This window comes from Schistosoma haematobium, chromosome 2, assembly GCF_000699445.3.
Source record: "Schistosoma haematobium chromosome 2, whole genome shotgun sequence".
NCBI lineage: Eukaryota > Metazoa > Platyhelminthes > Trematoda > Strigeidida > Schistosomatidae > Schistosoma > Schistosoma haematobium.
Genome location: NC_067197.1, coordinates 18,415,170 through 18,548,465, shown reverse-complemented (window position 1 = coordinate 18,548,465; position 133,296 = coordinate 18,415,170). Strand labels below are relative to the sequence as shown.

Here is a 133,296-nt window from a genome sequence, read left to right as displayed (position 1 = left end):
AGATGACAAAGGGAACTGCTGACTTGATAGTCCGCAGTCGAATTGATGCGGTTTTTCGCGCTCATTAGACTTTGAAAGCAATTGCTTTACATTAATACTCAAATCCGAAATGGCCGTTGACATTTTCTGCAACGTTTGACTGAAGTCATTCATAGTTGACGAAATGTTTTGCACCATTGCATGCAACCTGGCTAACCTGAAAAAGTCCACTTGATGATGCAGGTGACTTACTGGTCTGCTGAAGCACCATGGACACGCTTTGATGTCTATGTAGACGGGGATGTCTCTAATTGCGTCGGACTAATTTGTGAACATGTAAATAGTCATGAAACTTACTTAGCAATAAGCGAAACTAATTTATCAAACAACCTGAATTTGGGATATTGAACATGACTATTGCCACCTTGTATTTCAGCAACATCCATGTCTACCTAATTGTAAAGATATTCTTGTTTACGCTTCATGGCAGCTCTAGGAAATATTAGTAAGATTATTGTACAGACCTCTTGGGCTTCTCGGTGTTATGTGGCAGAGTGTTTTCATCCGTTGAAGTGTTTTCACGGTGAGATTGCAGTACTTGTAGGGAAAGTAACAGATCTTTTGAAGACAGTTTCCATGTCTGTAACTTACCTAATTCATGAATAACTTTACATTTCATAATTGACCAATTGTCATTTGGTTGGTCGCACTTCTGCAGGTGTTGCAACATCTCTTTTCTGGGTAACTTGATGAAAAACTTCAGGTGCGATGTGAAACATGAGAGTTTAGTCATAAACCCGTGTTGGGATTGGCTGATCAGACTAGCCGAAAGTAAAAATGGCCTATAGTTAATAATATCACTACATGGTCCTGTTTTGAATCTAGGGGGGATAAGGGATGTTTTCCATACAGATGGATAGGTCCCATATTCCATAGATAGATTGAAAAGTTTCAAACAAAATAGTGGAAATTCTCTACTCCCATATTTCACAAATGATGAAGGTACCCCGTCAGGTCCACCATCATGAGACTTTTTCAGGGCAGCTATGGCTTGCTTGATGTTGGAGGGTGCAAAATCAATTTTCGACAGATGTCTGGATGTCAGCATTGGAAATGTATTGGCGGAGTTTTCAGTTTCAGTTTTGTAGCACTGCGAGAAGTGCTTGCTGAATTGTTCGCATATAGTATTCGGGTCGTTAACAATGCTTCCGTTAACTATGAAGAATTTAGTTGTGACAAGGGAATTTGACTTTACACGTGATTTAAAAAGCTTAAGTATTGATAATTCTGGGCTTTTACTACGTAGAGCTTTATTTTCTATATTCATAAAATACTTACGTTTAGATGAAGCATTTCTGTCGATTAATTCAAGTATACTCTGAAGTGCATACACATCATTCTGCTTGTAATAGCGGCATTTTAATTTCCTCAGCTTTCTTTTAAAAGTATTTTGGCCCCCATTAGCATTATAAGCCACACGGCCAATAACTGGAGCAGTGCAGTCAAGACAATATATCAGGTTGTGGCATAGATTGGAGAGCGCAATGTCAACATTATTTGTGGTAAAATAATTTTCCCATAGTAAATATTGAATGAGAGTTCCAGTCCGTTTCCATGTTTGTTGATCAAAATGTCTGCTTTGGTACATCAATGAAGCTTTAGAGTTCAATTGTATGGCGTTTAAAGAGTGAATAATACTCAATACAACTCCATGGTCACTCATAAAAAACTCATGACTGGTATGCACTGAGATAGAGTCTATGTTGATTGTGAACATTAAATCAAGTGTATTATTCCCCCTGGCCGGTTTTCGGACCTGTTGAACCCATCCACAAATTTCTAATGTTTCAACTAGCTTGTTATATCGACCTGGTACTGCAGTCAAGCCCCATGTAATTTTTGGCAGATTAAAATCACCTCCGATGATTTTAAAAGTATGCGGTTAGTGCGAAGCAATGGAAAAGATGTTTGTTAGTAATCTGTCAAACCTAGTATCCGCATGAGGTGGTCTATATATGCATCCCACCAGTAAATAATTTTGGGATCCACAGTTTACAGTAACCCAAGTGGAGTCGTCTATAGCATCAAGGGATGTATCCTCAAATTTGTATGCTTGAATGTCTGAACGGACATAGATAATTGTGCCGCCTCCTATTCCATAACATCTATCGGTTCTAAAGAAAACGTAGTTATCTACATTTAAGGAGTGATCGGATATAGATGAACTGCACCACGTTTCCGCAATGAGTACGATGGTTGGATTTACAAGGAATAAAAGGGTTTTAAGATGAATAATTTTATTGGATAGAGAGCGGGCATCGAACGAAAGAATAAGAAACTCAGAGTTATCATAGTGAAGCAGGTTAGAGTATAAATCGCAATTGGTAGTTCCATGAATACTCGTAGGATTAGCTAAGGTAAGAGTTGTGTTGCGAGGGAAGTAGATTCAACCACTTTGTCATCATGTGAAATATGTTTACCGTTGCCGGCAGGAAAGCCGGCGAAATTACAAAAAAGTCTTCTCATTTCTATTGGATATAACATCTGATAAAGGCATAGTGTATATATTGGGAGCCGGACCAAGAAGGCTATCAGGTCTATGTGTGCGACCAAGTGGCCAATTACAATTCAGATAACTATTTATACCTGACGTATGGGTAACGTGTTTAGGACGTTTATTTCCAAGGTTTGTGGTTGATTTTGGCTTCTTCATAAGTTGGAGAGGATTGTGTGCTGTTAAACATACTTGCGATGGTTTGCGAGGTTCGAATATATCAACGTTAAGTGCGTGGTCAGTTATATGAATGTTATGATTAGTTTTCCTGTTGTCCGTTGCACAGTTACTGTAACTGGGTGTTGCACTAACAGGGGTTTGGACTGTGTCATCCCATGAGCACAACTACTTCGGGTTGAGTCTAAGTCAACATTCTTAAGAGGATGGACACCACCTACATCGGGATTACTTTCTTCTGGGTCTTGAACTTTAGGAGATTCAGAAGAGTTTTTCGGTGGCGGCAAAGTTGTTAAGCTAGACGTCCTCTTAGAATCGGACTTAACTTTACGACCATTAGGATTATGATGCGTTTGAGAGTTTGACGCTGGTGGTCTGTAGCTATCTCTTCCTGCTTTTCGCTGGCATGGTATTTTATCCGATGTAATAAACTTGGGCTAGACCCTTCATGGAAGAGAAGAATCAAACTAAATCTTATCTTTTTCTTCAAACTACTTCATAAACTATCGTTTACATCCAATCACACGATTCAACATGCAGAAACTTCTCACTATGACATCCGTAATTCCTTGGCACTAGTGAAACAAACTCATTCTAAATCATCTCTTTATATGAATTACTTTACCTGTAAATTTCCTAGACTCTGGAATAACCTATCACAATCTACCCGTACGATAAAATCACTCCCATTACTTGTTCGCCGCATCGATGCATACTGCTCCTCTGAAAATGCATTGAATGGTCTAGCACATGTAAGTTTATCTCATTCCACAATTGGTATCATAGGATCTTTAATGTTTAGCCATTTTTATTAGTGCATTCCTTAAGTAAAACCACCTACTTGCTGTCACTTTATGTTAACACCGTCCCTAGCAAGTTTAACGAGTTTGAATAACATCAACAGTATATCATTGTCACATGACACACGCATTTAGGTAGACCTGATTCATATATTTTGGTAATTACTGCTTTGTTGTTCCGTGCTCTCTTTTAGTTTTAATTTCTCTAGTTACAGATAATTATCATTAACTCGATCTGGCACACGAAATGACCTTAATTACTCCGTTCATAAATCAACGGGCTGTCCATTTAAAAAATATTAAAAACTCCCGGCTGATGCGTTGGATCGCTGCAATACATGTACTGCCTAAACAAGTACTGAACTAGTATACTGAAAACTTTCTTCTATTACATGTTCGCTCTGCACATCTAATGTTACTATTTATATCAAATTGATCATGCCTGTGAACTGGCATGAATTCTGTGATTATTATTTTCAGAATATGAATTATTATTATTATTATAGACGTTTCATGCCGAAATGCGCACTACTTATGAAGCTTATTACCGATCAACTTCGTGGAAATGCGTAATCCATCAATCTGGACGACACCGCACGAAAAGCATTCTCCACAGTTAAGAAACTTATCGCTAAAGCAACAATGATTGCTTATCAGGACACTGAAGCATCCATTAGCATCGCATTAGACACATCCGACTCAGCAATCGGAGGAGTCTCACAACAATGGGTTAACCACTCCTGGTAACCTTTGGCATTTTTCTCTAGACGGTTGCCAGACACCGAATTGAGGTTCAGCACATTCGGTAGGGAACTCCTAGCTATTTATTGTGCTGTACTGCATTTTCAACATTATATCGAACGCCTTGAATGTACCCTTTTCACTGACCATGAACCTCTTACCTTTTCTTTAAGCTCTTCCATTGACAAGAACTCACTTCGTGAGCCTCGACAACTGGACTACATTTCGCAATTTACTTCAGACATCCAACACATTTCTGGAGCAAACAATGTAGTTGCAGAAGCCTTGTCTCGCATAACTTCCTTGAACAGTTTCCAAGTAATCGACCTTCTTAAACTCGCCCATCTTCTAAAGAAGACACTGACCTTCAGCACGAGTTATCGTCTACAACACTCAAGCTACGCATCAAACAGATGAGAACAGGTAAGGAAACCTTACTGTGTGACACATCTACAGGTAGGGATAGCCCAATCGTGCCGAAATATTATCGACGCAACGTCTTTAACACGTTGCACGGACTTTCTCATCCAGGTGTTCGTGCAACCATCAAGCTTATAACAGAACGGTTTCGCTGGCCTGGTACGAATAAAGACGTGAGGGAGTAGGCACGCTCCTGTGTAAGCTGCCAAAAATCTAAGGTTATCAGACACAATAAATGTCCCTTGGGCTCATTTAAAACTCCTGATGCTCGTTTCGAACATGTTCATCTGGATTTGGTAGGACCGTTACCAGATTCAAATGGATACTCTTATCTCTTAACCTGCGTGGACCGTTTCATTTGATGGACAGAAGCAGTAACTATCAAAGACATCACTGTCGAAACAGTGGCCCGCGCCTTCTTCGAGCGATGGGTAGCAAGCATTGGCTGCCATCTATCACTGCAGACCGTGGACACTGGTTCGAGCCTGGACCTTTCCGCCGTCTGACTACACTATTAGTAATTACAATATCTTGAACGACCGCCTACCACCCACAAGCAAACGGGTTAGTGGAACGCTTTTACCGACAACTAAAAGTTTCACTATCAGCTGCAAACATTTCACAGTGGTCCGACGCTCTTCCACTCGTCTTACTAGTTATTCGCAATGCAGTGAAAGCTGATATTGGATACACTGCGGCTCAACTCGTTTATGGAACGACACTTCGACTTCCAGGAGGATTCACGGATCCTTCATCCTCTTCAATGAACATGGATCTAACGTCCCACACGAACAGGCTTACAAACGCAATGCGTTCAGTTAAACCTGCTTCCACTCCACCAAAATCAACTGATGTTTTCGTTCAACCTGACTTACGATATAGTACAAACGTTTTCGTTCGTCGAGACTCACATCAACGACCTCTCGAATCAGCATACGAAGACCCTTCAAAGTTCTTCAACGCGAACCTAAGTACTTTATAATCGATAAGAACGGAAGCAACGATAGCATCAGCATCGATCAAAGCAGCGTATTTAGAAGGAAATCCTATTCACGTCGATTTTCCTTCGGTACAATCGAACGACACGACCCCGACACATATAATACCTCATCCGACAACCAACACGCACGATGATAATTCGACAGTATCTGAAACTAAACTTAAAACAACGTGTTCTGGAAAACGTTTAAGATTTACAGAACATTGAAGTGACTATTGCACGTGAGACACTAGTTAACATTTCGTTTCATCTCGATTTTCCATGGCATTACATATAATATAAAAACTTTAATATGCTTATACTTATATATATGTATTAGTTGGCTAATATGTATATGGTAAAAAGATTTTTAAAAAACAAACGAAAAAAACACTGTAAAAATCGCTTTTACGTTATTTACACTTTTTCGCCTATTTTGTGTCTTAAAGCGCGTACGAGTTTATCTCGACATGCACTTACATATTCTTATATCTTTTCCAGGACGGCTGGAAAAGACGATAAAAAGAACGATAAGGTTTGCGAGGAACCAAAATTTTGATTGTACATTATTTTCTTACTATATTATACTTCATAGTCCTTTGTAATAAGGAAAGACGACCGGACACTGTTAAACCTAGCAAGCTATCAGAAGAGTGTTTACCAACGACTAAACTCGTTGGGTTGAAACTTCTGTCTGGCCACGTCCTAGGGTCATCTCTACCCCACAAGGGAGGAGTGATCTGTAGCGGTGAACAAATCCCCAAAATAAATAGCTCTGTAAGTTTTCGACATTGGATGCTGACCACAGGTCTTAATGGACTCACCTAGCTAAAGGCGCTCGGTCATGCATCCGTACCAGATCGCCTGTGGGAACGCCGTGCTCAACATCTACTGCAATCGCTAGCCAGATTAGATCACACGATTCTCAATATATTGATAGTCACCAAATATATCTTTCAGTCTCCTCGGTTCTGTCTTTTGATTTCTCTTGGTGAGTACGAGTTATATTGGAAGATGTTACAGGTTAAAGCGTTATCAAACACTGAATACTCGTGGCATCTTCAGTATGTTCTGCATGTCCTTTAAACTTGGTTTTTCATTCCATAAAACTTACCAGGAATTCACAGTAAAACAATGTGGTTGTTACAAATGCAGCGTTTAGCATAAATATACACATAATATAACTTACGTTGATACTCGAAAGTGTTTGGAGCTATGGATACACATCTAAACTTAGTAGTTACATTACCTAACAGTACATCTTCCTTGATTAGCTGGAAACGTGATTCTGTTCTAAATATGACTGCAAAACTACAAAACAAGAAGTAGGTAAAACACTAGGGAGCACAAAGTCCGCCACTGGTAAAGGAGAGATACGCTTTTTAGTAAAGTATAAAACACACTTCTATCTGAAGTAGAAAAGTCAAATCAAGCGACTTCGACATATATTCAGCATTTGCCCCTAATTCACCAGAGGAAATAGTGAATATTGCACTTTTTTGATCCATTTTTTTTATGTGTCTGTTAGTGTGTGAAGAAAACGTTTGTATGCACAATCAATTATATCATTATTATTAAGGTCTTAATCAACGAGGTTTCGAGGCAGTAAAACAAACACCATACCTAACTTCAACCAAAAACAGGCATATTAAAACTAGATAATATAACAATAATAAAGTATATTTCCGCCAGATGGTGTTCACGACGAACAAGTGTCTATATATTTCTGTTCATCAAAGTTCCAAGTTAAAGCTAATAAAATACTGCCAATCTGTCTTTGCCAAGTAAAGTTCAAGAAAAAAGTACATCAAGTTGTTTGAAAAGATGTCATCTAAATATGATAGCCAGAAATAGTAAAATCCAGTATAATAAAAAGTGATTTCCAGAACTATCCAACTCATACTCTAACAGTTACGTGTAGAGGAGATCAACGTGGGCACAGTCGGACGTATTTTGTTCAAAATTCAACTCAGGCTCAGAATAATGTACAAAGAAATAGTCAATTAACACAAATTCCATACTTAACCCTAGTATTATAAATGGTTCAGTATATGTGAAAATTATGTTTGAAATAATCTCAGTGATTGAAATTTAAATATTCTCAAAGTTTCGTCCGGTAAGCTTTTCTGGACTTCTTTAGGGTAATAATCGCTGAGATCATTTCAAATATAATTTTCTCATATTTTGAATTATCTATAGTCGGTGCCCAATTTTTGTCAAATTAAAAATGATAAATTGTGTCTCAAAAAGTACTACGGTTTGTATTTTATTCACTAGACTAAACCTTCATCAGTCTGTAATACAGACTGCCATGTGAAGATTTTAATCGTGATCGCACAGTAAATATCGTAGTGCATCAGTTGAATACATCACAATGCCGCCAATGAAAGTATTCATTTATTACCAAGCTTTATATCAGTGACGTTATTATTCCATGGATGATCGTATCCTGAATTAATTAATTGTTGTATGTGTAAATTTAGAATGTAAGTCTGTAACAGCTTAGGTTGGTTGGTTAAGAGCTGACCCCAAACAACCAAGTATATGCCAAAACAGTATTGTTCAAGTATTCATTCACTTCCTTATTTTGTATAAGCGTTATATTCCCTATTATCTTATATTGAATGTTGAGAGCCTTTGTTTGTCTGAACAGATAATCCCACTCTCCACTGTGACTGCGCGAAGATCGAAATAAAGACCTATTCACTACTTGTCTGGTTTCTTCTATCAATAGCACCAGGGTTACCTTAAGGCACGAAAAGTCTTTATCTCCGCGCACCTTTTTAGAACATGTGCACTCAGTGTCTGAAATAAATGATAGGGTCTAAATATTCTGGTTATGTGGTGTCAAAAGTTGAATTGTGATAGTTCAATTATGTTTAGCTTGCCAGAAAAACCAATTGTAAATAGGGAGATCTGAATAAATAAGACTTGCATGGTTTCATGATAGTGGATGTAATCACATATAATATGATTATGCCCAATGATTGAAGTTGACTTATTGGATTTTCAATGTTTTCCAATTACGAGTTTCATAATATAAAACATAGAATCCATTGGAGATATTATTAATTGTTCAGTCGAAATAATTTTAAAACGTTTCGCTTTTCAGTGGATTACGTTCGTGGGGCATACAAAATATATCCTTTTAGTCAGAAAGAATATGAAGTAAAGGTGAGCACACACAAACAAGACTGCCATCTGCGTGTTCTAAGTTGACAAGTGTACCTTCTGGTAGGAGATCGGATCTTAAAAATTCAGTCGACGAGAACGTTATTTCCAGCAGTAGGTCTATTATGAAATTAAACAGAAGTGGAGATAATGGACAGCCTTGTCGGACACCACTTGAGGTTTCAAAATCAGGTGAAAGTTCGCCATAAGCTCTGACTCGGCTAGTGGTGTTCGAATAAAGAGCCTTCACAAGGTTTGTGAAGCTTCAAATATGTCTAATTACTGAGTATATACAGGCTACATAATGTGAAAATAGAGAAAATCAAAACCTTATTTCAGGAAAGATGAACCAAAGACAAGTGTGGATTTATAGGAAGTTGTCTATAGATTAATTACACTTATAATCAGTGACATAGGCGATGAGCTACAGAACTTATTTTTCCGGACGTTATTTCATTTATTTCGAAGTTCACAAAACGGTAACACTTATTTTCGTTTCTTGTCTGTTCTACAGATCATAAGCTTTGGACATAATTGTATTTTTATAATCGTTATGTGGTCTGTTTACTCATCTTTTTACTCATGTAACTTTAAACACTAATCTGAAATCGGGAACGAGATCGCAGTTGGTAATAAGTCGTGTAGTGTTCCGGTTGACCTGTCTTCTCTCACTTGCGTGCTTGTCAGTCAATCAGGTGATAAAAAAGTTTTCTTCTCTTCACCTCGAGCAGTTGGTCTCACTTGAAACTCACGCATGCTAGTTTGAAAGTTAAGCCAGCCAGAATATTGCGTCAAGGTCTTAATCTAGATTAGAAAAGTTATCATCTGCACAAACGTGAGTAGACTGATAAAAGACACAACAGTGATAAATGTAGTCAGAATGACTCCTGACTGGTTAATAATCAGTGACATAAGTGAAGAGCTACACTGAACATGAGTGACTTAATTACATTTTATAATGCATCCCACTTCAGATGCTACTTACTGATTCCTTCAGATTTTACATTAACAATTACCCGTTCTGATTCATAATTCCTTTTCTTTAGAACGGTGGGATTACTGAGAGCGATTGTGAATGGCTGCGGCTTCCGCTTCTAAAATTTCGTTGTTGTGGTAGGTTGCATATAAGGACATAGTACAGGAAGAAAGAATTGGTTGGTAGAAAGAAAGATATAAAGCAACTTTGATTTCACAGTTTAAGGGAAAACAACGAGTGTATACATCTACGCCATTGTGATCGATTCTGAGCCACGTCACACAGAGTATCCAAGAATTCGTTACGGTAGTCACGCGGACCCCCACCAAGTAGTCTGCATCTATCAACATGACTATGACTAGAAGTAAGTAACTTCAAGCACTACTGGTTTGGCCGCCCCTACTCTTCTTACAACCATCCCCAACACCAGTGAGCATTGCGCGCCGTGGTAATCGGTGTTCGGCCATATGCAACACGTGGTCAAACCATCTCAGTCGATGAAGATTTGTAGAATTATGGGCTATTTCGTTATGAGTACTGCTCTATAATGGACCTAATCCTAAAATTGCAGATTCGTCATGATATAACGGGCTAATCTATAAGATCTTACGTGGAAGTTATATCATCGTCTATACCAACTCATTCAATAGGGGCCACACCTGCAAGGCCGAGCAATGCCATCCGATCAACTCGAATTAATTGTTCCCGCCTTCCTCATCGTTAGGTTTTCCTCCGCGTTAAATGTTGAGTATCTATTTTCCCAAGCGTTTCGTGTTTAGCTTTGAGGATTGTGTATTTAGGGTCCAATGCCACTACAGATTCACGACCTCATCAAGTGATTTACCATCATTTCCCTGCGTCTAACCTTACTATTACTTACACGATGATCCCAGCAGATGCCAGCAATATTTCTAAGACATCTGTGATCAAATATAGGTAGCTTACGAGTATCTTCTACTCTTGATGACCACGTTTTGCGGAGCAGAGCGAGTTGCCTCGCAGTATACTCGTCCCTTAATTAACAGACGGATATCTCACCTTCGCTACAGGTGATGTAAGTTGTCAAAAGTATGTCTTGAGGTCATGTTTTTGAGAAATATTTCGGTACACACAAGGCAAAATAATGCTACTTAAAGGAGATACATAAGTAGGCAACAATCTCTTCACAGACCGAAAGCACTACTAATCTGTAAACCGTTATATTATTGCTTTGTAGATCACGAGTTTGTGTGATCTGTGTAGAAGGACCCTGTCTATAAGATTTGGCAGGAACTGCCTGGTTAGGTCGACATTATAATCCACAGATAATACCTAACCTAGATTGGCCTCTCGTGGTACCTAGATAATTGTGCTCAACTGACAAGTGAACAGAAAAAGTATGAAGATTTTTAAAAAATATAAGAGTAGGTAAAAGACAGAATGAAACCATTGCTAATACTGGCCAGTTCATGACTGTAACAGTTATACGAGGCATACACAGTAGGGGTGGAAGACATAGCTTGAGACTCTTTAACATGCACAATGATTAAGAGTTACTATCACACCCAGAAACACAACCAGTCTAGTGTGAGTCCCAATTAATTACCAGCTACAACCCAGAAACATGATCAATCACTCCACACCGCAACTGCCACCTTCGTGCCAAAAGCTCTTCAAACACCGTCATAATAGCGTGTAACTGACCAGTCTGTGTTAGTCATCCTTGACCCTGACTATCTCTACTAGATTATCAAACGGTCAATGACCGGCCGTTTAACATAGCCTGATAGATTATTTGGTCAAGGTTCACTGACATTTCACTCTCCTGAAGATGGCACAGGTATTCAGTGTTTGACAACGCTTTAACCAGTAACATCTTCTAATATAACTCGTACTCACCAAGAGAAATCAAAAGACAGAATCGATGAGATCAGAAGTTGTATTTGACGATTGTCAATATATCGGAATTGTCTGATCTAGTCTGGCTAGCGATTGCAGTAGATGTTGAGCACGGCGTTCCCACACGTGATATGGTGCGGATGCATGACCGAGCGCCTTTAGCTAGGTGAGTCCATTAAGACCTGTGGTCAGCATCCAATGTCGAAAACTTACAGAGCTATTTATTTTGGAGATTTATTTACCGCTACACTCCCTACAACTTAGTGGCTCTACCAGAAGGAGCTTCATATTCTTAGCAACTGGAAAATAATCTTGATATTTCTGCTTATCAGAGAAGTAACGCGGTCACATACTATGACGAGGAAATTTTAGGACACAGAAGGTAGTTAGACCAAACACCAAAAAGAACAATTAGAATTCTTGGAGGAGAACCGACAATGAGCTTTAAGCTCTTGAAAACCTTGATTTATAATAAAATCTAACGATCGTGCAGAGTTTTGTATACACTGTAATATCAAGATATCATTATTTGGTGTTTTTGTTCATCTTGATTCAAGCTACATGTGTTTCTAATGGTGTTTACCTGCGACACTTGGTTTTTGTAACACGATCCCGAGACCAATTATTAACGCAACGTTAGCAACAGTAGGATTAAAACGACCTTGGTGTGAAAATCACTAAGTAAAAGGTGGTTGTATCAATATGTCTAATTGCGAGATTGCAGTTGGTTCAACGCTAATAAAGTAAAGAGCTTGTTGTCATCCCGTCTGAAGATTTACTCCAACGGTACTTCCAGCAATCTGGTCGAATTGCACTCTACAACAGTAAAATGTCTTCTAAGGTAATGTTAATCTTAATACACAAACTTTACCTTGTTACGTCTATTGTAAATAATTCATCAACCAGTTGAGTTTTAAGTACTGACAGTTCCTCGTTGAAAGGAACCCGTGCTGCCAACTTTGAGGAAATTTTGGGGATTTCCCCAGGTCTGGGGAAATTTTTGGGTTTGCGTCTCATTTCCCCAAAATTTACTATAGTGGCTTCCCCAAAGTGGGCCAAATTTTCCCCAAGATTGGCAGCTTGGAAATATACTCTAATTGAAATATATTACTTAAATTTTATAGGCTTTAGCAAAAATTGTTTGGAATATGTGGAATTTTCGGGGAAGATTAAAACTTTTAGGGAGTTTCCTAGCTAAACAGAGACGTTTTTATATCAATATCTCCATAAAGTTTACTTTAAATTCATTAATTATTTGTAAACGCTGGAAAATTAGGCTTTCTTTAAACAAGAAAAAGAGTGGTGATCAAATATTGACTTATGAGAGGTTTCGGATTGTCGGCGTGCTTACACCGAACAATAGTCGATTCCACAGCATTTTGTGGGAGGTCGCCGTTAACATATGTGCTAAGGAGCTATGTAAAATTTATAGAGGCTGTTTACTCAAACACAACTAGAGCCAATGCTTGCAGCATGCATTCCGAATAATCGATGACTTTACTCAACTCGTTTTACCTGCGGCATAGATTACATGCTCGTCATCAAATCAAGGGGCTAGTATAGCACACAGTAACCAAATATTGTGCTTTATAGTTGAATGACGTAGCTTTTAGAAACACAGAACGTTTATGAAAAACGAAACAATCGACTAAGCGATCCTAAATCTGGATGTACCACCGTATAAGAATAGCAATAGGACTTCGTTATGGGATGCATATTACATATGCTTGGCCACTGGCTACCTTGTTGTGTTATCACTATCATTTCTGATGGTGAGCCATACATTACTGATTCTTAAGATGCCATGGATATTCAGAATTAGACAACGCCTTTGTTCGTAACACCTTTATAACCGAACGATCTCAAACCCAATCACACTGGAAGTCAATAGTGAAGTAGTTCGAGGATATTTTTGGGAAGTATTTGATATTTTGAGAAGTTTGTGATCCAAGCTGACTAGTTGTTACGATAGATACGTAGCACAACTTTCCCATTGATGGTCTGGTGTGGATGCCTGACCAAGTGTTTTTAGCTTGGATGTGTCTAGTAAAACTGAAGTCAACATCGAAGACTCATGGGACTATTTATTTTGAGGATTTATTTACCGCTACAATTCCAGCTGCGAGAAAGTTTGCATACGTTTTTTTGCAAGATTTTTCATGTTTTTATCGGAATTGTTACATTCACAGCACTGTACTGATGGGTCGAAACTTGAGATGGTTAACATTTGTACTACGTATGTATTTGCTTATGATTCGCTAAGTGAGATTAGTTTAAAAGACATTTATGCTCTCCCGTGTTTTTGTTCATGTCATGCACGATCAGCATACATATCATTTAAGAAACTTATTAGGAACTTTATACTCTTGACAATATTTTGATAGTTATTGTTTCCGGTTACCAAAACGTCAGTTGATATATGTTAGTTTTTCATTTACCTTGGAAAACATCCTGGCATAGTTTAGTAAAATGTCAATATTGTCATTTACAGCTTGAAACTCTGTGTTTGAGATTGAAGAAGCAATATTTTGTAGAATGATCGGAAGCGCAAACCAGATAATAAAGTGATCTGTTTTAAACTATGCAAAGCGGTTATATAAAAATGACCTGCGAGTAAGATCTGTATGTGATAATAGAGCGAAGTTCAGTCCTGTAGAATTAGATTTAGCAACAGTCAAATGGTATAGAAAAGATTAGATATAGAAGATGCGATTCCAGATCAAAATAAGAATTTGCGCAATTATTATACAAAATAATAAAATGACTTGAAAACTTAGGATCTACTACCGACTCTGGACCGTCTCATCCTACATAGCCAACTACTGGTTACGATGACAGCACAGGATCTTACCAAGTAGTGTATGACTTTTAACGTGGCTCAATTCGACAGTGACTTTGTTGACTGATATTATATCTTGTTTTTGCCGTCCACATCCTTTTATCAACCTACTCCTTCGCCAGATAACATCATTCATCAAGGTGTGGAGTGGTTAGCAATATGTAATACGTGTCCCAACAACCAAAGTCAATAAAGATTCTCTACATCATTTATAGGTTTGCCATCCTAATTTGGTACGCCGCCCCAAATTTCAACAATACTCACTGGTCCAAATATACACGGGTAATGCTTCGGGAAATGTGTGAGTTTATGCAACAAATCAAAGATCCTACAATGGTTGGTATGCTCCTCTTCCAGTTCTAATATAATTAGACATTCTATTATAATTTTGCTTTCTAAATTAAGCACTATGAACCAAAGAGCTCTGGGTAACAAAGCTTCATGAATACTTGAATCTGTATTGTATAAACATTCAATATGGATCGTATTTTACAGAAATCACCAGTAATTTAATTTAATTCAAGCATACCTTACCAATTACCATCAATAATCCTGAAGGTTAGGTTCTGTGGATTAGCATTTTGCATGAATAATTTATATATGGGAATAGATAATATTAGGGTGTTTCATTAATACAGAAATTAGATTATTTATTCACTACTGATGTGCTGATGGAACTTATAATCTTTAGTTGACTAAGATTTATACAGTACTTATGTAAGAAAATAATGAATTATGACCTAAACCACTCCGTTGCTGAACATTCTAATTTTATAATACAGATTGTTCAAGATGCAGTTCATGGTGTAATAGAGCTGGAGTCACTAGCTGTTCAGTTGATCGATTCTCCTGAATTTCAGCGTCTTCGAGAAATAAAGCAATTAGGTATTGCTTATTTTGTTTTTCCAAGTTGTCAACATTCACGATTTGAACATTCGATTGGTACTTATCATATGGCCAAAAAGCTGCTTGAGACTATTCACAATGATAAAAATTACTCGGGTCCAGCTTTGAGCTCCTCAGAACAGTTAGCCATTAGAATCGCTGCCTTGTGCCATGATTTAGGTGAGTCGACACACGACATAATTTCTGAGTGTTTTAAATTTCCACCAACAATATGATCATTTTGTTACAATAGGCACCGAAAATCCATCACACTAGGTGAGATGATAACGTTCTGAAATGCGAAATGGTGTTTATTGAGGGATACAGGTCTATTCGCTAACCGGCCTTTAAGAACCAATGAGGTTAAACTTATGAAAAGTAGTCAAAACATCTAGTTTGCTTGCCAATAGTCACACTAGACATTTACGCAGAGCACTTCTAAATCAAACTTTTACGGTTAGAAGCAGTCCTACTCATCCGACACTTTTTCCGGTCACTTCAGACACTTAGAAGACTTCGAAAATCCGTTTGACAGGATTATATGAAGGGCTTAAAAGCGAACCGGTAGTTATCGAAGCGAATTCGAGATAAATAAATCTCATAAAAGCAGGTTTTTTAGTTTCCAGTTAATAATTCTGAAATTTAAGACGTTTGACAACATTTTATATTCATTTCAAAAATGATCATTATGAGTCGAAACATGCTACGGGATAGTGGAAATATGAGGAGAACTAGAGATTTGTTTGACTTTTAGTTAAAATTACTCACAGGTCCAACTACCTTGTTTATATTATTTTGGTAAATTTTTTTAGAAGACTTCACCGAAATGTACGAGTTCGTTGCGGTTTATATCATTTACTTTAGAGTTTTTCGAATGTTTTCTTACAGTTTATAAAACTACTCTCAACAATATATACAGCATTCAGTTAGTTAGTCAGTCGTAATCAAAGTGGGACATTACATAACATACATTGATTCAAGGTCCCACACCTTATCGGCTCAGTAGAATGAAATCATCAAGTTGAGTATCAAAGTAGTATCATTAGTAGTATTATCAGTGATGGTGAAAAAGATTAAGGATAATGTTTGCGACATAATTTGACATTTCATTAATGAATAATGAAGCGTTGCAACGAGTAGTTTCTCGTCGTTGTAGCGCTTCAGTTTGTCCGAACGATACAAAAATTAGCTTGTAACACGAGATGGAGGAATAGTGGTACAATGAGTGTAACAATATTAAAGAAGTACCTCTATAACTTAAATAAGCATTGACGTACATTTTCAGATAATTCTATACTATAATCCCATACTGAACAGAAAAGTGACTTTAAAACAGTCATTGAAGCAAATAACACACTTTAGAAATATGAAGTCAAGAAAAAAACTTTTATTGTGAAATCCTATTAGCTGGTGGTACGAACTACAGATCACTTAAATCCAATGTTCACTATTACAGTTGAAAATATCCAGCTTCAGTTGATTCCTCAGAAAAGTTTTTGTGCTGTAATAATAAAATAGGTGTCGGAATTCGTTATATTTCAATGACGATTGTGTTTGTCGCATCTTTTCTTTTTATGGAGATTGATTCATAGTTAGTGAAAACGAATTACTTGAAAATCAAAAACTTTGCAGACAAACGAATAATAACTACAAACCATTGCATAAACTTTTGCTTTTTATTTCAAAACAGGTCATGGACCTTTTTCTCATTTATGGGAAGAGTTCGTCAAAAGGGGCGGGTCAGAATATAGTGAATATAACGTAAGTGAATTAAGTTTGATAATAACTGCAGAAAAATTACCACTGAGAGATCCGTGCTTGATTTTTACACTACTTTTACCTTTCTGAGATTCGTTTTGCTAATTTCATCTCGATACTCTAGTGTATTGCGGTGATTTGAGGTAATTTACATGTTCCAGGTTCTACATAATAAATAACTGACTTATTGGTCTGGTCTTTCAAACTATTTAGTTTGAAAAATCAGCTAACTACAGAGGAGTGTAAGTAAATCTGATAGACCTGTGACGTATTATCAAGACATTGAGAAAATTGTTTAGGTTTCTAGTCCTTATTGCCAAACTTATTCTTTACTAATTCTTAAGATTTTAATTTAGACTACCTTAGAGGCTTTCATTTTACTAACGTAGAAGTGCTTTCGTAAGAAGCCAAAGGATTTGAAACGAAACAACTTCAGTTCGTGTAATGTATTCTGAGTATGTTGACTTATTGAAACCACCCAACTGATAATTATGCTTTCTAGAAATCAATAATTCAAGATCACTGTTAATTTGAACAAATGTTGATTAAAATCGTACCGAAATATTTACTGTTGATGTTAGTCTGAGCTTTTCCTAAATATGATTCATGCCTAGTGTTTTACGTCTATTATTCACTATAGCATCGTTTATTTGGAAAACTTGTCATTCCACAGATATCTAATGCTAACATTAGTCATTTAGATGCGAAAATAAGTCAGGGTCATCCATATATCAGACCATCAAGTTTGTTTATAAAACTGATGATTGTAAAAGACATATATCAAACACCTAATCTTAAAAAGAAATGACCACGTGATTTAGTATCCAACGTACTTAATTACGACTTAATTACTTACTGCGCCTGTTAGTCCTAATGGAGCATAGGCCGCCGACCAGCATTCTCCAACCCGCTCTGTCCTGGGCCTTCCTTTCCAGTTATATCCAATTTTTGTTCATTTTTCTCATATCTGTCTCCATTTACCGGCGTAATGTGTTCTTTAGTCTTCATCTTTTACTTTGGCCTTGAGGATTCCATGTGGGGGCTTGCCATGTGACGCATTTGGGTGCTTTCCTCAATGTGTGTTCTATCCACTTCCAGCGCTTCTTTCTAACCTCTTCCTCCGCTGGGATCTGGTTTGTTCTTCCCCACAGTTGGTTGTTGCTAACAGTGTCCGGCCAACGGATCTGAAGTATTTTGCATAGACAACTGTTAATAAACACCTGTATGTTCTGGATGATGGCTTTCGTTGTTCTCCAGGTTTCCGCCCAATACAGTAGAACTGTCTTGACATTTGTATTGAAAATCCTGACCTTGGTGTTGGTTGACAGTTGCTTTGAGTTCCAGATGTTCTTCAGTTGTAAATATGTTGCTCTTGCTTTATCGATTCTCACCTTCACATCTTCATCAGATCCACCGTGTTCATCAATTATGCTGCCCAAATATGTAAAGGTTTTTACATCTTCCAAATCTTCTCCGTCAATTGTGACTGGATTGGTGCATGCTGTATTGTATCGGAGAATCTTGCTTTTCCCTTTGTGTATATTGAAACCTACTGCTGCTGAGGCTGCTGCTACACTGGTCGTTTTCTCTTGCATTTGTTGTTGCGTTTGGGATAGAAAGCCCAGATCATCTGGGAAGTCTAGATCGTCCAACTGCATCCTAGATGTCCATTGTATCCCGTGTTTCCCTTCAGATGTTGACGTCTTGATGATCCAGTCGATCACCAGGAGGAAGAGAAAGGGTGAGAGTAAGCAACCTTGCCTAACACCGGTCTTCACTTCGAACGACTTTGTCAACTGTCCTCCATGAACGATTTTGCAGTGTAATCCATCATATGAACTCTGTATGATATTGACTATCTTCTGAGGCACGCCGTAGTGTCGAAGAAGCTTCCATAGTAATGTTCTGTCCACGCTATCAAATGCTTTTTCGTAGTGAATGAAGTTGATGTGGAGTGATGAATTCCATTCAATTGATTATTCCACAATCATCCGTAGAGTTGCGATTTGGTCTGTACACGATCGATCCGTACGGAATTCAGCCTGTTGGTCCCGAAGTTGGGCATCTACGGAGTCCTTTATTCTATTTAACAATACCCTGTTGAAGACTTTTCCTGGTATTGAGAGAAGAGTGATGCCTCTGTAGTTATCACACTTGCTGAGATCGCCTTTCCTTGATATTTTGATCAGAAGTCCTTCTTTCCAGTCCTTTGGTACTTGTTCTTCATCCCAAATCTTGCTGAAGTGAATGTGGAGTATCCTTGCAGTTACTGCTACATCTGCTTTCAGTGCCTCTGCTGGAATGTTGTCTGGTCTTGCAGCTTTGTCGCTATTTATCTAGTGGCTATGCTGATCTCTTCAGTTGTTGGTGGGCCAACATTGATTGGGAGGTCCGTGGGCGCTTCTTTTATGTTGGGTGGGTTCAGTGGAGCTGGTCGATTCAAGAGTTCTTCGAAGTGTTTTACCCACGTGTGGCGTAAAATCTGTACTTAAAAAAATAAACACTTGGTACACTTAACATTGTAATTTTCACTCTGTGATGACATTAAATCTTTACAAGCAATTTTAAACATCCTCAGAATCATATAAATGTATTTCTACTCTAAATTTTTTGTAATGAAAAGCAAAAGTCATCGAAATAAGTTTCTCCAAAACCCGAATAGATATTTGTCGATTCTGACTGGCTAAGTAATGAGCAGTCAGTCATCTCAAGCCAACCGAAATATGAGACGTTTGATGTTATCACCACTACTACTTCAAATGAATTGCAGCTGTAAGTCCGTAAAATGATAGTGACAATAAGAAATGCAGGTGGGATTTCTTTCAAATTAATTTAAGGCCAAATACTGACGAACGAACTCGGCGAGGGTGGTGTTGTGTAGATGGCACATAGCGGTGATTGGTTGACGTCCTAAATGGCTGGATAGATAGATATGTATGACTTGTAATACATATTCACCCTATCCCCTGCACTTACCGTAACATAATATATGATAATAATACATACTTTGTTCGTCTGTTCAGTGTTCTCATTAGATCACTGGTTGTTTTGTGGCTAGTTGGTACATTGTGATGACTATAATGCCAAACAAATAATATACTCCTACCGCAATGGGATCGGTATTTACCTAGATCAAGCGAACATTGAAAAGGCATTGACGCATATGTGAGATTCTGTACATACTTTAAAAATGTCGCAGTTTTAACCCTACCCTATACATATTAATTCAGGTTAACTTCTCCAGTTTTTTTTATTTCGCATCTGTATAGCATGAAACAATTAGTGGGCATGTACTTTATCAAATTATTTGTTCAAAACCTACCCTACAAAGTGAATTAAATAATCTTGGCGTTGATATGAATCTCATACGCAGTCTGATACTAGGTGATACTAGTACTGTATTATCACAACAGGTAATGCCTTAGAAATCATTCTGAATAATTTATTTAATATACTCAATTAGTCGTGATGCAATATCTTGTAGACTTCGTTATAAATTATAATGTTTCTTTAATTAGATAAATTTCATTTAGCCTGAAGATAGTATCTATGATGACAACAATTTACTCTAAGAAACCATTGAAAGGTTATAAGAATTGACTGTTCTTGGAATCGAATCCAATGATTTTAGGTTTTATATAAATTAGGTTAAACGTTAACTACTAAATTGAAGTTTACTTTCATCTTAGTGATGATTACTCTTTGGAACTAGCTAGCTTACTCCTGCATCAACTTCGATAAGAACATTTTGTCTATGTCAAGTTGTGTTGACCATAGCCAATACGAAGCCCTATATGAACCTTTCATGCCAGGTGAAACTTGTTAGCATAATGTTGAGTAAACTGATTATGCTATTCGCATGAGCTAATGATTCTCTTGTACTTGATTACCCGATGATTACGAATTCCAAATACAATACGCTCGTTTGTGCTAATCTAGTTCTGTCTGGCTTCAATCGCACTGTCAAGGTAATTCCTAGTTAGTACAATAATCCGAATACTTCTAGTTATCGTACTGATGTTCCTCGTAAGATTCAAACCCGCACTACCGATTGTCAGAGAGGTTATCAGTGTCGTACTAGAATTGTGATTGACCACTTACAGGACTGAGATTTTTATGATAATTGACTACCGAGTCGTAACTGTCATCCTTTAATTGACAGACGTAGATCTGACAAAAATCACTAGTTTCCCCGAGATGGCAGATACGACTTAATGATAGGTGAAAAGTGGTACGATATCTAATCTCAAGATTTATTGCAAATTTCCTCCTCCAACCTACTATCAGAACAGTACATGTGATCTCGAGACACTTAAAGTAGGAGTCACATCCCAACCTGGTTGATAGAATTCTATCAACAATAAACAGACTAGTAACGACATTAGTTTCCACCCTGAAATCAGATACTGGATATATATATATATATATATATATATATATATATATATATATATATATATATATAGTGGCTGGTACTATGTCAAGCCCACATGGGCCATCTAGCTCATGGACAGACCAATTTATTCATTTTGACCTTGGCGGTTATTCCCTTGACTTTTTTTATATGATCGTATACATGTTAATTGCTCATTCTATTTATTACGTGTCTGTAATTTACTTTTGTCTGAATATAAATGTTGAGTCACACTTGGTCAAAGCAAGTTGGCTCACTCGTTTTCTCTGCTCCACTTCGTTTATCTGATTGTCTGTTCAGATCAACGAGTGTATGAAATATACTTATTCAAAAATTCATTCTCATATTTGACTTATTTAATACCGTTATTCACTAACGCTATTTCGATCGATAATTATGTACGAATTATCTGAGATGTATATTTCTATGACAATGGGCACACGATTTAACTTACTTACTTACTTACTTACTTACACCTGTTACTCCTCGTGAAGGAGCATAGGTCGCTCACCAGCATTCTCCATCCAACCCTGTCCTGGGCAATCCTTTCCAGCTCCTTCCAGCTGTAATTCATCCTTTTCATATCTGCTTCTATTATCCGACGTAATGTGTTCTTTGGCCTTCCTCTTTTCTGCTTCCCTTCAGGATTCCAAGTTAGAGCTTGCCTCGTGATGCAGTTTGACGATTTGCGTAATGTATGTCCTATCCATTTCCATCGTCTTTTCCTAATTTCCTCTTCAGCTGGAAGTTGGTTTGTTCTCTCCCACAGAAGGCTATTGCTGATGGTATCCGGCCAATGGATGTTGAGTATCTTGCGCAGACAGCTATTTATAAATACTTGTACTTTCTTGATTGTGGTTGTTGTAGTTCTCCAAGTTTCAGCTCCATACAGTAGAATTGCCTTGACGTTCGTCTTGAAGATTCTCACTTTGATATTGGTTGAAAGTTGTTTTGAGTTCCATATGTTCTTCAATTGTAGGAATGCGGCCCTTGCTTTGCCAATCCTCGCCTTTACGTCTGCATCTGAACCTCCATGTCTATCGACGATGCTTCCCAGATATGTGAAGGATTCTACATCTTCCAGAGTTTCGCCATCAAGGGTGATTGGATTGCTGTTCTCCGCTTTGAATTTGAGGACCTTGGTTTTCCCTTTGTGTATGCTGAGGCCTACTGATGCAGAGACTCCTGCTACATTGGCTGTCTTTATCTGAATCTGTTCACGTGTACGTGATAGGAGGGCTAGGTCATCTGCGAAGTCCAGATCGTCTAATTGGTTCTGAGCTGTCCATTGTATTCCGTGTTTTCCTTCAGATGTCGAGGTCTTCATAATCCAGTCGACCACCAGAAGAAAGAGGAATGGAGAGAGTAAACAGCCTTGTCTGACTCCGGTCACACGATTTAACTGGAGTCATATATATATATATATATATATATATATATATATATATATATATATATATATATATATATATATATATATACAACCAGAATAATCGTTTCATGTTTTTTCATAATTATCACTTTAGAAATAACTATCTGGATTTAATATGTTGTATTCCATTTTCTCTAATTTGAACTTTTCACAGGATTCATTGAAGAATAAATCATTTATTTATGAGGTAAGTTATTTTTAAGTTTTAGAAACATCTTTAAAAGCTGTAATAAAGTTTGTCATCCTATTATGTTAACATCATTTCAAAGATGCTTCTGAATACAATATAAGTGTGGTCATGCGATACTTACGATTGAATGATCTGAACTTTCTTATTATTATGAACAAATATTGAATTAGTAGGTTTTGGCGAATTACAATTTTAAATTAGTTATTAGTACTTATTATGATTATTAAATTTTACTTTGTCTTAATAAATTCAGATTCTCTCCAATAGTTTAAATGGTATGGATGTTGACAAATGGGATTATCTACTCCGAGATTGTCTGCATTCTGGTTTGGGAGCTAGTGGGACTAGTGTGGATATTGATAGATTTTTAAGATTTTACCGACCATTTCTACATACTGATAAAGACAAAGGTGACGAGAATGAATCAAAATGTTGGCATTTATCATTTAGAGATACAGAATTGGAAAATTTGCTTCGAACATTCAGTTTACGACAGCATCTTCATCAAAAAGTTTATCAACATAAAACAGTGACAGCTATTTCTGTAAGTTAGTCTGCTTCTCTGTTATTTCAGATACTAAAAAAGGATTATTATTTCGTCTTTCAAATACATGCAGTCTTTTTAATGGTTTAAACCAGTGTAGGAAAGAAGGGCAGTGGTGTGTGCATACTAAATACTCCACTGTTCTCATCATAGATGAAATGGTGAAAATACAGCATAAGACATTATTTTACCATTCAACAAACCCAAACCAATGTTGATTTAGGATGATGCTACTAAGTTTGGGATTTTTTATACACATAGTTCCCTTTATCATTTTAAAAAGAGCAAAAACAAAGACTCTAGCAGAATAGCATGAATTCATTTTATTTCGTAGGTTCTCGTCAGCTGCTTACAACCTGTGATATTTAAAAATCATAATTGCAATTATGCAATCTAAGTTTGGGATTTTGAAACTCTTAGAAATGCTAGAATTATTAACTAGTTTAAAATTTGTCTAAATTAGAAGTAATGTCGACTCAGTGTGAGTGAATAGTTTCTGGGATTCACCAAAACCGTGATGAGGTTTTTAAAAAATACTTTGGACTTTATTTTGCTCTGACAACAGTTCAAAAGATAGATTCAGTATTGTTTAATTGTATAGATCCAACATCCCACTTACTGAATAGTTTCATTTATCTATATACAATGTTTTTTTTTAATTTGAAATTCAGAGTAGTTCTGTATTTCAATGAGTTCCTTTTTTAATACTTGTGGTTTTGAAAAACTTTTTATTGGGAGGTGATCTACATAGCTAAATCATTTTACTTTAAATCAGAAACCTCTTTATAGCCTTCCTTTGCCCACGTACACGATTAGGCATTAATATTTTGCAAAACTCCTCTCACAGTGAAATTAAAAATATACTGAGATAATTATGACTTTGTGAACGAGTGGCTTAATAAAATTAATCATAAATCTGCTACATTTCAGTGCGTTGTTCAAACTATGATAAGGAAAGCTGAATATTACTGAATGGTATCGAAGTACATCATTCGAAGACATATTCACTCATATGGAACTTATTTGTTGAGTTCAGAGTATGCAAACATTAAATTTTTAAAAGGTTTCAAGAAATTGTAAACTCACCATCTCAGACATTCCAAACTTTGGATTCCTATATTCGACTATTGTTTTATTCTCCTTTTTATAGGCTATGATTATTGATGCTCTTGAATTAATAGAACCTGTACTTAATCTTCGATCCATTAGCATGAACGCATTAAAATATCAGAATCCAGATAGTTTGAATGATTTTGTTAAACTCCATGATTCACTTTTGTGGGATGTTTTTTATGGACGAGGATCATTATCAAGAGTTACTTCGGAAAATTTTCTTCCTCGAATTCAACAGGCACAGTCTCTAATACGTCGTATTTTAAATCGAGATCTGTATACCTATATTGATAGTGTATATGAAATGACATACTATGCACCAATTGGTGAAAATAACAGTCACCCACATTCTTTCAATCCCAAAAAGCTCCCTAATTTAATCAATGAAGTAGCAACTGAATCATTAACATTACGATCGATGGGGTTAGGACTAGGTCCTAGAAAAAGTCTATGCTATGAACCAATTTCATCTCATTACAGGACATTCGGGGTGACGTCAAATAATAAAGTTAGTTACATTTTATAGTAATTTGTGTATCATACCTTAATTATTGGACCTTTTTAGTTCACTGAGTCTTGTGGATAGATATAATCCTGTACTTGTGCACATTAGTGATCGATCCATAATTTGTTTGTTTAACAGCATTTCACAAATATTTGATAATATATTTTCACCTACTATAATAACATTACACCACCAGACTATACACCGTCATATGACCATGTTTTTTAGGTTTTGAAAAGTCAAAGTTGTGAAGTTTTGTTTAGGTCTGAGACGTCATCAACCTCATGAAACGACAAGCACCATCTTACTAGTTTCGTATTAATAAAACGGTAAGCACAAAACCTAATTATATATATATATATATATATATATATATATATATATATATATATATGCAAGTACTATGTAATCATATCTCAACTAACTTAAAATATGCATAAAATTAAACTTGAAATTTTCTTACTCCGACGCAATGAATGACTGATGTCACATAGACTGTTCAGTCTGGTGACTTTGGGTCCAATGAGCTCGTCACCGACCAAGAACTCCTTGACGATCAAAAAGATGAATGACGTTAACATGTCGGTGAAAGTGAACGGTGGATGGTTAATAATTGCATATAGACAGGTATGTATGAAGCGTAATACAGATTTTACTCAGCCCTTCGTAACTGTCGTAACTTTATATACGTTGATCCATCCCTATATCGTGTTCTCAATCGGAGTTGGTGTAACTTGTGAGAGATAAGTCTTACGCCTGGGTATCTAGTATAGTGCATGACAATCCTGTACATTACAGAATCGTTCGTCCTAGGAAAATAAATCACATCAGCCTTCCTAGGACATTCCAAAAACACGTCAAACAAGTTCTAACTTCAGTCTCTATTGTTAGTAACAATAAGAAGTGACTTATCCTTCTGTTTGACGATCTCAAAATGGATAATCACATTTGTATTGACATTTCCAGAACATAAACTTAAAAATATTTAACAAATATTTTATCTTATGTATTCGATACTTGTCAAATACTAATCTCTATGTTACCAGTCCACTTATGTCTTAATTCACTGATGAATCTAAATTATGCTAATTAAAATAAAGTTATTAAAAAATTACAGACCAATTATATCTTTCTGAGACCCATTTTAAAGACATTTATCTTCACAATAGTTCATATATCAGGAATTAGTTCGAACAGCAGGCAGTACGGCATAAATTTTTGCATTGATTCATCTCTATTAATTTCCTATCTTCCTCAAAATCGTTGGTTAATTTTCATTGTTTGATCTTATCTATACCTTTCAAGCTGCTTTTCTCACATTTTTTTCCATAATTAAATTATATAACGGATAGCATGGAATATTTTTCCTCTCTCTTCCTCAAGTATACTACGATAACACGTTATATCAGATCCAGGATTTCCGACCCAGAATAGAGAACCAGAGTATAGATTAGATAATACTTTGTTCAGCACAGTTACAAAGCAGTTGTTCTCAGTGAAAGGAGGGGAAATCACTTATTTAATAGTTTGTGGGCTAAGTGACTAAATATATTTACGTTCACTACTACATAATTAAAATTAGTTCCTCTGCTTCACATGTCGCCTTGGAAATTCCCCTTATTGTTGTTCTGCTGGGAATAACAGTATTTCGGACTGATACAAATTCATCCGAGACCCCTACATTGATGATAAATGAATCGAGAAATCTAAATGTTATTTTTACCTTCCCTATTCTGTTTTATTTTATCGGTGTGGAAAATGAATGAGTCAGTAGAACTGTTCAGTAGTGTTTGACCACTTTGTAAATACCAACGTTTTACCCTGAACTTGTTATTGGAGCTCTGGTTTTGATATCTTTCCAAGTCTTCTAATGGATGATCTACTTTGTTCTGATCAATCAAGATGATAAATCTCTCTTCTAAAAACTTCTGCAAATTATCTCGTCATTTTTTCATTAATTTGATCCATTTTAATTTATTTACTGATGATAATCTAGTACAACAATCCAATTATCATATCTGTTAATCATACTTAGGAAAGTATCTTTCTCTGAAAATGACCTTACGAGTGGATAAAAAAAGCGGATAGTAATTAAGCTTGATTCACGTGATGAGTGGCTACACTATATTGTCTATAATTTACATAGACATTTTGTCAGTTAGGTGTCTTAACAATGGATAACTCGTGATCTCATTAGCTAAATCTAATTCACTCAATACCTCGCTAAGAAACTTATTAGTTGGATTTTACCTTTCATTCATTGACGTATTTATCTACCAAATTGTATAGTATTCATTATTGGGACTCATGATGTCTTTTATAGCTTAGGATGTTGTTTATTTAAATTCGGAAGTCTCGTGAGAGTTTTAAGAAATATTACCAGCCTCTAAAAAGAAATGAGCTGTTTTTGCAGTCGACTTCTTGCAAATCACTACAAAACTATATCTAGGTGCGTGGACATTATCTCACGTGCAATAAGTTGTTTTTTCTCAATTTTCCACACATTTCGGCCCATTTTGTTTTTGGTTTATGCTTCTAACCTCGTGTATTGCCATCTCAGATATCTTGTCTTTATTCTGGTGGCCACAATGTTTCGTACGTAGCATACACGGAACTAAGTAGTTCATATATTTTGGACGCAAATACGCGCTCAAATAATTGCCACATGGTACTGTTTTCAAGTATAATTTATTTTCTTATGTACGGACAGAGAAAACATTCCAAAGAATCCATTCTTACTGAAATATTCAGGAGACTTCCTCAGGACTCTGGGATCCGAGATATAGATGATCTATTGGTAACAGAATCTAGGTTCTCTTCAAACAGTACTCTCAAATCTCCCAGATTTTACTTTTATACACGTTCAGGGAATACTTTTACCTACAGCGAACCGGTAAGTATAAATATTTATTATGATATTTCAGTGCTTACCCAAAAACTGAGAATTGTCCACGTAATATGCACTCGTCAATTGATTAGTGGTCTTTTATAAAACGTTATTTGAGATTCTAAAGCTTACCAGGGTTATCTGAAATATATTGAATATAAAGCAAGCTATGAAGCATTACATATGAGGTCCTTCCCGTTGAGCAAGTAAATTTTCAGTTTTATTAAACAAAATCCTGAATTATCAGACAGAACTTTAATAATAAATTCAGTCTTGCTGGATATTGTCTACAACTTAAGGACATATATCTATAACTCAATGAGATATCTATATAAGGATACATTATCCATAAGATTTACAACAAACGCTCAAGGGAAATCTCAAATGTTGATCAGATACTGATTGGTTGCTCTATGATACAAACTATTCATAAGAGTTGAGAATCGAATGCTTCATAATACACTGCGTTTATTTTGGAATTTTAGTTACGTGTTATACGAGCATACCGTCTTTATTGGCGCAGGACTAATTCTCCTTTAAAATCTGCGATATACTGCCCTGTTACATGCTTAACGGAAGCATTTAACCAATGGCATCAAGAGATGATTGAAGATAGACATGGTGCAGAAAGTGATTAGTCTGTTAATTGGAAATAGATACTACGAGAGTGACAGAACAACAAAACCACATTGTTTTACACACTTATTCACTATAATTCATTTATTTTGATTGTTGCCAAAATTATGGTTACAATAGTTATTATTCATATTACGTTGCTTCACAAAGTGTTAAATTTGTAAATAGTTGAACTGAACTCCGAAATACACTTTACGAAAAGCCAAACTCTGTTCTTGAAAATACAGCAATGGTTAATGCAGTCGATTCTAGTTACTATTCGTGATTAGATTATTCACTGTTTCATTAAAGCCAAATTACTTTGCATTACCATCATGTGTTGGCATATAAAATGTACTTGATGAAAACTTGTCAGGAACATTAAGTCTAAGAGTGATTCCAGTCTTATGGATCTACCAAGTGGCAGATTTAGATGTATCTAAATATACATTAGTTTCAAATAGACCATTTCAATTTCCCAATAGTTTTAGTCCGACGGTGGAATTAAGAAACACCAATTTCCGTCAATCTATTGATTTGACTTGATACTACTTTATTCAGATGATTGAATTAGTTTGTAACTAATATCTTGTCTGGTAAGCTGTAGAACTGTCAATCCCGGTATATTTTGTAAAGTGGATCTTCGTCATTCAAGTGGTGCTTTTAGTTAAAATCAGTTAAGCTTCGACTTTATCCACATCATCATATCGAATTACAACATAATCCCCAGACCAAAGGTTTATTTCCAATGATTTAATATATCAGCTGACTTGTTCAAACCTTCCACATTTAGACACGTCAAGAGCCGATATGGACTTACTGTCAAAGCTCAGGTTTAACAAGCGTTTTTCTGTTAACTCCTTAGTTCAGTATGTCCACCAAAGAATCCCTCAGTTGTCTTGATAGTTAAGTGAATTGGTTAACGCTTAATAGACGTATTAATTTAGCAAAAATAATAGGAGTGATGACAGAGAAGGACGTCAAAAATAACTTATGACTACTTTATTTGGCAAGTAAAAGCAATGAGATCGCAAAAGAGGAAAACTTAAATATAGTTTAGTGAAGTAGTAAAAACACATTAATGTTCATTTTCGCTTAAGCTGAGGAGCAAAAGTGATCACTGCACCATTACGAATTTGATAATATGATAACTTATTAGTTAATACATCTAGTCTAGCACTGATAGACGGAAGACCTTCTGATGAACACAAACTATGTGGGTTCACTAGAGCTAGACATTTCGTTTTCCACAAATTACGCCAGCTAATCGACTTCGAAGGAATATTGCTGGACGGAATACAGTCGGCGGAATCTTCTTTACAGTTATCTTTTGGTAAATTTGATGCACTATGGAGATGGTTCATGTACGAAGTAACTGCATCTTGTACTGCCCATCGCAATTCCAAAACACGAGCATCAACAGGAACTACCATAGGTAGTCTTACACCATCTCCTCTCAACAACGTTAGACGCATAGCCTGCGGAAACAAATAACAGAAATAAATACACATAAATCAACGTGAGTGTATTGGGATAAATTTTTATGAAGGTTATTAGGAAAGAGTGGTTTGTGCTTCCTGGTGGACACTTCTGTCAACACAACCTGAGCACAATTTGTAATAAAAAATTAGGGAATTTTCGCTCTTAGAATCATAGGATTACTGAACTATGTGGAAAACTAAGTATTAGTTTCTGACCTTCCATAAATTAACTCGAGCAACTCCAGTCAATCATATATATACCGCTGTCAACACAACGTGGGCTTACTCATACTCAAACATAGCATGTAGGCTTACTTGCTAGCGAAAAATAAGGTTTGTTAGACTACCGTGATTTCGGAATGTCTTTTTCTTTCTGCATAGAATAACACTATTTTAATAAGACCCAGCAATACGCACCAAAACCACTTTGCGAAAATCATTATGCTATTCTAAATGATCGAGATAGAAAGTAAAGTGGAAGAATATTTCATCTCAATTAGCTTCACACCAGTATATACTGTGTATAATAGTAATATAATACCAAACAAGCGGTAGCATAGTATAATAACACTAAAACTTTAGAGGTGATTATAAAAATTTCGGGTTAGTAAGCGACTCAAAAAAGCAGAATAAGCCAGTTGCAAAAATCGAAGTGATTTCTTGTAGATGAACCGAAACATATAGTAAAGAGGTTGGGAGACTGATAATGGGACTAGTAAAGAGCTTCGCCGTCACAAATCGAATTTTATCGACGATAGTAGCTATCCACGAGAGGGAGATTGTCGTATTTGTACAGTTTTGACAACCGCAGTATTATAATTCCTTACTGATAGGCTTTAAACGCAAATAAATAATATAGAGCTTACCCAGATAACCACCCTCCCCAAACATACACATATAGTGAGCCATTCATTATGTATTTAAACCATTGGAAATTTGATGGATCCTCAGTCAGAATCACTTTTCCTTGTCGTCTCAAATCTCACGAATAGACTAACAGAATATGTAGGTCAAGCTTAACGAAAATACTGAAATACATATTAATGTTTGAGGCTGTTATTTTGTGGTAAAACAGGTATGCTACAGAAACAGGACTTACTCGCCCAAAGTGAATTTCTATAGCATTCATCACTTCTCTGTTTATTGGCAAGTTTACGAATTCACCTTCGTGATTGGACTTCGGAATAAGGTCATTAAGAAATCGATCGTTAGTAATGACTGATGTAAGCTTTTTATCCACTGACTCTAAAACGGTTTGATATTCCTTGATAGTTGCAGAAAATTCCTCCTCCATGAACTTCACTTTCGATCTGGATAGCAAGATCTGCGTTCAAATGCGCTGAAACCCATCATTATCTAAATGAGTTGGCAACCATGTCCAGTGAGATAAGGCAATTATGTATAGAAAATACAGAAAAAGACAGTCACCTTACGCAATATAGTAATGGTTTTCTTAAGAAACGATTGGAAAGCATTTAACTACATTGTTAGATATTTACTGGGAATATGAGGTCGACAGAGTATTAAGAAACGAGTTGTAAAATTTAAAAGAATAAAATGTAACCAGCCACAAAATGATAACATTGCAATTTCTCTTTTTATTTCCTCCAAATTAGCTTTAAGATGAATTACAGTGAGAACAGGCGTGAATATAACTATAAGTTATGATTCGTAGAAATTCTGGACGCTATAAGAAAGTCATGAGTAGCACAAAATGACTCGAAATCTCCGTTGCATAATGCTATAACATAGAGAGGTGTTTTTAGACTTTCTATAGCACAAACTAAAATCCAAAGGATGATGACCTTAGACAGCGGAAAAAAGCTTTAATTACACAAACTTAGCTATAATACAGAGGCCCGTAGAACAATTGATGAATCGAAGTGAGGTGACTTATAGAGGATTTGTTGGACAGGACTATTTTCCGGGATTGTCTGTTTAATGGTGTGCCTGACAAGTTTATTACCGTCTAGACAACCTTACATACAAACATTTCAGGGAGAGTGCGGGCACACAAACACCTCTCTATTGAGACACTAAATCAGTGGGATCGGACAAGGTTCCCCAATCTTGCCACTCCTCTTTCGATTATCAGAGTGAATTTCGTTGCTGTCTTCTCAAACGTGCCGGAAGTATTTTTGCTAGGCAGGACTTAACGGCCTATAATTGGGGACTTCTGCGTTTTACTGTAATGGGTAGTGACGGGTCCTTGGGGTTTCATCCCCATGAACGAGTTGACTTTCGATATCCAACCTTTTTACCCCTTATTGCTATTTTCCACCCTGGAAAGCTTAGTTGTCCTGATATACGGAACAGAAACAGGACGAGTTTTTACAGAAGCTCACCGGCCTATAGACTTATAATTATTGTTACAGCTGATTTTAATCTTGCTATTTACAACGCGATGCAAGAGTTGGAAACATTTTTGAGAGTGATGACGCGATTTTAGTGGGCATATGACTATGTTAAGTTGAGTTGTATCTTTACATCGGTTACCCGAAACACTTGAGTTGGATTAACAAAAGGATATCCAGAGAGACTCTAATTTATGGACGATCTTTGAACGAATCTTAAGTGACCTTGAGAAATATTAGCCGATCAGCAAGCAGTCACTACAGAGTAAAAATGTTATACAAAACCAAGGAAATAAAGTGGATGCACTTCTTATACGTGGTTCAAAAACTTGTAGAAGTTAGGAAGAAGTTCTAAAATCGTAATGTATGCAGCAGAGGAAATCATCCATACGGCTACAAAATAGTCGGCCTCTGGAGTCATGATAAAGTCTTAAATACTCTCTTAGCCTCGACCATATAGCTTCAATATTGTTTATGTGAACTCCTGTTGTTGAGTGGACGAAATGCTACTTGTGGATAACGACACGATGCACATAACCAAGCCTATGTGTGAGTCTGTACGCTCTCCAAACATCCGTATATATTGTAGTATCTGGCTGCAGCCAGTGTTATGGGTGCTTCTATTATCCAGTTCGCAATAATTGTCGTAATTTGCCTTAGGAATTATATATGGGGTTTTCATTACGAACTGACAACAGCTATAATGGCAGAAATTTATTTAGCCAAATGGATGAAAGGCTTTCGCGTTAAAATCCGAGATCTATTATCTTACACCTGATTGATTAGTCCGCAAATTATAGTCTTGCCATCTTATTTGTTATAGCTGCTCAATTATCACGTTTTGTACAAAACTGACAGCATGATCTAGTTATTCGATAAAAAGTACATTATGAAATGACAAATTCTATGATTACATGAACGCACAGATGATCGTTATTACACTGGGCGATGATTAGGCTTACATGGAAACGTTGCGGATAAATCCACCCATAGTAAGTTAGCACTAAGCACTAGAGTTGGCGCCGTAACCTTGAAATCTCTAAAACGATTCTGATTGAATGGTTCAAATGGTTGTGGACGGAATGGAAGAAGCTTTCTCTTAACAGGCTTCCGTGTCTAGTAGCAGGGGATCACCAAATCCTCCAGGCAGGAACCTATCTGTGTGTTAACAATAAAAGAGGAAAAGAAATTGGTAAATCATAGTGTGATGCTGTCCTTGGTCCTTAAGAATAGGTCAAGTTGCCTCTTGAAGGACTCCTGAGAAGTCGCTTGGACTAGCTCGGCTGGCAGCGAATTCCGGCTTTTGACAACTCTTAAGGAGTAGAAGTTGTGTCTACATTCCGTCTTGCTATGTTGTGTTTCCAGTTTCTGGGTGTTACCCCTTAGGTTATTATTCGAACTAAGCTTAAGTAGGTGTTTAAGAGGATGTCCAAAAGTGTTAAGGATACTATAAGCCATTAATAAATCACCTCTAAGACGCCTATACTCTAACGGGCAAAGGTTAAGTGAATGGAGGCGCTCTTCATAAAGTTTAAATTTGAGTCCTCGAACTGATTTTGTGGCTCGCCGTTGGATACGCTCCAGGGTGTCCTTATCCTTTTGAAGTGAGGGAGAAAATACTGTTTCTGTACTCTAAATGGGGACGGATAAAACTATTGAAGATTGTATGGAAAGTTCGTCCGTCAAACTGTCCAAAAATGCGCTTCAACGTTACCAGTGCAAGGTTTGCTCGGAAGGCATTTTTGTCACAGTTAGCGTAAGACTTCAAATCATGGGGCATCAGGACCCCTAAATCTTTTTCGTCTTGGGATACTACTAGAGAGGAGTTTCCTAAATTATAACTGTAGTCTGCGACATGTCGCAGATGGACTACTTTACACTTTGAAGTGTTAGAAGTAAGTCCGTTATTATCTGCCCAACTTTGGAGTCGAGTCAAATCCTCCTGAAGTGCCTGTATATCGTCTTGATGAGGTATCCAAAGTTTAACATCATCGGCAAAGAGTAATATTTCTGACGTTACCTGTTGAGGAAGATCGTTTATGTAGATCAAGAAGAGAAGAGGTCCTAGTACTGAGCCCTGGGGGACCCCACTAGAACATTCCACAGCCTGAGATAAAGTGAAATCAACCCTAACCTTGAAGTGTCGATTTTTCAGGTATGAAGTAAGCCAATCAATTAGAGGTGCTCTGATACCCAATCGCTTGAGCTTATTAATAAGACATATATGGTTAACCTTATCAAAAGCTTTTGAGAAATCAAGGTAAATGATATTAACCTTTCCCTTGCAATCGAGGATGCTTGCCCATCTGTCCACCGCAGTCAGCAGGTTGGTTATACAAGAGTAACCCTTCCTGAAATCATGCTGTTGGGGTGAGAAGAAATTTAAGGACAGTAGATAGTCGTTTAAACCGTCGCATATCAGGGACTCCATGAGTTTTGAAGGTAATGACAGAAGAGCCACCGGCCGATAACTTGAAGGTTCATTGCGTCGACCACCTTTGAAAATTGGTGTGATGTGAGCCAACTTCCAATTTTCCGGTAATTTGCCTCGGCTTAGCGAGTGTGAAAACATCACGCTAAGCGGCGTTGCCAGGATTGAGGCTGCCTCCCTTAGTATGACAGGATAAACCATATCCGGGCCAGGAGAAGTATCTAGTCTTAAGTGCTGCAATTTACGGAACACCAAGTCAGCGCTTAGGTCCACTTCGGAAAGTCCTGAGGAATTGCAGATGAAACTGTCATCAGTAAAGTTGATGTCGGCCGGTTGAAATGTTTGAGAGTAATGTGCCTCCAGAAGGTTAGCGGCGTCGCCATCGTTGTTGGTCGGGCCGTTAAGACCTAGCAGTTGAGAAACTCCTGTTTTGGCTTGACGAAGAGAGGCTGCATAACGGAATAGGCTTCTAGGGTTAGAGGCAAATTTGTCCATAAGCTTTATCTGGTACTGAAGCCTGTCTTCTCTTAAAGCCTTCGTGCATATGTTCTCGATATGTTTATATTGTCTATACGCTCCATCGTTATTAGTTCGTTTGTATTCCACCCAACAGTGCCTTTTGCGGCTTAGCAGGCGAAGGGTACGGTTCTTGATTACTGTGGGTGGCTTGGAGCTTTCGGGAACCGTTTGAAGAACTGAATGGTTTGTAGCACATAAGAGCGTGTGCAGTAAGAAGTCCCAATGTCCGTCCACATCGAGTTGAGGGTGAACATCCCAAATCACCTGTTGTAGATAGTCATGTAGAGCTGGCACATTCAGCCGTTTAAAATTCCAACGCAAATTATTGTTGGGATACCTTAGCTTAGTTTTGATGACAAAACTGAAGGCTATGACAGCATGATCGCTCTTTCCCAGAGGAGCCAGGATTGAGAGGTTGTCAACTAGGAATTCTTCGTTTGTGAATATGTAGTGGCATTGGACAATAGCCACACAATCCACAAAGCTGTGAACACGAGACTACTCAGAAAATAGATATTCAATATTTAACTCGGGGAAATACCTAACAATGGAGAAGGTGCGAAGAATGGATTGAATGGTCTGGAGTTGATCGAGTGGCATGGCTCGGCCATGCAGACGTGGTCTCTGCTGAATGTTACCTTATATCTTCTATTCATATTAAATATATTGTTATTTCTCTAGCCTAACCTTGTTCTACATCATGTATTGGTAATTGATACGATACAGTGAGTTGGTGTAGACGATGGTGTGACTTCCACGTAAGATCTTATAGATTAGGCAGTTATATCACGACAAATCTACAAATTTAGGATTAGGTCTATTATTAGAGCAGTACTAATATCATAGTAGACCATAATTCTACATTGGTGAGCCCAACTAAAGAAACGCAACCTATTATTGTTAATCTTTATTTCCACCTTAACCTTCTCAATCGGTTTTTATTTTTGTAAACCCAGTATTCTAATAGTCCTTTGATTAATGGTCACATATATTGTCGTAATGTTATATCTATTAGTTCACATAAGTTACTAGCCCAATCGATAATAAAAGTTGATCATCTATATCAACTAATTAGCTTTGATGGTTCGTTAACAAGCTTTAATAGCATTTACCTGCTTCAGCGACATAGACTTGTTTAAACATCAAGCTCTAGCAAATATGACCTGTAAATAGCGTAAATATGCATTGACTAACAATGCAGTCAAGGATTGAATAGTTATCTGGATCTAATTCTTAGTGTTCCTTCGCCTAACAACTCATCCTGTTTTAAACTATGAACTATCCTGTAATATCTTTTCTTCCGACCACTGCCTGCCTAATTTCATATTCTCGAGTTCCATTGCCAAACAACAAGGATGACACTTCTCCAAAAACATACGGTGAGTTCCAGCTATAAGTTTTCTGCAATCATAAGGTCATTTTTAGATGGTTCGTTCAATGACAACCACACAATTATCTGGGTTCATTCGATTGTTCTGATCCGAGCGAGTGGCAAAAACCTCAACAGCATCAAGCACCCTGGAATTAATTGCCATACCGCATGTTTTATTCTGGATACTTTTGGATCATTACTACTCCTCACGAATGGCGTTATATATGTCGTACACTGAATAATCTAATTTTCAAAAATAATCAAGGCGAGTTCAACTATTTTACTGGATGATTTTTTTTGTACTTAACATGTATCTGTTTTTCAGTTGCTTTTGCCATATATTTGTAAGTGTCACTAAGCTAAATGCAGTAACTTCTTATGGAAGGTTTATAACGCATCATATTCCTGCCTGAAGTTTCACAAGCAGTCTTAACTTTAAAATTATTTATCTGGTCATGTTCATTATTTTTAAATCGTCATATACGTCAACAACCTGCTTGTTAACCTGGCCCGCACATACGTTACACTATATCTTCATGTCTCCTAAATTTAGGAATCATCTGAATCGCCTTTAACATTTATCAATAAACCCATCATAGTCGTTGTTGCTAATCGTATTTGGGTTTATGGATTGGTTTATCATATTAGCAGCCTAAAATGCGAACATAGTTTAGATAATAAGAATAAAAATTTAGGTACTATCAACTGCAATAGTAAAATAACTAAATCCCTAGGTAGCTGTTAGCTAAACAAACGTTTAAAATCAAAACTCCGTAGCCTACTAGAATTAACACTAAACGAATCTTTCTGAATTAAAATTTATAATTAAATTAGGCGTCTCGGATTCTTTAACGTTATAAATTTCTGATAATTTCGAATCACCTAAAGCAACAATACCTATTTTTCTACTGACTAATCCTCAATCAACACTATAACTAGTTAAACGTAATAGTTTCAGGATATCGTCATAAAACATTGTCATGACTTGACAATCACGTAATATGATTGATAAAATTAATGAAACTATTAACAAAATCGGTCAGCAAATTGATTTACAATTATCACTAATGTTGTTTTTCTTTTATCTTCATTCACTACAGATAATTACAGTATGTTTCTCTATCGGTTGCTTATTCAGTAAATATCTCAAAACCTTGTCAGTCTAATTGATGGTTTAGCGACACAATCATGCATGCAAATAATCAGTATAAGCAGTCGAGCAAATCTCCTGCAAACTGAAAACATTAATGTCGAATTTACCCCAACACTGACTAAGGTTCAAGCCATTATCATAGACATGAGTTGGGAGTGTACTCCCCTTGGTTACAACTTATGTACTCCCTGATAATCACATGAGCATCACTCACGGTTAATCATCTTGTAAAAACGTATTTGGCCGAGTACATCTTATAGCACCACATCACTTAGTAATGTGACACAGGCTTAACTGATTTCAGTAACTTATAATCACCATATCTCATTTAAATCGTATTCTGCCCGCATACGTGCAACTAACTTGTATGCCCATCAGCCGGCAAGTATAAATATAAATAAATAGTCTATCGCAGATCAGAACATTGAGTCTAGAGCATGTCTCTTACGAACACACTCATGTTTAACGATTTTTCCTAGCTATCTGTCCAAAACCCATATAATTATCACTCATGTATTTAAATTTTATTTTGATAACCATTCATGTGTATTAGTAGTATTACTAAATTCTATCACGGTCAAGTAAAAATGAGGTTGAGAAAATCTCCCCGTAACTAAATAAACCGTATCAAACTAACTGGAACACTAGTTGGAATTCTTCCCCACGGTATACTTTTGTTCCTTCAGTTAGCCTACTAATACAGATGCAATTGGAATTCAACTTATATGGACAACTTACCGGCATAATCGTTATCTGATTTCATAATTTAAACCAAAACCAATACCAATATTAACATTTCTACAATATTCATTATTTTAATATTTCTAAACACAAAATAATTACTGCCTATAAGTTAAGTTATTAACACGCATCGTTTTATTATTATTATTGTAATCCCATTTTTTATAGTTCAAATAATCTTCAACCAAATTTTCATTTTAAGCGTGTTAATCATGAAAGCAGATATTTTAAGATTATTACATGTATTTCCCGACCAGATGCTGCCGTCTTTTTGATTTATCTTTCAGCTTATCAATACACGGAGGATCCTTATTATCCTTGGTAACCTCCGGCGCACGACGATCCTATCCAATTTGGTATCGAACCAACATCACGTTGATTCTGGTGGGAGAGTAGTGTAGTGGCATTGGACAATAGCCACACAATCCACAAAGCTGTGAACACGAGACTACTCAGAAAATAGATATTCAATATTTAACTCGGGGAAATACCTAACAATGGAGAAGGTGCGAAGAATGGATTGAATGGTCTGGAGTTGATCGAGTGGCATGGCTCGGCCATGCAGACGTGGTCTCTGCTGAATGTTACCTTATATCTTCTATTCATATTAAATATATTGTTATTTCTCTAGCCTAACCTTGTTCTACATCATGTATTGGTAATTGATACGATACAGTGAGTTGGTGTAGACGATGGTGTGACTTCCACGTAAGATCTTATAGATTAGGCAGTTATATCACGACAAATCTACAAATTTAGGATTAGGTCTATTATTAGAGCAGTACTAATATCATAGTAGACCATAATTCTACAAATACACAATCTAAGCGCGATGGTGTCTGGCCGTTTCTCCAACGAGTTGCCGACCTCACATTTTCATGTAAGCCCAAGTCATCGATGAGGTTGAAGAACCGAGCTTCAATTAAGTTGTCGCCTCCAGTGTACGTGTGTTCCGCGAAGTTGACTCTAGGGAGATTAAAGTCCCCTGGAATCAGGATGTGTGTGAAACCGAGACGGGTAGAGCGGGATAGTCCTTCCAGCATACGACTATCGTACTCGATGTCGGCAGTTGGCTTCCTGTAAATGACTCCGACTAGACACCTCGAAGTACTTGACAATCTAACAGAACACCATATGGATTCCTCAAGCTTGTTAAACTCGAGGTTGTGAACTTGGTGCACCTCCAAGCAAGAGCTTATGTATATGGCTACTCCACCCCCAATTCCTGTTTTCCTGTCGTTGCGGAACAAAGTCATCCCAGGTAATGCTAACTCTTGATCCAAGAACTGAGAAGATATCCAGGTTTCAGATATTCCTATCAGACGGGCCTTATTAGCGTTACTAAGTTCACGTAATTCATCCAGTTTGTTTGGTAGACTTGCGGCGTTCATATATAAGCAGTTTATGCTTTCAATTTGGAATGAGTGAGCTTCGTCCTATTTTTCTGTATGAGCCTTATGTGAATGGACAGGTAGCCCACCTATATGAGGTTTGCCGAGGTGGTAGGCCCTGTCCTTTACACGTTTTTTTATCATTTAGACAGTCCACAAGTGGGATGGTCAACTCCAACTTGCCTTTGTGCTTGGTCCTAGCCTCATATGGCTTATCCGGGTGCATGTGGATTCCAGGTGGCAATCGACGTCTGTTGGCACGAAATGCTTCCAGAACTGCAGCTGCCATGTGGGAAGATGGGAAGGTTATCTTCATTATACGGGGTCTAAGATCACCGTCCTTCTTGGCTAGTCTCGTCACATGTTGAGTCAGTATGTGTTTGAGCCTCAAGGACTGTTTGATGAATTTCCGTTTCCTGATGTCAGAATTTGATTGAGTAGGGTCTGCATTTTCCGGTATACCTTGCACAATTATGTTACTTCCGCGGAAGAACTTCTCGTGAGATTCTTTAGGGACGTTCCGTATGATATTGCGCTCAGAGTACAGTATGTCGGGCAATATTCTTACGTTACCATCGGATTTCAGCAAGTGACTTGCTAGCAAGACGTCCTCCACGTCGGTTGTATTCCTAAGTGTTACTCGGAGAAGCCTCGGGTGATTTAGATGCTTAGAATCTCTTCCTCGAGGGAGCCGGGTGACCGTCAAAGGCTCTATTCTAGAAAGTTCGAGCTTCTTGTTCAATTGACCCCAGAGCATCCTGTCGTTTTTGTCCTGCAGACTGAGAGGAAGGTCAAGATTGTCAACAAGGTTCATGATAATGAGAGAATCGTCGCAAACTGTCGTTAATTTACCAGGTTTCACGATGGGTTCAGGTTTAATAACTTGTTGTTTGGAGGTCAGTGCGCGTTTTTGAGTCTTGGGGGTAGACTGTGCGACCAAATCGCCAGTTGTTTTTCGTACAGCAACACTTGGGTTGCTCGGCTTGGGCGGTGATGCCTGGTTCTTTTGGGCTCTCTTAACATGGGCCGAATCACCTACAGGGTTTTGGGAACCACTGTTGTGTTCAGGGACCCTGAGCTGGGAGACCTGAGTTTGCTAAGGGAGCCTAATACTGTCGACGTAATGATGGTGCTGAGTCTCGACACGTCACCATTAGTGTTGATGGATACTCCATCGGTGGTATACCTATTGGCATCCCTATTTTTGTATCCGTCGCACGCTCTTGTTTGTCTACCGGTTTTTTTACTGTTGTTATCCAAGTTAACTGACAACTTGTTCCGAAGACCTGTTAGTAGGACAATGATGTTACTCAGCAAGACTACAGCGTCCGTGCTGCACGCGACACATACCCACTTTTGGTCTGACTTGCTGAGTCTGTTGTAAGCAATTGCTGTCAGATCTGTGCATGCTTCGTGGAACCAACCTTTGCAGTTGTCGCACAGCATGCCAGTTGTAACAGCAAAAGGGCATCCCAGACGTTTGCATGAGTTTTTCATGACTATGTTGAAGCAAACTATGTTATAGATGCTTGCAAAAGCCTAAGACCTTTAAAAAAAACACTAAAAAGCACACTGAAAACGGACAAAAATGGATAAAACGAGTGATATAAACTGAAACTAGTCTATACGTGAAAAACAAAGAAACAGAATAGTAAGCTGAGGCAAAACCACAGGTAACCATTAAATATGGTGAAACTCAAAAAAAAGTAATCTACCGAACGTATAGCTCAGGATAGATTCTTTAGAACTGAAACGGTACTTTTGTTGCGTAAGAACACAGCAAAAGTTTGATAAATGCAAATCACGTTAGGACTAAACTTCCCGTCCGAAAAGCGCGCACCCAGATTGGCTCTTTCATAAATTAGAGTCTCGCCCAGATACAAAGTGTATCAACATCTTTGGTAATATATGAACTAACTGCTTGAATCCAATGTTCCAGATAAAGTCTCACGTAGACTGGGTACAGCACACGGAACTTATACTCCTCAAACCATTTGAAAGCCCAGAAGGGTTATGTAGTGCCAGTAAGATGTGACAACGCTTCGGTAGTATCGTCCACTGACGGAGGTTACTGAGCACTCGAAGGTCAAAATGTCGTAAAACGATTAGTGGGTCAGCTCGACAATTCTTATGGTTTTGCAAAAGCGGTCAAATCAAGATAATTACAAATTTGATTTGAGTTCAGCCCTACTAAGTCTGATAGCCTCATCCTTCAAGTAGCTAAAGTGACGACATCGTTATGATACATGATATAGGACGAATCTCCAATGATATAATGTTTTCGCGACAATATACCAGTTAATATAATTTTGAGACCTGCCGGAAAGGAGTACACATTTGCATCGTTACTTGTCTCGAAACTTTGGTAGCCTTCACAGTAATACTGTTTTCATAACGGCATATGTTTTATTCAAGTTATTTCACATAAAACTAAATCATGACTCTGCATATAGCGTATGGCTAGGTGGAAATCAATGCTTGCCTGTGATGCAATTTTTGAAAAACTGTTCTAGCAGTACATGAATAATTAGTCTTCAAGAACTTCGCAATACCATGTACGACGACGTTAAAAAAAGAACTATTCACTTAGCTTCGGAATGAAGTTGTAGCTTCGTCAATTCACTCAGAACTACAATTTTTGATCGTGCACAACGTAGAAATAAAAAAACAGTGCAAAAATTGCCGTGCTACCACAGCGTCGTTGCCTTAAATGTGACTGAGCCCCAGCCAAATCAGCCGGCTATCGGGCCACCGAATATCTAACAGTTTACTGACCCTCACCAAGGTTAATGTACTGTGACTGCCTTGATAGATTCAACGTTTCTACAGAAACACGTTATCAAGAATAGGTACAAGAAACGGAATGCGACTATTACTCCATGGACCAGTCGGCAACAATCCAGTGGCATCGTCCGTCAATGGAATTCGCTGGGCACTTGAAAGTCAAACTATCGTCTTTAGTCTTTTGTAGGGAGGATAGGAGGTTAGACGACCCACACTTATCCTTGCGATTTGTTATACTGTGAAGACCCAATACCGCTTTCAAAGATTCAACAAAAGATGATGATATGACGTGTCCTGGTGGAAAGATTCCATTAATTGACAACTCGGTGGGAGAAACGGAAATCGGAGCACAAATTATTTGATCGCAGTTGTCGAGTTTTCTTAGAATTTCCTCTTGAATGATCCTAGACAGAAGGAAGCCATAAAACATTGATACCATGATCATCATTCTGTATTCGGTAATCCAGTATAAATTCACTCCATACATTGCCGTAAGACAACGGATAAAAGTTGAAGCCTCTCAGTATGACATCATAAGATAGGCCAGAGGGAAGGCTCACCATTTTAGTCCCCTGCCATTGAACTAGTTCCGGCATTCCCGCTTCATACTTGAAACAAGGACTTTCTGCTTGAGTCAAATGTTACAAATGCGGCCCCATAGAGGTTGGATACGGTACCCTAAAAATTCCTTCGTCCAAGTAAACGAAGTATGTAATAATAGATTGTGAGACTCTAAAGCCTTTGGCAGTGACAGACAAACACTCAATATTAATTCTAGGGTTATCGGCGTGCAATAAGTGTGGGCACGGTCAGGACGTTAAGCCATGGGTTTTCGCGCACATGTTACATATTGTTGAGGATTTTGGGATGCCGTCATTTATCAGCTATTAACAGAATTTTCCGTCACACGTCAATCTTCGTAATCTTTGTGCTTCATACATAGCTTTTATTCCACTTTATTAGTAGTTTGACATACTTGTCAGTTACAACCTGGGTAATTGTTTAGTCAGCCTAATGTGTTTATCTGTAAAAATGGAAATTCAGGCAAGTGAAATTCACCATTTAACAAGCCGAAAGTAGATCGCAGTGAGAATTTTATTCAAAAGTGAGCTCTAAGATCTGTTACATTTGATTCACCTCCCCAATTATGATGGTGATGAACATGGATGTTGGCAGCAGTTTATAAAGTATGGGTTGAAGCAATTAAGCATTAAGCTATTCATGAATGTTATATAACTTGTTAATATACAGCCATAGACAGTCCTATCCATTATAAGTACGATCGCATTTGACTGAACTGACAAATTATTATGTAACGTATCTGAGAAATAAAAATTTTAATGAGTAACAGTTGATGTTGATAGCCTCTTTCTCCGCTTTATGAACAAATACAGGAACTGTGTATAACATTACTGTAAGTGCCAGATAAAGTAGTTACATATTCCATAGTCTTTTGCATTATAAATCTTCTTATCTAATCTCATTATCCAGAGGATAAATAAGTAAACTTTGAGTAAATTCTGGGGTTTTCCCCAACATCATAAAGGAAATGATAATCTTCCCCAAAGTTCGGAGAAATTGTGGGGAAAAACTCCAATGTAATAAGTTCCTGCAAAACCATTGAAGAAAACTCAAAATATTCCCAGATATTTTGGGGATTTTTCCAAGACCTAAAGAAATTTTCGGGCTTAGTGCCAATCCTCCAAAATGTCCTGAATTTCGTCAAACCGGACAAAATTTTCCATAAATAAGGAGTATGGGAACTTACGAAGCAACAATCCGTCCGAATTGTGTACCACAAGACAGAAAGAGCTAAATCAGTGTTCTTTGCAATGGTTTTGTTGTTTTGCTGCAACAAAATACCACTTAAACATGCGAACAACTAATATCCATGTAAACCAACGGACACCCAACAAACCCAAAGGTCGTTTAAACGAGACGGTGACGGCTTTAAGTAAAACGGGAGTTTTTTGCCGTGCCAACGATACACTGATTGCCACTCACAAATGCACTGTCACACGCATATGTCTCTTGTTCCCAATTATCTGTTGTTTTGATAACAGAACTCCAATGTGTTTACCATATACTTTTACAGACCACAGTGATATTACCAACGGACGGTCATTATCTTCAACTGTAGGAATGCCATCCTTCCTCTGATGATCCTTACATTCACACCTGCATCACATCCGCCTTGTTCATCAATGATGCTGCCCAAATACTTGAAAGTGTACACCTCTTCCACAGTCTCTCCATCAAGTGTGATTTGGCTAAGGCTCTCTGTGTTGTATCTGAGGATGTTGCTTCTTCCCTTGTCTATGCTTAGGCCTAGTGATCCAGAGACTGCTGCTACACTAGTTGCCTTCACCTGCATTTGTTCGTGTGTATGCGATAGAAGGGCCAGGTCACCTGTCAAGTCAAAATCATCTAGTTACATCCAAATTGTCCATCGTATTCTGGGATTCCCCTCAGGTGTGGAGGTCTTCATGACCCAGTTAACCACCATAGGGAACAGAAAAGAAGAGAGTAAGCAGTCTTGTCTGACTCCAGTCTTCACTTGAAATGGGTCCTTCATCTGTCCTCCATACACGACTTTCCACTGTATTCCGCAGTATGAATTCCGTATGATGTTGATGATCTTCTCAGATACAACATAGTGTGAAAGTAGATTCAGTAAAGTTCTCCTATCCACACTGTCAATCGCTTTCTCATATTCAAGTAAGTCGACACATTATGACATATTCCATCCTATGGATATATCAACAGTGATTTGTTATGTCGTGATTTCGTCGGTTCACTATGGATTCTCTCATAATCCAACAGATTCATCTTGAAAGTGAATGCCTACTAAATCTTGCATTCGGTTCAACAGCACTCTTTTGTAAATATTTCCATGTACATACCGCATAAGGATAACTTTTGGAGACTCAACGTACTCACACTATGTCAAATCGGCCGACAGGCCTCCTTGGTTAAGACCCTAGAATCTCGTACCACTGATGCATACTGTATCTCTGAAACACGCACACAGAATCATAGTGTACTCACCCACTTGACCCCATTTTGCCAAAACGGTGAGCCGACGAGATACACCCCCGTGTATCTGGCGACCCGATGGCTAGTCTTCAAGAAATTGCAGGTGTATGAACAGCACTAAGTTCGAGGGTAGAACAAGCACTATTAGAATGGATCTATGTTAAAAGCCGCTTATGTGCTGTTAGGCTAAACGTCTCTGTAAGAACTCGGATGGATAGGGACACATGTCATTGCCTATTTGTCATTTCTGCCTGCGCCCCCACTGACTACATCCCGGACGCATTGAAAGATGAATTTTACAGAAAGCTTTCTGAACTTCATCGTAAATCTAAACACTTAGATATATTAGTCGCAGCAGGTGACTTAAATGCCCAGATAGGTAGTTTAAACCAAACAGAAAGATATGTAATTATTTTAGTGTTCCGGCTCAACGAACAGATGATGGTGATCGCCTGCGCAACTGTGCTCAGACAATCGTTTGTTTTTAGTAAGCACTAATTCTAAGCATATGGAGAGTCATCGACTAAAATGATGACCCCCTGCACCAAACCAATGATGGACTGAAATGCACCATATCTCCATCAGCCATCGTTGGAGATGCTCAATAGAAGACTGTCGTTCGTTCAGAAATACCTGTTTGGACTCCGATTATTCTCTAATACGAGCACGCGCTTACTTGCACATCCCTGGACGCTAGAAAATCATATTAGGAAGGTCCATTAGAGTCAAACTCAATGATGAGGAAGCCAAAAGTAAATTCCAGGAACAAGTGAGGTCACTCTTAGGTAATCCTGAAAACGGGGCTGACTCAGATGTTGCTTGGAAATATTTACCAACAGTTGTGGAAACAGCAGCGACATCCATTAGTGATTTGAACCAAGGGGATACGAAAAACAAGTGGATTTCTACTAAGTCCGTTGCAGTGATAGATTATCGTAGTTTTGTCTCATCAAGCTCTGAACACCATGAAGAACAAAAACAAATGAGATCTAGGTTAACCAAAATTCTAAGGAACGATCGTGAGCAGTGGTGGGCAACGAAAGCAAAAGAGATGGTAAAGGCGGTGGTTGTAGGCAACACAAGACAACTCTTCAGGTTAATTAAAAGATCTGGAACTAGAACTTCAAGTGCAAGTGAGACGATCTCGGAAAAAGACGGTACTTTTGTCGGCTTTCAGCGTAGACGTTTAAAATGATGTATGGAACATTTCAAGGAACAGTTCAGCTGGCTTTTAGCTACTCTACGATTACTTACCATTCCCAGGCAGCCTGAATAGAACATTGAAGCAGTCATTCCGACTCTATTTGAAGTTCGAAAAGCTATAAGTAATCTGAAGCAATGAAGAGCAGGCGGTTCAGATGGATTGGCTATAGAGGTCTTTAAGTGTGATGATCAGGTTTAAGCGATTAGATTGACAACTAATTTGGCTAAATTCCGGGAGACGGATGTAATTCCTTGTGACTGATCGCAGTCACTGATTGTCGCAGTATATAAGGAGGGGTCATATTCATCATGTGACAACCAGGGAGAGATTAGTTTGACTGATATCGCACCAAAAATACCGGCCTCAATAATTATAGGGCGTCTAACAAATGCACATGAATTGCAAACACAAGGAAATCAGGCCGGCTTCATACCTGGTCGTGGCTGCATCGACTACATATTCACCATTCGTAAGGTCTTAGGACACAGAAGTGCTTATATGCGTCCGACAATGATAGTTTCCTTGACTTAAAAGCGGCATTTAACTCGGTAGACGTGGAGGTACTGGTAAACACAAATCCATAACTTTTCTTCAGTGATCTTCCTCTTACTACGAAACGCCCGAACTAGTCTTCTCCCACAGCCTCAAAGCTTTATCAAGCTTGTCGCACTCCAAACAGGAGCACTTGCCTCATCAGTTATTATCCTGGACTCACCATAAACCATTGGTATGCCACACATTCTTCTATCACTCTGCAAACTGTGCTAGCTTCCTTCATTTTCCAATTGCTTTTATGAATTTCAGCTAATATATCAGGCTGTTCCGTATGTCATTCCTCTCTTTGACAATATTAAGTGATCAGTTCTGCCATGAAGTTTTGGAAAGATGAAATTAGATGTCGGGCTGCGGTTCAGACTAATTTCATCCACTGAGAGTAATGGGACGGACTAGGAGAACTTCCATGTCTTGTGCTGCACATGTTAATCATCGCGATCGATTTTCGGGACCCATGTTTTATAAGAACAGGTTCAGAACAGTTAGTACTCTTCCTATAAATATCACCGGTCGACAAGGTCAGAGATTCCAATCAACATCCCAGGTCTCTCATCCATATATCTCTAGAGGTCTAATAATCCGTTTATCACTTAAAAGTTAAAGTAATTCATCCAAAACACCATGCATACTAAACATAAGAGTTAGAAAACTCGCTTCTAGAGGTATTTCAACTTAAAAATTATCTAGAAGCGTTAATGTTCAATAATCTGAAGTCTTACGCTGTGACAAGAATGCTTCCTGTGCAAACCTTGCGCTGATAACTCTGAAGAGCACGTTTGGTCAGTCTGATAGTAAAACTTTCAACATAATTTTTAACTGATTTATTCGGCCCCTATTAAGAGTACGGAATGGACTTTTTTTCACTCACTCCGCAGTGATAATAACATACAAGTATGTATCACGAAGTGAACCACGAAAACAGCTCAAGGAGTAAGGGCATCTCAGAAGTAACCTTCTAATGACATAGCATCCTAAGCACTTTCAGGCACCTTCTTATATACTCAATTAAATTAATTCCTCACACAAATCTCAGGGGTGATACCTGGAAATTTAGGGATGCAAAACTTCAGAATGAACTGTAGACACGGCCTCAACTACTTAAGATTAGTCAAATTCTGGAATTCTCTGCCTTCTGAGGTGTTTCAAACGACTTTCCACTATTCATTTGAGGATTTTGGTGGAGTTTTGTTCTCTGAGCTACAAATCTTCTCCACCATCTCAAAGTCATTTGAGGAAAAACGCAACATGTTCTCTGGGACTAAGCAAATAATTCAAAACATCTTACTTGTTTTCTGCCAAATTTACCTAGGTTCATAAATAGAGACATCACTGATCCACTGCTATTAGATATGGAAAGTCCTTAAATGAAATCTTCATTTCTGTTCACAATCATCTGGAAAACTTATGCTCTCATTTTCAATATAAGAACTAACGCGCTTTATAGAAGTTGTGTTGTGGCGGACAGCGTTTAGTCGAATTTTGTAACATTAATTAAACATTAAAATAAAAGGGACCTTTGATTTAAAGTTATTGATTATTTGGATCGATACATTTAATTAGGAAGTAACAGTTAGCTGAGAGCTAATTGAGCCAACAACTTATGTACATCTCATCAGGGCCAAATTTCCGGATTTTGGGAAAAACCCTGAGCAATTGGAATAACGGTGCTTCTCTTAAACTCATTGGAAGTTATAGAGGAAAACCTTAAAGCCAGTGTGATGAAGTTGTAGGAGAAAGAACTTACTATGCACGGTATCGTTCAGGCGTTTTAGACGTAATTATTATAAATGATATTGTTTTTTGCATGACAGTCAAGTTCACCACACATTCCATTACCAATGTTTAGGCCTTATTTTAATGTCATATAAACACAGGACGAAGAAGAGTTAGTTCCGCTCCACTTTTCCAAAAGCCTTACGCTGAAGATGCCACAGGTATTTGGAGTTTGACAACGCTTTAACCAGTAACACCTAATATGAATCATACCCGCAAAGTGAAATCAAAAGACAGAAGCGAGAAGGTTTGAAGATATATTTGATAGGCCATCAACATATCGTGGATCGACTGATCTAATCTGGCTAGTGATTGCGATAGATGTTGAGCACGGCGTTCCCACCCGTGATTTGGTGCGGATGCATGACCGAGCGTCTTTAGCTAGGTGAGTTCATTAAAATTAATGTGATTAGCATGAAATGTTAAAGACTTACAGAGCCATTGATTTCGGCGACTTATTTACCTCTACAACATATAGCATATTCATCCTGAACTTAATACAGTAAGCCTCTGATACGACTTACTGTTATTTGGAATTTAACAGTTATTATCATTTGCTTCAAAGCACATGCTGCAAATTAATGAAGTGAAACGAACAAAGGACGCCTGTTAGATTCAAAGTGCTTTTCTATGAACCGATGAAATCTCTACGGGCACCGAAATAGTGAAAAATAAAATGTCGGCGAATACAATCCAATGCATTACCGAGCGCCATCAGCTAGGTGAGTCCATTAAAACGAATATGGTCAGCATCCAATGTCGAAGACTTACGGATCTATTGATTTTGAGGATTTATTCACCGCTACAACGCCAAGCAGGTGAGTTGCCGTTACAAACTGCTATTACTCCCATGGTCCAGCCTAACTACAGCCAGCTGTTTCTTTCAGACTATTAATGTTGAAGGTAATGAAATAGATGAGACATGCGGCAACCAACAGAGTGTCAAACATGAAAGGCTGCCATAGTACGTTATTTTAAAGAGGGTTGAAGTTGAGAGGAGTTTAAGAAATAGCACAAATTTACGGTCACTGACAGACAAACATACAACACTATACACGTTGTAGCAACGCAGATGGGATTGCCTCGTATAATTCAGGTTATTGTGCATCTACGGTAGCCAAATTTATTGTCGTGTTTTCTCAATAAACTATGCTAAGAAAGTATGAGTACAGAAATTTGGCTACCGACGATCTGTCAATGAAAGAAACGATATGTAGAATTGTCATCAGTAATATGAAGGGAGGTGAAATCACTGTTAGGAAGGCGACTGAAACCATGGGCCTTTTTACTAACGGTTATCCCAATGTAAACATCAGCATATTTATTTTCAACACTGGGTGTGCTTGGCGTGCAAACAACCAACTCTCAAACTCTGTAATCTATGTTCCCCTTTCCATGATGTCGGAACAACAACATGAAAATTAAGAAAATACGATCATTTCTCTACAGCAGTTGTGTTATCTACTGATAGTGACTTATCAACTGAATATACGTCAGTGAACTCAATGATACAGTGCCTGCGCCGTTAGTCTTAGAAGAAATGTAATTTACAATTCCCCTTGTAAGTTCAGAATATGACATGGGTCCATCATAGTAGTTTTAGTGGCGAATTAGTGTCACCATCCCCCTAAGTTCCGGTCCGACACCCGTTGTCCTCCCGTAAATCACAACGAATCGACAGTAGAAACTCGCCAGAGTCGGAGCTATTTAATGGTAAGTTCAATAAACGCAGAAACTTTCCTCTAATTGTTCACCACAGATTTCGCAAGCTTATTTCCTGTATTCCTTTTTACGATCGAATCTCTTTCAGTTTTATTGTTTTTTAATGAGCACACATCAAAAGGCTCATATGTAGCTTTCTCTATTTTGTTACTACTCACCATCTGCATTATTATTGGCACTTGGTCTTTCCTCAACGCCAACTTAGCAATATTGTATTATGGCTGTTATTGAAAAAGCATACCCTGCTTCCTCTGCATCTTTCGATCTTGAATGACTCCTCGGCAGGACTGTCATTTGGGCTTTTGACCTGTGAATCACTATGTAACATAAAATGGCATACCGTTATGCGCTCTAACGTCACATCGCTTTGATGATCTGCATTAAATGGACCTATGTTCTTGTCTAATAGAAAAGAGGCAAATACCCCCGGCTTTCGCTTGCGGCTATCGGTCAGCACCAAAAAAGTCATTGTTAAATAGCACTATAATTGGAGCACATACTGTACCCGCGTGTTACTACGGCACTACTCAGACTGTAAATGACGACTCACCTTCACGTTGTGCCTTCTTCTGGGAAGGGTTGGCGACCGTCCGAACCCATTACTTTCGACTCTGGCAAAAGTTAGTGATTTTGACAAACGCTGGACCTCTACCATTTTCCGTCACTTTATCGACCAAGTCTACTCAATGTACTTGCAGTAACTGGAGCAACAACCTTCCGACTCCTTTAAAAATCATTAATGCGTTTTAATCGGCAGTATAGTTTGTTCGTTCCAGAATCGATTTCCCACAGCCAGTTTCGGTAACTTTTCAGAAACATTATAACCAATGTCCACACCAATAAACAAGCTTTCCATGTCTACCCAAGCAATTACATGAAGCTGTCCAAATGATAGCTTCGAATCTTCTCGTAATTTATTACAACCAGCAAAAGGGTCCATCATCACACATCCCTTGACAGCTACCTTCAACTTGTTACTGCAGGTACGTCTCGAACTGCCGTACTAATTTCCATTACTCCGTTGGCTGTCTACCGAAGTAACTCAATTATACCTATACAATGGGGGACAACATTGTCTGATCCCCAGAAATAGCATGAGATCACTACATTTAAGGCGACTTCGCCCAATAACCATATATTTGTATAGTACTGTTAATTTCATGCTGAAGCTGTTTGGAATTATTATTGTTAGGTTTGTGTACTTGGACAATTCATGAAAAACAAACCAGCAGCTCTGCAGTGAATGTTTACAGAACTGTATGAACGAAGGGTATTCAAATGAGCTGAAATGCTAAACATTATGTAAACCGCTTGAATGTAGTAAGGGAAATATTGGGTCTGGATGCACAAATGAAATGTTGCCTTTTCATTTCATGGCAATTATTGTCATTACTTTCATAAAGCTAAGACAGTATCATTTTTATCGCGACCGTTCAATTCAGCTTGTAATAGGATTTCTCAGTGGGATGTGAAACCAATTTAAAATTGCAAACACAAATCAAAGTGGTAATTGGCATAGGAAATTAACAATACCATCAACCAGTGAAATACCGGTAGACCATAAAAAGCCGTAAGAAAGTAAAACGTTTACTGGTCAGAAACACCACCCTTCTTTCTCCTACGATATTAGCCTATCTTATGTTTGTGGTATGTTTGAATACTGCCTTAACCTAACCACGCTGCACACCTTGTTGGGATGCACTGCCTCTACTAGTTCCATGTTACAAGTAAATTAAACAGTTAAAGCTTCTATATTGTGGGTTAGATATTCATTTAGTATATCACAAAGTTAACTCATGGCATAAATTATAAGATTCCGGCCAGATGACATGCGGTTTTGAGATGGTAAGGAAAAATAGCTTATCAAGGAATATGAAAAAGAGTTTAGGGTTGTAAAATCTATGAATAAGCCTACAAGTGAGAAAGGATAAACATTCCAATGCTAATAAATTTAGGATATTAAAACTTAAAACTGGTAGAAGGACCACACAGCAGTATAGGTTTATTATAATCGGCTATAGTTAGTCAGGGTCCACAGATTTCATGAGTTATTTGTGAATTGAGAAGGAATACGGAACTTCGTGGAAGAAAATGTTGCAACTTTAAACATTAAGGAAACTTCGCATGTGAATGTGAGGGTTAGTATGACAAGACGGGACCGACTATATTTAGTGAGAGAAAGATCATGTGTTCTATCATTTGGTTATTCATGTATAAATGGCACTATACTCATGATCGGTTAATACTTTCTTAAGATAAGTTTGGACGTTTATTGTATGTTTATATGGTTATTTTACATGTACTAGTACTGGCAAGGTTTACATTCTCATTCCACCGTTTTATAATCATACTATTTTTGCTAAAGGGACTCAGTTATTGGACATCATCGTGTATAATTTTTAAGACTACAAAAAGTAATTATATGTATACTTGAAAAGTGGATAGGTCTTGACAACAAGAACAATAAACTATGAATGCCATATATATATGTAATTTAATGAACTATATGTCTTATCTGATAAGCCAAAATTCTAATAGAAAATAACACCATTAGCGCGAATTTCGTAGGGATATTATCTTGGCTATTACATAGAAAATGAAAACCGTTTTTTGATTGTAAAATTCCAGAGTACAACAACAAACAATTTGAGTTTAAATCTTTAGAAGAATAATGATTACGTTCTAACGAATAAGTAAAAAATAAAACAATTCCATTTAAAGTAAAATTATGCACAGGAGAATTATAAAGTTATAAGTTTGATACAAGTGAAATAAACGTGGATATTATTTGTGTGAATCAACAGAAAAATCCTCACATTCACTATCACTAAAATCTTCTATAGGTGTTTCAAGTGATGGCATTATATCGATTATCTGAATTTTAAAGAATAATAAAATAGATTACCGTAAAGAACTGAATTTCAGGTAAATGGGTTTAGAAAAAGGTGATTTTATCTGTGAATTACTAAAATTAGTTCAAGAAATAACAATTGATTTATGAGCACCTAATCGGGCTAATCTAATTTCAATACATTCACGTATGTACCATGGTCTTATTTCTTACTCGAGTGCTGATCCAGTGGTGATCGTTAGAGTAGTAGTTGACTAGTGATATTTAGCACATTATCTTAAGTAGACCACTGTTTACCTCATTTTGAAATCTACTGAAATAACAATAAAACTATTTTGAAGAAACCGTTTGAACTTTTGAATATAAGATATAAACATGAAGAAGCTTTTCAGCTCTCAGATAAATCATTTCTCCATAGTCTACTCTACAGATACTATCTGTAAATATTGAAGGATTTCTGCAACACTATCATAATATCTAAATTAACCTTATTTTGAAAATTTATTTCGAAGTGAGACTGGGACCTGGCTAGTATTCTATCTAACATTATGACAGTATTCAACTGTGTCCGTGAGTCGAAGTGCTCATTTAATAACTAAGTTACTATCAGTGTATTTAGAAAGACAGGGATAAAAGGAAAAGAGCTTACTCAGTGAATATTATAGAGTTATGAATTACCTTAAATGAAAGATTCATTTTTCTCTAATGTCTGCATGTTATGTAGTGTTTACACGACTTTCATTAATGTAATTCAGTGTACTTTTAAGTGCAAAGTCATCAGTTGTCCAAGTAGTAAAACCCAAGTTCATTCCTAAGGCAGTATTCAGCTTTTGTTGAATGAATTATTCGAATTACCAAAATCACCACCCTACCTTAGTGAGTCCGGCTACAAGTAAATAACCGTCAAATAAAATTACGTCACTCAGCTACGGGCACTACGCCTTTCAATGCAGTCTTTTATTGATCAAGAGGTGAAAAAAATGTATACAACAAAAAATAATTATTCATAGATAATGTTGCTTAATACACTGTAAATTATTACACAATAATTACAGATTGGATTTCATTTGGTGCATTCGTACAGCTAACAAATTTTCTGGAACCAGTTCTGACTTATCTAAACTTAGTTATTTTAATTTTATTGGATCATTTAGAAGCTTTAGCATGAATAATTTTCAAAAAAAACAGTGATAAAACTATCATTCATTCTCACATTTCCTCAAAAGGAAGTGAATTAACTGATAAAATTCCCCAAATAAAGTAAAGAAAAATAACTACATCTCAGTTTGTCAAAGTATACTAACAAACCTGTTCAGGTCTAAGCCATGATATAAATTGAAGAAGAAGCCAGTGTAAAATAGCGGAAAAACATGTTATTTTCCCAGTAAGTGGACCAAGTTGGTACAATCTGAATTAAAAGGAAGTAAACCAGAACATAACAAATGGTAAACACATAAATGCACAAATGTAAAGCATCTTACATTTGATTCCAACAATTTAGATAACATAGTACCAAAATTAGTTCAAAGTTTGGTAAATCCTGAAAAATAATTGAGATAATGTCTGTGAAAACTGCTTAAACCTAAAAAATTTAGACAAGTAATGGATTCTAATACAATATGCCACCGAAAACACTATGTGCCAAACGAGTGAAGTGAATATACTCTGAAGAAATAATGGGGAAAAGGGTAGTATAATCAAGTGAATAAACAACAATAGTATTTAATAAGAAATTTAATCCAAATAAAAATATAACTAACAAAAACTTTTTTCAGTCAAGGAAAATCATTTTATCAGTATAGGGTTGTGGAGAAGCCGTGACCAGTGGAGTTCAGCCATGTCAGGTGTGAGGCAGTTACCCACTAAAACAATGGAGAATGGTCACGCGATGTCGTGGATTGGTTGAAGTTAAACATTAACACCGTTGGATGCCGGCTTAGTTGTTTAGACTTTAAGCGTTCGCACGCGAGGCCCAGTGTTTTGGGTTCGAGTACCGCGTGCTGAGTCGTGGGTGTGCAGTGCAGAGGAACACCATACTAGAAAGAAACAGCCGCCTAATGCCTTCAGGTTCTGAATGGTGGAAAAACTGATAGGTTCATGATCTCAATTAAGATCATTTTAATTTTATGAAGAGCGAAAAAGAAACTACAGTACGATCATTATTAGCTTCTAGTCTGAACAATATAACTTCTTAAACCTCTGAGTCGCCGTGTCATCGATTTTCGCACCTAGTTCTAGCGTTGGTAAATAACGCAAGAAGGACAGGTTGCTTGTGTAACATTCGTGAGACATGTCTAAGCCACTGAAGTCAGTGTTTTGAAGTGGTGATAATAAGTGAATCATCATCATTAGGTTTGAACACACATTTGTGAACTCCAACATTACTCACATGGTGTTGCCACCGGAGACAGACGATCGAACACATAGTCCCCTAACATCCTCAACTTGGAAGGACCATGTTTTCCAAACGCATAAAAAATATGTCGCCGTCACACCTAAGTTATAGAGTAATCGAAGGTGAAAATGCAGGTTATGGAAGAATCATTATGGTTATTCTTTTGCACGAATTACCAATTTTTATGACTATCTTAGTGATCTATTTCAAAATGACAGTACATGTCGAAGTTATGGATTTTGTAATGAGCTAATTTAATAAAATTAGAATATCAGATAATTCCAAGTTATCATACACAAGAATCAAATTATTTACGGAAGAACAGTTGATATTTACAAACATTAGCTTTAGTTATATGAAGTGAAACGTGTAAATTAAAACATTTAAGATAGAAACTATAGACGAATGAGTAAAAGGCTTTTTGATACCTAGACAGAACCATAATTCCTACGATCCACTTTTTGTACAAGGAATACATTTTTATTATCTTGAAATGTGCTTATTTGTACTTTTTAACAGGTGGACTGGCTAAATCCTCTTTCCATTGCTGATTTATAAATAGAATTTAAGTCAGTGTGTTTGTATGATAAAACTGTTTTTTTTTTAATTCTTCGCACAGGAATAACTGAATGCTCCAGAACGAAATAGTAACACATGTGACCAAGTTGGTACAGATACAACAATCTGATATCTTTAGTCATATCTTTTAATAGTCGTCCATTTACCTTCTGAAGATTAACGTCATTTGAGTCAGTCAGTCAGTCAGCTACAACGTAGGACCAGGCACATATGTGCATCGGTCCAGGTTGCCATACCGCATCAGCACAAAAAGATGAACACCGGATTCATAGCAGTGGTTAGGTCAAAGGTAGCAATATATAAGAGAAAGATTGCATATAGAGATATAGTACAAGAAGAAAGAATTGGTTCGTAGAAAGAAAGATATGAAGCGATTTTAATCTCTTAGTTTGAGGGAAGACAGGGAGTGTATACACCGACGCCATTGGGATCGATTCTGAGCCATTTCACCAAGAGTCTCCAACCATCGGTTACGAAAGTCACGCGGACCCCAACCAAGTAGTCTGCATCTACCAACATGGCTCAGACTAGAAGTTAGTGACTTCAAGCACTGATGCCACGTTTTGGTTTGGCCGCCCCTAACTTTCTTCCAACCATTTCCAATACCGTATAGCATTGCACGTCGTGGTAATCGGTGTTCAGGCATACGTAACACGTGGCCCAACCATCTCAGTCGATGAAGATTCATAACCTCATCAATTGATTTACCATCATTCCCTAATACCCTGAGTCTAACCTCACTATTACTTACCCGGTGATCCCAGCAGACGCCAGCAATATTTCTAAGGCATCTGTGGTCATTTGAGTGAAAGAAATCAAAGTTTACTTGAACTATTTAATTTCTATACAGTGATTAATTTTCAGGCTTTATAACACTAATTAGTTGAGAAACTACGGTACAATAAAATGATTGTCAAAACAAACTACAATCTACTGAGAAACAGAAGAAAACTATATTACTTTCTTTTGGACATACTATCCATGCTACTAATTAAACATCCTTATTCATATTATTCACGCCAGATGAAACGAAGTTATTAATAAATGTATGTTGGAAAATGTAGTCTGATAATGAGATCTAGATTAAAAATATCTCACGGATGAAAATCCCTCTATTGAGAGCTATATTTACTTTTGTTCTGAAGGCTGAAGATTACAATCAATTAAGTTATATCACAGAAACACTTGGAAATTCAGTTTATATTCTTACCTTGAGATTCTGTCGTGTAGTGAAACAGGTGGTTTAGACATAGCAGCAGAATAGACTTTTTCCGTACGTTTAGCAACTAGAGGCCAACAATACATACTACGAATCCATTTATGCATATGCCAACAATGATCATTAAGTGAATTACAATTACATTCCGTACCATCAAAGTGTGTAGATGGATCGGCGACCAATGAAAATCGACAAAGAGGATTCGGAGGTGATGTACATATGTTCACCTTTTGTAAAATGAGTAGGTAAATAACATTTTTAAAAAGGACTGATGTTTATGTATACGAATATAGCACTTAGTTTTTATTGATGTTGATTAAGAGCTAGCAATGGAATCTAGAATGAGCATTTATCTCACTTGAGTCTTGCGGTTGAATGTAGTACCTGAGTTCCAGTAATGAATTCCAAAATGAAACTTGAACCCAGTATTTTTCGTCTTACATGCCAGTCTATTTTCCACTGAGTTAGTGAATCCAGATAATTTTAAAAGGGAAATAGGAAACCTTGCAAGTAACACTAAGCTGTTATTGTATAATGTATATGTATGTATACACAACAGAACCCTGAAGAGCCAAGTTTTGATGTGATATTTCGGCAACAAAGATTATTCCGGTTCACCGAATCCCAGCTTCAGGATTTTTCGTTTTAGTATACTTAGGACCAATAAAGAACTTTTTAAGTACTTTAAAGGAGCCGAGATTATTTTATTTACAGTATTGAACAACTTTTTTTAAAAACTTCCCTGTTTACCACTAATTTTCCTCACCGATTTCATTTTAAAATTTTAGTTAGGTTCGTCGGATAAAACAAGCCATAGTATGAATTTTAAAAAGCGAATGAATACATGAAATATTTTGTATCAAGGGTGGTTATCTTTTCACTCGTAGATTAAACAGTTCTCTTTTAACATGATTAACAGAAATATTCAAAAAAGACAAATTAACAATCAGAAACATTAACTATGGATAATAAAATGGTGAATATACAGTTGTAAGTGTTCAGGAAGAACTAAAATACAACTTTTGTATGATAACTATGAGGTAGATGGGAAATAGGATGTAACCTATAGTTTAGTGACTGATAGTTGTAAAACTAGTCAGCGCGTTCACTTAAATCATATGCCCAGAAGAAATCAGTTACTTTCAAGTATATATAAAGTCGTCTCCCAATGAAGGTTAAAAATCTCAAACAGGTTTTAGTTGATATATGATGAATATCGAACATGTTTAATGGACAAAAAACCCGTTTTATTTATAAGGAAAACAATTAGTTTTCATACATGCATAAAAATTACCTTGTCTGAGGTTAAATTATCCATAGCTTCTTGTTCATGAGTTGTAAGTTTCGAATCCTTGCGTTGCCGCCGAACTTGAATAATAGAATCTGCAACAATAGTTGCTAATTCTGAAGCGTTTGCTGGTGCAAGTCTAATAAAATGCTCGGGTAAAACTTCCGGAAGTCCCCCAACAGCTGTACTGATAACCATTAAGCTGAAGAAAAATTTTCAATACAATTACTGAACACACAGATTAGCTGAATAAATTATGGCATATCTTACAAGAAAATCTACAATTAATCAATCGTACACATTTGAGTTCTAAGTTATATGAAAAGTCCAAATTTTAAAATAAATTAAATCGAAATAGATATTTACCAATATGACATTGATAAGTGAATAAACCTATACCAGTTGGGGGAAGCAGTGATACAGCGTCTTCTCGTAATCTCCTCCTCACTGGAAGCTTGTCTGTTCTCTTCCACAGCAGACCGTTGCTGATGATATTCAGTCATCGAATATGGAGTATTTTGCATGCACAATTGTTCACAAGGACCCACACCATTTTGATGATAGTTGTAGTTGATCTCCAAGTTTCAGCTCCGTACACTAAAACTGTTCTGACGTCCGTGTTGAAGATTCTGAATTTGATATTGGTTGACAGTTGTCTTGAGTTCCATATGTTCTTCAACTGTAGGGATGCCATCCTTCCTCTGATAATCCTTACATTCACACCTGCATCACATCCGCCTTGTTCATCAATGATGCTGCCCAAATACTTGAAAGTGTACACCTCTTCCACAGTCTCTCCATCAAGTGTGATTTGGCTAAGGCTCTCTGTGTTGTATCTGAGGATGTTGCTTCTTCCCTTGTCTATGCTTAGGCCTAGTGATCCAGAGACTGCTGCTACACTAGTTGCCTTCACCTGCATTTGTTCGTGTGTATGCGATAGAAGGGCCAGGTCACCTGTCAAGTCAAAATCATCTAGTTACATCCAAGTTGTCCATCGTATTCTGTGATCCCCCTCAGGTGTGGAAGTCTTTATGACCCAGTCAACCACCAGAGGGAACAGAAAAGAAGAGAGTAATCAGTCTCGTCTGACTCCAGTCCTCACTTGAAATGGGTCTGTCATCTGTCCTCCATGCACGACTTCCCACTGTATTCCGCAGTATGAATTCCGTATGATGTTGATGATCTTCTTAGATACAACAGTGTCGAAGGAGATTCCGTAAAGTTCTCCTATCCACACTGTCAATCGCTTTCTCATAGTCAAGGAATTTGATGTATAGTGACGAGTTCCATTCAATTGATTGTTCATCAATGATCCATAGTTTGGCGATCTGGCCTGTGTTCCACCGATCATTAGAGAATCCAGTCTGTTAATCTGTAAGCTGTGCGTCTATTGAGTCTTTCATCCGGCTCAGCAACACTCTATTGAAAACTTTTCCTGCTACCGATAGTAGTGTGATGCCTCTGTAGCTCTCACATTTGTTTAGATATCTTTTATGGTATCTTGATGAAATATCCTTCTTTCCGGTTCATCGTTGGCACTTGTTCTTCCTCTCAAATATTCCTGAATAGAGCGTGAAGCATGTTTGCAATTGCCTCTATGTCTGACTACAGTCCTTCAGCTAATATGTCATCAGGTCCTGTTGCTTTCCCACTCTTAATTTGTCTGTTGGTCAAGCGGATTTCTTCAATCGTAGGTGGAGTGATAGCTATGGGAAGGCCTGTGTGTGCTGCTTTGGTAGAACAATGAAGACTGTTTAATTATAGAGAAAATATATCCATGATTACAAAGGTAATATCCAATGAGGATAGTTCCTTATTAACAATTATATGTAGTATTAAGGGTTATCGAGTTTTTCTTTGTTAGGATATTCGGAAAAATATACCAATAATTATCATGTTAAGTCTAATGATGTCCTTGGACATGAAATGGACACTCCCTATTGGTCAGTATTTATTTCACTTGTTAAATATTGTACAAATTTTGTTTTCTATTTTATGGTACGATGTGGTCTGCTTGATTGGTATATAAACAGAGTATGTCTGAAATATAATGATTCATAACTCAGAAGCTGAGACTTGTGTTCTGGACTCAACTGGCTGGGCTAGACAGCGAAGCAGGGCCAATCATGAATTTAGGTCGTCCTTGCGTGTTTTACGTGCCATTGATCCGATCGATAATATACGCTTCGCTCATAATCTGCAGTCATAAGACACAACATTCTTAAGAATGTCCGATTCAGATATACGCTACGAAAACACAGGTATTTGAAAACAAACTTCCTGATTATATGAATGACGTCATTTAAAATATCGTACAAAACTGCTATATAATTAAATTACATACCGAATACAAACTAGCCATTAGTTCAAGGTACCTACACTTGAGTTTAAGCCACAATTATAGCATAATCGATAAAGGTACTCTCCATTCGATCCTTCCATCAAATTGAGTGACGCATATTAGAATCTGTGGCCTCATGAGTGAAACGTTAACTTTAAATCTATCACAAAGATTCCGTTTCACAAAAATATGTGAGAAAAACTTTAAATTACAACCACTTATGCGTATAATAATTATCTATGAGCCAAAGGCTTCCAAAAAGCGAAATATAGACCATGGATAGTTATTCATTGTCTTAACGTTGAGCGGATTCCAAATTTTTGTCATAATAACTACAATCAAAACGTAAATAAAAATAATATATTTATAATAGCCCAATGAGTAGAAAATCAGATTTTCTGACGTTTCGTGACTTAGTGTAAGCCACTTCTTCAGAGAACAAATAACCAAATTAAAATTAGTCCAAGTTTAAATAGTACAACGGAACAATGCAAGAATAATATTGGATCAATCAAAAACAGGTCTGAACAAGTTGATGTCATGTCATTTCTGTCAAGGTGATTCATAAGTGATATGTATGTAAATTTGTGTGTGTATGTATGTGTGCATGGTTTAAGAATGAAAACTTGTGTGACCTTTATGGTAGGAAAGGATAGTTTAAATTTGTAATATGATAGTGTGAAATTGTAAATACGATCAAACTGAATGGTTAGGATAGATGGTCCAAGTAGGATGTATGGTAAGGCCTTCTTTTCTATTGAGAGAAGTAGGATTAAGCATTATATGGAACGCCTCAGCTACCTTCCTTTCTGTTATGACCTTGATGTCTGGCTTTTCTATCACGCGACTTATCGACCAGTCAGAATACGACTTATACAATTTTCGCACTATGCCAGCCAATGACGTTCAACCGGTATGAGCAGTCTAGCGTCCTGATTGGTCCTATGCCTTCCTAGCCCTTCCACTTGAGTCCAGAACACAATACCAGCTTCTGTAATATGAATCGAATCGAATCAGATCGAATCGGTTATTTCAGACATACTCGGTTTATATATCAATCAGACAGACCAGAACGTACCATAAAATAGAAAATAACATGTGTACACAAATAAGCCAAAAAATGGCTGTGAACGAGGGGGACAGTAATTAATAGACTGAGCATAGCTTAAGAATCGTAAATCGTACAATAATAAAATATAGGTCAAAATAAAGCTTATAATAAGAGGAATATAAATATACATAATCTAATTATTCAATAGTTTTACAGTAAGAATATTTATAGAATATTAGTCCATTAATAGTCCTTGGGAGTTACCTGTAATTTAATCTTCACTGGGTTATAACACTTTCTTTGTAGTTGGAAAAGCCTTTTTGCAATATTTTGATATTTTTAAGATCGATTTGGTGGTTGTTGAAAATGGCATGAACTGCTATTGCCGATTTAATTTGAAGTTGGTTCAATTCTACAGGATTGTTAGGAAGTTTCTTTCTGTACCTAATATGTTCTTTGGCTCTAGTCAAGATTTCGCGGCATCACAATCGCTACAACCTAATTTGTAGACGCAGTTCTGTGTGGACATGAAAGGGATTTTTTCTTTCAGGCGAACTAAAGTATTACGTAGTGTGTTCGTTGTTTTGTAATATACTTTAATTCTGTGATGTTTTAAGATTCTTTGGATTTCTTCTGTTGTGCCATGACGGTATGGTAGAACTGCAGTACCAATCCATGGCATTTCATTCGAATCATTATTATAACGTAATAAACTGTTTTGTTTTAATATGCTTCTAATAATCTTCATAGGAAAATTATTAAATTGTAAGATGCTAATTATATTCATTTGTTCTTTTTGTTTGTCTTCCTCTGATGTGATGGATTTCTTTTTACTAAGCAATCCAAGAATGGTAGCTCGCCATGTACATTTTCATTGGTGAATTCACCAAATGGAAGTCTAAACCTATCCATTTACCGAAAACCGACGCACTCAAATCGTTATATTGACTTTCATTCAGCACATCCTTTCAGTGCTAAGATCTCGCTAGCCTTAAATCTTTTTAGAAGAGCTAACAAGATCATCACATCAGAGGAAGACAAACAAAAAGAACAAATGAATATAATTAGCATCTTACAATTTAATAATTTTCCTATGAAGATTATTAGAAGCATATTAAAACAAAAAATTGTATAAGTCGTATTCTGACTGGTCGATAAGTCGCGTGATAGAAAAGCCAGACATCAAGGTCATAACAGAAAGGAAGGTAGCTGAGGCGTTCCATATAATGCTTAATCCTACTTCTCTCAATAGAAAAGAAGGCCTTACCATACATCCTACTTGGACCATCTATCCTAACCATTCAGTCTGATCGTATTTACAATTTCACACTATCATATTACAAATTTAAACTCTATCCTTTCTTACCATAAAGGTCACACAAGTTTTCATTCTTAAACAATGCACACATACATACACACACAAATTTACATACATATCACTTATGAATCACCTTGACAGAAATGACATGACATCAACTTGTTCAGACCTGTTTTTGATTGATCCAATATTATTCTTGCATTGTTCCGTTGTACTATTTAAACTTGGACTAATTTTAATTTGGTTATTTGTTCTCTGAAGAAGTGGCTTACACTAAGTCACGAAACGTCAGAAAATCTGATTTTCTACTCATTGGGATATTACAAATATATTATTTTATTTATAACAATCAACCCAATGCTCAATTTATTCGAAATTATCAAGTCAAACCTTGGAAATGATACCTTCAATCAAAACGGTTGTAAGTAATAAAGTTACAATTATTTTAATTCCTCCTCGACAGTGAACATAGTTTTAGACTACTTACCCACATGAAACTGCTTCAAGAATTGCTATACAAAACGCTTCAGTAAGAGAAGTATTTAGAAAGATATCACCTTGTATTAAAAGCTGAAAAACGAGAAAAATCCAAGAAAGAAGTTCAAAGTTAAGACAGTACTGTAATGAGTTTAGTATTTTCTTTGCGCAAATACGTATATTTTGTTTTATTTATTTCAACACATATATATTGGTACAAGGAGGCACCAAATACATATGCGCCACATAAATCTCATTTGATATGTGTGAGGGCCGGGATACTACTGCCCGGGTGCCCAAACCGAAGCATATATATATATATAAATATATATATATATATATATATATATATATATATATATATATATATATCACTCTAATCCTTATGCAATCTCGGTTATCAAATGTGATTACAAGTAAAAACAAATTTGAAACAGGAAAATTTATGGAAATAAATCCACATTTGAGGTGACCCAGAAGTTCGAACAGGCTGAAGGTACCTAGATGATTTTGTCATTGTCATGACTATCCCTTCTAAATTCTATTAGGGCTGTACACGATACACAAGAATTGAAGGGTATGGAAGAAATAAAATAAAAAGCTGAATATCAACCATATTTAGCTAAGTTGTGATTTATATGAGTCGAACTTATTCAAGATGGGGAAAACAGGAAGTAAGATTATTTAGCTGACGTTTCTGGAAGTAGTCACATTTAAAACAAGTCAGACTGACGTAAGTAAATAAGGAAGACAAACTACAATGCAACATAGATAACCGCCGGTTAAAAGTACTGACTAACTTCAATAAGTGGTTAGACGGCAAAATGTTACAAAGTCTGAGGTTTATCTTAGAAATGAACTAACTACGTGATCATAAAAGATTTCCAGTTTTCATTAGCTTTAGTTTTAGATTGTTGTGATACTGTTAAATATTGAACTGGGCTGCTAGTAATAACAGAGATACAGTATTGAAGCTCACTTAAGCAAACAAACAATATCAATTTACAAGCCAAAAATGTCTACAGTTACAATATTTTAGAAAACAAGATACCTTCGATTCATCAAGTGTTCTAGTCAACATTTATCATTCTAATGTCTTCGGAAATGTTAAAATCATTGGGAATTACAGTGGCTCTTACTACAATAGGCTGGATTGGAATGGTTAAATTTCGAACACAAATCGGAGCATATGGTATCATAAAGGTAACACACAAAGTTTGGATTTTGCTTGCTTGCGAAATGTGTACTAATAAACAAAACGTTTAAATGGTTTCACAATCGCGAAATCCTCTCTTCTTTTTTCCCGTTATCAAAGTAACAACAACGGGTCAACAGTCTTATTTTCTGATTCGCGCTAGTTAATAAAAGTGAATAATATATTCAACTGGGACAAACATTTAATAGAATTGCTTAGTAAGATCATTCTTGATGTACGAATACAAAATATTCGTTTTTAACTATATAGGTCTCTGTCTCTCTAGAATATAAAACTTACATAATTAAATGTATTGAACCACAAGAACACAAACCACGAAAAATAAACGTTGCTATGTAACAACTCACAGGCCGAACTTCATGAGGTTGTAAACCTCCTAACAATTTTACACGTGAATGTAATTGATACTGTTCGCGTATCTCTTCTAGTTCAAGTCTTTTAGGTCCATCACCACCTAAAATCATAGAATGTAAATAGATTAACGTATAATGTGGCACACATATGCGTTGTCTGAGTTGGGTGGTTTAATCGGTACGCTCTTATTGTCTTTCGACACAATGCTATCGGGATAAACTTCAGTAGAATGATATGATCAGTGTCAACAAGAACCGATCAAATTCAAGTGTTAACTATTAAACAAATATTGTTGTGACCCAAGATCTGACTCCGATTTAAACGAACGAATGAATATAAATCTTCCAATGAATTCCGTATATTACACCTGGGCTAACCCCGTTTCAGCGATGGCAGTAATAACAAGCCGAATACGAATTGAGTGAGATGAATTTATCTCATCCACTTGTTTGCTAAGACATATCAAAACGAGAAGCTGGAAAACGAAGTGAAACGGAGTAGGTACGATTCAACAAAGCGCGACTCAATATTTATAGTCAGGAAAATAAGCTAAAGATATGATGAATAAAGTAGGCGATACACACACCTACATAAAAGCAATCAGAGTTATAAGCAAATAATTGAAAAGGTCAGATAATGTGTGGATAATGTCTCGAGAAGAATAAATTATATGGTCTTTGCAAAAGCTAGAATAACCTACGTAGGCATAACATAGTACTAGACGCTTTAATATGGACAGAAATTCAAAGAGCTCATTTCTATTTGAATTCTGTGCTAACAATGTTATCAAAATACAAAGAGAGCTTCATGATTAAACTTCCCTGTTCAGAGAATATGAATCCATCAAAATAATTTCACACCTATGCTAATCCATGTACTGTTTTAAACAAGGCCAATAACTACATACATAAATTTGTGATTTTACCATTTATTAAGGATTGGATCTTCTGAACAAGAAAAGTAAAGAGACTGGCTTCATTCTCATAAACATCATTTGCTCAACACATGGATATATATCGGACCGTAAGTATGAGGATCTTAGCGCAAAAGAATGAGACTTAAAATATCGGTTTGCCTGGTTAGATACACTATGTGAAATTCAGGTTTAATAATCATTAAAAAAGTGGATATCCATCAAGCGGGTAAAACAGTAAGTTTTGATGTCAATGTAAAAGATATTAGGAGACTAAAGACTACAATTTTGGGTCATATACAGTAATGTTTGAAGCTGTTCAATCACATGATCACTAAGGGTGGATGTACAGAATTATTTTGCATCAAAAAATACACACCCAATGCAACTATTCCTCATTTCATGGCTCCATAACATAAACTGACTGTTTCTATGCTAGTGTCATAAAGTCCCAATGTTAGCAAATAGCAACACCTGAGACAGTATGCAGAATGTGTCAAAATCAAACGATTTGGAGTTGTTGGATAAGTTTATTTATAAGAAAGGATAATCGCCATCTTAAAAAAATTAGTCAGCAGATGCCAATATTATTCGAATGGTAATCTTAGAAAGGCGAGTAATGATGCAGCGACAGAGATTTCAAAGCACAGGGATCCACAGAATGCCATCAGTCTGGTTGAAAAATGTCTTGAGGTTGTAAGCCAAATCAGATGCTTCAAAAATCTGACTGCTGATCAAGCTTGTCATGAAATTAATGAAAATAGTTGGGACAGACATATGCAACTTTAGCTATCCAAAAACCAATCTCTTCTGTCACAATACCATTGGTGCAAAAACTGTTAGCGGGACATAGACTTGATTAAAGCATGCTCAATGCACGATTACTTTGGTACATGCTGATTAGCTAATTCTTAGCCAATCAGCACTAGTCGATACTAGGAGAATACTCTAGAAATCTTCTCATGTAAAAACTATAAATATACTAACGTTTTTCTTATTGTGCTTCTTACTTCCATCCAACCTTGTTATTTGGAATACAATCTCTTTCCTGTCTAACCGTGTTCTGATTTGGGGACTTGTCGAGTGAATTGGTGTCCGAGAATACTAGCAATATGAATAGCTGGCTTATAACCGTAAGAGAGAAATATAACAAAAAACATCAAAGGTTTGTTACTAAGTAACAAAGTAAACTAGTTCCCTTGACCACCTTGCACACGACCATTGAAATATATTAATGAAAAGCTATATAATTATGAACACTGATTTAAACTACCTAAATATAATTTAGGTAGCGTGTATGTAATCGAAAAATAAAAATACCACATTACAGATATTGAGGTCTTTCTACATAAAATATGTCCGTATTATTAACACGTACCACCTTCGGCACTGTTCCTAAAATATCATAAATGGTAGTGTTAGCGAGGGACGGAGAAGTCGGGCAACGCTACCTGACCCTAGTGATGGTTTGGAACAACAAATAATGACAGTTACAAAACCTGATTACACATTATTCAAATTTGCATAGGACCTCAAAGATAGAGATGTACAAGAGGTATGTTTGTCCACACGAAATAATATTTTACAGAAGTTAAACTTTATTTTTCAGATGGTCGGCACAAGATTAAAAAAATCTCGTTAGACGCACCTGGTACTATAATTTCGGTACAGCTACTGACTTTAACAATCATTCCCCTAATATATAATGGTCTTGAACAAACAGATTATTCCCAATATTTAGTTTCAGTTTCATCACCATTGATCACATTTAGGAATCAGTAGGAATTCGGGAAATATTAATGGCTACATCGGAAAAGATTTCCTAATATTAAATATGAGCGAGCTGTTTTGATCAGAAAAATCCTAAATCATTATATATTCTTATTTACCATAAATCAGTTTAAATTTTCTAAGTCGAATGAATAAGAAGGATATTATGAAAAGCGTTTAAAAAGCAAGTAACATACCTACCTATAAGAAATCTTAATTCCGGAAACAGAGAACATAATGACGGGATGATGGCAACCAATAAATCAAGACCTTTTCGGTAAACTAAGCGAGAAACCACAACAATAGTAACTGGAAAAAAAGTCAATTAGAAAAAAAGATTACATTAAGTGCATACTTTGGATTTGAATAAACTTCATCACAAAGACTTCTGAAGGAACTATTATTGGTAGGAAAACCGTGATAACAAATTATTTCAGTCCATTTTTCATTCAGGGTTTACCATCCACTTCCACCATCTTTATCTTTGTCACATACACTCTTTTAGAGATGGTGCTTTCTCCTAAATTTATAGTGATTGGTCTCTAACCATGCGGTTCATTTATCGACTCACAATGTGCAGATGACATAGTTCTGTATAAGCATGCCGAAAAAGTGCAGTCTTATGGTTCCTTTGACAAAGTCCAATTATGGTTCGTCTGAGTTTCTAAATTCGAAATAATGTTTTAGGTATGGTCTGAGTTATCCCTCTAGATTAATCATACGGAGTGAATTAGTTGATTTTGTTGACCACTTGACTTTTCTCATCAGCTTTGGTGGTGTTATGTCACAACAAGAATAATGAATAGTAACTTTTGCGATCTATTGATGGACCAATACTAAACGTATATTTCAATTGTATAATTATTAAGTAACTAAACTATGCATATTCATATTCCTTTTATTATAAGCTTTATTTTGACCCATAAACTATTATTATACGTTTTACCATTTTTGAGTTATACCCAGTATATTAATTACTACCTCCCTCATTCACAGCCACATCTGGCTAATTCTTGTACAAATGTTATTTCATATTTTATTGGTACTTTGTGATCTGTTCGATTGGTATATGAACTCAGTATGTTTGAAATATAATGATGTATATCGCAGAGGCTGAGACTTGTGTTCTGGACTTAAGTGGCTGGGCTAGGCAGGAAGCAGGGCCAATCAGGACTCTAGGCTGCTCGCACGTGTTTTACGCGTCCTTGATCCGATCGACAATTCTCTGCTTCTGATTGGCGGCTTTGGGTTATAACAGGTGGTTTGATGCCTGACAAAATCTTAGCATGGATCCAGAGAGCTCGATAACTTTTTCTAATTTGTGTCAACCTTTGGCGTAATCGAGATATGTGTTTACAAACAAAGAATGGATATAATGAGCAAAAGTTTGCTATGGTTGTGAAACTTGAACTTTAAAAGTAGGAGGACTCAAGTAGCATTCAAATGTAAAAAAGTAAACTTCATCAAAGTATCTAAACAAATTACTAACTGTAATTAGGATCACGACAAGACGGGTCAGGAATAAACGCAGAGGCATCCACTGCATTAGGAATTACAAAAACTCGATCAGCATCATATTTAGCTCGAAGAACTACATTTTCTTTGGTAGTATGTGAAACACAGATCACTTGGTCTACAGCTGTAAATACACCTTCCATTACTTTATTCATAATTATTGCTGACAAATCTGAAAAACCGAAAAGTGAGTGCTCTGTATGAACAGTTCGACAGCCAAGGCTCTGTGCGTGAATTGCAGCTTCACAGGCTAAAGGAGAAAATATCTATAACGAGGAAGAAAATTAATAAAGGTATTACACATTTTAACCACATATATGCATTCTAAGATGAGGTTGCAAACTTCGTGTTTTGTAAATGTTTCGTCAACCGATGGAAGAAGATGCATATACTGTGTAATTGGGACGTACAATCCCATAAGACGTTGTTACACCTTAAGTCAAAGCTTTTAGATTACAGTTTGCTAGGGTTGTTACACATCAAAAAGTATAATTAGGTTGCGACTTGGTATCGCTGACTTGGATATTATGATTACGTCAAGAGTGTTAAATAAATAATCAATAGGTCTTTGTTACTTCAGGGGACAGTGACTTTAAATGATAAACAGGTTGTAAGACTATATTTTATATGATAATTCCAAACATCTAGGCTTCTATAGAGCATCTCGACATCCAACAGACTATGTGGTCAGTCCAACAAGTACGCAAAGTGGGCTACCCAGATTATGAACAAGGCTGAAAAAACGACCAATCGTACTGAGGGTATATAATTTACATAGATTGATAAAACAAATCGCATGAATCTGCACGATGTTACCTTTACTCTTGTCGTTTAACCCTTGAGAACCAACACATAAGACAACAATCTTGTGATAAGCTAGAAAAGAGGTCAAACGCTGTGGGTATTACGGAAGACATTGCTAATGCATTAGCTTTGTATAATAAAACACAATGGATATGCCCTAATCACTCACCCATTTACAACTATTCCTTAACTCTAAGCCTCTTTTGTTGTGATTATCTGACGACTACGGACAACTATTCAATATAGAATAAAGCAATGTAAATATTCTGTAATAAAAGAATATGACCATCTTATCATCTGTGACACATTTACATAGTTAATCCCTTAATACAGAATGATTTTAACTATTAGATATTTAAATTCACTTGGCATTGTTTAGATGAATCTTCTCATTGATGTTTAGGACTGTAATTTACCAATCTCTTATTGGCATGTGTGTATACTGTGCATATTGCCAAATTCACAAGCATTATAAGCAAAAACGAAACGCGTGTCCTGGATTGCAGTCCTAAACAGCAATGGGAAGATTCAAGTAAACAATAACAAGTTAAACTTCACCCATTGCACAGGCAATTAGCTATCAGGACTCAGTAGCTAAGTGGATAACGCGATGGCGTGTGAAGCGAACGGTAATGGGTTCGAGTCTCAGAGATGTAGATACATCCAGCTGACCTGTCTCAAATAGAACGATACGCACATCCTGGATTTCACTGCTAGCTACTACCCATCTTTGCTTCATATTTATATTATAACTACGAATATATCTATAAAAGGCTAGAATACATATGCTTCATATGTTGCTGTCCATAAACGTGTTTGTCCAACACCCGACAGATATTAAAAACAAGAGGTCAGCCTATTTAAAAGATTAGCTAACATGATAAAACTTAACAAAATATTTTCAATTTGCTATAAACATACTGAATGTCCATGTACAATATCAATCTGTTCACGTATTACTATTTCACGAATTATTGGTAATGTGCCCAGAACTGTGATGAAAATTGACTGTTTATAAAACGGTTGAATTGGAATATAATAAACCTAAAACAAAATTTTTAATTAAACAAAACCAAATTACAACCACATACTTTAAGTCCACGTGGCAAATATCTTACACCTTGACGTTGATCACCTTCAGAACCATAAGAGTGAGTGATTATAATAACTCGATGACCACGTCGAATAAGGCATTGAGATAAAGCAAAAATATGACTTTCTACACCGCCAACATTCGGGTAACAAAAATCTGATACCATGCTAAAATAAAAAATCGAATTCTAACATAATCATGAATAATTAAGCATGATCTATGAGCAAAATGATTTTTATTGTTGAAAATAATGAGCGGTGTTTTAGTGGCTAAAAGGTACTTAACTGTTAACCATCGATTTGCAGGTTCGAACCCGAGTCCACCTAATTTTGAGCTGATTAGTGTTATTAGCCGTCAGGCATGAAAAAACTTGCTTGTTTCACTTTTTTAATGATAAATTTCGCGAAAATGTGATCCCATTAAAATCTACTATAAACGAAGGATATAAACCGATGCAAAACATTATAAAAGATATATGCATCATATTAACATTGGGAATGAAAACGTAGTGACATTTGATGTAAAATCAGATGAGAAAACAGCCTTGAAAAAGAATATCTAAATAATCATGACGATAAATTCAAGCTGACATATTTTGAAATGTAAATCCTAACACATTTATGAGACATTAAGACCACTTTTTTCCTCAGTGAAATGACTCTCAATACATAGACGTAAGAATTACAGCTTTATTCTTATCTAAGTTAAATTGTTCGCAGAACTTCGAACGTCAGTGTTACAAAGGATTTCCACATGATCGCACTTCAAATGAATGCAAGAAGTTTTTAATGGTTACACAACCAAAGTACAAATTTGTGAAAACAGTTAATCACGAATAATTTATACGATTTACAGTTACATTAGAAATGGTGGAATGAACCTTTTCGTCCTGTTCTGAAATCCTGCTTATCAAGTCTCAACTGTGTTGAAAAGGTATGCGAAAGGTCTGGGTTAGATTGAGAGTGGAACCGTGGATGCTGACTGTTAAAGAGTTACGAACCAGGACGAAACAACAGTCCTAAGTCCTCCTTCCAGGTTTTCATTAGTTCTTTAGTTGATATCACATAGTGATCAAAGCTATCCCTGAATAATTTTATGATGATTTGATTATTCGACCCATAATAATTTATATTGGCTCCAATTGGTTGAATTCATTGGATGTTGGTAGTTGACTATCATCCTTTTGCGTATCAATTTATAAATCTTATACGTATTTGTATGAAGAAAATAACATCAGCAGCTACACAGTTAACTTAATAATTAGATCATTTCTGATCCCGATAGATCGCATATAGCTCATTCCTGCACATTTATCGTAGTCCGTCTTCAGAAATTACCAGTATGAGGGTTCGTGGAGATTGTCATGTTATTGAAATCACGATCTAAATCAAGTTAGACAACTAATGAAAACCAGGAAACACTGGATAGTTGTCTCACCTTAGTGTCGAAACCCTCAATAGTGTGCATCCACGACCCCACCATATGAGGTCGAACCCAGGACCTTCGAGTCTCGCGACGGGAGCTTAACCTTTTGACTGTTGGTTTAGATAATTAAATTCAATAAATTTACGATATTGCGCGAGCATCTTCAATTGTTTTCGGTGACTGCCGCACACTCAAGACGGTTGAATTCCGCTGGTCACGGTTTCTTACTAGAACTCTGAAAATCGCATATCATTACTACAGAAAAAGACAGGTTAAAGGCTGATGTTTTAGTTAATGTAGTGAAAATCAAAACACGAGGACAGTAAAAAAAATATACAAATTATTAGGTTTTAAGGAATAATGACCATTTAACATGGTAAATTAGTTATAATTGTTGATTAGTTAGTTTTATGAAATTGTAAAATACTAACTTATTGACAAATAATGTATATTACCACCCAGTCTAATTAATTCAAATTCGATTATTGATCAGTACATGTAAAACATATTTAAAAAACCCAATGTATTCGGGCATGGATTTTAGCTTATTTTCGATGCATAATAAATATTCATCTGTTATCTTTGTTTCCTTCCTTGTCACAATTCCTCAGCATATGTTCCAAACAAGCAGTTAATATCAGTTAGGAACGATGTTCACCTATTTTTTCTCAATTAAAAAAAGACTATCAAGAAATATCTCGATTATAAAATGCTAAGCCAACAATGACTTCCAACGTAATAAGTAGTAACGTGAAGAGCGAATTGACAAAAAAGGAACTTACGCGATGTTGAATCTTCCTTTCTTTTGTGGTGAGTTGAGATAGTCATAATTCATCTGATAAAAGTTGTAAATATACGCCTCTGAAAAATGGAAATTAAAAAATGCATTATCAATTGTTACACAAGTAAAACTGCAACTCATTAACACCATAAGAGTATACAGTAAAGTGTAACACATAAGTGCGAGATTCGCTCTTGGAAAATATTTTTTAGATAAATGTAGGCTTCACCAGTAGATACCAACAAATACACTTCTACTGGCTATCATTTAGTGTTTAGTGATACTTTTATGACATATTATTACTTCTTAACTGTCACTAGCGAAATGTGACTCGATAATTTCAAATAAACTGAACACCGGATGGATTGCTTTTTAATTACACCAAGTGTTTTACGTTTTTTCTTTGCAATCACGTCAATTAATTTCGGTCATTTATTTATTCTCTGAAGACGCAGATTATGTTAAGCCGCAGAAAGTCAGAAACTCATTTTTCTACTCATTACGACACTACAAATGTATTATTGTTGACCATAAATAAATGTTTGCAGAGTATGGCAAATCGACTATATTTCGTTGTCTCATATTTAGCAGCGTCCAATTTAACTAGCTAGGTAGTTTAAAACAAACTTAAAATAATTGGAAATTCACAAGCAAAATGCTAACCAAAGAACACTAAACTATTAAGAAAACAAAATTGTATTGTGATTGATTTATATATTTTTGGGAGAAAAGATTTGTCTGTATGTGGTAACCTCGTTAAATGATTCCTCAGAGTCTGACAGACTGCTTCAGCTTGTGTACATTAACATCGTATGACCGCCACCAACATTAAAACCTCTATACACACATTTACAACCATTGATCATCCCATTAAATGTGCTATTGTGTGTTCTATTACCAACGCCTATGTATAAACTGTTTTCTTCATTTTTCAGACTGCTTGATTTTTATTCTCGACGTCCCTTTTACACTGACTATTGATTCCGGAACTAAGTTTCAATGAGTATTATTTGGCAAGTTTACCTGCCTTTTTGCAATTTATTATATCAGCCGGACGGTGACCACCCAAAAGCAAGTTGTTTAGTAATGAGACTGCTACCAACTGAAAATCTCTCTCGTAGCCCAGACGGAAACTGTATATTTCTAATACAGTTGAATGAAACCACCTACATGGGACACCGATCACTGACCCGGTATATTTGGGTTTTTAATCAATGCATATACCCCAGTGACGATCTTCCTTAACCACCATATGTAACGGAGAGGCCTCTGGTATGCTAAGTTGGCGCCTAGTCGGATAACTATGCCCGAATTCTCTTTCGGCATCAGCGAGTCTATCCGGCGGCAGACCCTCGTTAAAAAGTGATAAAAACATAAATACACCAACAGTCAATATATAAACGAATTATGAATAGTTATGACTAGGAGTTACTTGCATGTTCAAAAAATGTGTTGAAAAAGCTCAAAAATACACAAATTTATGATCACAAAGTGTCATTTTCAAATATAACACTATATATATATATATATATATATATATATATATATATATATATATATATATATATATATATATAGAGAGAGAGAGAGAGAGAGAGAAAAAAATCGAGACGCCAAACTGCAAAAGCGTGGCAACGGGATTAGTTGTGGCTAGTCAAGTAGTAGATGTGGTTGAGATCAGAGTGAAGTGAGAGGTAGTGCATTGTGAATGATAGTCGAGAAACAAAGCGTGTGAACAACATTACAATTTAAATGGAAATGTTGTACTCTCACTTATGAGAAATGTACAGGTCGGATGGAATTTAAAGAAATGGAAACACTGGAAATTGAATTACATATTAAATCTTCCCTACCTATATGTACAATGCACTAAAATAATAATAGGTCCTAAATCTTAAGGTCTTAAAATCATAGTATCCAAACATGAAAGAAACAATTCGCTATGAGGAAGTCGGCAATTTACAGTCGTTAATTTATAATTGACTTACAGAGTAAGATGTCAAATCAATACGCGCGAGATAATTCCCAACACTTTTAAAAGTTCAAATGTTCACGATTTTTACAAAAATCAGAAGAGCTCTACAGTTACCGGTACACAGAAGCCATATTAATCTACAAATATGTCACTAGCTCCATACACATGTAAGGACACTTCTTGTAATCCCATAGGATAACAGATAAAAGTATATATCCACTTTCAAAAATAAGAGTAAGTTACGAATGCACAATCTGACCTGCAATTTGGTTCTTAACTTCCATAAAATCTGAATAGCTTGCTCCCACTTAAAATCTAACTATAATTAATAATACAGACCTTAGTGACAGCATGATATTGAGTTTTTGCATAGGCGTACATGATTTTCAGGATTGTCATGTAATAATACTTATACCTAACCTCTACTACTACCGATAGTTACTATTACTATGGGATTTGTCTTTAAAAAATTAAGTGGTAAAGTGGTGTTGCGACCTGAACTGATATATGACATATTTAGTGTTCTACATGAGTGACTGGAGGCTGTTATGCTTGTCAACATTTTTTTCAGGACTACCTGAGTATGTACTTATGCCTAAGTTGTAATTCGTCCCATTTGTGACAACACTGTGGAGGAAAATACGCAGTATGGTGCCGTGAAAAATTTTTTCAAGACTGCTTTACTGCAGCTCCGTGAAATTATTAGTTTGTATCCGGATACATAATTAAATTTAGTCCCATAAGAAACGTTTCTGGCAAAATCTAAGATCAACCAATATTTGAACAGAAAAACAGTCTACGATGCTTTTTATTGACAATATAATTGTCAACCCACTGCAAAAAAAATTAAAACCAAATTACGATCACTACAACTTCACAACTCACTACACGCTCGGTACCTTTGACCTTCAGACAAAATGTTGGTCTTTTTGGAGGCCGTTACGTGAAGAAAGACATAAGTGAAATCATTACTGTTGATACGCTTAACTTGAAATGGGTTGAGATATTTCATTTTGTCAACAAGAGAACAAGGTACTGTCTGAGAAAACGATTCGTCATTTTTATGCCATCCTGTCACAACCCATCGCTTAGGTTCTACGCAAATCTGAAGTCTCCACTGGCAATTATGAAGAGCAAACTGATTTCCACTAGTTGAAAAACACTGCAGATATTGGTTTCAGTTTCAGATTCAGTTCGGAAGAGACAGGAAGTTGAGCGGTCTCTGTTAGTCATGGTGGTCTAGATCATTATTTGAGAGCTCTAATTTGATCCAAATTTCTTTTGAAAGTGTGAATAGATTGATCTTCAAACTAGTGTTGAGGTAATGAATTTCACTCGTTGATAAGTTGATTGAAAGTACATAGTCAACCGACAAGTAATTTGTCCTAGTAAATTCTCTGATTTGAAAGACAAAAACAGTGAGTGCATATACCACCACGTTCACCACAGTACACACATCCTTAGTGAGAACTAAGCTAGAGAACTGCGTTCAGGCTGCAAGCCCCTGTTTAAAAGGTGACTCGGACATACTAGAAAAAGTACAGAGGGCAGCTACCCGTGCAATTCCAGAACTCCGGGGTTTATCATACAAAGAGCGGCTTGAAAAACTGGACCTTTTTACTCTTTCCTATCGCAGACTAAGGGAGATGTAATTCTGATGTACAGAATACTAGGAAATGATTTCGGACCTAACTTATTCTCTCTCTTTTTTCGCACTAGATCGGGACACCTCAGAGGACATAGCAGGCGAGTAGAAAATCCAAGAATGAACAAAATACAGGTTTTCACACCGAGTTATTAATACTTGGAGCCTACTGCCTAAAGCAGTGGTGTCCGCATCTTCAATTGACTCTTTCAAGAGAAGACTAGAGACTCACAGAAGCATACTAGAAAAGGAATAACATAGGGTTCTAAAACCTTTGGCGGCTATTGCATGGAAGTATGCAGTAGTTTTAATGCTTGGCTAACGATGAATCCTAAGTGATTGTGTGTGTGGACAACAGGTAGCTCAATGTTATTCATCATGTATGTACCCGCACCTCAGTTACCAATATGCATCACAATGCACTTGGAGGTATTTATCGGCAACTGTCAAGTTTAAGACCATTCAGATAATTTCTCCAAGTCATTTTGAAGCTCTACGCTATCACCCCTACATTTTATCGCTATCCATATCTTGGCATAATCATTACATAACAATCTGAAATCGTCGTGGCACAAATAGATAAATTGGCGTATACATTTATAATTCTTCATTTGCTTGGGTCGATGTGTGTGCCAACATATTCATTTTTATGGAAAACCTTGTCTTGCCTACAAGTTGTCTCAAGAGATGAGACAAAAAATTAATATCTCATATGGGATTGTCGTGATTCTAGAATAATACTTAATCCTCAACACCAACCATCCATCGAGCTGAACTGTTTCTGCGTTAAACAACAGAGCAGTGAGCATCGAGAGATCCATGTAAAATAGTGGTTAAAGTGCTGATGCAGGTACATTGTTGAAAATACATGCCTCAGCCAAGTAGGCATGGTTACTGCAGCCTTCATCTTTGTACTAAATATACTACTCGGTCAATAGGCTTTAATCTATCTTTAAAGTGTTGTTGCAACTACCTCTGACTGCCACGATGGGGCACGTTACCAGAAATAATGACGCGACATTACGTGACGATTGTGTATAGCGAGGAATGTCAGACTTCGCTCATCAGTAATAAGGCTAGGAAGTCTATCAACCTATATTATTACTTGCAGTTTGTAATAATGTGGAGGTCTAATCTCGTTTTGAATATATCAACAGAAGGTGCTGATATTACGTGTTCCGGTAGGGCATTTCAGTAATTCATTACTCGGTGCGAGAAACGAAACTCCAGACTTAAACGACTTGATCTCGGCTTTTGAACTTTCTTCAAATGTCCTCTCAAATTATCAGTCCTAGACGAAAGTAAAAGACATGTTAATACCAAGGTCATCGTTTAGTATATGATAAGCCAATATTAGATCACCCCATATTCTACGGTAAGATAGCGGGAATAAGTTAAAGTGTTTCAGTCTGTCTTCATAGGATAGGCCAGATAGACCTTTAACCATCTTAGTCCATCGTCGTTGGACTCTTTCCAGCATACCTGCTCCATACTTGAAACAGGGACTCGCTGCTTGAATCCCGTATTCTAAATGTGGTTGCATGAAAGTCGGGTATAATAATTTAAAAATGTCGTCATCTAAATACTGGAAAGACCAACGAATAGACCATAATACCTTGTAGATTTTCGCAGCAGCAACCTTACATTGAGTAGTGGTTTTGAAATCACTGCTTTAATATGACTCCTGAATCTTTATATTCTGTTTTAGTAGCACGTGTCCACATATTGTATAGTGATACGATTTATCATAGTTATTTAATTGCATCACCACACTCTTGTTGGATTCTACTTCTGGTGACCACCTGTCCATCCATGCCACCAATGAGCTAAGATCATCCTGTAATACTACTCTATTTGACATACTGTGTATGGGTCCCCGAATCTTTATGTCATGGGCGAAGAGTAGAACGGATGATTTCGCTATAGTTGGCAATTCATTTACATAAAGTAATAAGAGAAGAGGACCGAGGATTGTACCTTGGGGAACTCCACTGTTTAGAGGTACAGTACACTAACGTAATCAGGCCAGTATAAGATAAAGTTCGCGTTGGGTGAGTTCGATTTCGCAGATATTGATCCGTCGGTTAGAAATTTTTTCTTCCACGGAAGGCTCTGTACTTTGTCCCTTACATTTTATCCTACATGTCAGAAGCTCCCGAGTTGTTCAGTCTTATAGCGACTCTCCTACAACCAATGTTGATTATAGTTAAATTTTAGTTAAGGCTTTTTATCAAGTTACTTAACAGACGGTGTCATTTGAACAGTAACAATTCGCATATTTTTTGTACTATTATGATAACTACCATAAACGTGTACGCTTGATCACATAACAGACTAGCAAAAATGCTGATGGTTTAAATACCGCCCTGTGAATCATTCTCTTCCCCATGTATATGTGTACGTGATTTGGCTATAAATTTGCCTCTGTATTTGCCCGTATACACATATTCTCCGCTCTGCTTCAAATCCGCTCGTTGTGTTTATAACTTTGTAGTCTGTGCTTTAGGTAAATTACTTGTAGTTGCCACTTTTGATTTAAAATATCGTTGGAATGTATATAACAGCGGTTATCGTGGTTGATTAACGAAGCAAAGCTACTACAGTCTCCGCTGATAATTTATGCTGATCATGTCATTACTCAACGAGAGTTAATAGAGGATGCGGAGGTATGTGCACTCCAGGGCGACCTAGACCTTTTAGATAGCTTGTATCAAGCCTAGTTGATAACTGTCGGGGTGGCCAAGTGTGTATACGGGCCAAGAACGAACAAGATATCCGTGGCAGGCAGGTTTCACACATAGTCATTGACACTTACAACCCATTGCACAAAAGAGTAATGCACACACCCTCAACTAAACCGTTCAGGAGAGAACTGGAAACCAACAGAAACCTACTGGACTGGAAACTACGTAATATATCAGCTTTCTGTCCTCACTGCATGAGTCAGAATGTGAATCTGAACCAAGAATACACAAAGAAGTCCTAAGAAATACATAGAACTCTAATTATGCCTCACAAAGCCTAAGCTAAGTTCATAGACATTAATTTTCGATTTATAAACTCAATGCCAGGAGTAAAGAACATTGAAAGCGATTGTTTACTCCAATAAGTTTTATTTTTAAAACAATTTATGGGGTTTTCATATGGACTTTCGAGATATCCTTAATGGATTAACAGGTAGTCTGATTCATCTTATGATTAACGATGCCTACAGTTATCACTTGTGTTCTGATAGCAACTGATGCGTTTTACTTTTATCAACAAGTATTCTAAACTTTGTTTTTAACTGACTTCCAAACTTCACTTCAGTATTTATTGGGCCTCCACCTGAAAATATCATCGATAAATTGCTCCTGAAACTTGAGTTTTGGCAACTGAAAAGGCGTTCAGACATTCCACAGATAATCATTTTTGATGAAGAGTACTTGGCCTTCAGCTACGTTTAAGCTCACTAGTTGTTAATTATGGTTTGGGATCGACCTTCACACTGCAAATGAATAACTTGTTGCAAAGACTCATCACTATTGTCTGTTTAGTCTTGTTTTTATCTAAGCAAAAAACGACTTGTGATACAATCTAGTCAAATTTATGGATACACAGTCATGAGCAGTTTAATGTCTCAAATTCGTTCCCTATTTCGTCCTGTGTCAAAAGTTCGGGGAAGTAATAATAACTCCGAGGTATTTTTAAGGAGAGTAAGGTTGTGTCTTCTTACTGCAGTTGCTGGTTATGACAATAAGCACACTAAATATTCAACGAGGATTTCGCCGAAATGGGTTTACGGGGATGATGCTTGCTTCTTATCAGTAACAGATTCTTCGTACGTCTTAGGTAAGTCATGTCATTCAAACAAACAAATTAACCGGATATTGTGGCGTTTGCACAGAGTTTTCCGTGTCTCAGAGTTCTTTCATCAACCATTTATAAACCCTAATGTATCTTAATTAATTCGAAAAGTATACGTAAATGATTGACAGGTCTCCTTAATAGCTAGGTATCGCTTCGCTTTCTACATAATCATTCCACACATGTCCCGATCATAAAACTCCTTCAAAGCTCTGATTAGAGTTGAAAAATTTACTCGCGTTAGTTTAGGTTGCTAGATTTTCATCGTAAGACGTACCGCTACCTGAGGTAAACGTAAAATGTAACCAAAAGTTGTTTTAAATATTGTAACATGTTTTGTAAACATGTAAAGTGTTTAATAGACATTCAGTAAATATTTGGGGTTTCCGAATGTTTCATGCTGAAGAGAGACTGAGTAGTATGTCGTGTCACGTCTGGACTGTATTATGATGCTTTATTAAAGGTCATTTAATACTCGTGTATAATTATATTTTTAAATTGTAGCTACTTGGTATTCAAATAAACAAATGTAAGAATTGATGCAGCTCAAGTTACCTAGGCTTCGTTGTTTGTAGGTGAAACGGGGATGTGTATTGTTCACTTTTACAGATTCTGGGTCTCCGTTTGTTGTACCCCATCACTACTTTTAGCTTTGGTCCCTGCCAATTCATAGCTGATACTGTGTGAGGATGTTTAGATAATTAATGCTCCTGCATTTCTTTGATTGGTCTGGAGTCTTAGTTTTCCCCGTACTTTTAATTCCATTGATCCCCCACCTTTTATTTTAACCCTTAGTAAAATAAGCATCAAAATGTATCGGATTATAGCTTGTTAGCAGTAAATTAAATTACAAGCCTAGTTTTTGAGTGCATCTATTATATTTGGCGTAGATTTTTTGTAGAGCAAGTTTTATAGTATATTTCGGATATTAACCATAAAACTGTTCTACCAGTCTACTTTCAAATCCTCTATCGTTTTTATTTCATACGAAATGTTATGTTTTATGTTTACTAGGTGTCGCTGATGGTGTTGGTGGTTGGCGGTCGTACGGAGTCGATCCTGGTCGTTTCTCTAGAGCAGTTATGAAGAATTGTGAGCGTGTTGTAAATTCCGGTCGTTTTATTCCCGACAAGCTAGAGGTTTTAATTGCCCAATGCTATGAAGATGTACTGAATTCCAAAGAACTTATTTTGGGTATGATAAGTCGTTTATAATTGTCTGTCCCTTATGTTTCATTGTTATTTGACAGCAGGTTCAGTCTCTTTCTAAGAACCTAGAAGAATTAGAAAGTCACTTAGCTATCTCTTATCGTTGTGTTACTATAGGAAGTACAAATAATTTTGAAAAAAGTGAACGAATGGCTCTTGGTTAACTCAATTTCGTAGACTTAAGTTTAAGATAAGGTTTTATCCTAACCGTAAGCCACTTATCTTCTTCTGCATGGTCTGATATTTTTCATCAATAAAAACAGTTTGCTGTAGTTTCAAGTTTTTGTTGTAACCAAAAAAATTAAAAAAAACCATTTCCGCAGTGGACATTGAGTAGAACTGTTTTGTTGTTAACTACGAGCTTTCTTCTTTATTTGTATCTTTAGGTCGCTTTGGATCAACAACCAACCAAAAACGACCTACCTAAACAAATCAGAATGTTAGTAGGCTGATTGTTTAGTGTGAGTTTATGAGAACTATTTTAATCCACCCAGTATGTGGACAGTCATGCTACATTATTCAGTGGTTATTAGTAAATTGCAAGTGCCCAATATAAAGTAGTTGGGAAAAATTTCAACCTGTAACTGAAAAGTCTAAATCAGTTTTCAGGCAGTATAACCATAAATCCAGTGTATTTTTAGTTTGTTTGATTATAAGCTTAGTCCTTTATAATGAAGGAATTTGTTTTAAATACATAAACGATTTTGCAGCTCTGAACGTACTTATTAACGTCAAAGGATTTTTGTTCTGCTATTTCTGCCACATTCACTGTGTCTATGGTGATTTTTGTATGTTACTGTGATGACATGACTCAAAATCAATTGCACTAGCGTAGATACATTCATTCATTATCTTCCCCTAAATTTTCAGTCTAATTATATGCTTTTCATCCTACTGCTTAGCTTTTTCTTGCTAGATTATATTTCTTGTGTGTAGTTTCTATTTTATTTGGTGTTGTTACTCCTACTCATCTTTACTTTTCATCATGTAAACTGACCTGATTATTGCGACATATTATACGACAGCTTGAACCGGAAAAGTCCCATCAGATCCTCTGTTATCTACGATTGGTCTAATCATTAATTGTATACTGAGCAACACCCACAAAGGGGCAAGTAGGTATCAATTAAAGCAGTTGTGTTCATATACAAACTTAGAGTACGCTTGTGACAAGGTACGACATGTATTGTTTAAATGCTCGCTATTTGGAGTATTTCCAAAAAACTCATTTTTGACAATGTTATAAACACAGATATCAAAGCGTCAGCTAATGATTTTTATTTTTGTTTTGGGACATATTTGCGAAAGCTTATTTTGTCTCTAGGTTTTATTCTATAGTTAAACTGAAGAGGTTTATTTGAAACAAAACTAGGGTGTAATTTATTTTAAATAGCATAATAATTAATGACAGTTTTCACATAAAATGTAATACGATTCCTCCTCAGTGAAGTTCAATGAACTAGGTGCATGCGAAAAATCACTGTTCTTAATGGCCCAAGGTACATTTAGAGCTGAGTCAGTAAGACTGACATTCGACTCTCAACCATTGGACTATGAAATGAACAATATATGGTATTGATATCATAAACACCATATATGTAGCTCTTTTGTTCAAAACGTTATGGAGTGTAATAAAAGTTGTTTATTGAAGATACATCAACGCCTGTGAACCATTGGTTTATCATATGTCCGTGTACATCTAAGTTTAGTGAGTGCATATACTATTATTATTATTATTACTATTATTATAGGTAGCGCAACCCTATGCATAGTTTCATTGCAACGTAATGAACACAGAGTTTATGGTGCCAGTCTAGGTGACAGCGGCTATTTAGTTATACGTGAAGGACATGTGATTCAACGTTCAGTCCACCAAAAGCATTCATTCAATACACCATTCCAATTGTCTTGTCCACCTACGCTTCGCTCAAGACGTTTTCATTGTGATTTGTAGGTTTAAAATAACATTGTTTTAATTTTTAAATATTTGAGTTCTGATTCAAATAATTAGCACATAATATGTACTGCATAATTTTCAATGTAATTAAAATCAAGAAATAATGTAGTTTTGGGGTAGAAATTCATAAACTAAACTGACGATAATACCTAGCAATCTAGAGTGACGTAGTCGATGTGCTGTGTAGGTTCAAGACTGAAGGAATAGTTCAGAGTAAATACTCAGACCAAGATACCATAGTTTTATATTTAAAAGATTGGTAGACAGGTATAGTTCCTATTAGTGGGACATAGACTAGATTAAAGCAAGCTCAATGCACGATTGCTTTGGTGGACGCTCTAGAATCTTCTCATGTAAAGACTATAAATACACTGACGTTTTCCCTATTGTGCTTCTAACTTGCTTCTTGCTTCCATCTAACCTTGTTATTTGGAATATAATCTCTTTCCTGTTCAACCGTGTTCTGATTTGGGGACTTGTCGAGTGAATCGGTATCCAAGAATACTAAGCAATAGGAATAGCTGGGTCATAACCGTAAGAAAGAGATTATAACAGTTCCACATTTTGATTAACGTTATCAGCTGAAATGAGTTTTTTTCAGACAATCTCTTGGTATATCAGTTATTGATAATAATGAAGGAATGTCAGTTAATTGTTCATTGTTCATGTGGAATATTGGATTACTGGTTATTGTACTCATTTTAGATAACTAGGCAGCACACCAGCCTCCAAAAAACCAGTATAGTTCAAAGTCGTCGTTGATTATTAAATACATAAGTCTACGTGGGCAATCGATAATTTTTTATCCGGTTATTGAGTTAGATTCCAATGTCTACATGGCGATTATATATCGAACTTCTCCATCTGTGTAACAGTTGTGCTTTGCTCTTCAATTATAGTAAATAAAAAGAAACAATTTAAGTTTGGTTTAGTTACATTGCTAGTATACCGAGCCTTTCGAAATAAATTTGTCTAGTCTAATCTGAATTGTACTACATTGTTCAAGAATAATTTGGTCTTGTGCAACTTTTTTAAACCATAAATTTGGTTCCATTGGATGTTAAGTATTTCCAACTGCTAGAATAATATCGAAACGGAAATGACTATCGAGGAAAATATATAGTGAACAAATTGACTAATATAGACCGGTGATTGTAAATAAAATGGGATCCTTTACTAAGTGAACTTATTTCTTTGTGAGTGCAAAACTCCTAACGGGGTCAGAAATAATATCCGGTATTTGCTTGATCTGAAAATCGTTTTAATCATGTAAAAAAGCTATTCAGTGCTTAATTATCATTGATATTATCATTCCTAAATATCATGGTGATGTTTCCTACCCAAAATTTGTTTCTTGTCTTGTTTTTTAGTTACTATGCCGTCATTACCGATTTGTCAATGCTTTTGATAATTTAAGTACTTCTATAGTAAATTATATGTATTAAAATATTTTATAGACCTAATCAAGCTGCTCAAACATCTGTAGAAGTCAAACCGGGTGACGTAATTATCGTAGGCACAGATGGCTTGTTCGATAATTTGACAGAATCAATGATATTACAAGAGGTAAAAACCATTGAGGTAAGCTGTGTGTATTTGTTTGGAAAAATTTATCAACTTCATTTGAAGATAAATGAGAAATTTGGCCTTCACATAAGTGTTTGAAAACCGTCAGAAGTTTCCAGACTCATATTGTTGATTGGATGGAAATCGAATATTTTTAATATAAAAAACTGTGAACAATTTTTAGGGAATGTTAGGATATTAGTCAATTTTTTATTGATGTGAACACTACCATATATTGTTTCTAATGGTTGGCTATAACCGTTGTGACACAATCACTAGGTAATTATTCAATCTCCGACAAAAGGGCTCGTCGTATAATTGTATAGTTGATCACACTCTATATTGAATAACAGTGGTTGTGAATAGAATAAGAACTTTAGAAAAGGTTCAAAATTATCTCATTGAAGTATTTCCTTCAACTTGTTAGGTTTTTCCACCCATCTAACCATTAAAAGAAGCCGCATGTTATCGGAATTTCATTATGGGGACAGTATGAGTTATCTTTTGAAATAACAAAATAATTACATGTACTTGTATCTAACATTATGTTGGCTACATAAATCGAACAGGGTTGAGGTGTAAACCAGTAAACTAATGCTTGGGGCTTTGAAATTCAGTGTTAACTTTATGAATAGTTATCGATAACTCAATGTTATTCACTCACGAATTTTTTTTTCTATAGATATGCTGATTTCTGATGATATTGTTTCTAATATCTTCAGAATGGTCTAGAGTGTTCCTAAATAGTGTTTAAACTTATATTCTCCATCGTTTATGGGTCATAAAATGCTTGATTCTTACTATGAGGTCTGTTTTCTTACAAAACCTACTTTGATTGTGTTCACACTTTATATACACACGTGATTATCTTATCATAGGTCCTCTTAAATTTTCACATGTGCTAACTTCATTCTGTAGAAACAAGTAGACAGTTAGTATAAAACATTACATTAGTGCGTAGTTATCGACTATTATATTAAATTGTAATTTGGAATTTTGGGTAGTTTTGGTCTTTTTATATGTGTACGTACTTCACCTGGTAGTTACTATGCCGTACATTTGAAACTCCAAATCGTTCCCAAAGTATATATCCCTATCGTTCTCATTGTCGGTCTATGCTGATTTCATCTACCTTTCCAGCTTTTTCTATGGTAGCTGTTTTATCTGTCCTCGTAATCACTTTAAATGGACCATCATAGTTCGGCTGCCAAGGTGGTTGTGCGTTATCTCTTCTAATGAACAAATGAGTGTTATTATGCAGTAAACGTAGCGTAGCTCCATACACCAACTTTGCTTAACAACATCCAATATCCTGTTTAATTGTTGTTCTCAAACCCAACATGATTAGAGTAAGCTTATTAGCCCAATCGTTATTGACAATGACAGTTATAAGAGACGCTTTTAACTGTCTGTGCCGGCGTTCAAGCATACCGTTTGCCATCGGATGTTAGAATATCGTGCGAATACGTTTAATTCCGAGTTCTGTAAACTGCTGGAAAAGGCGACTTTCGAGTCGAGCTCCTTCATCAGTTGTGATAATCTCTGGCACTCCATAACAAGAAGTCCAATTCTCGATTGAGGCTTTGGTAACAAACTCGGCTAAGGCACCCTTTATCGGTACCGCTACAGGCCATCGCGTGAATTTATCGATGCATATAAAATTGTGGTTGTAGCCACTGGAAATTGACAGAAATTGATATTGTTATAGCAACTCCGTTACAATTAATTTTGATTACGCTTAATTGACTTATTTAACAGACAGTGTTATTCGAACAGTAACAGTTCGTATATTTCATTATATTATTATGATCACGATCATGTCTGTATAAACGTGTATACTTGGTCACATGTGACAGCCTACACACCTATTCTTCACTCTACCTTAAGTGTTAATCACTTAAATATCTCTCGATGAACCATTTTACTTCCCATATATATGTGCTAGAATCTTATTAATTGCCTTGCCGTGTAGCATGTTCGGGATGCTATTCTCCCCCTCGAAATGCAAAATGTTGCTTCAGGATTGGGTTGCATTGAAGCCCGAACTAATGATAGAGAGTGAAGTAGTCGATCTTGTCGACCGCCTCACTTACTTTGGAAGTCTCATCAGCCCTTGTGGTCTGGTGTGTGACGAAATCTCAGCACGGATACAGAAGGCTCGACTAGCTTTTACCAACTTGCGTCATTTATGGCGTAGGCGCGCACGGCCTTTTCGTGGAAGGTTTTTAACGTGTTAGCTCCGTTCTTCAAAGGGCCTTACCGCCGGAGACGGAAATCCGTAAGGTAAGGTGAGGTGTGACATTTTTAGGGTCGACCTTTTCTAACCCCACCCCTCCTTGTGGGAAGGCAGCATCGCTGTCATGCCGGTTGTCCGAGGGAAACACCTTACTGCTGTCACACCCCTCTACAGTCAGCAGTACGACTTCGCCCTCAGACCTTGAGTTGCTGCTTTTAGTCTTACCGTTCACCAATCGACCTGCCTGGCATGGTAGAATCTACAGGAACATATGTTCCAGCCAATATAGCTTGGTTGGGTCATTACGATAGGCAAGTAGACTGAGTCATGTTAGTAGGTCTAGACTACCTGGTTGGGGACCGCGAGATGATAGCAACCGATGTTTAAAGACCCTGAATGACATGGTTCAAAATCGTTTGCAATGGCGCAGGTGCATACACTCTTTGTGTTCTCCCAAATTTTGATCTCCTTATTCCTCCTTGTCTCTTTTTTTTTCTCTCCCCAAATTTATTTCACTGGATTATACTCTTTAAATAACATATCCAAACACTGATTTTCCCGATTACTGCTTATACTCTTATTACCTCTACCACTACGGGATTTGAATCGACCACTGCATCTCTGTGCTAATGTGGTGTGGCAACTCGAACTGATGTACGTACGTGCGAAGTTCTACGTTGTTACTGACTGACTGGCTGCCTTGCCGTGCTTCGCTTCGCCTTGGTTCGATTTGACTCCGAATCTGCCTCCGTATCCGCTTGCTCGCGCGTACTCGCCTCTCTGCTCCAATTCGCTCGATGTACTTGTAACTTGGTTATCTGTGTTGTCCAATAATAAATTGTAGCCGTCACTTCTTGTTTCCTTCTGAATTCTTACACCGTTGGGATTTATTTAATAACGGTTATCATGGCGATTGATAAACGAAATCTAAGGTATTATCTCGAATCCAAACCGTACAGTGTTCTTGGAGTACTGTGTGTTAAATGAGTTAATTGAAGGGCTTGACAAAATTAACTGTTGACAAAATTAATCGTAAGGGAGTTACTTTAGTTGACCCACCATTATTTCAGCTTTTCTTGAACAATTACCACCATTGTATGGTATTTATTTCACATTGTTGTGGCGATAGACCAGGATCATATATACTCATCAACAACATAAAAATTCAGTTTACATAACATAAACTGGTTTTAGAATTTTGTTTAAGTTTAGATTTTGAACCTGATTTTCATTGAAATTTTTCACTTGACTTACAATAACGGTTTTTCTCCATCAGTTGTTGCTATGATATCAGTGAAACTTCTTCCCTAGACTGTTAATATATATCTTAAGTAGCTTTGAATGTGAATAATGTTTAAATTTATCTTTTATGTCGAAGTCAATGTAAAATTCGGAAATTTATTTTGTGATTATTTGTCGGATAGAAAGTAAGAGTTTAAAAAGATACATAATAAACAGGTTTCCCAACTGTATTTTCTCTCCATTACTACTTTCCAGTTACTTGCAAACTGTACAATTGATAGTTTAAAACAATGTGCTACACGTCTTGTAGAGCAAGCTCGGAGTGCGGCGTTCGCTCCTGATTTCGTTTCTCCATTCGCTAGTGAAGCACGTCGTTACGGTATAAACATTGCGGGTCAGTTGGAATTAATTTCTGTTCTTATCAAATTGAAGTTTATTTTTTTCTACCATTGATTCGTTAGTTTTTTTGTACACATTAGAAGATGAAGGAATTTGACTCCATCGCCAACCTTAAGACTTGAAATTAAGGAAGAGTACACAAATTTATATTTGATAAATTAGTAACTGAGTATATTATGTGTATTATATATTTTCCATTATAGTGACTAAGCTTGGTATGCTCATTTCACAGATTTGAAGTCAGTTAACATATAACAAACGGTAATGATGACTTCTTGAGGAGTACTTTGTGTAACTGCTACTCTCCCAGTTGTTCTGTCTACTGTTCATTTCTTTACAATGATTATATTATTCTGTGTGGTAGATTTCATTTGGAGCCTACTACATATTAATACTTCTATGTATTTGGTAAATACAGATCACATAGCAATTAAAGTTAATGTTAAAATATTTGACCAATTATTTCGAAACCTTCTGAAGTTTTCATGGTGAATTATAGACCTCCTGACATTTCATCAAATGGTTCTTATTTCTAAGTATGTTAACAATTTGTCTTTCAAAAAAATTGGTTACAGTGTTTCCTATGTACCTGGAATAGAAACAGTGAAATAAGATTGTCTTCTAAAGCTTATCATTTTTGTTTAACTGAATGGTTGTAGAGATGCGTTACATTTTGTAGTAGTTTACGTCACGAGCTAACCTTAGTTGTTAAGTAACCAATACGAAACAGAAAGAACTGAAAACATCCATCTTGTCCTACGTTATAACTTTGGGACTCGATCTCAGAAAGCTCGGTTGATTTTCGCCTACTTGCAACGCATACGATATAGGCAAGATGTCCATTCATCAACCAGAAGACGAGTATACGACGCATCAGTTCGTTTTTGAACCAACACATAAATGTACAAGGTTCTATGTTGTTTATGGCTGACTGAGTTTATAACTCAACAGTACACACCTACAAACTTTTCAAGGATCAGACTCAAGTTCTGTTAGCCTCAAGTGGTGTGTGTTTCTTTTGGATTAATGAGCTAGTTTTTGATGGTTCACATTACCAATTTCAGTTGGTAGTTCTCGTTTTAGCGCATTATCAATAGGTAACTGTCCCACTTCTGATGGTTTTTGACTTGATGTAAGCACTTAACAAATGACGTGATCAGATTACCAATCATAAACCATATGCAAATAAATAATGCATACCTAAAATTCTTGATTGGGTTTACAAACTACGTTGGTCACTTTTTATCCAAAGAAGAAATCTGGGTATATAATGTATGTCAGGTATCTAAGAGTCCTATTATTTGTTTGAACACATAAACATTGGAATAAGAGGGCACCAAATAAATATGTGCCACAAAATAACAATCAGGTTATGCAGAGATAGGGAATATAAAGTGCGTATAATACAAAAGAAGAACAGTAAACAGAAATAAGTGTGAGAGGTGAATAATGTTAATGATGATAATAATGGGAGCAGCAGTTCAGTTAGCGCGCCCAAATGCCCTGGTATGGCCGAGGGTGTAGAGAGTCAGCTCTCTTTCTCTAAATGCTTTCACATGGCCACGTATATACAACAAATGCCAGGAAATTCCTACTCACTGCCTTCTCGTGGCGGGGGCGTTGTTTAGGAAGTTGAGAGAACGAAAAGCGAATGTTCGGCGCTTTAACCGGCTTGGTGAATACGGAGGATCTACCTAGGGGAGTTGGGAAACCCTGGTTCCAAACCAATGGTGCACATGGGCTCCAGGATCCTGAGGAAACAAATGGCGTATGAACTCATTGTTGGTCGCCGGCTACCGTGGTACTACATCTAACGCTGCTCCACTGCCTTGAAGATTAGACCTCTATGTCAGAGGCTTGGGGTGTGATGCACCCGAAAAACCACCTGTTCCAATTTGGACATCCGAGCAGTATTTCAGCCCTCACACAAATAGAATGATTTGTTTGGCGCATATGTATTTGGTGAGTCCTTGTACCAACGTTTGTCTAAATAATCAATAAGTTCAGTTATTAAAAATGCAACCAGTAAGAATTCTTTCGGTTAAAGAATTTACTCTCACTGTTATGAAGAAATTAAAATAAAGTTACAGCAGGATCTTCAATGGCTTCTATTCTGACCTATGTCTGATAACGACTCAATCCACTGTGTTGAACTATATCTAGGTCCCCAACCAGGGAGTCGCGAAGAGGCAACATATGTGGAATTGGCTGGTTGACATTCATAAGGCATGTCCAAGCCATCAAAGTAGGTGTTCCAAGATGGTTACACCATCTGAATTATCGTTGCTGTGCCCGGACACACTGCAGTGCTAACATGGTGTTGCCACTGGATGTCAGAAATCCTTCGGAGACAACGATGATCAAACACAGAGAATCGCTTAACATACTCGACTCTCAGAGAGGCCAAGTTTCACAAGCATAGAGCAAAACTGCTCTCACCGATGCGTTGTAGATCTGGCCTTTCACAGCCAGACTAATATCACGAAGGCGCCAAAGATGGCTCAGATTGGCATAAGCCGCTCTGGCTTTCACTATACGTGCATTGATTTCATCACTCACGCCACGATCAGCACTTATGCAGCTACCTAGATACACCAACTTCTCGAGTTCTATCCGCTCACTACCCAGGGTGAGTGCATGACCTGGGTTCTGTCAGTGTTTTAGAAGTACTTTCACTTCGGAGGTGCAAAGCACATGTCATATCTGCGGACACTGATTGCCAAGTGACTAAGTGCAGATTGCATGGCGTGGATAACATCTCACAGTAAGACAGTATCATTCACATACTCAAGGTTGAAAAGTCTTTCTCCAGGCAACTGATCCACACTACCATTACCTACATCCATCAGAGCTGTTTTCATAACGTCATCGATGGCAAAGTTGCAGAAAAGTGGTGAAACTGCGAAACCGTGTCTAACTCCACTGGTTGAATGAAAAAATGAAGAGAGGTGGTTGTATGCCCTCACTCTGCCTGAGGTGTTTGTATAAAAGACCTTCAAGATGTTAATAAATTTCTGAGGCATACCCTCCTTCAGTAGAATATCCCAAAGGACAGTCCTGTTCAACGAGTGGAAGGCGACCCTAATGTCAAGAAACACCACAATTGCTGGCCTGCAACAAGTGTGATTGTGTCCAAACATTCTACAGATTGTGAATATACAATCAATTCATCCTCAACTGGAACGGGAACCAACCTACTCCTCACAAGTCATTGTTTCCCGGTTTTTGAACAATCTACGAAATATGACGGAAGCCAATAATAGTAGACTTATCGCGTGATAGTTGCTGCAGAAACGACGTGAACCCTTTTTAAAAATAGGGACAACTACCGGCTAATTCCACGACATTAGAACACTCTCTAGCCGCTAGTTATCTATAAACAAGTCAGTTCCTTAACCAGAAGGTCACCATCGTCTTTAAAAGGGGTCGGAAGCAAGCCTTTTGGGTCTAGTGCTTTGTGGTACTTCAAGAGTAGGAGTTCCTTGCGGAATTTCACCTCTTTAGGTTGATTAGTCGTAACCGATCACCCAGAGTAGATCAACATACTTCAATGAGTTGTAAGGAGTCTGTAGAAATTCAGAGCTTGTAAGTGAGACGTAACTATAGTCAGTGCTCATCTATACTTTTTGGTGGATTGATAGCCAGCCTTGAGCCTAGCTCGGTTTGATATTTAGTTTTAATAGAAGCTGCACCTATTTCACTGATATCGACCTTTAGGGCGATAGATCTGTTGCCCACTGAAACTTAAGAAAAGATTAGCACAAAGAAGGGCATGGTCAGAGTCCAGGTAACTACTCCAAAAGGAGCGGCAGTCTTGTATACAACTACACCAAAGGTAGCCGATCACGATGTGATCAATCTAAGTCCAGGTTTGAGATGCAGAGGTAGGAATCCAGGTAGCGCATCGGTGATGACTGTGACGATAGTTAGCGTCAACCAGAAACAAGTTGTAGTCTGCGCAAAGTTGCAGTAAACGGTCATTGTTATCTAACCTGCGATCAACAAGACTCCATTGGCCACCCGAACGACTCTCTTCCGTGCCTAGACTCCTGACCTGTACTATCAAGTCTTCGGGTAGTACTTCAATATCTATCGAACGCACGTTTTATAGAACACTTAACGGGTGGTCAGACTCATCTTTGATTACATCCGGACTACAGTCTGTTGGAGTGTAAGCGGATATGACGAAAACACATCGTTTCTCACACTGATTTCTTCGAACTTTGATTGAGCTTTCTAATCTAACATCACATAGTCGATTGTTAATATGGATCCAGGCGATTAGTGTTGCCTCAGCTCTAGCGTTTAATGCGACATGAACGCCAGCAAAACCAGGTAAAGATGCCACACAGCCCTCCCCCCGATAATTGCTCGGGGAACAAGCTTATATAATCGGCGGATGGAGAGCGAGTTTGTAGTACTTCACTAGAGTCTTGAATAAGATTATCAGATAGACAACAGACGTTGATGTTGCGATTTTTTAGAGACACAGTCAACCCTATCTGTTATCCGATCTATTTTAGTGTGCGAACGTTGAAAAAGGCCAGTTTGAATGATATACGTGGTTTCAGAAAGACTGATTTAGTATTCGTAGTCGGTAGAAGCATTCAACTCTCGACCAATCAGTAACTTGAGGTCGTTTAAATAGGATAGGGTTTTCACCATAGGCGAGCTGCTGTATAAGTTGAAAGACAGAATACATCAAATGAAAGTAAAATGGAGTAGATAAGTGACGTACTATAAGAGAAATTGACTCATGATCTCAACAATTCAAATTACTAAAATCTCCACAAAACCCCCTTCTGATATTAATCAACATATGCTCACTAGTGACTGGCTTCAAAATATATATCCTGGAGTTCTAGTGAGAAGCAGTGACCAGTGGAGTTCAACCGGGTCAGTTGTGAGATAGCGACTCAATGATGACAATGGTGGATGTGTCGCTCAATTTCGTGGGTTAGTTGAAGTTAGACATTAACACCGTTGGATGCCGGCTCAAAGGTCTAGTGGTTAAGTGCTCGCGCGCGAGACCAGTAGGTCCTGGGCTCGAATGATACGAGGCGGGATCGTGGATGTGCACTGCTGAGGGGTCCCACAACAGGACGAAACGGCCGTCCAGTGCTTCCAGGTTTTCCATGGTGGTCTAGCTTCAATTGACTCATGATCTCAACAATTGAAAAACGAATATTACCAAATGATTGTGGATATGATTTCTCTGAATGATTGTTGAAGCAAGAGTAATTTTTCCGGTAGTAATTACGATTTGATTATTTAGACACAAACGTTGGTACAAGGACTCACCAAATACATATGCGCCAAACAAATCATTCTATTTGTGTGAGGGCTGAAATACTGCTCGGATGTCCAAATTGGAACAGGTGGTTTTTCGGGTGCATCACACCCCAAGCCTCTGACATAGAGGTCTAATCTTCAAGGCAGTGGAGCAGCGTTAGATGTAGTACCACGGTAGCCGGCGACCAACAATGAGTTCATACGCCATTTGTTTCCTCAGGATCCTGGAGCCCATGTGCACCATTGGTTTGGAACCAGGGTTTCCCAACTCCCCTAGGTAGATCCTCCGTATTCACCAAGCCGGTTAAAGCGCCGAACATTCGCTTTTCGTTCTCTCAACTTCCTAAACAACGCCCCCGCCACGAGAAGGCAGTGAGTAGGAATTTCCTGGCATTTGTTGTATATACGTGGCCATGTGAAAGCATTTAGAGAAAGAGAGCTGACTCTCTACACCCTCGGCCATATATGGGCATTTGGAGATAAAATTTAAAGGAATGAGCCTCTGTCGACTATATTGACGAGGTGAACATTGTGGATGCTCTCGATTGGATTGGCTTGCGGTTCCCTTCGAATCGATCTGGGCGGGATTAGTTCACCAACCAGCGCCAGTCAACTCCATTGGTGGTCGAATGCGCTTCCCATTGCGCCAAAACAAATTAGAATGATTTCATTACTAACTGTTATCGGCCTTTAAATAACATGTAGGTTCATAAATGATTTTTATTCTCATCCAATAAATTAATCTAAATTGAACTTCAAATAACTGGTATGCTTATTAAGCCTTCATATGCTACTTTTCCATCAAAATACTGAGATATATACGTATAGCTCTTCCAAAATTTGAATTTTTTAAATCTTCAGGTAAACCTACTGTGCCCATTATTCCATTCCCGTTGTCAAACAAGCAGTATCGATTTTATAATTATTACCCGCTCAACACTTTAAGCCTCAGTGCATGTGATGTATTTGATACAACTATTTATGGCGATAAGCAGACGTAGAAAGTGATTAGCAATGGAATTCAAGACGCACGTTTTGTCCTTTTTAGGACCGGTCAGCTGGGTATAGTTGCGTCTTAGAGCTGGTGTTCACTTCGAGACTCGAACCTAGTACCATTCGCTTAAATTTCATCGCGTTATCCAATGAGCTATTGAATCCAGTTTGTGTAATGGAGTATGTTTAATTCATTCGTACTGGTTGTTTAAATCTTCCCATTGATGTTAAGGACTGCAATTGATCAGTCTTTTTTGGCATATATGCATGTAAAATATATCAAAGTGTATCAACTATCAAGTTATTCTGTGACATTAAGTATTTTCATTAATGTAATGAAATCTATTCAATATTGTAAATTTATGTTAACATTCAACCACTATTTTACACTTGTCATTTTTTCAAGGTGGAGTCCCTGGTGACATAACCGTCATTCTAGGATTAGTTATCGAGGAGAAACCATCACCAACTAGTAATCATGTAAAAGAAACACGATCCTCATTAAATCATCATCATTTACTTTTTCAACCAAATCGAAGTTTATCATGTTTTGAATTAAACTGTAATAAATTTCATTCATTCATTTCTTCCTCTTCAACATTGCCAACTTCTTCAGCTAGTACTAATACTGCTAAGTCTTTTTCTTCAAAATTATCTCGAACTTATTCATGTACTTAATACCTTTTTCTAGTTATATTCGAAAAAAAAGTCATAACTAGATTTATCTTGTCCTACTGTCTGCTAAGACGGTCAGATACTGTTTAAGAGTTATCAACTAGTTGACTATTTAACCTTTTTTTCTCTCACTTTCACACACACATACACTGCACATCTTTGACTACACATATTGTAAATACTTTTAACCAATGAAGTTAGCCAAACAATTGTTATCATTATTCTCTTACTTTCTTATAAGTGTTTTATCTTTTCACAGTAAGTCAAATAATCCATTTGTTTATAATGAGGGAGAATATCAATTTATGTGTAGAGATGATCTTGTGTTGTATAATTGTAGAAATCATATTTATCATGTCTGTTTTATTTCCAAAAATTTAATTCCTCTTTCTTCTGTTTGTTATCAGTCTTATTTAGAACTTTTATTTCCATTGTATATATGTAATACATTTGTATGTATAGAGGACATTAGTGTGGCTTTGATTGTTTTTTTATATATTTGTTTTATCTTGATTGTTGTAAATGATCAATTTAATTGGTTGGGTAGAATTAATTAATGGTTGTGCATATGCATATGTGCTCTTTCCAAATAACTGGGAAGTTATTTTATTGTCATTTTTATGTTGTTTGTATATTACACAAAATGTAATCAACCTGAGTACTGGATTCAAGATATAGTTAGTATTATATCTTGTTAACTTTTTTCGTTGTCACTTTCCTCTTTTATTGTATTGATGTGAAGTGTGGCAATTCCAATTCGTTATGAATTCATTCCAGTTTCTACGTTAATGATCATCAATTAAGTTCACGTCTTAATGTAAATATCAATATTGAGTTGTCTTAAATTGGACGAAAAGTGTATCCTGATTTTCGTTGCTAGAAACTACCGAAAATACAATCATGTGAAGTTCGGTTGGAAACCAAGACTTGAACTAAACAGGTGTCTAGTATTTTTTCGTATTCAATCCTTCTCTAACCAAAGCTACATCATGATAATAATCATCTTGGAACTACATAAATATCTACGAAAATCGGAATTAAGTAGAGTAATTTATATCAGTTATGTTTGGTGATTTTCGAGGAAGTTGGTAGTTAATCTAATTTTTTACAGAAAGAATTGAATTTTGTGGTGAATACATTGAAAGTTTTAACGAAATAAAATAATATTGATTGATAATAAATATCATTACATAATCAACATGTAACTTTCGTTCATCTTCTATAACTTCGTGCCAGTTGGTAGGAACTGATCAACATGAGGTCATATTTTTTTAGAAAACAAAAACTTTTATTTCATTAAAAACCATTTGATTGGTTTTCTTTTTAATCAGTTCAACGAAATTTTATACCTGAATACTATTATGGCGCTCTAATTTATGCATTTGTTTGTTTTATATTTAACATGGAAATTATATCTAGTTTTAGTCAGCTAAGATGAACGTTTGATTTCAAAATTATTAAACTAGAAAGAGCTAAATTCCTAATATGGATTGTCCACGTTTTTCGGTCTGTTTACTCATGGGTGATTGTCACAGTTCAAAAAAATCACACGGAGGAAGTTAAATTCTTTAAGGAATAAAGAAAAAGAATTTCTTTTACTATCGATAGTGTTATTAAATTAGGAACGTGAACGCAAAACTTAAATAGCATGTTTATGTAGCAGGTAAAATTAAGGTTCCGTACAATTTTTCCTATTGGTGAATTCGACTAAATAAGAACTATTAACGTAACAAAATAACATGAATTCAACATATTTCGCGATTTCTGATCAGTTACTTAAGGCCCTACAGATCAATATTATCAGTGATTAATACTTCGTTTCAGAAGCTCGCTCGTTTATCAGTAAGTTGGAACAGATCTGTTAAAAGTTTTCTGTCTATAGTTTAAAAGACACCTTTCAGTTTACTTAAATACTAGAAAAAGTTGACGTTTCTAATACATGTTTTCCTTTAATGTATTATCTTTATTTACCTCAGTCCACTGGAAGAAACCGTGCTAATAAAATGTCAATAGGCTGATCTACTCTCCCTACCAAAACATGAATTCAAGCAGCTCTTACTAAAGATATTTGTTATATCCTAGTGAGGATTAAGTTATAGTTAACTTCTGAGAACTATTTATGGACTAATATTATACGTATATTCTTATTATGTAACTATTCAGAAACTAAATTACGTATATCTATATTCCTCTTATTATAAGCTTTATTTTGACCTATAGACTATTATGATACGATTTAATATTCTTAAATTATGCTCAGTTTGTTAATTAAAGTCTCCCGCAATCACAGCCACTTTTTCGCTTAATCTTGTACAAATGTTATTTCCTATTTTATGATGTGATGTGGTTCGTTTGGCTTGTATATAAACCAAGTATATTTGAAATAAACGATTCGTATATTGGAAGCTGGTATTGGTGTTCTGGACTCAACTGGTAGGGCTAGGCTGCTTATACTGGTCGATACGTCGTTGGTTTGGCACAGTGCTAAGATTGTATAGATTGTATTCTGATTGGAAAATAAGTCACGTGATAATTAGCGGGGCTTAAAGACAACAATATTCAGTTTCAATTCAGTAACGTCTTACATCTTCAGAATAATGGAGTGACTATGGTTCGACCACTGAGTCTAATTCTGGCAGATATCTTTATAGGAAACCTAGGGCAGACAGTAATGAAATCGGTAATCAGTGATACAAATCTTCACTTCAGGTATTTTCATAATATATTTATGGCCTGTGATGGTTGTTAGCACGCTTCTCATAAACTGAAAATTCTCAATATGGCACACGCGAATATAAGATTTATAGTGGAATATGGACATGATAACGTGTTCCGTTTTCTAGACCTTGGTATGAATCGTAATACAAATAGTGTAATGGAGAGGTATTTGTTGCAAGGACAAATGGAGCGGAATATATTTAAACTTCTGTACAATAAGCTACGAGATGTCCTTGATTAGAACGCTTTTCAGTCGTGTCAGAGGACAAAATTCATGGAGAATTAGCCGTAATTGAACGTCATGTGATAGTATTTACCCTCAAAAATTCATGACCAAGTATAGGAAGACTAAAGCGGAGATGGAGCATGGTATAGTGGAGAAGCAGCCTGTCTTCCTAAGAATGGGTTTCATAAGTTATGAAATAGCTAGAAGGATTGATTTCATATTAAAGGCCATAATAAAATGTACGTATCCAGCTGCCAAACTGGTCTCTCTGTATCAAACGACTTGCTCATTAACGTAGTTATGCGTGAACAAATTCCCGCCTTATGTTACCTCCAATTATGTCTACCAGTCTATATGTACGCCCCAAAGAATATATATCGGAAGAAGAATTCGTGTTATTCTGATACGTTAATTGTTCTTGCTTTGGTCAAGCATTAATATTTATTAAAAAATTTTAGAATTTTGTATAATAACTGTATTTCAAAACTTGATAGTGGCTTTGCTTCGTTAGTCAATCACCTCGATAACCGTTGTCACATAAACATCAACAGTTTTTGAAATCAGAAGGCAATGAGAAACGGCAACTACAGTTTATTAGCGGATAGCGCAGATCACAAAGCTATAAGCACATCAAGCAATTTTGAAGCGGAGAGGCGAATAAGCATATACGACCAACTACATAGTCAAACTTATAGTCAAACTGCATAAGGGCGCAGCAAGGAAAAGCAGGGACTAACAATAGAATTTGAGTACATATATAAGTAGGGAGGAGGATGAATCAGCGAGTGATATTTAAGTAATCAACATTTTAGCTAGAGTGTATCATTGTGCTTTAGTGATCATAACGGTACAAAGAAATATGAGAATTGTTACTGTTCGAATAACATTGTCTGTTAAGTTAATAAAAGGGCTTGACCGTAATCGAAATAGGCTGTCGGATAGTTGCTATAATAACTCTCTCCTGCAGACAAAGATATATGAAAAAATGTCTGTGTTTGCACAAAGAATGGTAAACCGGATAGAATAATTACGATCGTTTGAAGATAACGGCTTACATAAAATCTGGATGAAGCTAATATGTGCTGTGTAGCTGGTTCGTTCCTGTCCCTGAAGTTATATAAAATACCGGTAAGAAATAAAAGGAATGTGGTATCATTTTAAAAAAATTATACATATAAGGGTACACAAGATATGCCGAGTTTTACAGTGTATATCATGAGCTTAATACTCTGTATGTACACAATAAAGGGGAAGAATTATAATTACTATTCAAAATAGTGGGAAATTATCAATTTAAAATTGTAGCGACGTAGAGTTGCGACCATCTTAATCTATGGCTGAATCTCGTCGTTACCAGAGTCTCCTCATTTTGCTTCGTTAGCATCGATGATTCTGTTTCGTTTTGTGTGACCCTTTTCTAGGGTTCTGTACTTGTCGATTGAAGATCGTTATCGATGAAAGCTGGTTTCACTCAGTCGGTGTTGATTACATTTGCCTTTCCAACTTTTCCTACGGTAACTGTCTTATCTGTCCTCGTAATCACTTTAAATGGACCGTCATACTTCGGCTGAAAGGTGGATGTACATTATTTCTCCTAATAAATACGTGAGTGCTACTATGTAGTTCTTGAGGTACGGACACTGGTCATTGTTGTAATCTGGGAAGTGTTATCTTTAGATCGTTCATGCGCTTCTTCAGGCGTTGCACGTAGTTGGCTACATCAGTTGGAACACTTTTACCTGAAGCGAAAAATTCTTCGGGTAGTAGTAGTAGAGTAGTTCCATATACCAACTCTGCTGGATAACATCCAATATCCTGTTTAATTGTTGTTCTTAAATTCAACATGATTAGAGTAGGCTTATTAGTCCAATCGTTGTTGACAATTACAGTCTTAAGAGACGCTTTTAACTGTCTGTGTCGGCGTTCAACCATACTGTTTGGCATCGGATGTTGGGATATCGTGCGAATACGTTTAATTCCGAGTTCTGTAAACTGCTGGGATTGACCTCCTCTATCAGTTATGATAGAAAAAAAACCATGATCTGGGACATGTAGGATCCCTTCATAGAATCTACTAATTCTTGAGCATTCTCAACATAGACTTTATTCTCTTTTGTCAAGTTGTTTGAAAAAATCAGTTTCAATGAATGACATGAAAATCTCTCTGCTAGAATCTTTGTTCTTGTTCTTTTTAAAATGATAAAGAGAATTATGTGTATGAGAATCTTTCTATTATATTTGATTTTATGTAAATGCCTAACCACAAAACATGTTTGTTTTACCTCCCAATCTTGTTTCTCCGTTATTTTATAGCTTGTATGATAATTATCGATCAGAAGGTAAGTTTATCAATCATGAATCTAGACTATATGTATATATACATGTTAAATGGTCAAATTTATTGACAATTAAAATTGTTAATCCAAATATTTTATTACTTGAACGGTTTGTTTGTATTCATCATTATTCATGAGTGAAAACGCTAAGTGTTTTGAATCATGCGAATAACATGTGTCCTGGTTAAGATTGCCTCTTTATTTCTTCAACTTCAAATCAATTACTATTGATTAGTTAGGTATTTGACCCAAAGTGATTTTTAATTACATATATACATGTATATATCATTATGCAAAAACAGTATTGAGGTCAACAGTTTTCGTGACAAAACTATTGATTAGTAAAATGATAAACTTGATTAAAGTGGTCTACTTGAAAATTCTGTGGTCGAATTGATCTCTAAGTTCCAACTGAATACGCTCTAAAAAGTAGAAACACTGGCCAACTGTCTTTGATGTTAGAAAGGAGTTAGGGCTACTTTTTTATGCATTGATTGCCAAAATAAAATCATAACAATTAGTGAATATGGAGTGAAAATAAGTTACAAAACCATTACAGTTACATTTCTATTTATTGTATCAATAACTATTTATCTTCCAGTGTAAGACTTTCAATTTCACTATTCCAGAACATCAAAAGTCTTGATATGCCAGTGAGTTAATATCAGGATCTCAGAAACTATAGGGAGTAGTCAACATTTCAAATTAGTTAACGAACGCATATTAATTGTTATAGCGATCCACTTCTAGAAATTCTCTGTAACTTATTGTTCCATCGAAAGACAATAATCGTTGAAGAAATTTCTTTTCTATAAATAACAAAGTTTATTTCATGTTGTGTTGCTTGCGATAAATAGACGAACATTAATGCGATCTAGATTTCGTTCTTGACAATATTCATCGATGCCGCTCTTATCTCGCTATAGTCTGTCTCCCTCTTTACCATGAATTAAGAGATTTTCTAGGAACATCTCTGAGTTAGATAGGTTAGGACTATGTCTTACCAATAAATAATAACAGTAAGAAAATGTAAATCAATAGACTTCTAAAGCTTGTGATCCCGAGAAAATTATTAGTTTTATTTGGATTCACCCCTAAGTTTAGTAATTTTTTCGCAATAAAATATGTATAAGAAACATATGTACTGAATAATTCAGTGATTTCAACTATCGTAAGGTGTTATACTTTCGTTTTGATCTAGCCCTCACATTTAGTGTGATTCACTGACAGAAACCTGGTGAATGAGTTAATGAAATATAAAAAATTACAATCCAATAACCTCAACATGAGAAATTGGTCAGAAGTGATCATATCCAATATCAACAGAGTATTGTACAGATGAGTCCTCATTGATTACATTAAGTTGATTTACAGTAGTGTATTTCTAAAATGGAAATTGTTTTCTAAACTGACTTAAGCTGATGAACGCTAAAAATTACTTATTTTGTCTTACTTTGAAAACTATCAATTAGAGGAAGACACTGTTCTAAGCTTTTAAATTTTTCTACAGTTTATTACTACTTACTACTATAGTTTATTAGATACTATTAGTTGGTGAAAAAATTTGTTAATATAATAAGACGACTTACGTAAGCGAATAGTTAAAACAAAACTAAATATCAGAAGGGCTTTGTGGAGATTTGAGAAATTTTACAGATTGAAATCATGAGTCAATTGAAGCTAGACCCTTCTGATAATAATCATCTGCTCACTAGTGACTGACTTCAAGAGATACTTCTGAAGTTCTAGTGAGAAGCCGTTACCAGTGGAGTTCAACAAGGTCTGTTGTGAGATATCAGCTCACTGAAGACAATGGTATACGGTGGTGCAACTTCGTGGATTAGTTGAAGTTAGCATTAACACCGTTGGATGCCGGCTAAGTGGTCTAGTTGGTTAAGCGCCTGGCGCGAGACTGATAGGTCCTGGGTCCGAATCTCGCGAGGTGCAGGATCGTGGGTGCGCACTGCCTAGGTGTCCCATACTAGGACGAAACGGCGGTTCAGTGCTTCCAGGTTTTCCATGGTGGTCTAGCTTCAATTGACTCATGATTTCAATATGTGAAAACTAAAATATCTTCGTAGTAACCTTGATAAGGGAAACTACTATGTGATAATCAAACCGTTTGGGTCTAAGTTATATTCTCCCGGACCCATGGAATAGCATCAATCCCTTTCTGGTTGGAGCATCTAAACTTATAGTAGATTAGTAACCTATAGATAGTACACGATGGCTCGTTTCTTCGGGAGTTCGCCTATTTTTATTCTTAGTAATACATGATAAAATTAAGAAGCCTTTTTCTATCAAGCGGCAGTTTCATACCAAACTGATCTTTTACAAAATTCTGCAATTCGAATTTCCAAGTGTCCCGTTATGGATGATATCTTGAATAACACTTCACTTGACTAACGCTTAATTTGTACTTTAGTATATCTACCACATCTCGATTTCACTAGACTCATTGTATTTTATGACAATCTATGCATAGAAGAAATTCTCTTCAACGAGTTCATTTTCAAAGATGTACAATTGTATATGTTTATTGATGAATTATAAGTAAATTTATGATTATACATTTGTTAGAATTTGATTAATTGTCACATGAAATTTGATTCATGATTCATGAGAAACATAGTCGATCAGACGCGAAGTGTAAATGTATGTATCGTTAAGTTCTAATAAAGACGTGTGGATTGTAATCAAGAAATCATGTTAGAAAAAATCCCTTTAATAATAATAATAATGAATTGTAGTAGATTATAATCATTATATAAACGAATGAATGGGAATGAAAAAGAAAGGGATTTATTTATTTTATTTTAACACATAGATATTGGTACAACGAGGCACCAAATACATATGCGCCACACAAATCTCATTCGATAAGTGTGAGGGCTGTATTACTGCCCGGGTGCCCGAACCGAAGCAGGTGGTTTTCTTAGGGGGCCACTCCCCGAGCCTTCGACCTAAAGGTCTGACCCACAAGGTAATGGAGCATCGTGAGGAGATGCATTCCCATGGAAGCCGGTGACCGACAGTTGGTTCATATGCCATTTGTTACCGCATGATACTGGAGGCCATGTGCACCATTGGTTTGGAATCCGGTTAAAGCGCCAGACAACACCCCCTCCACGAGAAGGCAGTGAGTAGGACTTCCCTGGCAGAGGCTATATACGCGTGGCCATGTGAGAGCATTTCGAGAGAGAGAGAGAGAGAGAGCGAACTCTCCCCACTCTCGGTCGTACCAGGGCATTATATAAATGTACGAATGGGAATGAAAAAGAAAGGGAACAATAAAATCAAGCTACGAATCCAAACCACAGTAAAGAAACAGATCTAAAAAACTACTTTCGTAAGCATAACTTAAGTTTTAAATTATGGAGAGCCATAGCTTTTGTGATGCAAAGTAAGTTAAGGGGTATCTTCTGTATTGATCTTTGTTAAGCCATGCTGATAGATGTTACGAATACGACAGAAACGTTACTGACGAATGACTTAGATACCTAGCTCAACAAGAGCAGGTGAACTGGTAAACATACATTAAATTGGTTGGTTTTGGCAACTTTTCTTACACTTGAGGTGATGTAGGAGGATTTCATTAGAACTTAACGATAGATACAGTTACACTTCTCGTCTGATCGACTATATGTTTATCATGAATCATAAATTTCTCCTCTCTATAACTATTGGTTTATTAAAAATGATGTAGTTAAATTTCACGTGACAATCAAATTCTAACAAATGTATAATCATAAATTGACCTATAACTTGTCAATAAACATATACAACTATACATCTTTGAATATGAACTCGTTGAAGAGAATCTTCTCCATGTATAGATTGTTTCGTCGTATTTTGCAAACATATCTTTTCAAATGATTAAATTGTATGTTATTATTGACATCAATATATACATCAATCAGTTCATAATCCCATAATCGATTATTACCATTTCTTTATGTGATGGTGAAACTTATGTACTGTAGCGAAGTATTTAAAGCACATTAATATAAACTGAATCACTAAATTATTTGATAAGCTGTGCTTTTCCTAAACTGTTTACAAGTTAACATCATAAATCAGTTGTCCAATTAGAGTTTTAGATGTAATAGAAGTGAATAATTTTAATAAAGTCATAATACATTCGAAATGTCTCACAATTTCAATCATCATTTATGTGTAAATAAACTTTAAACTTTGAATAATCCAAAGTACAATTCAATACTCACTTGAAAATAAACCACACACATTAATTATTAGTTAAATAAAAGCTTGGAATCGCAAAAAAATCTACTTAAAATTCTAAAATTTAGACAGCACTTTGAGGTACGTAAATATTTATTTTTCAATTTTTTCAAATCTGTTATACTGTCTAAATATCTGAGCTTCGTATTTCCGCCATCTAGATATTTCAACAAATTAACTGTTTTTTGTTTCAATTGTTGAGATCGTGAGTGAATTGAAGCTAGACCACTGTGGAAAACCTGGAAGCACTGGATGGCCGTTTCGTCCTATTGTGGGATGCGCACTGCTGAGGAGTCCTAAAATAGGACGAAACGGCCATCCAGTGCTTCCAGGTTTTCCATGGTGGTCTGGCTTCAGTCCACTCATGATCTCAATTATTGAAATTACTATAATATCCACAAAAACCCTTCTCTGTTTTTTGTTTGTTCGTTTTGACACATCATTGTGTCTATTAATCATATAACCTATTCAGGTACAGTTATGAAAAGTTTACGACCTTCACTGTACAAGTTACAAAAAACCTTAATCAGAGACATTATAGTTGTTAGCAACATACATCGAAAAAGAATGTACATTATTCAGACGTCGATTCTTGAACTACTAACATCTAACTGATAATCATTCAATATTTATTGTCAGAATAGATGAAGAAATAAGAAAAGGAAACTTCTTGAAATACTTTATTCTGAGAATTCTATATTGTACCAAAAATATAATATTGAATAAAGACAGTAATAATAGCAACTATAAATCAATCAAGTTTTGAAAATAATGTAAAAATTAATTAATATTATGGGATAAAGAAACCAGGGAGAAAAAAAAACCCAAAAAAATGTTCGAAATTTATAAAATCATTAGCTTCTATCAAATTCTACTCAGTTTTGAATGAAAGGCTACATAATAGTTGGGAGCCATTTGTATGAAAGACATTAGAAAATTGTATGCGTAAAACGTTAAGTGATTGAAATAAATATTAAAAAAAATCAATCCAAAGTCGTTTATAAAATATTCATCATAGTGAATGGTTTAATTCGGAAGTTTTTCAAGTAATATTCATCTTCATGACGTAAATCAATGACAATATCAAATTTCAGTATATTCTACTTAGTTGGCAAATTATTTCTCTAAATATATTAACTAAATAACAGTAAGTCAAGATCTAATTGATCATTGACGTACTGAAAAGGCAGAATATATATTACAGAAATCAGTTAATGCATTTTAGTCACATCTATGTCTAGCCCTTAGTTCAGTGGACTGGTGGTTAAGAGATTTCAGTTTCCAGGTTCATATTTTGCTCAGCTTAACTATATTAGTTAGGTTGTAATATAAGTACATACATAGTAAAATTACGAGTTAAGGCAGAGTACACAGTGAAAAGAACTGATCAATAATTTCAGTTCTAACGAACATCAATTCCTGCTCCAGTACACCAGTAGTAACATAAGTAACTACATCACTAAGTAACGTTGGTTTCACACCGTAAATAAACATGAGCTCTTTTAAGATTCCAGGTGGGTCTTGTATGTTTGGACCTACTAAAATAAGGCAAAACTTGAAAATTGTCTTTAACAATTTAGGATGCGGAAATCGCATAAAAAATAGAATTTATAAAACTAAGTAATGATCTCCCGTCTGGAACAAATACTTCCGTAAGAATTGCTCAAGATCTTAGTGTATGGTATTTCCTTCTTCTTCTGATTCTTCATATTCTTTTGAAATGAACTATGGTATATTTCTAGTAATATTACACCGAATTCTTCTGAATTTCAGAGCGCTAAATTTAGTCTAGTACATGAAAACCACTTAAATATTTGTGTTGTGGTCGGTTGCAGTTGTGTTATTAGAGTGCAAGCTCTTATTGTAATCTCTCTTAGATTTGCAATGTAATGCTAATATCACAGAAAGTTTTCAAATGACTTATTCTTTTTATGGAACTACTCGGTACGTATATTTTACAATTTTTTAATTATTATGTTTAACCTATTATCCAATACTTGTCCTTACTATCTTTTTGGCTTTAGAAGATTTGGATCGTCAACACAGTGCTTGAATCTACCTGTAGATCTAAGATTACTGCTGGTCCCAAGCCCGGGTAAAGTAGGAGGGCTGGGCACAGGGTCAGTAACCACATCTCATAGAAAATAACCTTGTTAAAAAACGCTTACCAGAATACATAAATTAAACCATTTAAACTCTGCCTTTCGAGTTTGAGCATCTTATTTCAGGATAATTATGATGCCTCATCATTCAAAGCAAAGAAGGAGGGAATTACGATGAATGTTATCCGATGTTATGCATCCACCAATGATAGCAGCAATGACGATAAATATCAGTTCTACTCGACGTTGCAATCAATCATAATGAAGTGCCCAGTAAAAGGCCTGACAATGCTGATGGAATATCTAAACGCCAAGGTCGGAATGGACAAAATTGGATATGAAGATATCATGGGACGATATGGGACTGGCTGGGAGGAATGAACGAAAACTTGCTAATTTATGTGCATTCAACAAATTGGTTACATGCGGCACAATATTCCCAAATAAGCACATACAAAAGCTACATGCATCTCACACTACAGAGAGTCAGATCGGTCATATTCGCATCACTAGAAATTCACAAGGTCAGTGGAAGGCGTGAGAATCACCTGGTGGTTTCCAAGATAAGCTTGGAGCCAGAGAAGCACTGGACAACTGAAGAAACAGCATTACAAATGCTCATTACAGCCTTCCTTTGAGATACTGACAAACTCAACGAATTCATGATAACTTTCAACAACAGGCTGCAGGCCTTACAAGACCTACTGAACGAAGAGGACATTACAATGGAGAATAACTGGGAAGATCAGTCAAATGTGGGAAGGCAGCAGTGCCTGACGACATATCAGCTAAAGCACTGCAGTCAGACATAGAGGCAATTGCAAACATGCTTCACGTTCTATTCAGGAATATTTGAGAGGAAGAACAAGTGCCACCGACGGACCGGAAGGAAGGATATTTCATCAAGATACCATAAAAGAGATCTAAGCAAATGTGAGAGCTACAGAGGCATCACACTAATATCGGTACCAGGAAAAGTTTTCAACAGAGTGTTGCTGAGCCGGATGAAAGATTCAGTAGACGCACAGCTTTCAGATCAACAGACCGGATTCTCTAAGGGTCGGTGGAACACAGGCCAGATCGCCAAACTATGGATCATTGATGAACAATCAATTGAATGGAACTCGTCACTATACATCAAATTCCTTGACTATGAGAAAGCGATTGACAGTGTGGATAGGAGAACTTTACGGAATCTCCTTCGACACTGTTGTATCTAAGAAGATCATCAACATCATACGGAATTCATACTGCGGAATACAGTGGAAAGTCGTGCATGGAGGACAGCTGACAGACCCATTTCAAGTGAGGACTGGAGTCAGACAAGACTGCTTGCTCTCTTCTTTTCTGTTCCCTCTGGTGGTTAACTGGGTCATAAAGACTTCCACACCTGAGGGGAACCACGGAATACGATGGACAATTTGTATGTAACTAGACGATTTTGACTTGACAGGTGACCTGGCCCTTCTATCGCATACACACGAACAAATGCAGGTGAAGGCAACTAGTGTAGCAGCAGTCTCTGGATCACTAGGCCTAAGCATAGACAAGGGAAGAGGCAACATCCTCAGATACAACACAGAGAGCCTCAGCCAAATCACACTTGATGGAGAGACTGTGGAAGAGGTGTACACTTTCAAGTATTTGGGCAGCATCATTGATGAACAAGGTGGATGTGATGCAGGTGTGAATGTAAGGATTATCAGAGGAAGGATGGCATCCCTACAGTTGAAGAACATATGGAACTCAAGACAACTGTCAACCAATATCAAATTCAGAATCTTCAACACGGACGTCAGAACAGTTTTAGTGTACGGAGCTGAAACTTGGAGATCAACTACAACTATCATCAACATGGTGTGGGTCCTTGTGAACAATTGTGCATGCAAAATACTCCATATTCGATGACTGAATATAATCAGCAACGGTCTGCTGTGGAAGAGAACAGAGAAACTTCCAGCTGAGGGGAAAATTGCGAGGAGACGCTGGGATTGGATAGGACACACATTAAGGTAATCATCAAATTGTATCACAAGACAAGTGGTGGCTCGGAATCTTGAAGGGGAAAGAAAAAGAGGAAGACCAAAGAACACTTTGAGTCGAGAATCGAAAGCAGACATGAAAAAAAAATTAATTTCACTTAGGAACAACTGGGAAGAAGAGCTGAGGTCGTATTTGGTGTACTGCGAAATGTTACCAAAGTGTATACTATCTCAATTCTATCTTCATTTCGCCTCCATTTCTTTACCAAGTTAAATAATGATAGTAAAAAGTTAGTTAAATCATTATGAGTTTCATTTATTCTTAAATAATTAATAGATGTGAATTATGTATTTCATTTATTCATTTGTTTAAAAGTACCATAATCAAAAGTAAATATTATCTGCTATTGATAATAAATTCCATTTTGATTACATTTAAACAACTAATTCACATATTTTAAATTTAATTTAAATCATAGTAAATAGAAGAATTAAAACCACACCTAATATGAATTTAAGTATATAAATCAAAGTTTGCTTGATAAGTTGATAAATACATTAAACTATGGTGTTCACGTTTTAGAATAATTATATGCTTAAGCAAAGATGGATAGTGGCTAACAGTGGAATCCAGGACGCGCGTTTCGTCCTATTCGACACTCGTCAGATGGATGTACCTGCATCTCAGAGTTGATGTTCACTCCGGGACTCGAATCCAGTACCGTTCGCTTCGAACGCCATCACGTTATCCACATAGCTACTGAGTCCTGATAGCCACTTGCTTGTGGAATGGGGGTGAAGTTTAAATTCACTTGGCAAATTATGTAATTAGTTTTGAAATATATTTTAGTAATCAGAAAGAATCCAATCCATCTTTATTTCATAATGAAGTTAAATAAATTAAATTAGCATTCCATAGAGATATTTTTCTTTGAAAATAATTCATAAATGTTTATACATATACTAACAAATATATGTACATATTAAAATGCCAAGCTTATCTGACTAGAAAAATAAACATTGATTACTTGTGTATTTTGTGGTCGAGTGCCAACGTAGACTATTGTTTCTTTGTTTGTTAGCATCAGATACTGTAAAATGGCACAGTAGATACTTTATAATGATTATATTTGGATGAAAACTAGTCTGTGATAAAGTTATTTACATAAATCTTGTTGAAATGAGTTAGCTATTGACAGCATATCAGAATTTGCTTAAACTAATTTGAATGTATATACGCGGGTTTTAAAAGATTTATGTTAATGTAACAAAATATTAGATTGTTAGTAACATTTTTAATACATACCTAAAACTAGGAATTAGGAAAACGGTATTTTGTTTAAATAAGGAAACTGTTTTAGATTTTACTTAATTTAGTATATGTATATATCTTTAAAAAACTCTCTTCTTCAGTAACTTTATAATGAAATATCTTCACAATAAATAATATGTAATTTCGTTCAAACTACTTTTAGTTATTTTTAAGTAATGCTAAAATTGTTGGTTGTATGCTGTGGGTGTCACTTATTTACCATTTGTAAGTTTACCTACTAGACTTGTGTGGCAAGTTAGTTATCTGAGATCAAGTGTAAAGGAATTCGAACTTAAACAATACGGGTTGAATAATGAGTGTTCTCATTACTACAACTACGTACCACATGTCAAAGTGTTATCTAGACTTGTTTAGAAAACCTGAAAAATCTAATAATCTATGTTAAACATGACGAGTTATAAAATATTTTTAATGTGTCATATAAAAACGTTCTTTGACAAGGTAATCTGAATGAATTATTGACTTGAGTGATTTGGAGGGAATTGATTATTTCAAAAACAGTTCACAACATGATGGGATATCATTTGGCTAACTGTTGAGAAGTAGATAGGGTTAAACGGTATTTTTTAGTGTGGAGAAATGTCTCTAGCGGAAAGTTAAAAGTCATACGAACTACTACTGGAATATAAAATACCTTAGGTTGTCAATTTTCTTACATATAACATTCAGTAACCCATAGTATAACTTTTTAACATGATCACACCCAAATTGCTTTTTCCCTATATTTCATGGAAGGTTGAATTTTGGTTGCTTACTGAATTTCAAATTGACTGGTACATATTAAAACACTTTGTTCCCAACACAATAAGTTTAGATATAATGAATTTGTTGGAAAAAGTAGGAAATATTGTAATAAATTTTGTGTAAAGTATATTTTAATGGCAAAAATCAGGTGTATGTAGTTAAAAATATTTCTAGTATAGTGGTTGTAGAGATTATTAAATTTTTGATTGAGATCATGAACCGATTGATGTTAGACCACTTTTGGAAACCTGGAAGCACTATACGGCCGTTTCGTCCTACCGTGGGACTCCTCAGCGGTGCGCATCCACGATCCTGCTCGCGAGATTCGAGCCCAGTGCCTTCGGTCTCGCACGCGAACGCTTAACCTACTGGACCACTGAGCCGGCATCCAACGGTGATAGTGTCTAACATCAACCAATCCATGAAATTGCGTGACCATCTTTCACTGTACTGAGGTAGATACCTGTTTCTACCCGACATGAATTAGCTCCATTGGTCACGGCTTCTCACTAGAACTCAGAGAATTCCCCCACGAAGCTAGTCACTAGTAAGCACATGTTGATTACTAGTATAGGGGTTGTGGAGATTATTAAGTTTTTGATTGAGATCATGAACCGACTGATGTTAGATCACCTTTGGAAACCTGAACGAAACGGCTGTCCAGTGCTTCCTGGTTTCCAAAGGTGATCTAACATCAATCGGTTCATGATCTTAATCAAAAACAAAAAATATTTATTTAAATGCTGTTAACTTCTGATTATTTTGCGGATTATTGACTTCTCTGAGCTAAATGGATGATGGAAGATCAATGTTACATAAACTGAAAAACTAACCAGCTTAGAGAACTCAACAACATCATAAACACTCACCTGATCTCTAAATCTTCTTCATTACTGTTGTTTATTTTAAGCAGTAAGTTTTGGTCCAATTCTTTAATTAGAACATTATTCATTTAATATTGCATACTTCTTTTTAAATAAATTAATTTTAACATTCTTGTGTCATATTCTGTCACACGAAAAACAAAGGTAATAATTATATTACCGGTTATAGTTATTAGTATTTACCATAATTAACGGTTGTAAGTATTTCGTAGAAAATACTTAGTTTAGAAATAATTATTTAAATACTTGTATAATTGGTAAACAGTCACTCAAATTGATGATTTTATTAGAATTGCAAATGTAGGTCTTCTAAAAGTTAGGCTTTCATTAGCCAAATTACTCGATGAGCTTTGTTGGATTTTCATGGTGAATCTTTCTGTCAGTAATACGTTTCTTAAAGTAATCAATAAATTAATATGTTAACATTTTTTTTCTTTTCCTAAAAGTCACTTTTATAATTATACATCTGCTTAACTACAAAAGAAATCAGAATTTATAACATCTTAGTTTGCAGGAAAAATATTGTTTATCATACATGAAATTCTAGTTGTATTATTAGACAACTACTAAATTAATTTGACAACGAGCATATATTTTTAAAAAATAATAGTAAGCTATTAACAAAACTGGAAGGTATTACTACTGTAATTGTGACCTACATATAAAGTTGTATTTGTAGCACATACAGGCAATTTCTTTAAGAATAAATGCAAGTTACGTTTTATTATTTTTGTAAAACATTCAAAAATGGTTGTAATAATTGTAAGTGATAAAGGAAGTTAATGAGATATTGTATCTTATGAATTTTTTAAATCTTAATACTGGCTACAAACAGTTATTCATGAACCAACTGTATAAGAATCATATACTGAATAATTCATTTGCAAATTTCCATCGTTTGACTTCCTAAATCTGTATGATTCTTCCAATTCTCTTCCTATTCTTTTAACCTCGATGTTCATAGCGTCCTGCTGCCAGGTTTTCCACTTCCAATTGGCGTTACATATTACTTATGTTGAGAGACATAAGTAGCATACACCATAAATATACAAATAACAACCAAAAGAACATAGAAATGACACCGTAGAAGATATTCCTAGAACCCGTATACTTTCGTTTAACTTTGATATATATATATATATATCAAGTAATTTGAATATAAGAAGGCCACACATTGTCACGGAAAGCATGAAAATTATCAGCATAGGGATGTGGAGATTGTTGAGTTTTAATTGAGATCATGAACCGATGAATGTTGGGTCACCATCGAAAATCTGGAAGCACTGGATGACTGTTTTGTCCCAGTATGAGACTCCTCGTCAGTGCGCATCCACGATTTCGCACATGGTATTTGAACTCAGTATCTTCGGTCTCGGGGATGAACGCCTAACCTCTAGATAACTGAGCCGGCATCCAATGTGTTATGAATGAGTCACCAATTGTTATATCTGATTGTCGCTAATTGTTATGTCGGAATCGCTTATCACTTATACTTCTAAAACGAGCAACCACCACAATTCCCACAACGCGAGAGTAAGAACACAAAGACTGATACATGTGAACATTGATTAACCCCAAAACACGACCACGACCACAATGACTCTAGTCGAAAATACACTCATTTATATATTGATTGTACACCCATTTTGATTGATAATTAGGATGAAATCATATAAGTGAAAAATACTTACAATTATAACAAATCACATGCTACATGTCATGCTGATCATATACAGAACAAAAATATCATATGGGAAAACAGAAACAAATATTACACTGAGTGATTATCACATTGAATTAAAACGGAAGTAATGTTGAACGAAAAATCATAATGAGTAAATCAATCTCATATTGACTTTTCATCCCGTCATATCATAATGCTGTTAATGTGAAAATTCAACCAACCCACGATGTTGCGTGACCATCGTCCATGATAGTGAATCATACATCAAACGAAAGCTTATGGATAAACTGGGGACAAAACTAAATGTTAGTGCTTTAGAAGTAAAATAGCATCCCTCAAAATATCTTCCGTTTTTTGTTATGCCTTCTTATTTCTCTGTTCACGTCAATTTTATTACTTTTAACCTTGTTCTCCAAGCATCATATTCTTTATGTAAATACAGTTAATTAAATAAACATGGATAGTGATTTTGGCTTAGTTCGAAAAAAAACTAATTAGACGAAAAGGAACTCAGAAGATAGAAAATCGATTCTGAACTACTGAATAAATCATATCGTTAAATCGCTGATCCTTTCTAAAATATCTAATTATGATGTTTGCTGATAAACACAACTGTTTCACATAGTTTCATTTCACATCCTTCTTATAAAGAAGTTAGTTTCATTGAACAACAATTCTTATAGCCTAATATTATATTAAATCAATCTGGTTATAAGTAGATGTAAATAATGATAGAAAATAAGAAAAGTGGTCAACAAACTGATACTTATTCGTAAACACTTCTGATTTATTTCGTAATAAACATATGTTCGGTAAATAAGTACATAAAAATAACTGTTTCTTCTATCATTTATACCTATTTTGATAAAAAGCAAAATGTAAGACCCTAAGCATAATAAAGCAGATTTATAATAATATTTTGTGAAGTGATAGTACATTATACACAGTAATAATAGTAAAGCGGTGACGTATGGATATTTTAATTAGGGTATGTGGATATCTCAAAGACCCATGTTCAAAGAATAAAGTGAAATCAATATGTAAACATATATATATTGGCTGTTCAGACCTTCCTATTGATGTTTAGGACCGCAATCAATCAGTCTCTTTTAAGATGTGCATATCTTGTACGGATTGCCTCCATATTGCTAGTAAGTCACAAGCATTTTAAGCAGAGATGGATGGTGGCTAGCAATGGAATCAAATATGTATGTGTAAATAATTTACCGAATACTTCTGTAATCGAAGATAATGTTTCAAATCATCAAGTTATTTCTGATTCAATTTTATTCTGAACCTTCTTATAATAGATTCAAAAATTGACGTAATCATATTTTGACAACATATTAAATATTTTAATGCCTAGTGATAAAACATCTGAAAAGATGTTTAGTTGTAGCAATGGATTTAATATAATGGGTTCTTGTATCCAAATTCCAGTTGATGATATATTTGTTGATATGAGAAATTAACTTCTATGTTCAAGTGAGCTATCTGTATGAATGTTTTATCTACAAGCTAATAATATCATGATATGTTCATTTATCTTCACTATCATTGCTGTCACGTTATTGTTATCTTTAAATTATTTTAAGTTTTAAATACTTCGCACTTCTTACTTTAAGTTTTTTTGTTCTACTGACATCGGCGAACCAGTTACCAAATTTGGTTAGAAAAAATAATATTCATAAACTGAGTTGATCATGTTATTAACACACACAAAAAAAATTATGGGTCTTTTAATGAAGTAAATACGTAACAGTAGTCTTGTGGTTAAATGACGTGATTATATTAATAATGATCAAGCAATAAGAAAGTAATTGTTAAGAAGATCATTTTTCGGTTTCATAATGTCGTTTAAATTATCTTTAAAAATAGTAGTAGTTGTTAATTATGGTAAGTATTAAATCAAATCAGTAATCCTTTAGAGTTGATTGTTTAACGATATCACTTTGATGTTTACGAGAAATCTGTTAAGGTAAGAAATAATTACAACCCTTAATAGTGGTGGTTTCAAATCTCAAATAAAAGCGTATTCTATTTTTTTTAAAAAATGGTAAATATAAAACCAAATAGCAAGAATTCTTATTTATTATTTACGATCTTTTAATATACATTTTTTTTCTGGTTAGCGTTTTTTTAGCGAGTTAGTTTTCTACGGGATGGGGACGCTAACCCCATGCCCAACCCTCCTCCTTTATCCCGGCTTGGGACCGGCAGTAGCCCCCGGAGGGACTCTAGGCGGAGAATACTGGTCAGCGGCCTATGCTCCACTGGGAGTAAGAGGCGTAAGTAAGTAAGTAAGTAAGTAAGTAAGTAAGTAAGTAAGTAAGTAAGTAATATACATTATAATTTCTCTTAAAACCATTAATTGTCAAACTCAAGGTTTGGACTGATTTTCTAGTTTTTTTCTTTCTGGGAAGCTCTTTTATGAACGCACCAAAATAGTTGTATTTTGCAACTCTACAATAAGATATTTATTAAGATATTTAGACAAATATACTAAACCAAGTACTCCTGTGGTGTTTGAATGAACTAATGATAACTTTGTACTTGCTGAATGCATGATTTCGAATTCCAAATACAGTACATTCGTTTGTGCTTACCTAATACTTCCTGATCCGATTCCGTTATTTCCGAGATTCTTAGTTCATACTATAATTCAAATACTCGTTATCACCACAACGTCTTCTTAAGCTCCATTATATAATGAAAATAATGAATAATTATGACTTAACTATCTATGTACCTTATGTCTTTAAATGTTATTTAGCACAGAACAAATGAGATTTATAGTAATAAGATATTTATTTTAAATAAATGAACCGACTACAGCTAATGTGCCTTCATTTTTTTAAACTCTGAATGATATCACTCCGTTGAAGAAAATTAACTTCAAGCTAAAAACCTTCCATGAATTTGTATTTTCAATGTCATGTAACAGGGGACGAGTTATTTGTTTTAGTGTAAATATACCATGATTTACTCAGTAAATAATGTTTTAAATCAATTCTATACTACAATTATCCTACTGGCCTAAAATTAAGCTTTTTACAAACTTCATTTTGTCCTAGTATTAGGTAGTTAGGATTTTTTTGAATTGATAGATTTTTAAGACATTTGACGGATTTGACGATTGAAATAATTAATTGGTGAATCTATTGGAAATGTCAAAAATTACTTCAACTATTGGAATTAAAATATATAATAATTCCATAAAACTAATCCCATACAACTATCACCTTAGTGTTTTATTCAATCTTATTAAAACTTTGGTTTTAACTTTAGTATTACGGTGCATACTACTTATGCTGATAGATATAAGTAGAATGTAGCAGCAGTCGGAAGTGGGAATGCCTGTCAGCAAAAGATTGTATTGAAGAGAACAAGAAGGGAAACAGTAAGCAACTGGAATAACAAAAGGATTCGAAGAATCATGAAGCATGTAAAGGACAACTGAAGGAAGATGTGAAAGTAGTGTATTTAATGTAAGATTTTCATATTTTACAAATGCACTGTGAAATTCTGAGTTAAACAATAAATCAGTTATCCCGATTAAGCGTACGTTCATTACAGTATTATATATTCCAAATAACCTATTCTTTATTGTTGGACAACTGATTTTCATTAGATTCTTAATTATATTGATATTTCAAATAATTAAACTTCATAACTTAATTGCACCTGAATAGGAAGCAAAAAACCCTACGGTAAAGTCATGTATTCTGCAGAGATTATCGACATCATTTCAATTTACTATTGTTTAAAACATATCAATAACGATTTCGAAATTGTTTCTGATCATGAAAAGACAAAGATGTTCTTGTTATGACTTTATGTCCGACTTTCTATCACGTGACTTATCCACCAATCAGAATACGACTTATACAAATCTTCACTCTATGCCAACCAATGACGTCCAACAGGTATGAACAGTCTAGCGTCCTTATGGTCCTATGTCCTCCTAGCCCGTCCACTTGAGTCCAGAACACAATACCAGCTTCTGCAACATGAATCGAATCGAACCAGATCGAATCGTTTATTTCCGACATACTGTGTTTATATATCAATCAGACAGAGCACAACGTACCATAAAATAGAAAATAACATGTGTACACAAATAAGCCAGAAAGTGGCTAGGATTGTGGCAGGCAGTAGTTAATAAACTGAACATAGTTTAAGAACCGTAAATCGTACAATAATAAAATATAGGTCAAAATAAAGCTTATAATAAGGGGAATATAAATATGCATAATCTAATTGTTGAATAGTTATACAATAAGAATATTTATAGAATATTAGTCTATTAACAGTCCTCGGAAGTTACCTGTAATTTAATCTTCGCTCGGATACAACAGTTCTATTTATGTTCATTCTTTTTTTAATAAAATTATTCATGATCTTAGGAAATTTAGTTCTGGAAAGTGTTTGATTGACTCATCTATGACATATTTCAATTTTCAATTATTTACAAAATGTTATGAATTGAGATTTATAGTTAATGGGATGAAGATTAATTTGTACATAGTGAATAAAAACTACATAAAAATCTACTGGTTTTTCAAGTTGTAGTTTGGTGGGCAATCACAAGTTTATGTGTAGGTTGAATCGATTTCGATAATACATTTGTTAATTAAAAATGTATAACCAGTTGTAGTATTTATAACCTTGAAAAAAAAAGAAATAAAAAATGTGCATTCTCGATACCAAAATTAGGATAAAACAACCTACAATCTTTTGATTAAAAACATAGCATTGGTCGAACGAAAGTAGAGCGGCATTAGGTATGATTAAATCAGATTCTATATTCTGTACTGTATAACTATACTGGCACATGACGAAATATGAATTCACTTGACTTGATGAGTTTTTGTTTGAGGTAATAGTGATTTATAAGTCAAATGGATGATTTCGTGTTGGGTAGTTTGTAAAACTTATTTGGTTCTAAAAAAAGCTACTTGAGTATCAGCTTACTTGCATTTATGTGAACAACAATATGTACTGATCTTTAACAATCAGTCAACTTTAGTTCAGATAAAGAAGAAAAGTGAGGTTACTTTATCCAATGTATTTTTTGACGCTTGTTGCCACTTGTTTTCTTAAATGGTATTCGGTTTGTCGTTTGCTGTCATTCCTGACCTTGTTTCACATCCCATACTTTGGCTCGTGACAAAAGACTGGTTGTGATTCTTAATACTTCAAGAATAAACTACCAGAATAAAGAACCTCGGTATCATCAAGTATGTTGAAGTCAAAAGTTTTAGAGAAAACCAGCACATGTTTAACAATGGTTGCATTAAGTCAGAAATGCTAAAACCAAAAGGTTTAGCCACTTATTATTGTTTTTGATATAATTTCTGCATGCAATATATCTCGATAAAAAGAATGTATTTTAACAAACGGCATGTTACTGGATTATATATTCATATTTGAGTGTTTGTATGCAACATCTAGCTACACTCTGGTTTCGCATATTTCAACAAATAAGCCTCTCGTTTCACAACTAACTTTTTTATACATATTTCATTGTCAATAGGTAAAGATGTGATGAAGATTACTTATATCATGGTTGTTACTATCCAACTAGTTCAACGTCTTAAATGGATGCGTTTTTTACGGAAGCACCGTCTTTTTTTCCTTTTTTATGTGTGTGTCATCCTGAATTGAGTTTATTAACTTTGACTGTATCGACAAGTTCATTTTTATTGATGTCAATTTCGGGGAAATTAACTGTTAGATTATTTTTATATCCTGGTATGGGACTCTTCGTCAGTGCGCATCCACGATCCTGTACGTGGTTTTCGAACCCAATACCTTCAGTCTCGGGCGCGAACACTTAACCTCTAGACAAGTGAGCTGGCATCCAACAATGTCAATGTCTAACTTCAACCAATCTACGTCATCGTGAGACCATCTTCCATTGTCTACGGTGGGTAACTTCATCACACCCGACACGGTTGAAATCCACTGGTGACGGCTTCTTGCCAGAAGCCCAAGAATTCCCTCCCGAAGTTAATTGCTAATGAGTGCATGATAATTATCAGCCTAGGTTTGTGGCGATCGTTGACTTTTAATTGAGATCATGAATCAACCAATGAAAAATAATAGTAGAAATAATAATAGAAGTGCTATTTAACATTATTAGTCGAACGTGTTAACAAAGTACGAACGTCAACAGAAATATTATTATTATTATTGTAAAAACAACACACGAAATCAATCATTGGAAAACAATCGATATTTAAAGGGAAATACAAAATTGTTTTCATTCTGTCCATCGTATCTGATAAACAACAAACAATTAAAAATGTTTATGAAATTATTTAGAATGGAACTTGTATTTTATGTTTAGAAAATCTAATAATAAATAACTGATATTTGATAAGTAACTTAATATGAATCAAAGCATCAGTGTTATAGTTGATAGAAATAAATAATTTATTTGTAAGCACTTATAAATATTAGAGTTCAAGTGTTTCACTGTGCAGTAAACTTATACATGAACAATAATGATAAGAAAAATATAATAAACAATAATGAATTTACCAAATCTACTATTAGGATATGTTAGAAACAAGAAAATGAGCTGATTAACTGACTAATTTTAACGCAATAAATGAAGAAGTGATAGAAAGTGAGTAAATAAGCTAGAGAATCGATATGATTATCTGTAACAATACTTGTAAACCAATCAGTTCCGTTGAACTCCATGATTTTCAAACTGTATCTAGTTTCTGATTGAGATCATGAACCGACTGATGTTAGACCACCATTGAAAACCTGGAACCACTGAACGGCCGTTTCGTCGTATTGTGGTACTCCTCAGCAGTGCGCATCCACGATCTCGCTCGCGCGATCTAGTTTCATTTGGCAGAAAATGTAAATATTGTGACTGTTAGTTTCGATCTGTTTTCTTTCCTACCGTTTCTCATAAAGTCACTATTACTTTGTAATAGCTATAATGGATAGCATTCCAAAAACTGTTTGCTTATGAAAAATACTTACCAAAGTACACATACTGGAACAAAAAATTGTTACACGTCAAGTTTATCAGTTGTTTCGAAAACATTAATCCATTTCAGCACATTGATTTTAATAAAAATTCAGCTTTTTTTCTTCTAATATAACTTATATTGCTAATATTAACTTGAAAATGTGAGTCATTGACTCAATGAGTATTAACCCACTAAAGTTTCAAATAATCTAGAAAATGTCAGTTGGACAGAGGGATCTTTAGAAACGTATTTGAACAACCAAATTTAAAAGACCATATCTACTGAAATCAATTAATGCACATAAATCTGGTTTATCTCTTGACTTAATTCTAAGGATATCTTATTCATCTTATAATCTCCTTTTAAAATGTTTAGTGAAGACATAAATTATGTGATAAGTTGTATATCGGTTCATTAAAATTGTAACATAAATTCTTCATTTGAACAGGATGCATTCGATAAAACTTTGAAATTCACCAACCTTTCATCAACTATTATCAGTTTTTCAATCACAGAAACTATTCTATTCCTCATTTATTGCTAAATTGTTCAAAATAGCTAAGTGAATCATTTAACAGGGGGTTTCTAGCGATTTCATAAATTCATAAAATAAACATCCATCTAATTGAAGGCAGCATAACTTATTTACAGCTTTCCACTATTGATTAAGTCTTCTATTCTTATATCACACTGCGAATAATGAGGTCTCGATTTCGTATTTTACTTGATGCATTCCGTATCAGATTAGAATCATATCTTTGCAAATTTTCATGAAGAGAGTTTTTGAACCTTTCATTTTCAATCGCTAAAAAATTCCATTATTCGCTGAAAAATTCCCATTATATTAAAACACAATTGTATGAACGAAGAATATTCTTTTCAATAATTTCTCATCAGCTTCTACAATTATAAATCCAGATTAATAATCCATAAAATTGGCCAAATTTAAGGCAGAGTACATCATTTAGAAATTGTAACATGTGAATTGAGAATTGTTGTTATTCCGTATCCACCCCTAAACCTACTATATCTGACCTAATTCATATTATTTTACATATTACGTAATTTCTGATTTTTATTCCATTATTCTCTCTCCCTCACCTCATGTTGACCATATTTATTCTGATCATTTATGTCACAATTTCATTTCACTTATAAACTTATCCAAGTTAATACTTTATATTAAACAACCCCAACATTACCGAATTGATTTGAATTTATCTGACAAACAACAATTATTGATTCACATATTACAATTTCCAAATCATGTACTCTACTTTAAATCTGGCCAATTTTATGGATTATTAATTTGGATATGAGATAATTGTAGAACCTGATGAGAACTTATTGAAAAGAATATTCCATTATATTAAAACATAATTATCATGAACGTAGAATATTCCTTTCAATAATTTCTCATCAGGTTCTACAACTATTTCATATCCAAACTAATAATCCATAAAATTGGCCAAATTTAAGACAGAGTACATTATTTGAAAATTGTAATATGTAAATCAAGAATTGTTGTTTGTCAGATAAATTCAAATCAATTCGGTAATGTTGGGGTTGTTTAATATAAAGTATTAACATGGATAAGTTTATAAGTGAAATGAAATTGTGACATAAATGATCAGAATAAATATGGTCAGCGTGGGGTGAGGGAGAGAGAATAATGGAATAAAAATCAGAAATTACGTAATATGTAGAATAATATGAATTAGGTCAGATATAGTAGGTTTAGGGGTGGATGCTAAATAATTTTCTTAAAAAGGTTATCAAGTGTAATAATAATAATAATAATAATAATAAGTTTGGGACAAAAATGAACATTACTCAAATTACGTCACCATATTATAAAATTGATTATTAACTAGTTGGCCCCGAAGTTGGCCAAGGTAAAAGGAGTGGATAAACATATTTCTTTTTGGATGAAAAACTCTGGCCTTTTGATCCGGATAGCAATTGCTTCATCCATCTGCAGGATTCTCAGTCTGACAGAATTAGATATACTGCTGTTAACACAATATATTATTGAGAAAGATTGCTCCATGTCGGCTTCATTTCCCGTCTTAATTAAATGGGCTAAAATGGAGCTGTTAACCAATTTAACTACACCTTTGCTTAATCACACTAGGAGGTGCTCACGAGCCTGAATATATAAGTTCATAGAACATCTACCGATATAACTTGCTTCACAGGACCAGTTGAATTGATAAATGCACAAAGAGGTGGTTAGTCTAGGCAATTTATCTTTCAATTTTGGAGTGATCATTGGATGTGTGGAAAACATCAATTGTAGTTTCCCTGCATTAAAAGTTCTTTGGATTGATCTACTTAACGTTAGTCTTAGCATCTCACTAGGTGCATTGCCTCTGAATTATATGACAAACAACAATTATTGATCCACATATTACAATTTTAAATGATATACTCTGCCTTTCATTTTTCTTTAACATCAGTAATCAGATAGGATTGTAGTAGCTTAGGTCTATTACTATTAAACATAGTAACAAATAATTGATTGAAAACATTTGAACTCATGAGACTAATAAATGTTCATTTCTATAATATCTATATTTTTAAATGTTCCTTTTTGAATTAATTATAACCCTTAAATGACCGATTAAATAAAGATTTATCATTCATAAGCCACATTCAGGGTCAATCAATTCCTAATCAAGAATAAATATTCATTTTTAAAATTATTCAATTATTGTACATTTCATAATAGTTTATTTGTAGCAAAATTAATTAAAATACAAACAAAAAAAACTTCTATTTTGTTTAGAACAGGATTGTTTACGTTTATCATTAAAAATAATAACTGACCTTTCAATAGTTTTAAACAAATTTTATGTTCTATAAATTCTTAACATGATGAGTTAATAAAATTAAGATACCTAAATGTTTTATTTTAATGATTATTCCATTCAGTATAATTGTGGTGTGTGCTACTTATATCGACATAAGTAGTATATGACGTTACTCGTGAACAGAATGTCTGGCAGAAGAGAGACAAGGGGATCGAACAGTAAAGAATGGAAACAGAATGCGATTTGTATGAAAATGCAATAACAATGAAGTCTGAGTCATTTTGAGACCATTGATGGACATTTTGCAAACTGAGCATTTACTACATGGTTGTTAGATTTCACTATCAAGTTCTGTAATTTTGTATCAGATACATTCAATTGTTCTCACTGGTGTTCTTGTTCACTACATAGTGAGTTTTGGATGTATTAAAAAGTTATTACAGTTTATTCAGAATCTAGTTGGTTTATTTTTGCCATAAAGCTGAGTTGTTTGTACAATTACCGGTCAATGTTATAAAAATAATAGCTAACTTTGATTAACTTTACGATATAACATTAAAATACTGAGATACTGAAAACATGAAAAGAATACTCCATATTCATTATATCTGGAAATCATTTTTCATATGACAAATTGGTAATTATTTACAAATGAATCGCTGTAAAACACTGTTGATGTTACTACTCACTATGTTTAATACTGCTTTGATGTTTATTATTCTATTGAAACTACTTCTGTGGGTTTTGAATGACCTATATTCTCACAAATAGAATGATTTCAGACAGATAAATAAACAGTCTATAAAGAGAAAAACTCCACTGGATTTCGAAGGTTATGTGGTCTAAAAAAACAGGAAATTAAATATTTGAATTTGATTTTCACTCGGAAACTCCTTGCAAAAAATCTCCAGATATTTAGGAATTATTTAAAGAGCTTACAGGTGAGAAACGCATTAGTGACGATTCCCAATTGAGTGTTTTTGACAAATCAGTCTCTTGTATGTCAATCATGTGATGTTATACTTCCTATATCCACAAGTTTGAAAAAGATTTGTGTTCCAATTTTCACTCAAACTGATGTTCGAAAATTTCTCCAGTCACTCAACTCGTCTCAATGTTTAGGACTTGATAAAATCCGAAACCTACTTTTTAAGAGATGTGCTGACGTTCTGTGTCATTCAAACACAACCATCTTTAGTGAATTCTTCTCAACCAATTTCATACCAAAAATGTAGCTAATGATAAACATAATTCCAAAACCAAAGAAAGTAACTGGAGATGAATCTGTAAAATTTAGACCCCTAGCAATAACTTCACCTTTTTCTCAAAAGAATAGAAAACATTTGATACTCCCATTTTAATTTGTACTAAGAGAGCATGTTGATCCGTATCAGTTTGCATACAAGTGCAAAAGAAGTACTTTAGATGCTGCTGTTATTCTGTATCATAATACAGTGTTCAGCTTACAAAAAGGTAAGAAGTATATTTGACGAGCATTTCTACATTACACTTCTACTCTTGACTATATTCCAAGACCACTACTACTAAACAGATTTGCTAGTGTCACCATCGACAGCTGGATAGCCAACTAACTGTGCTCTTATCTCCCTGAAAGAGAACAATTAACTGTATTCGGAGGAAGGTATTCAAAGCTTTCAATAAGTCAACAAGGTATGCCACATAGATCTGTTCTTTCCCACTTCTTTTCTCGTTTCTTCTCAAAGTTCGGCCATCTTCTACAGAAATTAATTTTATTAAGTATTCTGATCACCTCACTGTATGTACACCAATTCCTACCTGGGATATGAATAGCATTTAAACACCTTGTTTGTACTATGGGAGATTCTGTGATAAGAAGTCTAAAATGTTATTTGTCTTGGTGCAAGTGTTTTCCTCTGATCTCTTAGTTTTCTCATGTCCTATTGATGTCAAAGATAGTTGTCCGTCTAACTTCTTTTACAAAAAAGCTCAATGCTTTTAGCATCACTGGACATTTACTTTTACGATTCATGAATTCTTGTATATTACCTATCACCTTTTACTGTCGTCCACTATTCTTCCCTGAGCTTTTGAGAGATTTCCCTGTGTTGCAAAGGTATGAAAGCTCTGTAATACCGTGTCAAGCATATATACTATGCGATGAACAGGTTGTAAAGGTTAGCTTAGTCAAAAACGTGTATCCTTAAATCTGTTTCTAAATGAAGTTTTCACAGATTTTTATCTTAAAAACATTAGATTTAATTCTAGATAGTTTATTTACCTATCTCTTGTACATTTATGTAGTTATCGATTTTCGTTTTTGTGAGAGAAACTTGTTGAAATAAATTGAGTGCTGAGAATTCCATATTGTAGTAAATATATAGTGTTGAATAAAATCATTAATAATAATAAGACTTTCCAAGCAGAAATATATTAGTAAGGTAATCCATAAATTGAGATGATTGTTTGAAGAAACTGTTGAATTTGAAGATGGTTTATAACACAGGTTAATACCAGCTGGAGTGAGACAGTTATCATAAGTGGTGTAGTTATACATTATCTAGAGTCAAATAAAGTTGTAAATAGAAGTAATTTAACTCTGTGATGTGAAAATTTTAAATTCATGATAAGATATGAAAGTTCTGAGTTTGATTCCTTGTGAGATTATGGGTGTCTACCGTTAAGGTACCATAAATTAGGACGAAACAGTGGCTCAGCACTTCAAGTTGTAGTCAGTTAGTGGTAAAACTGATTGAAAGTCAACAGACCCCTAACTAAGTAGCAACAATGGCCAAAACGACATTCTAAGTAAAAAAAATGTAGCTTGATCGAAGTCATTATGCCTTTAAGTTTTAGCCTGGTTCATAAATACACAAGGAAATCCACCAGTTTATGACAAATAATTTAATACCTTCAAGATGATAACTAAACAATATAGCAGTCTATACAGTTGATTGTAGATTTTCCATTGTTTCCATTTAATTATTTGTATGATTTTGACCTATTTAGTAACAGTATTATATTAGTTGATAAATAAGTGAATCAATTTCCGACAAACTATTTAAAACACAGTTTTCAAACAACACAAATCAGTTGATTGATTGGTATACAACAGAATACTTTGGTTTTCATCGATTACCGTGTTCTATTAGTAATGGATGATCCACGAGGGTAATATGCCAGTAATACATAATTTTTTGAAAGAAATCAGTAGAAAACGCCTTCAATTTGATTCATAGTTGATTTTTATTAACAAGAGGATGCTAGAGAAAAACGAGGGAATATCTGTATTTTCTACGATCTAACCCCATATCATCTGATAGGAAATTTGTATAATTTAGTAGTTGGATGTTATGTGAAGTGAATGGAATTTTGATTATTAGCGTTCTGTCTCATAAATAAGCATATCAGTAAATACAATCATAACTTTACCTGTTTCACTAAACAGTCTGATGGAACATCACTGACTTAATTTTGCCAATACAATTTGGTTTATTAAAAGATTTTATAAATGGGTCATTGACGAGTATGAAGAAGAAAGAATTTAAAGTTCATGGATTTCCGTGGAAGCACTTCAATTATCTGAGATATGAAATTCATTTAATATCCTTTATAGTTTTTAATATTAGTTAAACTGTATTTGTAAATAATTCTAGTTCATTTTTGTCTATAATACATTTTTCAATACTTGTGTATTATGAAAATAAATTATACCACTTTGAAATGCATCACTATAACATACACATAGTTCCCTTTATCATTTTGAAAAGAGCAAGAAAAAACATTCTAGCAGAACAGCATGAATTCATTTTCATTTCGTTGGTTCTCGTCAGCTGCTTACAATCTGTGATATTTAAAAATCATAATTACATAATGGGTTTCAATCAATATATAACTTTAAAGCGGATATGTTGATTACAGAATTAACCAAAACGGTTGAATAAGGATGAATAGTTAACTGAAATTAGTAACAGAATGCTATCATCTCTTAAATAAGTTATTTCTTCTTGGATTTTAGATTGACATTCAAAAGTATGGTCTTCAATTTTTGATAATTATTCAGGTGATCCCAAACCTTAACAACTGATATTTCCATATTGAAATAACTTTTATAAACCACTGAATTAGAATAAGTGTAAACTTACTAAAAAGTGATATTTCATTACTCTAATAATAATATTTGCAGATGTCTGCTCAGAATGTAGTAAGAAAGATTTGGAGTTGTATCATCGAAGTAATATATGTTGATTAAGTATTCAAAACGTAAGTATGATATATTACTACCTTGATAGCCAGTTCTTGTTGGAAACAAATTATACTTCGAGGTAAGTGGGATCAAACTATTTCAGAAAGTAACAAATTAGTTTTAATGTGAATAGCATTAACTTAAGACATTAAAATCAGAAAACAAATAAATGAATGGAATATTATTGAATGGGATAGTTATTTTCTGAGACACAGTATTTTCCATTCATCTTAGTTCAAAGTTTATTGCCAATGTTCGATTACGGTTAATGACTAATTTATTTAATCATTTACTGGTTAACTCGAAGATATTTTATAGTTCAAATTTTGTCAGTGATCAGTTAGTAAGGTCTTTTCTCATTAATCAACTCAGTTATCTTTAATTTTCCTCTATTTTCTTGGTTTTATAAAAGTATGTGTATTTTATAGGACTGTTAAATATCTCTGTTTTACATAGCAATATTTCATTTGGATTACGTTACATGTTAGTACGGCGAAATTCTGAATCTTGTTTTATTCACTCATTTTAAACATAAAGATGAAACAGATATTTAAATAACTGAACACAATAGCGAACTACTCTTGTTAGAAATTTCCAACTATAATTATTTAATTTCAGTCGTTAAGATCATGAGTCAGTTGAAGCTAGACCACCATGGAAAACCTGGAAGCACTGGACGGCCGTTTCGTCCTATTGTGGGACCCCTCAGAGCTGCGCATCCACGACCTCGCCTTGCAGGATTCGAACCCAAGATCTACTGATCGCGCGCGAGCACTTAACCGCTAGACCACTGGGCCGACATCCAGCAGTGTTAATGTCTAACTTCAACTAACCCACGAAATTGAGCGACACATCCACCATTGTCTTCAGTGAGTTACTATCTCACAACAGACCTGGTTGAATTCCACTAGTCATTGCTTCTCACTAGAACTCCAGGATATACCTCTTGAAGCCAGTCAGTAGTGAGCATATGTTGATTAATATCAGACGAACCGGCCGTCCAGTGCTTCCATGTTTTACATGGTGGTCTAGCTTCAACTGACTCATAATCTTAACCATTGAAATTACTATAATATCCACAAAACCCATCTGATATAATTATTTAATTTAGAAATTTAAGTGTGTGAATAACTATGTGTCATATTTAAACTGAGTAAAAGAAGAAGTAACAAGACCTGACAGTAATTGATAAACTTTGGTGTATTCGGACCTAGAAAGATCACAATTAATTAGTATGTTAGTTGTTAGCCGTCAAATTGAAGGATAAATTAATAATTATCAATAAAATTATTCAATTTTGTGTCATTTCAAGTTTTTACTGTTTGACTAAACTGTTAGATCGTGCTCAGATATTACTGTAACAATAAAAAAAAACATAGGACTCGATTAAGTTAAGCGATCGATTTATGCTAGTTAATTATAGTGAAAAATTATGACACCCACATGCAAATCATTTATTTCAAAATAAAATTTTTCAACCAAATTAAAGTAACCCATAGTTTATAAGCCATTAATGAAGTGTTGTTAGCATTAAATAATACCTCCAAAATCAATTATTTCTATTCAATAAGCGATTAATATTGTTCCAAAATATGAGTATTCATTTTATCGTTTATGATACATCTTATCAATGAATTTTAAACCATTTATACCCTATTCATTGATACGTTCATAACTAATATTAAACTGTTAAACAAAAATGTATAGTAGGGTGTATACTTGATCCATAATTGTATGCAATCTATTTCTTTAACGTATTCTAAATTAGTAAAGACATAAACTCCCTTAAGGTCTTAAGTAATCACAAAGTTGATGAGATTACTTCCATTTACTTCAAATTTGAAAAAATATGACATTCCATAACTTCTACTTAAAGTGCTTACATTTTCTGTGAAAACAAGGACTTATCTTAACCATTGAAAAACCATATTTCAAATTTGAATATACAACCAATACACTTCATTTAATATCAGTTATTTTCAAATTTATAGAGAAAAATATTATACTGAATAATGTGCAACTATTTACTCGTGGAAACATCTGCAATTCATTTATAGCTTAGGTTCCTAAAATCTAGATCTTTTATAACACGTTATTGACTCAAAAATGAGATGGTGGAGAAGATTTGTAGCTCACGTGGATGATTTTGGTGGAGCTTTGTTCTCTGAGCTGGATGTTTTGGTCGTGGAGCTTTCATCGTTCTTCTGAACGACATCATCAGCACAAACTTCACATAGAATTGAAGTGTTTGAATTTCTCCATATGTGTTTCAAGGCTTATTCTGTGCACCTCGATGTTGATTGGTTCTTATTGACCTTAAATTTGTCATTGTAAACAACGGCAAAACTCCACCAGACTCAAAAATGCTAGAAACATTAGAGAAAACGTCAGGATATTAGATTTTTTACACTCATAGTTGGGTTTATTCATAAGACATTTCTTCTTATTGCTATTTGTGCTAAAATACTACCAAAAACATATTACGAATCTCCTGTGTCAAAGGTGAATAATCACAATTTTTGCCTCAGTTATGATTATTACTACGTTATTTTATTAATGTAGATAAAATTGTCATTATAAATCAGTCCTTTAAAAAATAAAGCATAGTTTATAAGAGAGACTTGAGGCTTATCATAGTTACCTCTTTGTTTCTTGCACTTTGAGTTCTCTTTCTCATTTCAAATTTTAGATAGTAATATGAAACTTGTAGCTGAACGAGAATCGCATAACACTATATTTTTCATTTTATCTGTTGGTAAGTCGCCCTACCAAGAGAATATTGAATCCCGAAAGCGTATCTATCCTCTATTTCCATTTAGAAATACGTTAGTTTTATATGCTTGTTTACTCGAGAACTCCATGATATTTCTGATTATGATGCTAAGGCCTGACTGGACTTCATCATCACTAGTGCTAGTATCCAAACAAACTCTACTTTTTCCAAGGAATTAGACACATTACATTGATGATCGAAATATCACATTTCTAAGCAGTACCATTAAACGTCATCTAACAGTGATCAGAACAAAGATATTAAAAACAAAGTAAACTCATTACTCTGACTGTTTGACATCTACCATTTTAAATGTATGTTACGTTCCAATTTTGACATTTTTTGTTGTATGTTCTACGTTTACCATACGTTACTTATTGATGACAACTTTACGTTTACAGTGTGTATTTAGTCAATTATATAATAACTTAAGGTGATGTTA

The 133,296-nt window shown here is 35.7% G+C and overlaps 4 protein-coding genes across 6 annotated transcripts; 2 read left to right on the top strand and 2 right to left on the bottom strand.

Moving 5' to 3' along the window:
* The first annotated feature begins 12,094 nt into the window (after window positions 1-12,094).
* On the top strand, window positions 12,095-29,085 carry SAMHD1 (SAM domain and HD). Its single transcript, XM_051214519.1, has 9 exons — window positions 12,095-12,363; window positions 12,400-12,516; window positions 15,297-15,579; window positions 17,090-17,160; window positions 20,427-20,570; window positions 23,158-23,190; window positions 23,447-23,737; window positions 24,888-25,358; window positions 28,728-29,085. Exons 2-9 carry the CDS (start codon window positions 12,505-12,507, stop codon window positions 28,878-28,880), a joined length of 1,458 nt encoding a protein of 485 aa, XP_051067705.1. The 5' UTR covers window positions 12,095-12,363; window positions 12,400-12,504; the 3' UTR covers window positions 28,881-29,085.
* A 759-nt stretch (window positions 29,086-29,844) lies between these two features.
* Window positions 29,845-33,734, bottom strand: MS3_00006380 (uncharacterized protein). Of its 2 annotated transcripts, XM_051214518.1 has the most exons (3): window positions 33,617-33,733; window positions 31,438-31,694; window positions 29,845-30,335 (listed from the first exon to the last, which is right to left on the bottom strand). In XM_051214518.1, the coding sequence occupies exons 2-3, from the start codon at window positions 31,630-31,632 to the stop codon at window positions 29,943-29,945; spliced, it is 588 nt and encodes a 195-aa protein (XP_051067704.1). In that variant the 5' UTR covers window positions 31,633-31,694; window positions 33,617-33,733; the 3' UTR covers window positions 29,845-29,942. The 2 variants fall into 2 exon arrangements, with proteins under 2 accessions (XP_051067704.1, XP_051067703.1); XM_051214517.1 differs by having other exon boundaries at window positions 31,205-33,734.
* A 20,110-nt stretch (window positions 33,735-53,844) lies between these two features.
* Window positions 53,845-77,750, bottom strand: MS3_00010776 (uncharacterized protein; the record flags this gene model as incomplete). Its single annotated transcript, XM_051219178.1, has 12 exons — window positions 53,845-54,247; window positions 55,533-55,632; window positions 58,409-58,644; window positions 59,712-59,907; window positions 64,903-64,985; window positions 66,456-66,562; window positions 69,347-69,454; window positions 70,635-70,926; window positions 72,386-72,508; window positions 72,556-72,724; window positions 74,765-74,843; window positions 77,624-77,750. 12 exons carry the CDS (start codon window positions 77,748-77,750, stop codon window positions 54,158-54,160), a joined length of 1,710 nt encoding a protein of 569 aa, XP_051067702.1. The 3' UTR covers window positions 53,845-54,157.
* Window positions 77,751-81,451: 3,701 nt separating this feature from the next.
* PPTC7_1 (Protein phosphatase PTC7) lies at window positions 81,452-100,207 on the top strand. Of its 2 annotated transcripts, XM_051214516.1 has the most exons (6): window positions 81,452-82,214; window positions 83,244-83,423; window positions 85,189-85,387; window positions 86,852-86,975; window positions 90,694-90,832; window positions 97,529-100,207. In XM_051214516.1, exons 1-6 carry the CDS (start codon window positions 81,986-81,988, stop codon window positions 97,798-97,800), a joined length of 1,143 nt encoding a protein of 380 aa, XP_051067701.1. In that variant the 5' UTR covers window positions 81,452-81,985; the 3' UTR covers window positions 97,801-100,207. The 2 variants fall into 2 exon arrangements, with proteins under 2 accessions (XP_051067701.1, XP_051067700.1); XM_051214515.1 differs by having other exon boundaries at window positions 85,189-100,207.
* The last annotated feature ends 33,089 nt before the right edge of the window (window positions 100,208-133,296 follow it).

What these genes read in the sequence shown, in the direction of transcription:
- MS3_00006380 (XM_051214518.1), bottom strand. Translation starts at nt 31,632, where the DNA reads ATGGAGGAGGAATTTTCTGCAACTATCAAGGAATATCAAACCGTTTTA. An exon ending in TAGAAATTCACTTTGGGCGA is followed by an intron (nt 30,336 to 31,437) that starts GTAAGTCCTGTT and finishes TTGTTTCCGCAG; the next exon opens with GCTATGCGTCTAACGTTGTT.
- SAMHD1 (XM_051214519.1), top strand. An exon ending in TGCCTTGTGCCATGATTTAG is followed by an intron (nt 15,580 to 17,089) that starts GTGAGTCGACAC and finishes ATTTCAAAACAG; the next exon opens with GTCATGGACCTTTTTCTCAT. An exon ending in GGGTGACGTCAAATAATAAA is followed by an intron (nt 25,359 to 28,727) that starts GTTAGTTACATT and finishes TTGGAATTTTAG; the next exon opens with TTACGTGTTATACGAGCATA.
- PPTC7_1 (XM_051214516.1), top strand. Translation starts at nt 81,986, where the DNA reads ATGAGCAGTTTAATGTCTCAAATTCGTTCCCTATTTCGTCCTGTGTCA. An exon ending in TTCCAAAGAACTTATTTTGG is followed by an intron (nt 83,424 to 85,188) that starts GTATGATAAGTC and finishes CTATTATTATAG; the next exon opens with GTAGCGCAACCCTATGCATA. An exon ending in TTACGGTATAAACATTGCGG is followed by an intron (nt 90,833 to 97,528) that starts GTCAGTTGGAAT and finishes CATTTTTTCAAG; the next exon opens with GTGGAGTCCCTGGTGACATA.